The sequence below is a fragment of the Schistocerca cancellata genome, unplaced genomic scaffold, assembly GCF_023864275.1.
Source record: "Schistocerca cancellata isolate TAMUIC-IGC-003103 unplaced genomic scaffold, iqSchCanc2.1 HiC_scaffold_426, whole genome shotgun sequence".
Lineage (NCBI taxonomy): Eukaryota > Metazoa > Arthropoda > Insecta > Orthoptera > Acrididae > Schistocerca > Schistocerca cancellata.
Window position 1 is genome coordinate 5,975,249 of NW_026046443.1, and position 144,179 is coordinate 6,119,427.

Below are 144,179 nucleotides of genomic sequence, written 5' to 3' on the forward strand. Positions count from 1 at the left end.
CCTAAAGTTATCGAACAATTGTAAAGTAAAAGAAATAAACCATCCCATAGCAGTGACAGAATCTATTATTCTTTATCTTTGCCGTTCTTGCGCGGTGCCAGTAAATCTCTATGTACATGTATCGATTTATGGTGTAAAAAAAGAATTCTGTTGTTTCAAGACAAATGAGGTTTTTGGCGCCTCACCTTTTACTGTTTGTATTCCATGAGAGGCGGACGCGGACTTGCTGCGTTCCGCAAGTGTATTTTATATTCTAAGTGAAAGTATTGAGTGAATATGCTAATTGTTATTTTTTCCAATCAGAAAACATGTAGTTTCTTGTAACTGATATCGAACAGACAGAGTCAAGAGGACATTTTGACTGTTATGTATAAAGTATCTAACCACAATGGTCATCTATTGTAATTTAATATAAAAAGGTACGTAGCATTAAAAAACGTGTGTTAAAGATAAGTGTGCTTATTTTCGTAAATTAACCTTGATGATTCCATCTCCTTATTTACCTGTATGTTAATTATTTTTGTGTTACTTCATCATCAGACATACGATCACGTTGATGGGCCGAATGCAGCATGAAGCAGAAGGAACATTATCGTTTTCCTATTATTTCTGAACCAACTCCTTTTTTTTTAATTGTGTAGTGTTGCATTTCTTTTAAAGTCTATAAATCTTCTGGTCCCTTAGTGTTGATCCGGGTATGACTACATCGCGACTATAAAAATGTATAGAAATGATAATGTTTCTTCCGAACGATCTCAAATATATATATCAATATGCTGCTCTTATTCAGGTATTTAATGCTCAACGTATGTTATTATAATAGTGTAATCAATCCCTGATTCTGTTGCCAAGTGGCCCACCAAAATATTCACTTTTTCGACATTAAAAAAAAAGTAACAGTTCTTTTTATTTTCGTTCCCCAAGAGCAACGCTACACATCGCTAGTTCGCTAGAAAGTCAGTCATGCAGTTACTAGGTGATTTGTGCGCCTCCGAAAAGCATTCGCGTAAATAGTCAACATGTAATTTCAACGACAGCCTAACGGGCCTTATGGAAATTATGAACGTCCTCGAGCTTGAGGTCGGTCCAGCCTGTTGCAACTTTGCCCAGAAGCGGACGAATAGCGTATTCACCTAGCAGAGCAGCGGACGACGGAAGCTGCCAGACAGGCCCGCAGGACCGCCATGGCCTCGAAGAAGACCGAGGAAGGCTTCGTTCTGGATCTAGAACGGTTACTGCATGGTCCAGGGATCGCTGACTAGAATGTGTTTAACTTAACTATAAATAGCCCAAAACTTAAACGCGTTTTTCTGGAAGCCGTAATTTTCAATTTTTGAACGGTACACACGATTTTTATCGGAATTTGCTGCCGGCATTATAAACTGAATTCTCTATCAGCGTACGTAGCTGCTTTCCGATATCTTCAGAAGTCTACTTTCACTGAACAGTTTTGTCTCAACTTGTGGGCGACGATAATGGCATTTGTTTCAACACCACACTATTTTGTTAAACTTAGTACTTTATCCTTTATGTGCTGATAGAAAATATAATGAAAATGACTTATACAAAATTATTTTGTTACGGGTCCGATATTGTCTTTCCATAGCTTTATTATTCAACTCGAAAGATAAGCAGTAGGGGATTAAGTCAGCATATATAGACGAAATTCCTCTTACTTTTGATGTGTCAAGTAAGAGAACTGTTGCCCCGAAAGGTGGTAAAACTGTAACTATAAAAATTAGTGAACATGAAAAAATTCGCTGCACTGTTCCCGTTTCATGTTGTGCTGACGGTACTAAACTTAATCCAGTGATTATTTTGAAGCACAAAAAAATGCCAAAACCTTCTGAAATACCGCCAGGTGTTGTTGTTAACGTACATGACAACGGTTGGATGGACGAGAATGGAATAAAATTTGGATTAACAGAGCTTGGGAAAGAATGAACGGTGCTTTATTGAGGAAGAATTCTCTTCTTGTGCTAGATCAATTTAGTAGCCATTTAAAAATTCTAGGAATGAGAAACTGAGACAGGGAAATACAGAGCTTGCTGTTATTCCGGGAGGACTTACTTCACAGTTGCAACCTCTTGATGTGTCGAAGAATAAACCATTTAAAGAGTATGGAACCCAACATGAATTCATACCTAAGGGGGCTTTAAAATGGCCTACAAACAAACAAGTATGTCAGTGGATAAAACAGTAGTGGTCATGAGTGAGAGAAGAGACTTTTGTTAAATCTCTCAAGAAGTAACGCTCTAGATGACAGTGTAGACCATCGTATATATAAAAAGGACAACGATGTCGACGAAGAGGAAGGAGAATAAGAAGAAGGAGAAAAGGGTTCAGATGACAATTAGCAGGGATTTTAAAGCTCAGTTTGATTTTATAAACTAAGAATTTTATTTAGACTGGCTTTTCAGTCTAATAATAAAAATGGTAAATATGTTACGTCTTTAAAAAAATTGCTTAGAAATTAAGATGCTTCTTATAGTCTGTAGCGTCTTATAGTCCGCAAAGTACAGTAATATTTGAAGGCTGACTTCTCACCAGGAAGAACAGATCCAAGTGCGGCCTCCAAGGGTTTGTCCATTCAACATACAATGAAAATGAATACGTCACCACGTGACGATAAGCATTAGTTTCAAAGCAGTGTCTGACTGAGATTCCAAAGACTTGAGTCAATAATAGGCTCGCTAGGCCCCGGAAGACAAACTCACTGCCTCTTCTGCTATCTCTGACTTTGCATTGCTAAAAAACCGACTCCTCATGCTCTCATCATTGGCTCTTCGCCGTCCGTCTGCCTGACTATCCACTTCGTCAAAGCGCGCCTGACCTCCTAGCAGTTGTGTTACCAGTCTCCCTCACTCTGTCCTCTGTTGTTGTTGTGGTCTTCAGTCCTGAGACTGCTTTGATGCAGCTCCCCATGCAACTCTATCCTGTGCAAGCTCTTTCATCTCCCAGTACCTACTGCAACCTACATCCTTCTGAATCTGCTTAGTGTATTCATCTCTTTGTCTCCCTGTACGATTTTTACCCTCCACGCTGCCCTCCAATCCTAAATTGGTGATTCCTTGATGCCTCAGAATATGCCCCACCAACCGATCTCTTCTCCTAGTCAAGTTGTGCAACAAATTTCCTTTCTCTCCAATTCTATTCAATACCTCCTCATTAGTTATGTCATCTACCCATATAATCATCAGCATTATTCTGTAGCACCACATCACGAAAGCTTCTGTTCTCTTCTTGTCTAAACTATTTATCGTCCACGTTTCACTTCCGTACATGGCTACACTTCATACAGATACTTTCAGAAACGACTTCCTGGCACTTAAATCTATACTCGATGTTAACAAATTTCTCTTCTTCAGAAACGCTTTCCTTGCCATTGCCAGTCTACATTTTATACCCTCTCTACTTCGACCATCGTCAGTTATTTTGCTCCCCAAATAGCAAATCTCATTTACTACTTTAAGTCTGTCATTTCCTTATCTAATTCCTGCAGCATCGCCCGATTTAATTCGACTACATTTCATTATCCTCGTTTTCCTTTTGTTGATGTTCATCTTATATCCTCCTTTCAAGACACTGTCCATTCCGTTCAGCTGCTCTTCCTGGTCGTCTACTCTCTCTGACAGAATTACAATGTCATCGGCGAACCTCAAAGTTTTTATTTCTTCTCCATGGATTGTAATACCTACGATGAATTTTTCTTTTGTTTCCTTTACTGCTTGCTCAATATACAGATTGAATAACATCGGGGATAGGCTACAACCCTATCTCACTCCCTTCCCAACCACTCTGTCCTCTAGGGCCCTGAAATTTCCGTCGTATAGGCTTCGTCATTGGCAGGGTCAGTCTGCAGTCGCAAGCAATGACCGACCGACGCTGCGTAACCACGCCCTCCCAGTCTTCATCTAGGTTGAAAATTTCCAATATTGCGGCGGCAGCCGTATGACATGGGACATCTGTCCAGTACCCAGACGTTCCGTGTTGCGGTACTTCAGACCGTGGATTGCGACTCCCTAGCGTCTTGCTTCAAGAGTTTGTCTGTATTCCTGAGCTGTCAAGAGAACAGCCAACCAGCAACTACCGCCCGTTTGTCACGGCAGTGCCTCTTTTTCTCTTCATAACATGTATTCGTAATTCTGCGATGTCCCTCTTGTTGCTCCTCAGACAATACAAGTGGTAATTTCTTTCTGTCGAAACGAGCATTTCAGTTAAATTGCGCCTGTCTGACTTCTGGCAAAGTCTCGCGACCAGTAGCAGCTTATAAACTCCTGGAAATGGAAAAAAGAACACATTGACACCGGTGTGTCAGACCCACCATACTTGCTCCGGACACTGCGAGAGGGCTATACAAGCAATGATCACACGCACGGCACAGCGGACACACCAGGAACCGCGGTGTTGGCCGTCGAATGGCGCTAGCTGCGCTGCATTTGTGCACCGCCGCCGTCAGTGTCAGCCAGTTTGCCGTGGCATACGGAGCTCCATCGCAGTCTTTAACACTGGTAGCATGCCGCGACAGCGTGGACGTGAACCGTATGTGCAGTTGACGGACTGAGCGAGGGCGTATAGTGGGCATGCGGGAAGCCGGGTGGACGTACCGCCGAATTGCTCAACACGTGCGGCGTGAGGTCTCCACAGTACATCGATGTTGTCGCCAGTGGTCGGCGGAAGGTGCACGTGCCCGTCGACCTGGGACCGGACCGCAGCGACGCACGGATGCACGCCAAGACCGTAGCATCCTACGCAGTGCCGTAGGGGACCGCACCGCCACTTCCCAGCAAATTAGGGACACTGTTGCTCCTGGGGTATCGGCGAGGACCATTCGCAACCGTCTCCATGAAGCTGGGCTACGGTCCCGCACACCGTTAGGCTGTCTTCCGCTCACGCCTCAACATCGTGCAGCCCGCCTCCAGTGGTGTCGCGACAGGCGTGAATGGAGGGACGAATGGAGACGTGTCGTCTTCAGCGATGAGAGTCGCTTCTGCCTTGGTGCCAATGATGGTCGTATGCGTGTTTGGCGCCGTGCAGGTGAGCACCACAATCAGAACTGCATACGACAGAGGCACACAGGGCCAACACCCGGCATCATGGTGTGGGGAGCGATCTCCTACACTGGCCGTACACCACTGGTGATCGTCGAGAGGACACTGAATAGTGCACGGTACATCCAAACCGTCATCGAACCCATCGTTCTACCATTCCTAGACCGGCAAGGGAACTTGCTGTTCCAACAGGACAATGCACGTCCGCATGTATCCCGTGCCACCCAACGTGCTCTAGAAGGTGTAAGTCAACTACCCTGGCCAGCAAGATCTCCGGATCTGTCCCCCATTGAGCATGTTTGGGACTGGATGAAGCGTCGTCTCACGCGGTCTGCACGTCCAGCACAAACGCTGGTCCAACTGAGGCGCCAGGTGGAAATGGCACGGCAAGCCGTTCCACAGGACTACATCCAGCATCTCTACGATCGTCTCCATGGGAGAATAGCAGCCTGCATTGCTGCGAAAGGTGGATATACACTGTACTAGTGCCGACATTGTGCATGCTCTGTTGCCTGTGTCTATGTGCCTGTGGTTCTGTCAGTGTGATCCTGTGATGTATCTGACCCCAGGAATGTGTCAATAAAGTTTCCCCTTCCTGGGACAATGAATTCACGGTGTTCTTATTTCAATTTCCGGGAGTGTACTTTCTCTTTTGCCCTCATCCCCTGGCGGGCAAGTATCAGTATCTTATACGGGGTGTTCAAAAAGGTCTCTCCGCAGTGCCGTATGATTGTTAGCCGCGCGTTCCGTATGCCGCAGTGAATATACCGAAATGAAACTCAGTGAAATACAAGTTATTAATTTCTTGAATATTCATTGTTACTTTCAAATTTTCACATTAAATGTTGAAAGTGTCCCCTCTGTTGTTGAATACACAATTCAATTCGTCTAATCGTGTTTCCAACACAAGCTGTAACATTTCTTCTGTAACAGAAGCAGTGAAAGTGGATATTGCAGTCTTCAATTCATCGATGGATTTTGGACGGTTTTTAGATACAGTTGCTTTCGCTGCACCCCATAAGAAAAAGTCAGGTGGTGTTAGGTCAGGCGATCGTGGAGGCCAAAGGCCCAGTGAAATTATGCGATCACCAAAAAAATCAGCAAACGCTGACATTCGAATGGGGGCCGTATGCGCGGTTGCACCTTCCTGTTGAAAATAACCGTCCAGTATTTCACTTAAAACAAGTTCTCCTATGAATGGGTACAGAATATCATTGCAGTAACGTTGTGCGTTTATTGTTTCGTTGAAAAATATGGGACCCACAATACGACGTCTAGAAATTGCATTCCAAACTCTTATTATCACAGAATGAAGTGGTTCCTCATGAATAAGCAATCGATTTGCAGTACTCCACATACGAGAATCTTGCGAGTTCATGTACCCGAATAAACGAAACCACGCCTCATCAGTGAAAAACGTTTCACTAAGAATATCCCATCCATTTCGTTGAACGAAATTTTTGAACCAGTGACAGTAATTCAGTCTCTTGCCATTATCAATATTTTTCAGTTCTTACTCGACTGTCACTTTGTATGGGAAAAGTTCTAATTTTTTCCTTACCGCTGTGTGGGCCGTTCCGACACTAACATCGATTTCCACGGCGAGTTTTCTCACTGACTTGTTCGGAATCATGGACATTTTATCGGAAATATCGAGTAGTTTATCCTCAGACGAAACGCTAGGACGACCCGTTATCAGGGCATCTGTCACTGAACCCGGACTTCGAAATTTGCTAATCAAATCTCTCACAGTATCGTGATGTGGAAGTGTTGTCTCCGGGAAAACTGAATTAAATGTTTGACGAACTGAAACTGTGTATTTACCGCCAGCTTTGAGCACTTGTTGGATTAAAAACACACGTTCTTCAATGGTTAGCATTTAAACAGTGACAAAAACGAAACAAACCAACGATGGAACTAAACTTAAACGTTCGGACAGCACGTAACGACAAACACCAACGATACTACTGACGCTGGCTGAGGTAAACGAAACAGTGGAATGTTGCGAGAGTCCACTAGAAGGGAAGGAACCCAGGCAGGCGAACAATCATACGGCACTGAGAAGAGACGGCGCCAAACACGCATACGACCATCATTGGCACCAAGGCAGAAGCGACTCTCATCGCTGAAGACGACACGTCTCCATTCGTCCCTCCATTCACGCTTGTCGCGACACCACTGGAGGCGGGCTGCACGATGTTGGGGCGTGAGCGGAAGACGGCCTAACGGTGTGCGGGACCGTAGCCCAGCTTCATGGAGACGGTTGCGAATGGTCCTCGCCGATACCCCAGGAGCAACAGTGTCCCTAATTTGCTGGGAAGTGGCGGTGCGGTCCCCTACGGCACTGCGTAGGATCCTACGGTCTTGGCGTGCATCCGTGCGTCGCTGCGGTCCGGTCCCAGGTCGACGGGCACGTGCACCTTCCACCGACCACTGGCGACAACATCGATGTACTGTGGAGACCTCACGCCCCACGTGTTGAGCAATTCGGCGGTACGTCCACCCGGCCTCCCGCATGCCCACTATACGCCGTCGCTCAAAGTCCGTCAACTGCACATACGGTTCACGTCCACGCTGTCGCGGCATGCTACCAGTGTTAAAGACTGCGATGGAGCTCCGTATGCCACGGCAAACTGGCTGACACTGACGGCGGCGGTGCACAAATGCTGCGCAGCTAGCGCCATTCGACGGCCAACACCGCGGTTCCTGGTGTGTCCGCTGTGCCGTGCGTGTGATCATTGCTTGTACAGCCCTCTCGCAGTGTCCGGAGCAAGTATGGTGGGTCTGACACACCGGTGTCAATGTGTCCTTTTTTCCATTTCCAGGAGTGTATTTTCAGCATTGTGTAGTTTTAAGTCTTGCTAGTAAGCAAGCCATCATTCTTACTTCTATTCCTCATCTCCTTCGTCATTATTATGTTTGTTCTTAAGCTTTTGTTTGTGCTAAGTACTCGTACTTTCTCCACTGGTTTTTTGTAATGTATACATCCGACTGTTACTTATAATTTCATGCATAGGTAAAACTCCACACAGTACTGCGATGAATACAGTAATTCCACGTTGGGGATGAAAAAATGTATGTACATACATATGCTTGAAGAAATCGTTTCACCAGTAATTAGACACCATTTAAAGTTAAACTCAAGTGAAAACACTCACGTCCGTCCGTCCTTTTGACTGATAGTTCGTGGGACTTCGACCATTCACTTACTTGATGAAATGAAAACTGCTAAATCTGTAATTTTGACGTTCTTAATTAATTATTATATTGTATTGCAACAAGTATTGGCGTTCACCGTCAGTGAAGGTCTGGAGATCGTGAGCAGAGTCACGTGAACTGGTTGGAATATAATAAATAACATCAAAACGAAGGCTGACTGTGTTTCATTTCATTGCGTCAAACTAAAATGGTTAGTGAATGTGATTTGCATTCATCTGTCGCGGCGCTGTAGGACTTGAGACTCCATATGTGATTGATGTTGTCACAGTGAATTTTGCTTGGTATTCTTTTATTTCTTTCCACCCTATCCAATCACATTTTCATGCTACATTGCAGTAGCCGTACTCTATGGATACAACGTGGTTATATCTCCGAGATATTGAAAGAAATCCAAGCTGTAGCTTCTATCGAAGTGTAACACAAAAAATAATGCTACGGATGATTGTTGCGTACAGTGCTAACGCTAGTTATAAAATAACTGAAAATATTTGTTCTGTTAATTTACTGGCAACTTACACCCCCATCACATCACTTACATGGTATGCAATGCTGTCTGACAAGTTAGTTACATCGACATACGTGTATTCAGTAACTTGCCAAAGCATATTAAATACCATTGTTGTGTTATGTCCGCACTATAACACAACAAATATTCCGTGATAACCAAATTTATTTGACCTTCTGTCACTCAAAACAAAACTTAAGTTCGACTACACAACACTTCGCTGGCTGTAGCGCCAAGGAGAAATCAGAGTCACTAGTAGAGAATAAAAGTCCAAACCACTGCCAACCAGTCGATACCAACGCGTCGCAAGTTTCCAGCCATGGAGGCCACAGTACGGTTCGGTCGTCGTGAATCCAGAATCCGGGTAGTAACACAGTCATCGGCGAAGAGGGCTCTGAGCACTATGGGACTCAACATCTTAGGTCATAAGTCCCCTAGAACTTAGAACTACTTAAACCTAACGAACCTAAGGACATCACACACACCCATGCCCGAGGCAGGATTCGAACCTGCGACCGTAGCACATCGGCGAAGATTGAACTGGTTAAACGGATTTTATTTATTTATTTTTTCCTTTATTGAATTTCAATTCCCCCCGAAGGGGGCGGGCTGGCAGCAGCTTAGTATGCCGCTCTTCAGCCTACAGATTTTCTGACAAAGAGCAGAAGAATAAATAATAATAAAAAACAGGCGATAAAATCTTAGTGAGTAACAAGGCGAAAAGAAAACGGGGAACTTAAAACAAACAACAGAGGGATGATGAAGGGAATAAAAATACATACGGAGCAGACAGGGAAAACAATAGACAATTAAAAAACACGGCGACAGTCTGGATTCTGTTCGCAAAGGATATAAAATTCACACCCAGCGACAGCATGGTTTCTGTTCGCAACACGTGAAAGACAAACAACACTGAATAGTCACTAGAACACTGCACGAAAAAGTCGGCAAATGTGACACCACAGTCGAGAGCTGGTGGGGGGAAACTGGACAGAAGATGGGAAAACAAAAAGGGGGGAAAGGAGAGTAAAAGCAAAGGGGGGGGGAACCGGGAAAGGAGCTGATGGTGGATGAGGTCCCAGAAGAGGGGTGGGGGGCAGACGCGACAGGGAGGGGGGTAGGCAGAGGAGGGGAATACAAAAGGACTGGAGGGGAGAAGGGAGGTAGGGAGAGGTGTAGTGGGGAGGAAACAGGACGGAAGGGGTGGGGAAGAGGGAGCCCAGGGAAAGGACAGAGGAAAGGAGGGGGAGGTTAAACGGACTCAGGGAGCTCGCTTAAATCCGCAGGTCCGGCCAATCAGAGTGTTGGTAGATGGCGCCCTTGTACGGTTGCTCACTCTGGTGCCGCGCGTGTTGTAGCACTCCGCGCCGAGTTGACGGCTGCTGTACGGCGGCCGATACGACAACCATGTATGTTATGCGATGGGGCATAAGTTCTCTTGGGCAATATGTTGTACTCCATCTATAAGTACCTTCGCAGAAATTAACAAAAGAGTGTTTCCAGTTACTTTATAAGAAGCGTTACCACTGTAATACAATGATCATTCGTAATGTCGAGCTATTTTTAGTACTGCATTTTAGTATAAGGTCCACCTTCATATACACATTTATGCATGTAGGGTGTTTCGAAGTCTTTTCATCAGACGCCTAGCGGCGATAGATGAGAAGCAACTTTTGTTCGAGACAGAATGTTCGCTCTCACTCCCCACTGACATAAGTCAAATGGCTCTGAGCACTATGGGACTTAACTTCTGAGGTCATCAGTCCCCTAGAACTTAGAACTACTTAAACCTAACTAACCTAAGGACATCACACACACCCATGCCCGAGGCAGGATTCGAACCTGCAACCGTAGCATTCCCGCGGTTCCGGACTGCAGCGCCAGATCCGCTAGACCACCGCAGCCGGCCACTGACATAAGTCGCCTTCTACGAGTATTACTGGTTATGTCCCTTGTCCTGGGGCACTCTGCAGTGTTCGTATGCTGTATGTGTAGCCTATAATCCAGTTATCAGGTCTGTGTCAAAGGATACACCGATCTTCACTTGGAGACACCCAATCTTGAAGTTTTCTGGCTGAAAATCACTTTATCAACTTAATGGCGTACGTAGTATGCAGATGCAGCACACCTGCTTAGTAGGCCCTTATAGGGCGGTGAAATCTTGTCGTCCGAAGGCTGACGAGTAAAAGACGCCGAAAGTTGCAGGGAGGTGTGAGTGAACATTTCGTCTCTAATAAAAGTTGTTCCCCAAGAAATGGTAGACATTTGATGCAAAGACTTGTGTATCCAATCACAGTTTCACTTCCATTACTCTTTCCTTTTCTTGCCAAACCCTCTTCATTAGTTCACTGTGTTTTTCCTTCCTGTCCACTTCTTCCTTGTTGTTTCCTTCTTTGACACTTGCTTAAGTTTCCTGTTTTTGATTTCACTTCTGGGTTTTCTGTCCATTCTTTGTTCCGAAATTTTCAATTCTTGAAAGTCTACTTGTGTTTCGTTTATCGAGTTGGTCTTTAATTTGCTTGCATTAAAGATGTAACCTATTTTCTTTGTGAGTCTGTTTTCATTCATTTTACATAGGAGTAGAAGTATTATCTTGTCTGTGTCTTCATAGAATTGCTTTGTAGATCGTCTACCCAAGTTCCCTCTCGGAGAACAGTGCCGTAAGTTTTTCTAAGAATCTTTAGTTCTTGTTTCTTTACGTCATGATTTTTTTTCCTTCTAATAACAGTGGTTTCAGTGAAATGCAAGGCTTGTGGTAAAATAACTGCGTTATCTTTGTGTAAACCTGCATTACGGGATATTGATCTTTTGTTACAGTGAGTCTTTGCATCACAGTTTGTATCCCTTTTGCTGCTTGAATATTCTTTCTGTGTTGGACGTTTTCCCTTAAGTGCTTGGAGTGAGTAACATGCCACATTTTTTTTTTTTGACACTGTGTTTTCAGGGGAAGTTTTCCACTTGATTTGGTGTCCATTGACTGAGTTTTAGCAGAGACTGTTTGGAGCCCGGTTTTACAAGAGATTGCATGTAGTTTATCTCACGATAGTTCTGCTTAATCCTTGTTGTTTATTAATACAGGCAGGTCATCGCAAGGGAAAGGCTTTTCTCAGTGACTCTTCTTCCTTTCTCTTTTCCAATTTTGATACCTCAAAAATGTTTTTCTCCTTCTCTGATTATTTTTTCTTGTACAATGTTAAACAAGAGAGGTAATCAGCCGTCCCTTTGTCGGACTCCTAGGTAAATCTGTCCCAGAAATTACACATTCGGATTGCTTTCTGATAAAGAATCATGGACGATAGCTCTGGTCTTTCTACGGACTTTTAATTTTTCTACGCTATTAAACAGCATTCCTCTGTCACAAGTCTTTTTGACATCTACAAATGTGACTGTAGTGATCTGGCTTCATCTGACGTATGGTATGGTTTTGAGGTTACAGATATGTTCAGTTCAGCATAAACCTTTCTGGCTCCTGTATGATAACCGTCAATCTGTGCCCTACTTGCAGCTCAAGTCGGTTCAGCAAAGTTCTAGAGAGGATTTCATAAGTTACTGCAAGAAGTTAAATTTCTCTGTAATTGTATGGACCTGTCCTGTTTCCTTTCTTGTGGATTGGGTGGATCAAGGCGCCCATCCCTTATGTGGTCCAATTTCTACATCTACACCCATACTCCGCAAGCCACCTGACGGTGTTTGGCTGAGGGTACCCTGAGTACCTCTATCGGTTCTCCCTTCTATTCTAGTCTCGTACTGTTCGTGGAAAGAAGGATTGTCGGTATGCCTCTGTGTGGGCTCTAATCTCTCTGATTTTATCCTCATGGTCTCTTCGCGAGATGTACGTAGGAGGGACCAATATACTGCTTGACTCCTCGGTGAAGGTATGTTCTCGAAACTTCAACAAAAGCCCGTACCGAGCTACTGAGCGTCTCTCCTGCAGAGTCTTCCACTGCAGTTTATCTATCACCTCCGTAATGCTTTCGCGATTACTAAATGATCCTGTTACCAAGTGCGGTGCTCTCCGTTGGATCTTCTCTATCTCTTCTATCAACCCTATCTGGTACGGATCCCACACTGCTGAGCAGTAATCAAGCAGTGGGCGAACAAGCGTACTGTAAACTACTTCCTTTGTTTTCGGATTGCACTTCATTACGATTCTCCCGATGAATCTCAGTCTGGGATCTGCTTTACCGACCATCAACTTTATGTGATCATTCCATTTTAAATCACTCCTAATGCCTATTTCCAGATAATTTACGGAATTAACTGCTTCTAGTTGCTGACCTGCTATATTGTAGCTAAATGATATGGGATCTTTCTTTCTTCGTATTCGCAGCACATTACACTTGTCTACATTGAGATTCAATGCCGTTCCCTGCACCATGCGTCAATTCGCTGCAGATCCTCCTGCATTTCAATACAATTTTCCATTGTTACAACCTCTCGATATGCCACAGCATCATCCGCAAAAAGCCTCAGTGAACGTCCGATGTCATCCACAAGGTCATTTATGTATATTGTGAATAGCAACGGTCCTACGACACTCCCCTGCGGCATACCTGAAATCACTCTTACTTCGGAAGACTTCTCTCCATTTAGAATGACATGCTACATCCTGTTATCTAGGAACTCTTCAATCCAATCACACAATTGGCCTGATTGTCCATATGTCCTTACTTTGTTCATTTAAACGACTGTGGGGACTGTATCGAAGGCCTTGCGGAAGTCAAGGAACACGGCATCTACCTGTGAACCCGTGTCTATGGCCCTCTGAGTCTCGTGGACGAATAGCGCGAGCTGGGTTTCACACGATCGTCTTTTTCGAAACCCATGCTGATTCCTGCAGAGTAGATTTCTAGTCTCCAGAAAAGTCATTATACTCGAACATAGCGGGCCGGAGTGGCCTGGCGGTTCCAGGCGCTACAGTCTGGAACCGCGCGACCGCTACGGTCGCAGGTTCGAATCCTGCCTCGGGCATGGATGTGTGTGATGTCTTTAGGTTAGTTAGGTTTAAGTAGTTCTAAGTTCTAGGGGACTGGTGACCTCAGAAGTAAAGTCCAATAGTGCTCAGAGCCATTTGAACCATACTCGAACATAATACGTGTTCCAAAATTCTACAACTGAGAGACGTTTTTTTCCATAATTCTGCAACAATTCCGTCTTTTTTCATGATATGATTATTTTCATTACTTCCTCTTGTGAAGCAGGAAGCGAATCAGGATTTGGTTCTGGTTTTACAAATTCGCGTTGCTCAGATGCGTCTTGGCTAAAATTCTGCAATCGTTCATTGTATTAGTTTCCAGGGATCCATTAGGTCGTTGGCTGGAATGCTGGTAGTCAGTTAAATTTTCTCTGAATGTTTTGTAAAGCTGCAGCTATTGTTCTTGGTAAAAGAATCTTCTCTTTCAATCATCCGCTTATTATCGTATTGACGTTTCTATCGTCGAATAATTGTAGATGAGTGTTCCAGGATATTTTTATTTTTATTTTTTTAATTTTTTTTTTACATATACCTACCATGAGTATTGAAATCATTCAGTGCTTTAATACTATATTCGACATTTCGAGGGATTGATCTAATTTCATTGTTTGGTTCACTTCCTCTGCGAGTTGTGACTGTAAATCACTACTGAATGACACCTACTTTTTTTAAAAGAATCGTTTCTGTATTAGTTTCTTCGTTCGATAAAAGAAGTTTCTAGACACGAATCGACATGTTGGGCAGCTGTGTCATCGTTGACAAGTGCAAAGTGAAGGCGAACGCCAGTGCCGAGTCAAGCTCTGTCTTCCTTTTTTTGAGAAAGCAATATAAATGCAAATTCAGCGAGCAAATGTTGTCCCTTGAGCCAATAAGCGCTGCACAGTTCGCAGTCGGAAGTGGTGTGCCGTCGACTGCAGCGCTACAAAATGCTTCGCGCCAGGAGGGGCAGGATGGAAGCATTCTTTCGTGTTAAGCCTCGCAGCCTCTCGAAGGAAATTCTGATATTATACGCATAGAACGCTTTGAGACTCAGCGGACCGAGTAGGTTGCGAGTAAAATTTCAATTTCTTCCGAGGTATAAAATGTGCAAACAACTTACGGGAATGTAGCAAGGTGATGTCTTTGACAACCAGAGATATTTCGACGGGCACATTGTCATGCACAAATGCGAGTTGAGCATCTTCCGCAGGAAGAGGGATAGAGAAACAATTAAAATCGCTCAAAAGAGGAAAGGCCTCTCGGCCTGATAGGATACCAGTTCAATTTTATACAGAGTACGCGAAGGAACTTGCCCCCCTTCTTGCAGCGGTGTACCGTAGGTCTCTAGAAGAGCGTAGCGTTCCAAAGGATTGGAAAAGGGCACAGGTCATCCCCGTTTTCAAGAAGGGACGTCGAATAGATGTGCAGAACTATAACGTCGATCAGTTGTAGAATTTTGGAACACGTATTGCGTTCGAGTATAATGACTTTTCTGGAGACTAGAAATCTACTTTGTAGGAATCAGCATGGGTTTCGAAAAAGACGGTCATATGAAACCCAGCTCGCGCTATTCGTCCACGAGACTCAGAGGGCCATAGACACGGGTTCACAGGTAGATGCCGTGTTTCTTGACTTCCGCAAGGCGTTCGATACAGTTCCCCACAGTCGTTTAATGAACAAAGTAAGAGCATATGGACTATCAGACCAATTGTGTGATTGGATTGAGGAGTTCCTAGATAACAGGACGCAGCATGTCATTCTCAATGGAGAGAAGTCCTCCGAAGTAAGAGTGATTTCAGGTGTGCCGCAGGGGAGTGTCATAGGACCGTTGCTGTTCACAATATACATAAATGACCTGGTGGATGACATCGGAAGTACACTGAGGCTTTTTGCAGATGGTGCTGTGGTGTATCGAGAGGTTGTAACAATGGAAAATTGTACTGAAATGCAGGAGGATCTGCAGCGAATTGACGCATGGTGCAGGGAATGGCAATTGAATCTCAATGTAGACAAGTGTAATGTGCTGCGAATACACAGAAAAATAGATCCTTTATCATTTAGCTACAAAATAGCAGGTCAGCAACTGGAAGCAGTTAATACCATAAATTATCTGGGTGTACGCATTAGGAGTGATTTAAAATGGAATGATATAATGTTGATGGTCGGTAAAGCAGATGCCAGACTGAGATTCATTGGAAGAATCCTAAGGAAATGCAATCCGAAAACAAAGCAAGTAGGTTACAGTACGCTTGTTCGCCCACTGCTTGAATACTGCTCAGCAGTGTGCGATCCGTACCAGATAGGTTTGATAGAAGATATAGAGAAGATCCGACGAAGAGCAGCGCGCTTCGTTACAGGATCATTTAGTAATCGCGAAAGCGTTACGGAGATGATCGATAAATTCCAGTGGAAGACTCTGCAGGAGAGACGCTCAGTAGCTCGGTCCGGGCTTTTGTCAAAGTTTCGAGAACATACCTTCACCGAAGAGTCAAGCAGTATATTGCTCCCTCCTACGTATATCTCGCGAAGAGACCATGAGGATAAAATCAGAGAGATTAGAGCCCACACAGAGGCATACCGACAATCCTTCTTTCCACGAACAATACGAGACTGGAATAGAAGGGAGAACCGATAGAGGTACTCAAGGTACCCTCCGTCACACACCGTCAGGTGGCTTGCGGAGTATGGATGTAGATGTAGATGTAGAAGACGATTGACTTGTACATACTCGTAGTGTTGATTTTACCTAACGGCTATAGATTTTACATGATGTGAACTGTAGGAGCAGCTACATAAGACAGCTGCTATTTTCATAGCTATACACCGCTTATAGGAACTGTAATTAGCTTCAACTAGTAGTAGCAAATGCTCTCTTCAAGAAACGCAAGAGAAGAAGGTATACTTGGAAAAGGCCGATAGATACAGGAAGATTTCAGTTCATCTACATTTACAGCTGCATGGATACTCTGCAAATCACATTTAAGTGCCTGGCAGAAGGTTCATCGAACCACCTTCACAATTCTCTATTATTCCAATCTCGTATATCGCGCGGGAAGTATGAACACCTATTCTTTCCGTACGAGCTCTGATTTGCCATATTTTATCGTGATGATCGGTCCGCCCTATGTAGGTCGATGTCAACAAAATATTCGGAGGAGAAAGCTGGTGATTGGAATTTCGTGCAACGAAAACGCCTTTCGTTTAACGATTTCCAGCCCAAATCCCGTATCATTTCTGTGACACTCTCTCCCATATTTCGCGATAATACAAAACGTGCTGTCTTTCTTTGAACTTCTTCGATGTACTTCGTCTGTCCTACCTGGAAGGATCGCACACCGCTCAGCAGTGTTCTAGAAGAGGACGGACAAACGTAGTGTAGGCAGTCTCCTTAGTAGGTCTGTTACATTTTCTAAGTGTCCTGCCAATAAAACTCAGCCTTTGGTTAGCCTTCCCCACAACATTTTATATGTGTTCTTTCCACTTTAAGTTGTTCGTAATTGTAATACCTAGGTATTTAGTTGAATTTACGGCTTTTAGATTAGACTGCTTTATCGTATAACCGAAGTTTGAGTTCCTTTTAGCAGTCATGTGGATGATCTCACACTTTTCGTTATTTAGGGTGAACTGCCATTTTTCACACGATTCAGATATTTTTTCTAAATCGTTTTGCAGTTTGTTTTGGTCTTCTGATGACTTTATTAGTCGATAAACGATAGCGTCATCTGCAAACAACCGAAGACGGATGCTCAGATTGTCTCCCAAATCGTTTATATAGATGAGGAACAGCAAAGAGTCTATAACAGTACCTTGGGGAACGCCTTAAATCACTTCTGTTTTACTCGATGACTTTCCGTCAGTTACTACGAACTGTGACCTCTCTGACAGGAAATCGCAAATCCAGTCACATAGCTGAGACGATATTCCATAAGCACGCAATTTTACTATGAGCCGCTTGTGTGATACAGTGTGAAAAGCCTTCCGGAAATCGAGGAATACGGAATCAATCTGAAATCCATTGTCAATAGCACTCAGCACTTCATGTGAATAAAGAGCTAGTTGTGTTTCACAGGAACGATGTTTTCTAAACCCATGTTGACTGTGTGTCAATAGACCGTTTCCTTCGAGTTAATTCATAATGTTCGAACACAATATATGTTCTAAAACCCTGCTGCATATCGACGTTAACGATATGGATCTGTAATTTCGTGGATTACTCCTACTACCTGTCTTGAATACTGTCGTGACCTGTGCAACTTTCCATTCTTTGAGTACGAATCTTTCGTCGAGCGAACGGTTGTATATGATTGTTTAGTATGGAGCTAATGCATCAGCATACTCGGAAAGGAAACTAATTGGTATACAGTCTGGACCAGAAGACTCTCTTTTATTAAGTGATTTGAGTTGCTTCACTACTCCGAGGATATTTGCTTCTACGTTACTCATGTTAGCAGCTGTTCTCGATTCGAATTCTGGAATATTTACTTCGTCTTCTTTTGTGAAAGCTTTTCGGAAGGCTGTGTTTAGTAACTCTGATTTGGCAGCACTGTCTTCGATAGTATCTCCATTGTTAACGCGCAGAGAAGGCATTGATTGTTTCTTGCCGCTAACTTACTTCACATACGACCAGAATCTCTTTGGATTTTCTGCTAAGTTTCGAGACAAAGTTTCGTTGTGGAAACCGTCACAGGCGTCTAGCATTGAACTCCGCGCTACGTTTCGAGCTTCTGTTAAGGATCGCCAATTTTGGGGATGTTGCGTCTGTTTAAATTTGGCATGTTTGCTTCGTTGTTTCTGTAACAGTGTTCTAACCCGTTTTGTGTACCAAGGAGGATCAGCTCCATCGTTTGTTAATTTATTTGGTATAAATCTCTCAATTTCTGCTGATACTATTTCTCTGAATTTAAGCCACATCTGGTTTACACTGATATTATTAATTTGGAATGAGTGGAGATTGTCTCTCAGGAAGCAGTCAAGTAAATTTTTATCTGCTTTTTTGAATAGGTATATTTTTCGCTTATTTTTGGAAGATTTGGGGATTACAATATTCAATCTCGCTACGAGAACACTGTGTTCACTAATCCCTATATCGGTTTTGATGCTGGTTATTAACTCAGGATTATTTGTTGCTTATAGGTCAAGTGTGTTTTCACAATCGTTTAGTAATCGCGTGGGCTCATGAACTAACTGCTCAAAATAATTTTCAGAAAATACGTTTAGCACAATTTCGGATGATATTTTATGCGTACCTCCGGAATTAAACATGTATTTTCGCCAACATATCGAGGATAAATTAAAGTCACCACCAACTATTATCGTATGAGTCGGGTACGTGTTTGAAATCAAACTCAAGTTTTCTTTAAACCTTTCAGCAACTGTATCATATGAACTGGGAGGTCGGTAAAAGGATCCAATTATTATTTTATTCCGGTTGCCAACAATGACCTCTGTCCATACTAACTCACAGGAAGTATCTACTTCTATTTCGCGACAAGTTTAACTACTTCTAACAGTAACAAACACGCCACCGCCAATCGTGTTTAGCCTATCTTTTTGGAACACCTTTAGGTTCTTCTCAAAAATTTCGGCTGAGCTTATATCCGGCTTTAGCCAGCTTTCAGCGCCTATGACGATTTGAGCATCAGTGCTTTCTATTAGCACTTGGAGCTCTGGTACTTTCCCAACACAGCTACAACAATTTACAACTGTTATACCAATGGTTCCTGTATCTTTGTTCTTCCTGTGTTCAGCCTGCACTCTTTGTGACTGAAGCCCATCTTGTGTTTTCCCGAGACCCTCTAACCTAAAAAATCTCCCAGTCCACGCCACACAGCCCCTGCTACCCGTGGAGCCGCCTCCTGCCTATAGTGGACACCTGACCTATTCAGCAGAACCCGAAACCCAACCACCCTTTGGCGGAAGTCGGGGAATCAGTTAGATTACATATGGTCAGGCAGAGATTCCGATATCAGATAATGGACTGTAACTCGTATCCAACAGCACTATAGATGCAGATCACCATTTAATAGTGGTAGAAAGTAGGCTGGAGTTTAAGAGACAAGTCAGGAAGAACCAATGTCCTAAAAAGTGGGCCTAAAAAGTGGGCCGCGCTGGGTGATCCCCGCCCCTCCCCCCTCGTCGGAGGTTCGAGTCCACACTCGGGCATGGGTGTGAGTGTTGTCCTTAGTGTAAGTTAGTTAAGTTGGATTAAGTAGTGTGTAAGCTTAGGGACCGATGACCTAAGCAGTTTGGTCCCACAGATCTTACCACCTAAAAAGTGGAAGAGGCACGTATTAAGGAATGAAGAAATACGCTTGAAATTCTCTCTGGCTGCAGATACCGCGATAGTAAATAGCAAAGCTGGCAGCTCAGTTGAAGACGAATGAACATCTTTAAGAAGGTCAATCACTGATTTTGGAAAGAAATACTCAGGCACTAGAAAGGTAACTGCGAAGAAACCGTGGTTAATATAAGAAATACTTCCTGACCAGCTACAGAAGGAAGTACAAAAATGTCCCTAGAAATTCAGGAATACTGAAATACAAGTCGCTTAGTAATGGAATATGCAGGAAATGCAGGAATCTAGGGCGAAATGGCTACATGGAAAATGTGAAGAAACGGAAAATGAAATGATTGTTGGAAGATATGGCTCACCATACTGAAAAGCCAAAACAACCTACGGTGAAATTAAAAGCAAAGGCTGTAACATCAAGAGCGCAGTAGGAATTCTAATTCCACTGCTAAATGCAGACGAGAGAGCGGATATTTGGGAGGGAAAGTCCTGTTTGAGGAGGGAGGACCCGCCTGACTACGTGAAATAGGAAGAAACAGTAGTCGATAGGAAAGAGGTAGGGGATCCAGAACTAGAATCCTAATGTATAAGATCTTTGGAACACCAAATAAGACAGAAGGTGTGGATAACGTTCCATGGGACTCTCTAAAATCATTGTGATAAGCGGCAACTAAACTATTCCTGTATGAGAATGGCGATATACCATTAGACTTTCGGAAAAACATCGTCCACACAATTCCAAAGATTGCAAGAGTCGACAACCAGCTCGAAAGCCCTTGCATCCAAGGATAATACACAGAGAAATGGAAAAGGAACTTAGTGATCAATTGGATGACGATAGTATGGCTTTAGGAAAGGTAAAGGCACCAGAGACGCAATTCTTACTGTGGTTGACAATTGAAGCAAGGCTGAAGAAAAATCAAGACACGTTAATAGGATATGTCGACCTAGAAAATTCGACAATGTGGAATGGGTCAAGATGTTCGAAAATCAAGAGGCAACTATAAGATTCGGACCAAGAACTAAATGCTCGGATTAAGAAGGGTGTAAGACAAGTATCTAGTCTTTCACCTCTGCTGTTGAATGAATACATGGAAGAAGCAATAACGGAAATAAATGAAAGGTTCAAGAGTGGGATTAAAATACAAGATGAAGGGATATCAATGATAAGCTTTCCTGTTCACGTTGGTCTCATTAGTGAAAGTGAAGAAGCATCACAGGGTGTGTTGAATGGAATAAATAGTCTACTGAGAGCAGAATCTGGAGAGAGAGTAAATCGAAGAAAGACGAAAGTATTGAGAAGTAGCTGAAATGAGAACGAGGAACTTAACATAAGGAGTGATGATCACGAAGTAGATAAAGTTAAGAAATTCTGTTACCCAGGCAGTAAAATAACCTATGATGGATGGAGCAAAGAGGATATAAAAAGCAGACTAGCAGCGGCAAAAAGGACATTCTTGACCAAGAGAGGTCCACTAGATCAAAGGCCATAAATTGAGGAAGAAATTTCTGAGGAAGTACGTTTGGTACACACGATCGTATGGCAGTGAAACATGGACTCTGGGAAAACAGGAAGGGAACAGATTAGAACCATCTGAGATGTAGGGCGTCAGAAGAATGTTGAAAATGCGGTAAGGTATGAGGAGGTTCTCCAAGGAAAGGAATATGTCGAAAACACTGGGACTAACTTCCACAGTGCTAGAGGGATCTGCATGGATTAAAACTGTAGAGGAAGGTAGAAATTGGAATACATTCAGCAAATAACGTACGGCTTAGGTTCAAAGCGCTGCTCTTGAAATGAAATGTTTGGCACAGGAGAAGAATTCGTGGCGAGCCGCATCAAAGCAGGTCAAAGACGGAAGATTTAAAAAAGAAAAGAAAAAGAGAGAGAGTGAAGTTTTTACGCGATCTTTTGAAACGCCATTAGTAGCGTTAGAAGCTTTAAAAGTAGGACAAGTTCGTATACATCTGTTTCTTAATAGAATTATTATATTGTATCCCTACATACGTCTACTGATAGCTGCAGCAGTATATGGTGACTTTTAGTGGGACAAATCGGCGCAGGTAGCAGCAGTTCTGCGTATTAAATAATTGTCATTAAAATAGATAAAGAATTACACGTAAAAGGAAGAAATGTGAATAGTTCTATTAATTAGTCTGCAGCGATCTGTTTTGGAACCGTTGTAGTATTCGTTTGAAAGAAAAAAAAAACGCAGTAACATGATCACGTTCAAGTAACTTATTGAAAATTTCTCGTTTGATTCTCGCTAAAGCCGTTAAAAAATGATTCCGGTTACGAATTTTTTATGTTAGTCATTACTAAATTCTCACAACTCGCCTCTGAACCCTTACACTGTACCTGGTCCTTTTGTAACACCATAGTAAGATATTATGTATTTTTTTCCTTCTGATTAATTATGCTTTGCATAAAGTATATTTTCTTTAATATTAGTTCTTTGATATGTTGTACTGTGTTTTCTCTTTACTGACTTATTGCTTTGGTTGTATTCAGAAAGAGATGATTTTGGTTAAATAATTTTGTATTGATTTGTTAATATGGGTAGATGCACTTAAAAATGTTTACTTGCTACTTTGTAGCTGCTGATCCACTCTTAGGGCGGCTGGTTTATTTTATGGTAAAAGATGGAGTGGTTCCCCTCTAGAACGGAAGTTATTGACCGCGCGCAAATTACGGTTGGTGCGAGTGAAAAGGTGGACACGACAGTCAGTCGGAGGCTAGCTACCGTGCAGTTGACAGCTGGCGATTGGAAGGTGCATTGTGCAGGTGCCGAGTGCGGCTTTTAGTGCTTGGATTTATTACGCCGAAGCCTCGGTTTGATGAATGGATTTAGTACAATGCTCAGTGGCCTGAAATTATTATAAAATCTCATGATCGTCGCCATGAAGGAAATAACAGAGCATATCAATTACAACTGCAAGTCCATCTGCCATCATATACTCGCTACCAATATTGCGCAGTAACTGTAACAGAAAGGAGGAATCATAGATTTGTAAAGTGATGGATCGGCACATTTAGTATTTTTCCCTGTCATAAAACCTATCAGGATCCTCTTCTTTTAAGCTCTGATTTCCGAGTGTCCAGATTGCGAGAAATTATTATCAAAAATTGGAAGGCAACTATCTAATTAAATTTGCTCAAAACAGAGTGAAACAGGTTATCTAAAATTACTGTGGATGTTGGTAAAGTTGAGAAGGAAGTGTTGTTGTTGTGGTCTTCAGTCCTGAGACTGGTTTGATGCAGCTCTCCATGTTACTCTATCCTGTGCAAGCTTCTTCATCTCCCAGTACCTACTGCAACCTACATCCTTCTGAATCTGCTTAGTGTATTCATCTCTTGGGCTCCCTCTACGATTTTTACCCTCCACGCTGCCCTCCAATGCTAAATTTGTGATCCCTTGATGCCTCAGAACATGTACTACCAACCGATCTCTTCTTCTAGTCAAGTTGTGCCACAAACTGCTCCCCAATCTTATTTAATATCTCCTCATTAGTTATATGATCTACCCATCTAATCTTCAGCATTCTTCTGTAGCACCACATTTCGAAAGCATCTATTCTCTTCTTGTCCAAACTAGTTATCGTCCATTTTTCACTTCCATACATGGCTACACTCCATACAAATAAGGCGAAGTAAGTGTAGCTTCTGTGAAAGCCACTCACTGATTGAACTAATTCATTTTAAAGTTTTGTGGGCTTTTAAAATTACTTTCTTTACTTCTGGTTTCAAAAGTAAAGACCTATGTTGATAACTAATAGACAACAATCCATTTCGAGGTTAGCTTTAAAGTAAATGTTCCTAAAGACTGGTCTGAAGTGCAATACCTGGTGAATATTTTTACTGTAATCTATTATAAAACGCATACAAGGTGGGTCAATATTTGAAAGAATTGTTTTACTAAGTTGGCATTCTTTATATTGTTCATGAAAGTGTGTTCAGTTTGCTTTACTATAGTTGTCAAGATTAGGGGCCCTCCATTGAATGTTGCTCAAAATGCACAAAGTTGCTTGATAATAGAAAGTTCCAACTGCTCTTGAAATTTATATTGAGTTTTGTGCACATTGTGTGTTAAAAGGTGTAATATCAGTTTATGAGCACCCACTTATTGTTTTACTCTCACTGATACTAAAGTTACTACGAATGTCATTATCTGTGAAAACAGTTACTTCTTTGCTTTTAAGGAATAGTGTTAATCTTACTGCATGTGAATTTTACTTAAATTTATACTGTGTAGAAAATATCTGATGAAATAAGACTAGGTCCATGCCCAAATTCCAGTTTAGCAGTGTCTCGCGTTTGCAGTGTTGATGGAGTTATTCAGTTTGAAAGTTTTTAAAACTGATAAGTGTAACAGACTCTTTTGTGTTTTTGAGAACGTGAATATCTTTCTACTACTGCTTTTGCCCACTATAATATATATATATATATATATATATATATATATATATATTTTTTTTTTTTTTTTTTGCTTGTGACTAAGTTAATTGCACTTTTGTAGGAAAGAAGTATAGGCTGAGTTTTTCCACTAAAACTAATTTTATTTAAATGAAATGTTACACATTTCTATGCCTAATTAGGCTGCTGACCGTATTCTATTTCATTTGAGTAAGTATGAGTAGTTAAAACAGTTTCTAAATTAGATATGTTACTTTCTGTGTAATTTCGTAAATTTAATGTCCGATAGGCAAAAACCCTCTAGGCATTTCATGACCAAATCTATACATTATACTGCATCTAAGTACCGTAATTGGTTATAAATACAGTATCAGTATACTAAACGGTGGAGTGTAGGTGTTATACTTTGTATTTAATATTCGTTTATAGCTGACATGGAAGTGTCAACTGAACACCTACGCAATGCCATGTAGCTGCTGTGTGTGTGCTTTAGACAATATCTACTTGTTGTACTGTATGTGGACATGTTTTATGAAATGTCAAAGGTAATTGCATTACCGCAATAATAACACGTGGCAGCACTTTTATTCAGTGAAAGAGCAGCAACACCACTTTGCACGTAATGAGTGCTGTTTGATATTACAACTCCGTGAAATGTTCCAGTAAAGTGCTTTCCGTTGGAAAAATGATTCACGCTTTATCGCCACCGAGCTATTCTAAACAGCAGAGGCTACGCGGTCATTGGTACAAGTTGGGCGAAATAAAACGGTCAGTAAAATATTTCATGCACCTTAAGATAGCCATCCCAACTTACACCATTCACGCCCACCAGTGTAGGTGATGTAAGTTGGGTTGTTTATCTTTTTTTTTTTTATCATCAGTCTACTGACTGGTTTGATGCGGCTCGCCACGAATTCCTTTCCTATGCTAACCTCTTCATCAAAAAAATGGCTCTGAGCACTATGGGACTCAACTGCTGAGGTCATAAGTCCCCTAGAACTTAGAACTACTTAAGCCTAACTAACCTAAGGACATCACACACATCCATGCCCGAGGCAGGATTCGAACCTGCGACCGTAGCGGTCGCGCGGTTCCAGACTGTAGCGCCAGAACCGCTCGGCCACCAGCGGCCGGCTAACCTCTTCATCTCTGAGTAGCACTTGCAACCTACGTCCTCAATTATTTGCTTGACGTATTCCAATCTCTGTCTTCCTCTACAGTTTTTGCTTTCTACAGCTCCCTCTAGTACCATGGAAGTCATTCCATCATGTCTTAGCAGATGTCCTATCATCCTGTCCCTTCTCCTTATCAGTGTTTTCCACATATTCCTTTCCTCTCCGATTCTGCGTAGAACCTCCTCATTCCTTACCTTATCAGTCCACCTAATTTTCAACATTTGTCTATAGCACCACATCTCAAATGCTTCGATTCTCTTTTGTTCCGGTTTTCCCACAGTCCATGTTTCACTACCATACAATGATGTACTCCAGACGTACATCCTCAGAAATTTCTTCCTCAAATTAAGGCCGGTATTTGATATTAGTAGACTTCTCTTGGCCAGAAATGCCTTTTTTTTGCCATAGCGAGTCTGCTTTTGATGTCCTCCTTGCTCCGTCCGTCATTGGTTATTTTACTGCCTAGGTAGCAGAATTCCTTAACTTCATTGACTTGCCGGCCGCGGTGGCCGTGCGGTTCTGGCGCTGCAGTCCGGAACCGCGAGGCTGCTACGGTCGCAGGTTCGAATCCTGCCTCGGGCATGGGTGTGTGTGATGTCCTTAGGTTAGTTAGGTTTAAGTAGTTCTAAGTCCTAGGGGACTTATGACCTAAGATGTTGAGTCCCATAGTGCTCAGAGCCATTTTTCATTGACATCGTGACCATCAATCCTGATGTTAAGTTTCTCGCTGTTCCCATTTCTACTACTTTCTCCGATTTACTCTCAAACCGTACTGTGTACTCATTAGACTGTTCATTCCGTTCAGCAGATCATTTAATTCTTCTTCACTTTCACTCAGGATAGCAATGTCATCAGCGAATCGTATCATTGATATCCTTTCACCTTGTATTTTAATTCCACTCCGGAACCATTCTTTTATTTCCATCATTGCTTCCTCGATGTACAGATTGAAGACTAGGGGTGAAAGGCTACATCATTGTCTTACACCCTTCTTAATACGAACACTTCGTTCTTGATCGTCCACTCTTATTATTCCCTCTTGGTTGTTGTACATATTGTATATGACCCGTCTCTCCCTATAGCTTACCCCTACTTTTTTCAGAATCTCAGACAGCTTGCACCATTTTATATTGTCGAACGCTTTTTCCAGGTCGACAAATCCTATGAAAGTGTCTTGATTTTTCTTTAGCCTTGCTTCCATTATTAGCCGTAACGTCAGAATTGCCTCTCTCGTCCCTTTACTTTTCCTAAAGCCAAACTGATCGTCACCTGGCGCATTCTCAATTTTCTTTTCCATTCTTCTGTATATTATTCTTGTAAGCAGCTTCGATGCATGAGCTGTTAAGCTGATTGTGTGATAATTCTCGCACTTGTCAGCTCTTGCCGTCTTCGGAATTGTGTGGATGATGCTTTTCCGAAAGTCAGAGGGTATATCGCCAGACTCATATATTCTACACACCAATGTGAATAGTCGTTTTGTTGCCACTTCCCCCAATGCTTTTAGAAATTCTGATGGAATGTTATCTATTCCTTCTGCCTTATTTGACCGTAAGTCCTCCAAAGCTCTTTTAAATTCCGATTCTAATACTGGATCCCCTATCTCTTCTAAATCGACTCTTGTTTCTTCTTCTATCACATCAGACAAATCTTCACTCTCATAGAGGCTTTCCATGTATTTCCACCTATCTGCTCTCTCCTCTGCATTTAACAGTGGAATTCCCGTTGCACTCTTAATGTTACCACCGTTGCTTTTAATGTCACCAAAGGTTGTTTTGGCTTTCCTATATGCTGAGTCTGTCCTTCCGACAATCATATCTTTTTCGATGTCTTCACATTTTTCCTGCAGCCGTTTCGTCCTAACTTCCCTGCAATTCCTATTTATTTCATTCCTCAGCGACTTTTATTTCTGTATTCCTGATTTTCCCGGAACATGTTTGTACTTCCTCCTTTCATCAATCAACTGAAGTATTGCTTCTGTTACCCATGGTATCTTCGCAGCCACCTTCTTTGTACCTATGTTTTCCTTCCCAACTTCTGTGATGGCCCTTTTTAGAGATGTCCATTCCTCTTCAACTGTACTGCCTACTGCGCTATTCCTTATTGCTGTATCTATAGCGTTAGAGAACTTCAAACGTATCTCGTCATTCCTTAGTACTTCCGTATCCCACTTCTTTCCGTATTGATTCTTCCTGACTAATGTCTTGAACTTCAGCCTACTCTTCATCACTACTATATTGTGATCTGAGTCTATATCTGCTCCTGTGTACGCCTTACAATCCAGTATCTGATTTGGGAATCTCTGCCTGACCATGATGTAATCTAATTGAAATCTTCCCGTATCTCCCGGCCTTTTCCAAGTATACCTCCTCCTCTTGTGATTCTTGAACAGGGTATTCGCTATTACTAGCTGAAACTTGTTACAGAACTCAATTAGTCTTTCTCCTCTTTCATTCCTTGTCCCAAGCCCATATTCTCCTGTAACCTTTTCTTCTACTCCTTCCCCTACAACTGCATTCCAGTCGCCCATGACTATTAGATTTTCGTCCTCCTTTACATACTGCATTACCCTTTCAATATCCTCATATACTTTCTCTATCTGTTCATCTTCAGCTTGCGACGTCGGCATGTATACCTGAACTGTCGTTGTCTTTGTTGGTCTGCTGTCGATTCTGATTAGAACAACCCAGTCACTGAACTGTTCACAGTAACACACCCTCTGCCCTACCTTCCTATTCATAACGAATCCTACACCTGTTATACCATTTTCTGCTGCTGTTGATATTACCCGATACTCATCTGACCAGAAATCCATGTCTTCCTTCCACTTCACTTCACTGACCCCTACTATATCTAGATTGAGCCATTGCATTTCCCTTTTCAGATTTTCTAGTTTCCCTGCCACGTTCAAGCTTCTGACATTACACGCCCCGACTCGTAGAACGTTATCCTTTTGTTGATTATTCAATCTTTTTCTCATGGTAACCTACCCCTTGGCAATTCCCTCCTGGAGATCCGAATGGGGGACTATTCCAGAATCTTTTGCCAATGGAGAGATCATTATGACACTCCTTCACTTACAGGCCACATGTCCTGTGGATACACGTTACGTGTCCTTAATGCAGTGGTTTCCATTGCCTTCTGCATCCTCATGTCGTGTATCATTGCTGCTTCTTCCGCCTTTAGGGGCAATTTCCCATCCCCAGGACAAGAGAGTGCCCTGAACCTTTATCCGCTCCTGCGCCCTCTTTGACAAGGCCGTTGGCAGAATGAGGCTGGCTTCTTATGCCGGAAGTCTTCGGCCGCAAATGCAGATTATTTATCAAAATTTAGGCAGTGGCGGGGATCGAACCCGGGACCGAAGACGTTTTCATTATGATTCAAAGACGCTACCCCTAGACCACGGGCTTTATTTCCTGCGCCAGTTTTATTTTGTCAACCCTGTATACAACAAGCATCTCCAGTGCAGATGAAAATAGGAAAAATATATTTCATTATTTTAAACATAGCTGCGTAACAACAACGGTTCCATGTAATCAGATGAAAAACAGCCGACCAGTTGCAAAGGATAAAGTAAACTTTACCTAGGTTTCAATAGGTTTAAACCTATCTTCTTCAGAAGACGGCAGTATTACATTAACATGGCATGATACGTCGTTGCAATTTTTACAAACATCTCCATAGCTCCATTAGTTCAAATACAATATAGCCCTACGAGTAGGGTTCGTCAAATATACGCGCTCCGACCTCCATGTACTTAATTTTATTTATTTGACGAACCCTACTCGTAGGGCTATATTGTATTTGAACTAATGGAGCTATGGAGATGTTTGTAAAAATTGCAACGACGTATCATGCCATGTTAATGTAATACTGCCGTCTTCTGAAGAAGATAGGTTTAAACCTATTGAAACCTAGGTAAAGTTTACTTTATCCTTTGCAACTGGTCGGCTGTTTTTCATCTGATTAAAAATATATTTGTCTCTTAATCAATGATCACCCAGAAGATTGTGACTATCTACCTAACTGCCGGTATGTCCACCTTTGGCACTTATAACCGCGGCAACGCTTCGTGGCACGGAAGCAGTGAGGCATAGGTAAGTCTCTGGAGGTTGCTGGCACCACATCTGCACACAGATTTCCCATAAATTCCGGGAAGGGGGGCGGGGGACACATCCCAAATGTGTTCGATGGGGTTCAGATCTGTCTAGTTGGGGGGACAGCACATGAATTAGAAATCGCCACTGTGTTCTCCGAACCACTCCATCACACTCCTGGCCTTGTGACAAGACGCATTATCTTGTTGGAAAATGCCACTGCTGTCGGGAAACACGATCGCCATGAGAGGATGTACGTGGTCTGCAACGAGTGTACGACACCCCTTGGCCGCCATATTGCCTTGCACGAGCTCCACTGGCCCCTTGGATCCCACGTGAATGTTCTCCAGAGCATAATGGAGCCTCCACCAGCTTGTCTCCGTACCGTGGCACATGTATCATGGAGCTGTTCGCCTGGAATGCGACGGATTCGCGCCCTCCCATCGGGATGATGAAGATGGGATTTATAAGGGCATGTAACGCTCTGGCTGCGATGGGCGGGTCACGTAGCTCGAACGGATGAGGGCAGGGCAGCGCGCAGAGTACTGGTAGGGCCCTTAGAGGGAAAACGTCCTATGGGGAGACGGAGGGTTAGATGGGAGGATAATGTGCAGGCTGATTTGAGGAGCCTAGGTATTGAAGGTGAATGGAAGCAAATAGCCCAAGACAGGGACAGATAGCAAAAATACGTTGCTGCGGTAATGGACTCTCGAGTCCGGTATGACCAGTGAGTGAGTGATGTAACGCTCTGCCACTGCGATAATGTCAAGTGCCGATGATCACATGCTCCTTTCAGCCGTAGTTGCCGATGTCGTGGTGATAACAATGGCAAATACATGTATGTCGGTTGCGGAGATCCTTCGTCAGGAGTGTTCAGTGCAGTGTGTGTTCAAACACTTCTACTCTGCCCAGCATTAAAGTGTGATATTATCTCCATCACAGCTCGCCGCCTGTCATGTTTTACCACTCTGCGCAGCCTACGACGTCTGACATGTACGGGGTGTTCCAAAAGTCTCTCCGCAGTGCCGTATGATTGTTAGCCGTGCGTGCCGTATGCCGCAGTGAATATACCGAAATGAAACTCAGTGAAATACAAGTTAATAATTTTTTGGATATTCATTTTTACTTACAAATTTTCACTTTAAATGTTAAAAGTGTCCCCCCCCCCCTATTGAACACACAATTCAATTCGTCTAATCATGTTTACAACACAATCTGTAACATTTCTTCTGCAACAGAAGCAGTGAAAGTGGATATTGCTGTTTTCAATTCATCGATGGATTTTGGACGGTTTTTAGAGACACTTGCTTTCGCTCCACCCCAGAACAAAAATTCAGGTGGTGTTAGATCAGGCGATCGTGGAGATCAACGTCCCTGTGAAATTATGCGATCACCAAAAACATCAGCAAACGGTGACATTGAAACGGGAGCTGTATGCGCGGTTGCGCCAACCTGTTGAAAATAACCGTTCAGTATTTCACTTAGCACAAGTTCTCTATGAATGTGCACAGAATATCACTGCAGTACCATTGTGCGTTTATTGTTTCGTTGAAAAATATGGGACCCACAATACGACGCCTAGAAATTGCGATCCAAATTCCTATTTTCACAGAATGAAGTGGTTCTCATGAATAAACAATGGATTTGCAGTACTCCACATACGAGAATTTTGCGAGTTCGTGTAGCCGGATAAATGAAACTACCCCTCATCAGTGAAAAACGTTTCACTAAGAGTATCCCTTCCATTTTGTTGAACGAAATTTTTGAACCATTGACAATAGTGCAGTCTCTTGCGTTGATCACTATTTTTCAGTTCTTGCACGACTGTCACTTTGTATGGGAAAAGTTGTAATTTTTTCCTTACAACTGTGTGGGCCGTTCCGACACTAACATCGATTTCCTGGGCGAGTTTTCTCACTGACTTGTTCGGACTCATGGACATTTTATCGGAAATATCGATTAGTTTATCCTCAGACAAAACGCTAGGACGCCCACTTCTCGCTCCATCTGTCACTGAACCCGTACTTCGAAATTTGTTAATCAAATTTCGCAGAGTATCGCGATGTGGGAGTGTTGTCTCCGGGAAAACAGAATTAAATGTTTGTCGAACTGAAACTGTGTATTTACCGCCAGCTTTGAACACTTGTTCGACTAAAAACGCACTTCAGTGGTTAACATTTTAACAGTGACAAAAACGAAACAAACAAACGAAGGAACTAAACTTAAACGTTAACGTCAACATGTAACGACACACGCTAACGATACTACTGACGCTGGCTGAGATAAATCGAAACAGTGGAATGTTGGGAGAGACCACTTGAAGGGAAGTAACCCAGGCACGCGAGCAGTCATACGACACGCGCAGCTAACAAGCATAGGGCACTGCGGAGAGACTTTTTGAACACCCCGTATAATGAGGGAGGGCCTCCCAACACGCGACGACTGCACATGGTTTCACCTTGATACCGCCACGTACTGGAGGCACTCACCGCAGCGATCCTCGAACACCTTACAAGTCGTGCAGTTTCGCAAATGCTCGTGCCGAGCCTCCGGGACACCACGATCTGCCCTCGGTCAAACTCACATATATCGCGCACCTGCTCCATTTTATATACGGACAGCAAGTTCGCCGATAATACAGGGTGTTTCAAAAATGATCGGTATATTTGAAACGGCAATAAAAACTAAACGAGCAGCGATAGAAATACACCGTTTGTTGCAATATGCTTGGGACAACAGTACATTTTCAGGCAGACAAACTTTCGAAATTACAGTAGTTACAATTTTCAACAACAGATGGCGCTGCGGTCTGGGAAACTCTATAGTACGATATTTTCCACATATCCACCATGCGTAGCAATAATATGGCGTAGTCTCTGAATGAAATTACCCGAAACCTTTGACAACGTGTCTGGCGGAATGGCTTCACATGCAGATGAGATGTACTGCTTCAGCTGTTCAATTGTTTCTGGATTCTGGCGGTACACCTGGTCTTTCAAGTGTCCCCACAGAAAGAAGTCACAGGGGTTCATGTCTGGCGAATAGGGAGGCCAATCCACGCCGCCTCCTGTATGTTTCGGATAGCCCAAAGCAATCACACGATCATCGAAATATTCATTCAGGAAATTAAAGACGTCGGCCGTGCGATGTGGCCGGGCACCATCTTGCATAAACCACGAGGTGTTCGCAGTGTCGACTAAGGCAGTTTGTACCGCCACAAATTCACGAAGAATGTCCAGATAGCGTGATGCAGTAATCGTTTCGGATCTGAAAAATTGGCCAATGATTCCTTTGGAAGAAATGGCGGCCCAGACCAGTACTTTTGGAGGATGCTGGGACGATGGGACTGCAACATGGGGCTTTTCGGTTCCCCATATGCGCCAGTTCTGTTTATTGACGAAGCCATCCAGGTAAAAATAAGCTTCGTCAGTAAACCAAATGCTGCCCACATGCATATCGCCGTCATCAATCCTGTGCACTATATCGTTAGCGAATGTCTCTCGTGCAGCAATGGTAGCGGCGCTGAGGGTTTGCCGCGTTTGAATTTTGTACGGATAGAGGTGTAAAGTCTGGCGCACGAGACGATACGTGGACGTTGGCGTCATTTGGACCGCAGCTGCAACACGGCGAACGGAAACCCGAGGCCGCTGTCGGATCACGTGCTGCACTAGCTGCGCGTTGCCCTCTGTGGTTGCCGTACGTGGTCGCCCTACCTTTCCAGCACGTTCATCCGTCACGTTCCCAGTCCGTTGAAATTTTTCAAACAGATCCTTTATTGTATCGCTTTTCGGTCCTTTGGTTACATTAAACCTCCGTTGAAAACTTCGTCTTGTTGCAACAACACTGTGTTCTAGGCAGTGGAATTTCAACACCAGAAAAATCCTCTGTTCTAAGGAATAAACCATGTTGTCTACAGCACACTTGCACGTTGTGAACAGCACACGCTTACAGCAGAAAGACGACGTACAGAATGGCGCACCCACAGACTGCGTTGTCTTCTATATCTTTCACATCACTTGCAGCGCCATCTGTTGTTGAAAATTGTAACTACTGTAATTTCGAAAGTTTGTTCGCCTGAAAATGAACTGTTGTCCCAAGCATATTGCAACAAACTGTGTATTTGTATCGCTGCTCGTTTAGTTTTTATTACCGTTTCAAATATACCGGTCATTTTTGAAACACCCTGTACATTCACCGTGGTACGTATGACTATCAGTCATTCCTCGCCAGGTGGCACTGCTATCGCCTGGACGGGTTTATATGGACAGTAGGTCGGTGGTCTTAATATCCTGCCTCATGAGTGTATGCTGAGCTATGTTATACAAACGTAAAAACCACACATGTACTTCCCATAGGGTCGCCATTTGCGATAACGAATCGATTTAGAATGAAAGCAATGTTCTTCTATCCACCTCAAGATTCTGGCGAGCCGATAAAACTCACACAGGTACTCTGTCTTCCATGGTTAACACTGTACTCCTGAAGATAAGGAAATCCTTCATTTGACTCATCTGTCTTCTGATGTGTGCCACGGCTTCCTCTCCTGTCTGAATCTCTTCATCCAGTAGCACGTATGTCCAGTGTCCTAAACTGCACATTTTCGAATCTCTGTCTTCTCCCGGAATTTTTACCCTCTGCAGATCCCTCTTAGTACGATTGAAGTTATCCCTGAAGTCTTAACACACGTCTATCTTCCTGTCCCTTCCTCTTGTTAGTGTTTTCTGTGGTATCGGTAGTAAGGATGCCACGGCGTAGCTGCCAGTTAGAATCCGACGACAGCGCCCTCTGGCAGGCGCTGTTGAGCTCTACGAGCACCACTGTACGTTCAGCCCATTTGATCAAGAGCAGACGGTCGGGATACTTAGCTTCAGCTTCGCACCTCAGGGCAAAGTTATGTATTACTCTTGTTGCTAAAGTAAAGGTGATTGTAATTCACACTGCAGTACCGAGAGATTTTCACCTTTTCCTGCTCTTACTCACGCGCCGCCTTCCAGGCGGGATACAAAATTTTCCATATAGACCTTTATCTTCGCAGATTCTGCTAAGAACCGCCTCATTCCTTACCTTGCCCGTACACGTAATTTTCTATATTCTTCTACAGATCTTTTTGTCAAACTTAGATTATTTTTTATTCGTGGTTCTGACGCACTTTGAAGTTTACCGGTCTGTCCCTATGGCGTATATCTATATCACTGAGGAGTCAAAACCGTTTGTCCCACTGTCCCACTTTCCAATTACGAAGGCTTTTTCCAGGTCAATAGCATAAAAACAATCTTTCAATTACCTTGAATCAGTTTTGTATCCTAACTTGGGACAGCGCCCCAGGTATGGCTTAAATACAACTTTTTTTTGTAAAAGTACATACATGTCAAACACAAGAAGATTCAAACAAAAAACTGAAATTTGTCCCTCATTACAACCCTCAAAGGATACCAATTATGTACCTGATTTGAGTTATAGGCTTACGAGGTAACTTGTAGAGACGAAGTTATCAAACATATAAAAGTTTTCATTTTTTAGCACAGATTCTAGCCTGAACAGCTCACCTGAATCCTAAGAACATGTCACAAACTAATGATCAGTCCACTGAAACAACAATTGAACTTTGTGTACATTGAATATGCAGCTAGCTGGGACCTCCCATACAGGCGTGCCAACCGCCAGCTTAAAAGGCAATAAAATACCCTCAGTTAGGATGCTGTCCAAAGTATGTTCATTTGACTGAAGATTTTAAATAGAGGTATGAAACAATAATTTCAGCAAAATGAGCTCTGTTTAATTATGTAGTATGTCATTTAATTATGGCACCACATTCTGTAGAAAAACATGTCGATAGTAGGGTCTATGTTACATACCATAGTGCGATTCAGCGTGCACATTTTCTCATATAACACAATACTGTACGGAACTATAAGCAAAACAGGATTCCTTGATTTTGCAGTTTCAGTTATTCAGTGCTGTCGTTACGAGTTATTGGAATTCTACAGAATATACATCTACAATATATCTTGCGTCATCGGCAATCGTAGAATACTCCATAAGCTTTCTAATGCAGAAATATGGTTCAAATGGCTCTGATCACTATGGGACTTAACATATGCGGTCAACAGTCCCCTAGAACTTAGAACTACTTAAACCTAACTAACCTAAGGACATCACGCACATCCATGCCCGAGGCAGGATTCGAACCTGCGACCGTAGCGGTCCCGCGGTTCCAGACTGTAGCGCCTTTAACCGCTTGGCCACTCCGGCCGGCCCTTTGGGGTGCTTCAAATAGCAGTACGGCCATGGACTAAAGACAACAGTACAGTCAGACAGAAGACGTGACGGGACTGAAGCTCCTAGAACCTCACGGCCACACCGGCCGGCGCAGGAATATGGAAAAAATTATGTTCTGGTTTGGCTCAATAACTCTATTTAGAAGCTGGAGTAATACAGTCACTTGAATTGCTTTCAGGTGATCTGTATCTTTCTCTTTATTTTTTGCCACCTCACTGCTATGCATTCCAGGCAAACCATTCATCCATTTTTTTCTTTTTCTTGCTATGCCCTGTATAAACTGTGATACAGCAGCCACAAGAAACTGAAATTGTTGCTCAGTTTCTGCACCGTTTATATTATAGTAACCCTAGATTGACTATAAAAAGTTTAGAACAACGTGAAAAAGTTTCTTTGAATTTGCCTTAATGATAAATAACCACTGATAAGTGTCACTCTCCATTGTCTCTCTTTATAAGCCTTTTTTAAGGATGCGTTTTTCTGTGAAGATTAAAACTATGTCTTCATTGTTAGTCATCGATATTCTTGCAAAATCTCTGCTTACATTATCTCGCGATTCTTTTGGATGTTTCTATAGTTTGTGTATGTGATGACATGGGCACACACTCCGTAATATAGAGGTAGTTCGCGATCCCGTTTGTATGATCCGCAGTATTAGCACTAGTACCGCGAGTACTGCCCTAGCTAGAACGACTAAAAACTGGGAAAAACTGATTTCAAAATACGGAGAGGTATCTGTTTTAAGATTTGCCGAAGTATTTAACAGTGTAATTTTTATAATACACACCGATATGTATAGTTCTGTGTTCTTTAAATCATAGGTGAAAGCCAGTAATGTGTAAAAACACAAGTAACTGTTTTTGAACAAGAAACATGATGTTAAAAATAGTGTCAGTGAAAAGACAAATTATATTTAACAAACACGATTTATTAACAAATGTTTTTATTCTACACACAACAAAAATTCTTAACAACCGTTGTTTCAGAATGGCTTATAGTTTGGAATACAGCGCCGGAGGAAAAGTCGAACACCTGTAACGACTTTTAGCTGCCAGTAGTTAGCGAACGTGAGCAGATTCTGTCCCTTAACGGATTCTGTTGTCTTCTCCAGCAGTGGTCGTCAGCAGAAACCCAATTTACGACGTGGCACATATCGGCATTGTCAGCGTCAGACCTCCGCGAGCTGCCTGACGCAGTCGTAAAAAAAAATATGTCGGCTGGTAGGAGATGGGCTCTTCCGTAGGAACAACACCGAAGAAAAAAGGGAGCAAGGGAACAAAGAGCTGCACGAATTTTCGGTTTCATTGTGCATCGTAATGCACATGCTAAAGGTTTACATGACAAAATGAGTAATCCCATTTACTATTTAAAAGGTATTTCCGATGACGGATCTCTTGTTTGGGGAATATCCTAATGAAGACCTTGTTTAACGCTTCTCTTAAATTTTTCAGTAGAAAAGTAGTAGACAGACGTTAACAGTCCTGTGGTTATCTACGGGCATATATTTCCTCAGTAGTGAATAAAGAAGAGAAAGAATAAGCAGTGTAGAGCAATAACTGTGCCTGCTACCACTCAAAAGGCCATATAACAGGCAGATAACTCCAAATACTGAAATTTTCTTTGGTGAAGGAATAATTTAGAACGAGTAAGATATGGTAGAGATTTATCAGTTATTGTGGTTGGGGAAAAATCAGTTTTTATATCAATCGCACAGTGGAGAAAGTTGGAAAAACCTGGGACGGGAGAAAACTGATACAAAACAGAAAACATAACCAAACAAAAATCTCTCGACACTCTTTTCGGTCCGCAGAAATTACAATTTTCATTTTCAGTGCTTCCATTTCGGCAGTTCTTAAACTCTTTTTGGCCTACAAAAGTAACAATTTTCATTTTCAATGCTTCCGCTTTGGTAATGCTTGCAGTGATGCCTGGGGAAAAACCGGTTTTTAATGTGAATCGCTCTGTGCAGGAAGTTGGAAAATTTGGGAAACGAGATGATAACTGAGAGAAAATACCAAAAATATAACCAAAGAAAACTCTCTAGACGTTCTTTTTGGGCCACAGAAATTACAATTTTCTTTCTCAGTGCTTCCGTTTCAGCAAATTCTTACAGTATTTTTGGTCCACAAAGACTAAAATTTTCATTTCTTCCATTTTGGTAATTCTCACCAAGACGGTTCGGGAAAAATTAATTTTCAGTGTAAATCGCACACTTGGGAAAGTTGGAGAAATCTGGAAAACGAGGAAGCTAAGAGAAAATACAAAGAATGTGAGCAAAGAAGAATCTCTCTACGCACTGTTTGGCCAACAGAAATCAATTTTCATTTGAATGCATTTGTTTCGGTAATTCTTGCAGTGAAGGAAAAATAGCATATGGGTGGTGAATGTCTTTCTGTACAGTAGTAATGGTACAAAGGAAAGAAGTATTTTTACTTATTTTCTTACTGATTTTCTTACTGATTTTCACTGAAGACCTTAAACAGTACAACAGGTAACACTTGCTGAAAGACTGATAAGTTGAGTATCACACACAGCACATAATGAGCACAATAATAATTGTTTCTCTGTCAACAGCCTTCGAATCACTTCACACACTTGTACCTCTATGCTCCTTACACAAGACTAGTCTGGACTGTTTTACACCCACACTGCTCCCTGCTCCTTCAGTAAGTGAAGTTGAACCCATTTCCACTGAACCTGATCTTAGAGACAGTGTCGGCAGCGGAGAACTTGACACCTAGCGCTGACGGCTGTTGCACCTGCTGTGCTGAGGCAGCTGTTCCAGCTGGGGCCACCGCCACTTGTTGCTGTTGCTGCTGCTGCTGTTCTGCTGCTGGCTGTGCACGAACGATCGGCTGCTGCACCTGTTGTGTCTGCAGCTGCTGCTGCTGTTGTTGTTGTTGCTGCTGTTGCTGCTGCAGGAGTTGCAGGTGCGCCTGCTGGAATGCGAGAAGCTGCTGGGTATAGGCGTCCGCCTGCTGTGGCGTCACCTGCGACTGCTGCGGCTGAGGCTGCAGCTGCTGCAACTGCTGCTGCTGTCCGATCTGCTGTGCTTGCAGCTGCGCCTGCAGAGGGTTGTACACGGCGGCCTGTGGCTGCAGCTGCTGCTGCTGGAGTCCGCCCAGGGCGGCTGCGTGCTGCGCCTGGAAGGCCGCGTAGGGCGACAGCTGCTGCGGGTTCAGGCCGGAGTACGCCCCGATCTGTCCCGGAAGTCCGGCGTAGGCAGCAGCTGGCTGCGGCTGCTGAGGCAGTCCAGTGTATGACGACAGGTAGGCGCCCGGCTGCGTCAGGCCCGACTGCGCCGCCAGTAGGTTGTTCAGCGCTGCGTTTGGCTGCAAAACACACCAAGGATGAATTGGCTTCAAAGATTTTGATATCAACAACTCATGTAAGGAATAAATGTACTGAGACACTATTGTAATCTCTGATTTTCCTCGAGAACTATCATATTTTCGCAACTGTGAGCACTGGATGTCTACTGGTGAAGCACACATCTGCGAATCGAGCGGTCATGGTATCGAATCCCGATCGAGCGACGAAAATTTTTATTGCTACCTTTAACCTGGCCTTCATCTTTCTGTGACATGAAGACCAAATGACACAGATTTTTGGAGTGTTTACTTCGAAGAGAGTTTGTCAAGTCTCTGAAGTAAACACTCAAAAACGAATTCAAGAGATCTAGATATTGACAGATCCAGTTATGTAAGTATCGGTAGATAAAATCTCTAGACGGAGTGCATAGAGGGCTGAGAATAGCATTAATGGGATACCAAAACAGGTGGTGTAAATAAACACCTTGGCGATTTACCTTGGTAAATATTTGACTGTTTGCTGTCTTGTATCCACGATGTAACAAAAGCGTACGAATTTAACAGTTATCTGCTAACAGATATGTGGGCTGACATCCACAGAGTGGCTGAGTCGGGTGCACCCATATTCTGTTTCTTTCCATGTATCTGTTTTCTAGTGAGATAGTTGTAAACTGTGCTATTGTGCTGACAAAGAAAATGTAGGGCTGTGTCCAAATTATATCTTACATTTGGGCTATTTACCTTTACATCATGCAACACCAGGTCAAAGCTTAGTACCAAGGAGATGAGAGACCACGGATGTGGACTTGCCATCATAGTTATACCACTGGAGATCCGTCCGATGACAGTGGGCATAGTACCAGAAACTCTGCTCGAGATAACATTACGAACTTCTGTATGGAATAATGGGGGGATTACGGCGAAGAAAGAATTACGAAGTATTAGAGAATCCTATTAAGTGGCATCAGGAGAAATATGAAGAAATCGAGAAATAAATTATCGTCAGAATCACTCAGCACACACAAAAGTCAAAACAACATTTGGTGAAATTAAAAGTAATGGTTGTTAAAATGAAGTGTGCAGTGAGGATTGAGATGTTAATCGCAGAGGAAAGAGCGGGCCAAATACATAGAAGGTTTGCATGAGGGGGGGGGGGGGGGGGAATTACGTGATGATGTGAGAGAAGAAGAAATTGGGATCGATGTCGAAGGCATAGAGGATCCAGTACTTGAGTCAGAATTTAACTCTGGAAGACTTAAGATCAAGCAAGACAGAAGGGATGGATAATATTCCATCGGAATTTCAAAAGTCATTAGGGGGTGGCGAAACCAAATGACTGTTCTGGTTGGTGTGTAGAATCTATGGGACTGGCGACTAACCATCAGACTTTTGGAAAAATGTCTTCCAAACCATTCTTGTGATAGTAACAGCGGCTGTTCTGGTAGGTGGCCACTCTCTTCCCCCACTGCTGCCACATAACATATTCTTGCTAAGACCTACGGTTATTTTTGTAACTAGCTTCCCTTTTCTTCCCCCTGAGTGATCAGTGTACTTCTATTTCTATTTATTAAAATGAAAGCAAATTCTTCAAGGTTTAAAGGCACATTTTTAGCCATAGCACGTAAATCTATTTTTTTTAATCAGATAACCCTGTTCAATAAAGCATGAAAGCCAATGCAAGTTATCTTGTGCGCGGTCGCATGTGATCGCTGGTGAGACACAGAAAGGATGTCAAGTCTTTTGTTAATTACTTCTTCTGTTATCTGTTCTGGAATGGAGTCGAGGGAGAGCCTCGCGCGTTACACTGGCCGCTCTAATTTAAAGTCTTTAATTTTATAAAAAGTCACTGCGTACTGCAGGGCGCATACTCGCGCATACTAGTAATTACATAAGGAAATTCCACTGGTCACGGACGAGATACCGACATGCGGATAATCAACATATCACTAGTGATTAATATTGTATTCCCAATGTAAGTAGCATAGTGCACTTCAGTAATTATAGTTATGATTAACGCTATTGTGATTTCATTATTTGTTTAATCCATGACCCTAAAATTTCAACATTGTATGTAAACTGTATTTTTAGTATTTATCTCATTTTAGCTCAGAAATAACGTGGCCCAGGAACCTCCTTCTTACAGCGACGAAATTCTCAAACTATATGTCCGATGCCACCTTATCAAGCTTTAAATATATTCACTGATTTTTAAATATATCCATCCAACTCAATTCAGTTCAAGAAAAATTATAAAAAAACAAAATAATATAATTATTCATATTTACCTACATATATTATTTAATTACTTACAAAGTTTCAAATTTGAAAGTTTTGCACTTTCTTTTAAAACATATAAAAAAGAACGAAAATGTACGATGCACAGTATGTTGTCGGTTTGTAAGTGTTCAACATTTGTTCCTTATGTTTTATTGTGGACCTCACCAATCATCTTGAAATTCATCCCAGTAACGCTGGAAGAGTGGGTGGTGGGAAACTATAACAGAGGGAAATGAATTTATGTATAAATATGCACAAAATTTATTGTAAAAATCACTTTTTTTATTCCATTAAAAGTTTCTATTGACGGGAATATTCCCTGTCCTTAAAGCTTTCTCTGAGTTCGCCTAGTATTAAATCGTATTGAACTTGTCACCATCTTAAATAAACTTCGGAACGCAATATGACTAAATATGACAAAAAAGGATGTCGAGTTTATAGCAACAAAAGTAACCAAAAGTGCTATCTGCAAGGTTAGCAGGAGAGCTTCTGTAAAGTGTGGAAGGTAGGAGACGAGGTACTGGCAGAAGTAAAGCTGTGAGGACGGGGCTTCAGTCGTGCCTGGGTAGCGCGGTAGAGTACTTGCCCGCGAAAGGCAAAGGTCGCGAGTTCGAGTCTCAGTCCGGCACACAGTTCTAATCTGCCAGAAAGTTTCTTATCAGCGCACACTCCGCTGGAAAAGTGACCAACTCCCAATGAATCTGACAACTTTTGAACAGAGAACAATGGCATGGAACTCAACGCATTTATTGTCTTAAGAAAAAGGCCCTTTGCTCTGCCGAGCTGTAGAATCAGCACATCCATAACGACCGTGAAAGCGACTGCTGCTGACTGTCTGAGCGCAGCTGCCGCACCGTCGGTTGACGCTCGGTGCAGCTCTGAAACCTGCCTACGCACTTGAACTAATATTGTCCACAATACTCCCCTCTGTTAACTGCTCCGGTATCGTACTGCTTACGAGTGAAATCAGCTGCTTGCCCATTGCCCTGATAAAGACAAGAGCCTCACTACAGGCATGCGAGAAATAAAATCACTTCTAATGCCCGAATACTCTTAGAGCTTCCTAAGCAACCCACTCTGCCTGCAGAGTGACGAATACATAGCTCACAGAGACGCTCTGGAACTTCTAGATAATCAGTCAGAGTCTGTGCCTCTCTATTGTGCACACAAGATGGCCCACACGGAGACACATCACGGAGAAGGCTCACACCCGACTGCCCTTTACACAAAACTCACAACTCCGCTATTGTCCAGCCACAGGGCTCGTCTCTAAATGAGTGTCCACTTTCTACTTCGAGTCATACAGCCTCCCACCAATCCGTGTTAGTTCGTGTAGTAGTCGAGCGTAAATTTCCAGCAAAATCCCAACTCGTGACTAGTTTTTAAGAAGAGGTAATGTCTGTTTTCTTTTTTTTTTAATTTAAGGAATAGGAGGCAAACTTTTGCAAGCAATTAAAGGTCTTTACATGGATAGTCAGGTAGCAGTTAGAGTTGACGGTAAATTGAGTCCATGGTTCAGAGTAGTTTCAGGGGTAAGACAAGGCTGCAACCTGTCTCCACTGTTGTTCATATTATTTATGGATCATATGTTGAAAACAATAGACTGGCTGGGTGAGATTAAGATATGTGAACACAAAATAAGCAGTCTTGCATATGCGGATGACTTAGTTGTGATGGCAGATTCGATTGAAAGTTTGCAAAGTAATATTTCAGAGCTAGATCAGAAATGTAAGGACTATGGTATGAAGATTAGCATCTCCAAAACGAAAGTAATGTCAGTGGGAAAGAGATATAAACGGATTGAGTGCCAAATAGGAGGAACAAAGTTAGAACAGGTGGACGGTTTCAATTACTTAGGATGCATATTCTCACAGGATGGCAACATAGTGAAAGAACTGGAAGCGAGGTGTAGCAAAGCTAATGCAGTGAGCGCTCAGCTTCCTTCTGCAAGAAGGAAGTCAGTACCAAGTTACCTGTGCACCGTTCAATCTTTCGACCAACTTTGTTGTATGGGAGCGAAAGCTGGGTGGATTCAGGTTAGCTTATCAACAAGGTTGAGGTTACGGATATGAAAGTAGCTAGGATGATTGCAGGTACTAGTAGATGGGAACAATGGCAGGAGGGTGTCCACAATGAGGAAATCAAAGAAAAACTGGGAATGAACTCTATAGATGTAGCAGTCAGGGCGAACAGGCTTAGATGGTGGGGTCATGTTACACGCATGGGAGAAGCAAGGTTACCCAAGAGACTCATGGATTCAGCAGTAGAGGGTAGGAGGAGTCGGGGCAGACGGAGGAGAAGGTACCTGGATTCGGTTAAAAATGATTTTGAAGTAATAGGTTTAACATCAGAAGAGCCACCAATGTTAGCACTGAATAGGGGATCATGGAGGAACTGTATAAGGGGGGTTATGCTCCAGACTGAACGCTGAAAGGCATAATCAGTCTTAAATGATGATGATGATGATGATGATGAATTTAAGCTGTGGACATTGGACTGCGGCTGGCCTGGGGCCGTTTCGCTTCGCTTCCCACTCTGCTACCTGAAAACCCTCACAGCTGAAACCTGTATGGACGTGTACTGCTAAGAAATGGCTTTCAGCCGGCAGGTCTGCGTCACCTCTGTGCCATTGACTCGGGAACGCGGCTGCACACCGCCCCCCCCCCCTTCCCCTCCCCGCAACGCGAAAGAACGTGCCCCCCTTCTAATAGCCGTGTAACGCAATTCTCTAGAGGAACGGAAGGTTCCAAATGATTAGAACAGAGCACAGATAGTCCCAGTTTTCAAGAAGGGTCGTCGAGCAGATGCGTAAAACTATAGGCCTGTATCTCTGACATGGATCTGGCGTATCATGTCATTTCTGGAAATCCAGAATCTACTCTGTAGGAATCGACGTGGATTCCGGTAACAGCGATCGTGTGAGACCCAACTCGCTTTATTTGTTCATGAGACCCAGAAAATATTAGACAAAGACTGCCAGGCAGATGTCATTTTCCTTGACTTCCGGAAGGCGTTCGATACAGTTCCGCACTGTCGCCTGATAAACAAAGTAAGAGCCTATGGAATATCAGACGAGCTGTGTGGCTGGATTGAAGAGTTTTTAGCAAACAGAACACAGCATGTTGTTCACAGTGGAGAGACGTCTACAGACGTTAGAGTAACCTCTGGCGTACCACAGGGGAGTGTTATGGGACCACTGTTTTTCACACTATATATAAATGGCCTAGTAGATAGTGTCGGAAGTTCCATGCGGATTTTCGCGGATGATGCTGTGGTATACAGAGACGTTGCAGCATTAGAAAATTGCAGCGAAATGCAGGAAGATCTGCAGCGGATAGGCACTTGGTGCAGGGAGTGGCAACTGAGCCTTAACATAGACAAATGTAATGTATTGTGAATAGATAGAAAGAAGGATACTTTATCGTATGGGGCCGGCCGGAGTGGCCGTGCGGTTCTAGGCGCTACAGTCTGGAACCGAGCGACCGCTACGGTCGCAGGTTCGAATCCTGGCTCGGGCATGGATGTGTGTGATGTCCTTAGGTTAGTTAGGTTTAATTAGTTCTAAGTTCTAGGCGACTTATGACCTCAGAATTTAAGTCGCATAGTGCTCAGAGCCATTTGAACTTTATCGTACGATTATATTATAGCGGAACAAACGCTGGTAGCAGTTCCTTCTGTAAAATATTTGGGAATATGTGTACGGAACGATTTAAAGTGGAATGATCATATAAAATTAATTGTTGGTAAGGCGGGTGCAGGTTGAGATTCATTGGGAGAATCCTTAGAAAATGTAGTCCATCAACAAAGGAGGTGCCTTACAAAACACTCGTTCGGCCTATACTTGAGTATCGCTCATCAGTGTGGGATCCGTACCAGGTCGGGATGACAGAGGAGATAGAGAAGATCCAAAGAAGAGCGGCGCGTCACACGGTTATTTGGTAAGCGTGATAGCGTTACGGAGATGTTTAGCAAACTCAAGTGGCAGACTCTGCAAGAGAGGCGCTCTTCATCGCGGTGTAGTTTGCTGTCCAGGTTTCGAGAGGGTGCGTTTCTGGCTGAGGTATCGAATACCTCCCGAGGAGATCATGAATATAAAATTAGAGAGATTCGAGTGCGTACAAAGGCTTTCCGACAGTCGTTCTTCTCGCGAACCATACGCGAGTGGAACAGGAAAGAGAGGTAATGACAGTGGCACATAAAGTGCCCTCTGCCACACACCGTTGGGTGGCTTGCGGAGTATAAATGTAGAATGTAGATGTAGAACAACATCACCTTCAGGAAGCCTGTCGATCAGCCCGCTAGTTCACAATGCCTGTGTACATTTCCTGTGATTTCTCAGCAAAAATAGGGTGCCCTATTCTGACTACCAATTTTCCCTTGAGCATTCAATCCAGGCCATTAATAATGTCATCCTAATTACCCTAGTATGTCAATATTCTAAATGACTTTCGAAATGCGTTCGACAGTTCCGCACTGTCGCCTGCTACAAAAAGTGCGCGCTTACGGTTTATCCAATGACACATGTGGTTGGATAGAAAGTTTTCTAACAGACAGGGAGCAGTATGGTGTCCTGAACGGGGTGACTTCATGTGTGCCCCAGGGCAGCGTAATAGGTCAGCTGCTTTTTACGATTTACATAAACGATCTGGTTGATGGTATTGACAGCGGCATTTGTTTGCCGATGATGCTGTAGTCTACAGGAAAGTAGTATCACACGAAAGTTGTGAACAAATCAATGAGGATTCGCAGAAAATAAATGCGTGGTGTAATGACTGGCAGTTACCTGTCAATATTAGCAAGTGTAACCTACTGCGTATAACAAGGCGAAAATCCCCATTAATCTACGAGTACAAAATAAATGATCAGTCTTTGGAAGCGGTAACAGTCAAGTAGGCCTATCTGGGTGTGACTATTCGAAATGATCTCAAATGGAATGATCAGATTACACAAGTAAGTGGTAAGACGAACTGTGGATGGCGGTTTATTGGTAGAATCCTGAAACGATGCAGTCATTCAACAAAGGAAATAGCTTACAATACGTTGGTTCGTCCAGTCTTAAGAGTACTGCTCGTTTGTATGGGACCCTTACGAGTTGGGTCTGATTCAAGAGACTGAGAAGGTCCAAAGAAGAGCGGCAAGATTCGTAACTGGTACATTTAGCCATCGCGAGAGCGTTACAAATCTCATTGAAAGTTTGAAGTAGGACACACTTGCAGATAGACGACGCGCTAAACAGAAGGGGCTGCTCACTAAATTCCGAAATCCAATCTTCGCCGAGGATGTAGAGCATATATTATTACCACCAACTTTCAAATCGCCTAATGATCATCATTCAAAGATAAGGGAAATAAGAGCTCTCGCACTGAGGCGTTCAGACAGTCGTTTTTCCCTCGCGCGATCCGCGAGTGTAACAGCGGCGGGGGGGTGGAGGGGGGGAATGTGACTTTGGCGCGAATTTCCCTCCGCCACACACCGCTTGGTGGCTAGCGGAGTATATATGTAGATATGTACAGTAGATGTAGACTTGTTCTCTATTTCTTATTGCAATTACAATACAAGTAATGTTCTAATTACTTCAAGCAAGACGTCCATAAGATGCGACGCTTTACAACGTGTCCTTTAGGTCTTAATTTTTATTAACTTTTTTATTTAATTATATGCGGCAAAACATTTTACACACTTCCAATGTACTCATCGATGACTTACGCACATATCACGCAACTACATGAAAAGTATTACTGCGCCATATCCTTGTTTTTTTTATGTTAGTTTTATACCGCTGTTGACAAATTGTAAATTGAGGTGCCAGGTATTTGTGGCTTCATAATATTTTGTTATTATTTCTGCAACTTACGAAACAAGTATTTGAAATATTGCACCTGTATAAAATTTTTATTGTTGTTGCCTTTATTGTTCCAACCTAGAGCTGTATGAAGATTATATGCAACGCAGATTCAAATCGGTTGTCAGTAAATAAAAATCTGTAATACAGATGGTGTTTGTTTATTTATTAAACTCCTGAGTCGGATTATTGAAATGAATATTCCAGAGTGAAAGCAGACAATATTGTTATTCACATATTGTCTCACGAACTGTCTGGATCATTTATTAGCTCTGGAATGATACGTTATCCGACACAGTACCGTGTAGAAATATTTATTTTCGGAGGGATATTCATCCCTTTCTTTCACATTTCAGGGGAAAACTCTCCTATTATCAATATCGCAAATATGAGCAGTGTTGCCTTCCGGTAGTGCCCTTGTTCATTTTAGCGGAAATTTAATTAACAGACAACACGTGTGCTTTTGTTTTATTGAAGAGTCGGTAGGCGAATTTCGACACTTATGAGGCTTTGTGCAAACACCGGCATCGACTAAAGGCGAGGTCTGTTCTGCACTGCGGAGCCAAAGCTTACATCGCATCCCGTGTGAAGCGTTGCATCTGCCTGCACTCCCCCGCTCCTATAGAGCGCACTTCTCGTTCCTTCGGCGCATAGGGATTCCCTCCGCTGCAGTTTTGCACAGTTCGACGAATATGCCGAAGAATAGGGACATAGCCATCGGTATTTACGGTCCAGATATTCGCCTTAGTATCGGCAAACAGTAGACGGTTCCAGGGAGAGGACGCCATAAGTTTGCGATAAGAGGCTATTCGTTTGTATTCCTGCAGTTTCCTTCCCCCCTTTTTAGTAGTGGATGACCGTTTCCACTCTTTAGACAGGCCTCTCCTTTTAGCTGACTATCTTAAATCCATTTCTGAACTTCTGTCACAATACGCTAAAGAAGTGGCTCCCATTTCGTTTATGGAGTGCCAAGAGCTATGCACTGTGGGCAGTCTTACGGATCATTCACATGTTCAGTCACAGTTTCTTACGTATCTATAGGTGACAGGTTTTCCTACGCTGTACCTATTTACTACGACGGCGACGGCGCTGAAGTCCCTTATTTTTATACTTCAGTGTATTTTTGGCGACAGATTGTCGCCTCCAACTCTGAGCATATTTAACATTATGCCCCAGTTTACTGCGCTGAATGCACACGTAGCACAGAAATGTGTGCAGAACGTTACAAATCGTAACACTGCCTCGTGCAGAACTGGAACACTACTAGCATTCGGAATCGGTACGACTTCCTGAGTTTTTGTGTACTTACGCATCTAGTCCAGACCTCACCTGAGTGTGCCCAATCCGAGATACGAATGGCTGTATGCGAGGGTCCACGGCAAAGCGAGCACATGGATAACACGAGAGCCGGCCGCAGTGGCCGAGCGGTTCTAGGCGTCTAGGCGCTTCAGTCTGGACTGCGCGACCGCTACGGTCGCAGGTTCGAATCCTGCCTCGGGCATGGATGTATGTGATGTCCTTAGGCTAGTTAGGTTTAAGTACTTCTAAGTTCTAGGGGACTGATGACCACAGGAGTTGAGTCCCATACTGCTCAAAGCCATTTGAACCATTTTTGTTAAATCCCATAGTGCTCAGAGCCATTTGAATTTTTGAACACACGAGATCCCGGAAAACAGTTGCTCAGGTGCTAATGCGCAAATGTGGTTTACTTTGCTAATGAAAACGGTACATTTCGAGTATCTACACTCCTGTAAATTGAAATAAGAACACCGTGAATTCATTGTCCCAGGAAGCGGAAACTTTATTGACACATTCCTGGGGTCAGATACATCACATGATCACACTGACAGAACCACAGGCACATCGACACAGGCAACAGAGCATGCACAATGTTGGCACTAGTACAGTGTATATCCACCTTTCGCAGCAATGCAGGCTGCTATTCTCCCATGGAGACGATCGTAGAGATGCTGGATGTAGTCCTGTGGAACGGCTTGCCATGCCATTTCCACCTGGCGCCTCAGTTGGACCAGCGTTCGTGCTGGACGTGCAGACCGCGTGAGACGACGCTTCATCCAGTCCCAAACATGCTCAATGGGGGACAGATCCGGAGATCTTGCTGGCCAGGGTAGTTGACTTACACCTTCTAGAGCACGTTGGGTGGCACGGGATACATGCGGACGTGCATTGTCCTGTTGGAACAGCAAGTTCCCTTGCCGGTCTAGGAATGGTAGAACGATGGGTTCGATGACGGTTTGGATGTACCGTGCACTATTCAGTGTCCCCTCGACGATCACCAGTGGTGTACGGCCAGTGTAGGAGATCGCTCCCCACACCATGATGCCGGGTGTTGGCCCTGTGTGCCTCGGTCGTATGCAGTCCTGATTGTGGTGCTCACCTGCACGGCGCCAAACACGCATACGACCATCATTGGCACCAAGGCAGAAGCGACTCTCATTGCTGAAGACGACACGTCTCCATTCGTCCCTCCATTCACGCCTGTCGCGACACCACTGGAGGCGGGCTGCACGATGTTGGGGCGTGAGCGGAAGACGGCCTAAGGGTGTGCGGGACCGTAGCCCAGCTTCATGGAGACGGTTGCGAATGGTCCTCGCCGATACCCCAGGAGCAACAGTGTCCCTAATTTGCTGGGAAGTGGCGGTGCGGTCCCCTACGGCATTGCGTAGGATCCTACGGTCTTGGCGTGCATCCGTGCGTCGCTGCGGTCCGGTCCCAGGTCGACGGGCACGTGCACCTTCCGCCGACCACTGGCGACAACATCGATGTACTGTGGAGACCTCACGCCCCACGTGTTGAGCAATTCGGCGGTACGTCCACCCGGCCTCCCGCATGCCCACTATACGCCCTCGCTCAAAGTCCGTCAACTGCACATACGGTTCACGTCCACGCTGTCGCGGCATGCTACCAGTGTTAAAGACTGCGATGGAGCTCCGTATGCCACGGCAAACTGGCTGACACTGACGGCGGCGGTTCACAAATGCTGCGCAGCTAGCGCCATTCGACGGCCAACACCACGGTTCCTGGTGTGTCCGCTGTGCCGTGCGTGTGATCATTGCTTGTACAGCCCTCTCGCAGTATCCGGAGCTAGTATGGTGGGTCTGACACACCGGTGTCAATGTGTTCTTTTTTCCATTTCCAGGAGTGTATAATTACAATTACGCTCTTCATTTACTCAGCAGAGTACGAATTATGTACACTGTGATGGATTACTTCCTTCCAAGCTTCTTTCTTTCCATTTAGAATAAGCCATTCCTTGAAGGTGGTCATGATAAACCCTCGACGTGCTGGCGGTGAAAATTGTTACTTCTTTCTACAGCTGCCCTACATGGCTCAAAATGTCACCAGATCATTCGATCCACCTTACGCGTTATCTATCGTAGTGTTTGGCGATGCAAAATCTCTTAAATAAAGTGCGTCCGTCTATTAATAAGACGATAAGTATAAAATACCTGCGCAAGAGATAAACACGTGGAATTTAAGCATCTCCGTGCGAACTCGATAAAAATATATATGCAGACCGTATTAAGATACGGTAAAGAGATAATTATTCCATGTTGGACATTGGAAGAGAGATGTTCTATGTCGGATTGAAAAGAGATTGCTGGAAGCCGACATTTAGTAATCTATGTTGAAGAAAATAAATACATATAGAAGCACAAAAGGAGTATCAGGTGTGTCGAGTCATAACCCTTAATCATTTCAAAAGAAATATTCAGTGATTATAAAGAAGCAAGTCATTCGGATGTGTTGTGAAGTTTGATGGAGCGAACATGCAGTTTTACACGGTTTTGTGATTCGTCGAGAATACTTCTCCGAAGACCTAAATAATTTCACGAACTTAAGTTGGACGCCATATTCCATACACATGACACAGTATAGCACTTGGCTGTACCGATCGATTTCCGTAGAGCGATAAATCATCTTTAGCGATTTCAGGTGGAGAAGTTCCAGCAAGGAGACTCAAAGAGATCTGTTGCTGCGAAACGCAGAACAGTAAGTAATATAGACTTCATAACCACCGCAAACGTAATTAAAAGGACTCAAATAAAAGGAGCAAACAGAGAAAAGGAATCGCTAAACTAAACCATAAATAAAAATCAATTAATAATAATACGCAATGACATTAATAAAAGGCTCATTAAAGAATAGAATAAAAATAAGAACTTTAAACCATCTAATGAGTTATAGAGGCAGCAAACATGTGATTTTTAGTTTTCATATACTTGCTTACCAAATTTGAAAATGTAATATGCTAATGTCACAGTAGATGTTTAACACCACAGAAACTGTATATATTAGGTTGGTTGGTTTGGGGAAGGAGACCAGACAGCGTGGTCATCGGTCTCATCGGATTAGGGAAGGATGGGGAAGGAAGTCGGCCGTGCCCTTTCAGAGGAACCATCCCGCCATTTGCCTGGAGTGATTTAGGGAAACCGCGGAAAACCTAAATCAGGATGGCCGGACGCGGGATTGAACCGTCGTCCTTCCGTGCATATATTTATTGAGGCAATGTAACAGCACGGAAATTACACAGACTACGAGTCACTTTCAATTAGTAATGCAACACGTATTTTCTCTCGGCTATTTTCGGTTGAAAATATGCGGAACTTGTTGTGGCTCATCGTGGAATATTCCTGCGTCAGCCCCTACAGTTTTATGAAGTTCCGATATATGGCGGAGCTATACGTTGACAAATCTTTAACATATTGCAGCGTGTCAGCAACTGTGAAATGTACAGCAAATAAACAATGTTTTCAGCCTTCAGTTGCAAGGTAATTTTATTCGTTTACCTAGGTTTCGATTCCAGTAATGGAATCTTCTTCAGAACCTATAAATTAAACCACATATGGACATATATTACTCACTAAAATGCATTATCAGTCTAATGATTGAATAATGAAGAAATTGTGATACTTACAACAATGAAATTATTTTGTGAGCCAAACACTGGCCATGTCACAGAATTAAAAATTAAAACATTAAAGACGCATAATCATAAGATTATGTCAGTCAAAATTAAAACCATTAGGGCGAACGTAGACGGAGCTGCGCCGGCCATAAATCAGGACCACACGTACGCGGCTCGAAAACTAGGCGTCGTGAGCCGTTACGCGGCGAGGCTCGGCCGCGGCCAAGCGCATGCGCAAGCGCAAGCGCGAGAGACAAACTGTCTCAAAATTACTTAGAGCAAATATACATATAAAACAAAATGTAACTGAAAGCTGTCTTACAGCTGTCCTGATTTATGGCCGGCGCAGCTCCGTCTACGTTCGCCCTAATGGTTTTAATTTTGACTGACATAATCTTATGATTATGCGTCTTTAATGTTTTAATTTTTAATTCTGTGACATGGCCAGTGTTTGGCTCACAACATAATTTCATTGTTGTAAGTATCACAATTTCTTCATTATTCAATCATTAGACTGATAATGCATTTTAGTGAGTAATATATGTCCATATGTGGTTTAATTTATAGGTTCTGAAGAAGATTCCATTACTGGAATCGAAACCTAGGTAAACGAATAAAATTACCTTGCAACTGAAGGCTGAAAACATTGTTTATTTGCTATACGTTGACTTCAAAACGGCATCTGTAACGAGATGCGTTCCAAGCAGAGAGATGTCGTTGAGCTTCTTTCGGTGGAAAAGCAGAGCATCTCAAATATTGAAAGACGCTTGCAGAATGACTACGGAGACCTGGTAGTGAACAAAAGGGCGGCGAGTCGTTGGGCGAAGCGTCTGTCATCTTCGCGACAAGGTGGCGCAAACGTATCCGATCTTCCGTGTAGCCGCCGGCCGCATACAGCTGCGGCTTCTGCAATGTTGGAACGTGCGTACACTCTTATTCGAGGTGATCGACGAATCTCAAACACCTCAGTGCCCAACTGGACGTCTCTGCTGGTACAGCTGGCTCAGTGGGGAGCTGTACTTGGTTGGTAGGGAGGTCATGGACGCAGCAAGACGTCGGCTCCAGCGTCCACCAATAGACACTAAAGCTGTCGGCACACGGACCGTGCTGTCGAACGTTAACGTTGAGCGTGCCAAGTTCAACGTGCTGCTGAACGCTCAGGAACGATGCTACTTGTGCATACGGTACGTGGGCCCCAACGTGGTATACGCGATCGCAACGCACTCGAGCGGCAGTTTGAGGGATGTTTCTAGTTCGCAAATCACACTGTTTACTCAACGGGCGCGCGTAAAATTACCACGTTAGCTCTATTAAAACGCACATTTCCTCCATCGTCCATGAAAAGGAAACTACCATGTCCAATCAATAAGGACACAGGCTTATAAAAGTTCCATTACAAACAGTGTGCTACATATTTGGAATACTTCTCCGCATAAGACAAACATTATTTCATCATTCCCACATTTTAGTAAAACCCCAAGGTCAGTCTTACTTGAATACTGTTCTTACCCAGTAGCAGAATCTTTGCAACATGTGAATTACGAAGCGTAAAAGAACAAGGAGCAAGATATCTTTATACAAGTAGCGCAAGCTGTCCTGTAGATTAAGCCAAGCGAATAGTCACTCCTCAAAAAAAAGTGAACTTGTATTTGTATAACATCAAATATTATAGCACATACTTATATTAAACTAATAATAAAGTATCAGAACCTAATAAAAACGCAAATGTTAGGAAAAAAATATGGAAGTGTTAAGACGCGAACCACCGCCTCAACAAAAATTAAATGCTGGACAAAGACGCTACTCATTACTCTATATCAACGACATACGTTAACAACCCAATTATGTTATATTACTCCATGCTAAATACGTTAACAGTACATAATTATGTCACTAATTGAAATTTAATTATTACAAATTGTGCCAAGAACAATGCGTTGGGTGGATCTTCAGTGTGTCGCAGCCTTCAAATAGCCTACTCTCATAATATGCATGTTACAATAATTCTTTTGCCACGAATATGATGTTTCTCATTATTTTATTGGAAACGAATCAGACAACTAACAACGTGTTTTCCAGTGATTCTCAATTTGCTGGTGCTCAGAAACGGCATATATACATATAGGCTTGAAATGAATGCTAATATGGCGCCTCGTAACTCTGTACTGAAGGGAGACGGCGTGCGTGTGACGTAGGTGGCGATGTGCCATCTCATTGGTCAACGCTCAGACGCACGCTCAGAATATCTGACTCGCTAGATATTGCTCTGCACGTTCCGAAAGACTCCCGAACGTGCTATTCCACGCTATGACGTCAGAAACTCGGCACGCTCAACGCTCAATGTTCGGATGCACGGTCCGTGTGCCGACGGCTTAAGCAGGCATAGAGGCCCTCCCAGTCAGGTGGGGTAAGCAAAATAGTGGCGAATAACATGCTGTGTTGGAATCCTGAATAAAACCAACCTGCTTTCAGAAAAAGAAAGTGTTGCACTTGTGGTGTCATCGCCAGACACCACACTTGCTAGGTGGTAGCCTTTAAATCGGCCGCGGTCCGTTAATATTATCAGTGATTGCAGACCGAGCGCCGCCACACGGCAGGTCTAGAGAGACTTCTTACCACTCGTCCCAGTTGTGCAACCGACTTTGCTAGCGATGGTTCACTGACAAAATACGCTCTCAGTTGCCGAGACGATACTTAGCATAGCCTTCAGCTACGTCATTTGCTACGACCTAGCAAGGCGCCATTACCAGTTACGATTGATATCGTAATCAAGTACCGTCAAGAGCGACGCTCATCATTTATGGATTAAAGTTAAGTATTCCACCAGCTACGTCCATTTTTCTAAAGTCTAATTTCCTTGTCCTGTTCCAGACCTCACGCCAGCCTGCGTGAGCTAAAACGCGTGCCTTTCGGCTTCCTCTAGTATACCGGGTTGGCTCTCCTGCCAACCCACAACAGCACTACTTACTGAACGTCCGTCGTGTACTCATAAAGTAAATAATAAGAAATTAATAAAATCAACACAATTAGTGTTTCTCGTCTCAAACCATAAGCGCTTTACGTGCTTGTCGTCAAATATTTAACACGTTAAATGACTTGTTAAGTAAGAAAGCGTTTCAAGCTGTTTATATACCGGAGATCGATTAACCGTAGAAGCTTGAGTGAGGTGGGAGAGGAAGGGTTACTGGTTCACTTCGAAAATTAATTACAATTCCACACCTTTTCACTCTGTCAGTACAAACGAAAAAGATTGCTCAGTAAAATTTGTAAACTCATGCACCTGTTTGCGTTGGGAATAGGCAGATTCGGAAATACACTACCGGCCATTAAAATTCCTACACCACGAAGAGGACGTGCTACAGACGCGAAATTTAAGCGACAGCAAGAAGATGCTGTGATATGCAAATGATTAGCTTTTCAGAGCATTAAGACAAGGTTGGAGCCGGTGGCGACACCTACAACGTGCTGACATGAGGAAAGTTTCCAACCGATTTCTCATACACAAACAGCAGGTGACCGGCGTAGCCTGGTGAAACGTTGTTGTGATGCCTCGTGTAAGGAGGAGAAATGCTTACCATCACGTTTCCGACTTTGATAAAGGTCGGATTGTAGCCTATCGCGATTGCGGTTTATCGTATCTCGACATTGCTACTCGCGTTGGTCGAGATCCACGACTGTTGGCAGAATATGGAATCGGTGCGTTCAGGAGGGTAATACGGAACGTCGTGATGGATCCCAACGGCCTTGTATCACTAGCAGTCGAGATGACAGGCATCTTATCCGCATGGCTGTAACGGATTGTGCAGCCACGTCTCGATCTCTGAGTCAACAGATGGGGACGTTTGCAAGAAAACAACCATCTGCACGAACAGTTCGACGACGCTTGCAGCAGCATGGACCATCAGCTCGGAGACCATGGTTACGCTTACCCTTGACGCTGCATCACAGAGAGGAGCGCCTGCGATGGCGTACTCAACGACGAACCTGGGTGCACGAATGCCAAAACGTCAATTTTTCGGATGAATCAAGGCTCTGTTTACAGCATCATGATGGTCGCAGCCGTGTCTGGCGACATCGCGGTGAACGCACATTGGAAGCGTGTATTCGTCATCGCCATACTGGCGTATCAGCCGGCGTGATGGTATGGGTTGCCATTGGTTACACGTCTCTGTCCCCTCTTGTTCGCATCGACGCCACTTTGGACAGTGGACGTTACATTTCAGATGTGTTACGACCTGTGGCTCTATCCTTTAGTTGATCCCTGCGAAACCCTACATTTAAGCAGGATAATGCATTACCGCATGTTGCAGGTCCTGTACGGGCCTTTCTAGATACAAAGAAATGTTCTACTGCTGCCCTGGCCAGCACATTCTGCAGATCACTCCAATTGAAAATGTCTGGTCAATGGTGGCCGAGCAACTGGCTCGTCGCAATACGCCAGTCACTACTCTTGATGAACTGTGGTATCGTGTTGAAGCTGCGTGGGCAACGCCTGTACACGCCATCCAAGCTCTGACTCAATGCCCAGGCGTATCAAGGCGGTTATTACGGCCAGAGGTGGTTGTTTGGGTACTTATTTCTCAGGATCTATGCACCGAAATTGTGTGAAAATGCAATCACATGTCAGTTCTAGTATATTTGTCCAATGAATACCCGTTTATCATATGCATTTGTTCTTGGTGTAGCAACTTCAATGGCCAGTAGTGTAGAAAAGGTACCAAAGTGGTAGAGCGGTTCTAGGCATTGCAGTCTGGAACCGCGAGACCGCTACGGTCACCGGTTCGAATCCGGCCAGGGGCATGGATGTGTGTGATGTCCTTAGGTTAGTTAGGTTTAATTAGTTCTAAGTTCTAGGCGACTGATGACCTCAGAAGTTGAATCGCATAGTGCTCAGAGCCATTTGAACCATTTTTGATTGCAATCGTCTGATATCTTAGTACGTTTCGATGTTGTGTCTTTATTTGCAAAGGTGGCCTTGCATGACTCTTTGGAGTTCATTATTAACAAGTTTGACGAGGACATTGTAGCATTATTTATACACGTGCTTACAGGGTTATTACAAATGATTGAAGCGATTTCACAGCTCTGCAATAACTTTATTATTTGAGATATTTTCACAATGCTTTGCACACACATACAAAAACTCAAAAAGTTTTTTTAGGCATTCACAAATATTCGATATGTGCCCCTTTAGTGATTCGGCAGACATGAAGCCGATAATCAAGTTCCTCCCACAGTCGGCGCAGCATGTCCCAATCAATGAGTTCGAAAGCATCGTTGATGCGAGCTCGCAGTTCTGGCACGTTTCTTGGTAGAGGAGGTTTAAACACTGAATCTTTCACATAACCCCACAGAAAGAAATCGCATGGGGTTAAGTCAGGAGAGCGTGGAGGCTCTCGAGCGCTCTGACGGCAGAAACCTGAAGTGCGGCTTCAGCCGAACAAAACTTTATGAGTTTTTCTACGTATTTGTAGTGTGTCGTGACCATATGTCAATGAATGGAGCTACAGTGAATTTATGAAATCGCTTCAATCATTTGTAATAGCCCTGTACTTCTACATACTTCTTATTTCATGACCAATATTTTGAACCAGTGGACGGTGTCACCATGAGAAGCCCTCTGTCTCCTGTGGTGGTCAGTTATTTTATGGAGGACTTTCAAGCAAAAGCACTACGATCAGCCACTCTCAAACCCTCTTGTTTCCTGCGGTATGTGGATGATACATTTTTGGTGTGTCCACGTGGAGTTGATGCTCTATCTACATTTCTTCAGAATCTGAATTTGCTCCACCCGAATATAAACTTCACAATGGAAGTTGAAAAAGATGGTACTTTACCTTTTCTTGATGTTTTGGTACGAAGGAAAGCGGATAGAACCTTGGGACACAGCGTCTACCGCAAGCCAACGCATACAGATCTATATCTGCAGGCCACAAGCTGCCGTTATCCTGCACAGTGCGGTAGTGCATTACGTACGTTAGTTCATAGAGCACATGTGGTATCTGATCCTGAGACCCTGTCGAGTGAAATACAATGTTTGAAGTCAGTGTTCCGACAAAACGGTTATTCTGAGAGACAGATACGTAATGCATTCAGGCCCAGGCGAGTTCAGTCTGTGGGGCAGAACGAAGATTCGAAGACACCCGCCACTTTGGCCTTTTTGCCGTATGTTGGTGCCATGTCGTCGAGAATCGGAAGAGTCTTCGGAAGATATGGAATTAAGTGTGTTTTCCAACCATCTGCAAAACTGAGAAACCCGTTGGGTTCGGTTAAGGATGATCTTGGCCTGAGGAAATGTGGTGTGTACAGGACTCCTTGTGATTTTGGGGCAGCATATATAAGGCCAGACATGTGGCACAGTACAAGAACGCTCCGATGAACATCAATGTCATACACGCCTTCGTCAACCGGAAAAGTCGGCAATTGCGGAACACTGTCTGGATACAGGACATCGGCATCATCTTTCTGGGACTGCGTCATTAAGGAAGCAATACATATCGGTACAGCCGATAATCTCATCAACAGGGATGTGGGATTACAGCTGAGCACAGCCTGGGACCCTGCACTGGCTGCTATTAAATCACGACGCGAAAATATTCTTCGATAACGGACCCGTCATAACATTGGCCTAGCACGGTCTTCGGTGAGTAATGTCTGGCCACACTGTTAGCAAACGCAGGGTACAGCGAACGCGCACGGGAGACGCTCTGCGATTTTCGGCAGAGGGCGTTTGAATGTGGTAGCATCTACAGGGTGTTTCAAAAATGACCGGTATATTTGAAACGGCAATAAAAACTAAACGAGCAGCGATAGAAATACACCGTTTGTTGCAATATGCTTGGGACAACAGTACATTTTCAGGCAGACAAACTTTCGAAATTACAGTAGTTACAATTTTCAACAACAGATGGCATTGCGGTCTGGGAAACTCTATAGTACGATATTTTCCACATATCCACCATGCGTAGCAATAATATGGCGTAGTCTCTGAATGAAATTACCCGAAACCTTTGACAACGTGTCCGGCGGAATGGCTTCACATGCAGATGAGATGTACTGCTTCAGCTGTTCAATTGTTTCTGGATTCTGGCGGTACACCTGGTCTTTCAAGTGTCCCCACAGAAAGAAGTCACAGGGGTTCATGTCTGGCGAATAGGGAGGCTAATGCACGCCGCCTCCTGTATGTTTCGGATAGCCCAAAGCAATCACACGATCATCGAAATATTCATTCAGGAAATTAAAGACGTCGGCCGTGCGATGTGGCCGGGCACCATCTTGCATAAACCACGAGGTGTTCGCAGTGTCGTCTGAGGCAGTTTGTACCGCCACAAATTCACGAAGAATGTCCAGATAGCGTGATGCAGTAATCGTTCCGGATCTGAAAAATGGGCCAATGATTCCTTTGGAAGAAATGGCGGCCCAGACCAGTACTTTTTGAGGATGCAGGGACGATGGGACTGCAACATGGGGCTTTTCGGTTCCCCATATGCGCCAGTTCTGTTTATTGACGAAGCCGTCCAGGTAAAAATAAGCTTCGTCAGTAAACCAAATGCTGCCCACATGCATATTGCCGTCATCAATCCTGTGTACTATATCGTTAGCGAATGTCTCTCGTGCAGCAATGGTAGCGGCGCTGAGGGGTTGCCGCGTTTGAATTTTGTATGGATAGAGGTGTAAACTCTGCGCATGAGACGATACGTGGACGTTGGCGTCATTTGGACCGCAGCTGCAACACGGCGAACGGAAACCGGAGGCCGCTGTCGGATCACCTGCTGCACTAGCTGCGCGTTGCCCTCTGTGGTTGCCGTACGCGGTCGCCCTACCTTTCCAGCACGTTCATCCGTCACGTTCCCAGTCCGTTGAAATTTTTCAAACAGATCCTTTATTGTATCGCCTTTCGGTCCTTTGGTTACATTAAACCGTTGAAAACTTCGTCTTGTTGCAACAACACTGTGTTCTAGGCGGTGGAATTCCAACACCAGAAAAATCCTCTGTTCTAAGGAATAAACCATGTTGTTTACAGCACACTTGCACGTTGTGAACAGCACACGCTTACAGCAGAAAGACGACGTACAGAATGGCGCACCCACAGACTGCGTTGTCTTCTATATCTTTCACATCACTTGCAGCGCCATCTGTTGTTGAAAATTGTAACTACTGTAATTTCGAAAGTTTGTCCGCCTGAAAATGTACTGTTGTCCGAAGCATATTGCAACAAACGGTGTATTTCTATCGCTGCTCGTTTAGTTTTTATTGCCGTTTCAAATATACCGGTCATTTTTGAAACACCCTGTATCTGCAAATCATTGCGCATGCGCGATTTCCGCGCCTACGCATTACGCGCACGCATGCTCTAGAAACGGGGCGTCGACGTGCGGTTACCGACAGTAGTACCCAGCCACCAGCAATGTTGAACCACCTGAAGATGTCGGACAGTTGCTCTGAGGAAATATTGAGGAATTTGCACAACGTGATCCTGCGGCAAACCCGTGAAGACTATTTACAACCTTCGAGAAACTTGCTTTCCGGATGAAAATGCACCAGGAACATGGCTCAACGAGTTCTTCCGCTCGAAACCAAGTGACTTCTACAGTCACGGAATGGTAAAGCTGCCCCAGTATTGACAGACTGTTCTAAACAATGAAGGAGAATATATTGTTGATGACTATGGTCTCTGTTATATGTATCTGCTGAGTTACTAAAGTAATGGGAAAATGCTACGAACTTATGCACCAACCCAGCATATCGTCTGGTGACGACTTACCAGGAAGTAGAAACCGACATTAATACAATTTGTGTCACTTGAGACCTGAGAAATATAACTTCCTTAAAAAATCGTTTACGAAACGGTAAATATGCTTTTGTGAAGCAGTAGGTCTCACGCTAAATCTGTCATGGTATCTCAGGTTAGAGCGGAACATAAAACTGAAGCGTGCCTTTTCAAATTGGTTTTGTTCATCTGTGTTTTCGTTATAAAATATGTTTGTCATATTCAGTTCACTCCGATCAAATAAAGTTTTTGCTATATTCTTTGTGGGAGGGGGAGCGGTGGTACTCGGGAACAGATTCTGCTACACTTTGATAGTGAAACAGTTACGCAGCGATCAGCATATTAAAACAAATCTCTGTTTAAATTGTTAATTTTTGCATACTGCTCGCTAAATGCTTTCGTATGCGTATATCTTTTCAATATATCTCGTTCTGACGCTGTTTTTCCTTCAAGCATTCCGTATCTGTTCGCTGGAGTCACAGCTCGTCTCTGAAGCGTTCACCTTTAAAGGCAAGATTAATCTCGGGAACAGAAAAGTTTGCGACGGGCAGGTCTGGGAAACAGGGTGGATGTTCGATCGCTCAGAAGTTAGTTTGAAACCTGATACTTCTACCTGGCCAGAAGTCTATTATGGTATGTTGTGTGCGGTTAAAAGACAGAGTAATCGTGTCAAATAGTATACACACACACAAACACACGAGAAGTCGTTACACATAACGTGGGATGGGGATATTCGTCTTCTGAGAAGATACTGAGGCATCTCATTTTGTTTTGTCTCTGTGAAAAATGTAAACGTTTTTGTCAAATGACAGTTTTTTGCAGCATAGTTGTGTCAGTGCTGCTTTGACAACTTATACTTAAATAATTCCTCTACAATTTCGTCACTGAATATCGAAGATTTGTAACGGCGTCTTTAGTTTTTCTAAATTTTCTCACATACACCTGAAAACTGTCTATTTTGTCGATTCTTACGCGATTAACTTAACAAGTGGTAACGGATTTAGCTGATTAAACTCAAGGCGTTAGCAGATTTTTTAAAACTGTAATAGGGATGTTTTATGATGAGACCTAACAGCAGACTTAAAAGGGTAACAGAATTCCACGCTAATAGGCTGTTAAAACATTATCTGAATACGTAACACAGTTTTCAAGAAAAGGTGACACATTTCTCATATTTAAGTAGAGATAAAATGCGACAGTTTATTCAAATGGTTCAAATGGCTCTGAGCACTATGGGACTTAACTTCTTAGGTCATCTGTCCCCTAGAACTTAAAACTACTTAAACCTAACTAACCTAAGGACATCACACACATCCATGCCCAGGCAGGATTCTAACCTGCGACCGTAGCGGTCGCGCGGTTCCAGACTGTAGCGCCTAGAACCGCTCGGCCACCACGGCCGGCGACATTTTATGATGAAGAGGTTTGTGAACGTGGAGAGAGAGTACTGCTAACGCTTTCCATTTAACACAATTGCAGAATGCTCCTGAACGTTGTACAGTACGAACCTATACTGGCCTTTATCAGAACTAGAACAGAAACAGAGATAAAGGATGCTTATTAAATTTTTTGGTAATTCTACATACATAGGAATCAATACATATTATGAAAATTAGTGTATGTATGTACGTGTGTTCCACATTTCCTCCTAAACAAATGGACCGACTTAACCAAACTGGGTAGACATAGTCCTCATCGTCCGGCAAAAATGGCCGTGTGGATAAAATCCATCTACATACATGTCGAAAGGAACTTTGCATCGTAATCAGTATTATGTATATTGTAAAATTAAGTGTACAACATAGCCGCCGCTAAAGCTCAGAAACGAGTCCCGGTACGATAAAAGGAGTTATATTATGTGGCAGCCCCCAATTCCCCACCCATGAAGAAGGTTCCCGTTTTTACCTGAAGGGCATGCTTCTGAATATTTAACTTCTGGCAAGATTTGCCCTCTAGAAATTTCTAAAATATTCCAGAGAGTTCGAGAATATTCGAGAACATTCCAGAACATTCGAAAGTATTCGAGAGAATTCCACAACATTCCAGAATGTTCCACAATGATCTGGGATGTTTTGGAATGTTCGGAATTAGTCTGGAACATTCATAAAGATTCTAGAATGTTCGGGAATATCTCGTAACATTCCAGATCATTGTGGAATATCCAAAAACACTCTCGAATGTTGAGGAATGCTGCGGAACATTGTGGACCATTCGAAGCCTTTTTGGTGAGCTCTGGAATTCGCCACTTGTGGCGCTAACCATTGATAGGGGTATATAAAGCAAGACTCGTAGTTGGTTCGATCATCAGTTTCTTATCAGTGACGAAGGGAGGAACCGAAAAAGTAGTGCAGTGAGTAAATAAAAACGAACAGTGAAAGGTGAATAGTCAATGTGCCACAGTGAATTAATATAAATTGAAAATAGGGTAGGAACAGTGAGTAAAGTGTACTTAGTTTATTCCGTAAAAAGATTTAATTTATATTTCAGACAATGCCCAAATGTAAAAGAGGAGATCTTGCCAGTTCTGAAGCAAAACGGGAAAACAAAAAGAACAACGAAAAAAGGAAGCGCAAAACACGTTTCAGTTCCTAAACAAAGACAATGAGCATCGTGATATGCAGAGAAACCGGAGGACAACGAAATTTACGGACTGAAGAATGAAGAATTGCGCCACAGTCCTATAATAAAACACTGCGAACTCAAGCCAGCCAAAATATCACCCTACGAGAGGAACGGACGAAGACAAGTAAACAGTACAGCCTAACAAATGGAGCATTCCACTACAGCCCGAACGAAAGAATATAACAAACACAAACGCGTCGTAATCTAGAGAATGGATAACATCTGCCCAATTCGCAACGCGAAAAAAATCAGTAGAGAAACAACAGGATTCTGCCGCATGAATGAAAAAATTCGGTTACCAGTACTGGAATTACCTTCGCAGGAACTTTTACATTACATGACCGGGGAAACTCCAGAGTCAAAACACTTTCTTCAAAATATAAAATCATACTACGCCTGCTTCCAAATGACTTCTTTCGGTGTCACATCGATCAACACTAACAGAGATGAGATCGATTTTTTTTTTTTTTCATTCTAGGACAAATCTATCACAACTGTAGCGGGACTTTGAATTTCGCCACGCTACACTCGTTCCCTCAGATATAAATTATACCGTCGCAGCGGTATGAGCGCTCGACGGCAGATAAAATACTAAAATTGTAACTCTTTTTTTGTTTTCTATCCGCCTTTTGTCTCTCGAGAGCGGAAGCTTAATGCAGACGTAAAAAAACTTATTAGCTAGTCTTGATCTGATTAAGACGAAAAAACTTATTAATGTGTAGTCATATTGTGGAAGTTGTTATGAAATTCGGAGGATGGAAGTGGCAACGTAAAATAAATTTCATTCAGTGTCAAGATGATTTTGATTTGTGTAAATTAGTGATTCCTGGACGATTGCAAGATTTCGGTGCAGACTTTTCACGCAGAAATGAAGTAGGAGATTTTTGAAGACCTGGACGCTGCACGAAAGAAGACATGTTAACAAGGTAAAGGATGAACTCTTATCTACGCCATTTCCCCTGTCAGTTACATTTTGTTATTCTCTGTTCTTTTTCAAATAATTTTTGTAGTGAAAATTGGTTTGACTTTTGCTCAGAAACGCTACAAGGACCACCCCAACAATAGCTTTTCCGAATCACGAAGTCCGATAACTTTTCTGTAATACGAAGTCCGACTTGCATTTCATTCTTTCCCTTTTTCACGGTCATTAACGATTTTTAAAACGCACTTTTTATTCACCAGTTCTTCCCACATTTTCAACCATTTCTTTTCTTCTCTTTTACTTTTTTATTAACCACTACACAACATTACTACCGTTACCCAACGCAGACCATGAATTTTTACAAGTATGTTTAATCGGAAATGAAGGAACACAAACTGATCAATGATGTACAAATATAAGTGGACTGAGACCAGAAGTAGTCCAAGATGTACAGAGGATTTTACTCTAATACAATCAACCATTTGACGTATTCGAAACAGCACTAGACTGAATGATTTCTGATGACTGTAAATTTATAATTCGAGTCGACAGGAGACTACCAGGAGAACACGAATGTCGATTTAATGCACATCAGATACACAAAGTCGCCATCGTAATTGTGGACATTGAAAACAGAAACGGAGACATAATTGTACAACGAAGATGAGAAGGACTATAAGGCTTTGCACTGAGACACTGTTCATATGATGTCCTTTAGTATCATTAATATTTCTGCACGGAGACGACGGATACCATTGTAATGTAAAACGTATCAAACCTGAAACAGGCTTACCGCTTGATGATCAGAGACAATGAAACATACAATCACAGTCTCAACACTCGCCGTTTATTCCAGCGATTCCTGGTAGATATGTAAGAAAAAACAGAAGTGGAACGGATCAGAGGAAACTACGCACGAACGAATACATCCACTTTCGAGACGCAATCATGAATGAAGGAAGCATTAACAACATTGGAAGAATGGCAATCTTACCCTCATCATACATAGGAAGTCCAAGACATATGCACGAATACACTCGAAGATGCCATGACCTACATAAGAAAATATGGACGACCTGACCTCTTCATAACATTCACATTCAACACGTCATGGCCAGAAATCAAGAAACTACTAAGATACGGACAAGCCCCCATGCATCGACACGACACAAAAGCCCGAGTTTCCGGACAAACACAAGTCATGACAGCCTACCACATCTTTGGAAACTTTAGATGTCGGATGTACTCTATCGAATGACAAAAACGAGGACTGCCTCACTTCCACAACCTTATGTGGCTGCAAGACAGAGTTCATCCCACGGATAACGACAAAACCGTCCAAGATTAATTACCCAATCCACAACAAGATCCGTAACTGTACGACAGAGTAGTGAAAAACGTGATTCACGGAACATGCGAGACATTAAACCCCAATTCACCGCGTATGAGTGATGGAAGATGAACAAAAAATACCTAAAACCATAGCCGGCCGGAGTGGCCGAGCGGTTCTAGGCGCTACAGTCTGGAACCGCGCGGGCGCTAGGGTCGCAGGTTCGAATCCTGCCTCGGGCATGGACGTGTGTGATGTCCTTAGGTTAGTTAGGTTTAAGTAGTTCTAAGTTATAGGGGACTGATGACCTCAGAAGTTAAGTCCCATAGTGCTCAGAGCCATTTGAACCATTTTGAACCTAAAACGATACTTGGACCACACACAAACCGGTGTTATTGACCATCCGAAACACGGTGACTTCACAGAAAAAATACGAATACGAGGCCGCGACGAACTGGAAATAGATAATCAATGGGTAGCACCACTGCTCTCCAAAATGTTCCAGACACACGTAAACGTAGAATACTGCAGTTTAGCGAAATCCATCAAATATGTTTTAAGTATGTGAAGGAAGGCCGTGAGATGGTAGTATTTCAAATAGCCAAAGACAGCAAACTGTTATAATGACGACGAACGATTCGTCGCCAATGTTGACTGGTGGCCAATGCTAAATAGAAATATATAAGTGCCAGTAGGTTTGTGAGTAACGTCGATAAGGTGCTGGCTGCATGGTCTGGATCTGCAACGACTAAAATAATTACAAGTCGTTGGTAAAAAGTATTATATATTGTACTTAACTGGTTGTACAGGGTTACTCTGGGCTGCATACATATAATTATAAACAGATAGCTATTGAGGCCTCACCTAGGCCATACGTTACTAAGGCCTTGTTAGAGGTTGCTTCCTATCAGCTGAAGGCTATGCTACTTTACTACTTGACGTCTCGAATGGCCGAGAGCTCGCTAGAAACTTTATACAAGCCGCGGAGCGGCGCTAGCGGCGCTGGTCGCGACTCGTGGGTCCAACGATACTAACACAGGCCGCGGTCGATAACTGCAACCCCTAACAAGTGTGGTATCGAACGTTGATACCACACATACAAAAAAACACAAACGACGAGATCCTGACGTACCAAATGGAAAGATGCATCAACAGTAAGGAAGCAGCGTGGCAACTTTTCGGTTTTCTCATACACGAACGTGCAACATCTAGCAGTACATTTGTAGAATGGACAGAGTTTACCTCACAGAAATCACCGACAGAAAAATTACAAACGAACCACATCAGTTCTGTAACATTAACAGCTTTTTACCAACTGTGCCAAACGGATCCATTCGCGTAAACGTTGCTATATGTTGGCGTCCCAACCTATTACACGAGGAACACAACAAGAAAAATTTTTAAACGACGAAAACAAGGATTTACAGTAGAAGATCATACGTAATCATGAAAACTGGTGCACTTGGCCGAGTATATACGGTTCATCCGAACAAAACCGAATGTTTCTGACTCCGTATGTTGCTACACGAAATACAGGGACCAACAAGTGCCACAGATCTCAAGACTGTTAACGGTTACCTTTACCAGACGTAGAGAGAAGCATTCCAACGCTTAGGTCTACTGGACAGTGACAACCACCGGGAATTAATGCTACAAAAAGTCTCACTCACAGCTTCAGCTGAACAAATGAGATACTTAATCGCCATAATTCTAACAACATGTAACCCATCGAATTCAAAACGGCTATAGCACTTTTTCAAAGAGAGTATGAGTGATCACATACTGTACCAAATCCGACAAGCAAATCTTGAACTGACTGTCGAATTTAACGACGACATCTTCAGCGGAATATTCATTCTCCTAGAAGATAAATGTTCAGCAATAAACAACTCGATCTTAGTGCAACTTGAGATGCACCACGAAAAAATGGTATCAGTGCACTAAGCTTCGAAGTTACAAAGGAAAAAAGTTACAAAAACAACTGTAAGTAGGCTGTTTAGGTTTTTATGTTGGTAACGCCACGTAGCGCTCTGTATGAAAATCTCTGGCTGTGCTGTGGGCAGTCTGTGGCTGGTTTGCATTGTTGGAATATTTGCTATTGTAGTGTTAGGCAGTTGGATGTGAACAGCGCATAGCGTTGCGCAGTTGGAGGTGAGCCGCCAGCAGTAGTGGATGTGGGCAGAGAGATGGCAGAATTTTGAGAGCGGACGATCTGGACGTGTGTCCATCAGAAAGAGTAAATTTGTAATACTGGATATCATGAACTAATATATATATATATATATATATATATATATATATATATATGAGATGAGTTTTGAACACTACTAAGGTAAATACATTATTTGTTCTCTATCAAAATCTTTCATTTGCTAACTATGCCTATCAGTAGTTAGTGCCTTCAGTAGTTAGAATCTTTTATTTAGCTGGTAGTATTGGCGCTCGCTGTATTGCAGTAGTTCGAGTAACGAAGATTTTTGTGAGATAAGTGATTGATGACAGGTACAGGTTATTGTTAGTCAGAGCTATTCTTTTGTAGGCATTATTGAAAGTCAGATTGCGTTGCGCTTAAAATATTGTGTGTCAGTTTCGTGTTGATCAGAATATGTAAAGAGAGAAATGCCTGAGTACGTTCAGTTTTGCTCAGCTGTTTGAAAATCAAATAACGTAGAGGTTTACCAGCACAGTAATTTATAATTTTCCGAAGGCGATGTTTCACATCGAATTACTTCAATACATTGCTCACAATAAACCACTCCTCAAGAACAATCAAAAGGAAATTTACAATGTTATCATGGACCGTATCAACAACAGTGGGGGAATTATTTACTTGGTCGCAACCTAATTGATCTATTGCCGGCGGAAATACGTGCTCAACAGCATATTGCATTTTCACTGGCATCGTACTGCATTGCAGCCACACTTATGGAAGGTGGAGGAACTGCCCATTCCGCACTACAACTACCGTTGAATGTAGCCGAAGAACAATTCACGGTATGTAAAATCTCAAGATCGTCTGGACGGCGTGAACTTCTAAAGCAAGATAAAACTATCTTCTGGGACGAATGCACAATGGCAGATGAGAAATCACTCGAAGCCATGGACAGAACATTACAAGACTCGCGAGCAAGCTTTGAAGTGATGGGTTTAGCCTCACTCATACTGTCAGGACATTTTCCATAAACACTTCCAGAGCTATCCTGAAGTCAACACCTGAAGACGAAATCAATATATGTTTAAAAAAATCACGTGTCTGGCCACACATACAAATACTGCGTCTAACAAAAAAATGACATTTGAGGTATCGAAAGACGAGACAACAGCACATTTTGCTCAACAGCTAGTACAGACGGGCGAAGGCACATATCCTACTGACCAGTCGGCCGGTCTCTTTAAACTCAAAAGTGATTTCTGCGACGTAGCCACTGCTGAAAACGAACTCATAAACCAAATTTATGCAATCGTTGTTCAAAACTGCACCAGTGAGGACTGGCTATTTGAAAGGACTATTTTGGCAACTAAAATAATATTGTCGACGATATTAACTTTAATATTTAAAATAAAATTCCCGGTACAGGGAGAATATATTAGGTCTACAACTTTGCTTCCGCCGTTTTGCAGTAGATGGCATTAGTGGAAAGTAGTGGCGTAGGTCTTAAGTGCCATACAGTAAGCCTAGACATTTGAAAACTGCGCCATCAAAATAGTCAATTTTTATTGCATCTTAAAGTTATTCTCGGCTGAATATGTCAACTTACGAGCCCAATTCTCGTCATCTGCGGATTGTTTGAATTTTCTGCTTTGAAATGAAGAAATCTGCTGCTGAGGCTCATGAAAAGCCGGGCAAGACCTATGACGAGGCGCATGTTAGTGACAGAACTTTGCAGAAAATGGTTTCCATGCTTCAAGAACGGTGATTTCGACGTTGAAGACCAGCCTAATTGTGAAAGAGACAAAGCTTTCGATGCTACTGCAACCGACGGGAACAATCACAAGGAATCGTTATCGAAAGCAATTGATGTGTTTGAGCCGAGCACTGAAAGTACAGCGATAGACATGAATAGGCGATTTTGCAGCATGACAGTGCTCGACCCCATGTCGCAAAACCCGCCAAAACATACCTGGAAACGTTGAAATGGGAAGTACTACACCATCCGCCGTGCTCTGCAGACATTGCTCACTTTGACCACCAGCTTTTTAGTTCAATGGCACACAACCTGGCTGCCCAGCGCTTCCTGTCATATAAACAATCGCAAAATTGAATCGATGCGTGGATCTTCTCGAAAGACACCCAGTTCTTCCGGTGCTGGATTCGTACGATGCCCGAAAGATGGGAGAAAGCAGTGGCCAGCGATGGACAATACTTTGAAACTTCAATTTTTTGTAAGATGCTCACAATAAAGCCTCGAACTTTGAGGGAAAACGGCGGGAGCAAAGTTGTAGCCCCAGTAGAAATCGATCGACACGATGGTAAACGACAAAGAAAGTGTGAACTTCCCTACAGAATTTCTAAACACTACCAGGAGTGCTATTACGCTGCCTTTGGATTAAAATTGAATACCACTCAGAAATCTCAAGTCACCAAAACGGTGTAATGGAACAAGGATTATTGTCAAACAGCCATCGAATAACATCATCAAAGCCAAAATTATGACTGGAAAGTACAAATGACGCAGACTAATAATCCCCAGAATACCACTGATTTCTACTGAACTGCCATTCGAATTTAAAAGACAGCAATTTCCTGTCAAATTAACCTATAGTATTACAGTTAACAAAGCGAAGGGGAAAACCTTAAAAAATTGCAGCATCAAGCTCAAAGACTCCTTCTCTCAACTATACGTGAATTCGGAGAACTGCTGTACATATACCCCGGATAACAAATTGAAAAATGTTGTGTGATGTCCTTAGGTTAGTTAGATTTAAGTAGTTCTAAGTTCTAGGGGACTGATGACCATAGATGTTAAGTCCCATAGTGCTCAGAGCCATTTGAACCATTTTTTTGAAAAATGTTGTTTATAAACAAGCATTATAAATAATTAGAATATGTTTTCAATAAATTTTTTTACCCCTTATACCTTAAAATTTATCCTTTTATTCCATCTACCACATAATCTCATATCACTCTCTGAGCGAAGCCGGGTGCCTCAGCTAATATGAAAACAAGTAGTTGACAATTTAGTCACTCACGTTCGCCTATGATGAAACTATTTTTTTTTTCTAAAGAGTGACGGAATAAGGATAAATGCGGAATTGACAAAAGTGATAAGGATAAGCTAGTGCCAATATTCTGTGAAAACTTTGGAAGGAAAGGCCTTAGAAAAAGTCATGTCTTTTCGGTACTTACGAAGTAACAGAAAACTGAAGGTGTGCAGAGAAACTACATTTGGTTTACAGATGTTGACAAAAAACAAAAATAAAAATAAATAGAAGAGAGGGATTAGCCAAGAGTTTTATCTGGAGAATGCTGTTGTATGGTAGTGAATCAAAACAATGGAAGAGAGGAAAACTGCTTGAATGCTTTTGAAATGTGGACGTGGTGAAAAATGCCTACAATGAGTGAAATGAATTGAAAAATGATGAATGAAGCTTTTCGCAATTGTGAGACGTAGGACTTAGGGAAAGGTGTGGATAGGGCCTAATCAGTTACCGTTGGTTGCACAGAAAACACATACACTTTATTTTTTAAAAATAACTCTCAATTATTTTTAAGAGATGCCAAGTTACGAATGGCATCAACGCGAGGCACACACAGCTCAAATAGAAGAGGAAAAAATGGTAGAGGAATTTATGGTGAAGAAGGTCGAAAAGTTGGAGAGTAAATTCATAACGGGTACGAAAAAGTAATATTGTTACCTTACCTGTGGCATATATTGCAATGAAATGGCTTGCAACAAACCTATCGAATGAAAGATGGGTGTGACAGTGGCCTAGCGTGGGACTGCATGGGAATGTGAGGGCAGGTGTTCTCGTTGTGAAGGTTTCGGTCGACCACGTCTAACCACAGCTGGGAAGGATCACAATATTGTGCTCGAAGTACATCGTAGCCCCTTCACATTTGCGCCTGTCGTCCCGCAACAAGTAACAGACTCCACGTGTCAACCCACACCAGTAGTCAGAGACTAGGTGCAGCTGGACTAGGGAATTACTGGCCCAAGCGTGGTTTACCGTTAACGCCACAACACAAGTGGTTGCGTGACTGGGATGTACGGACTGCTGATGGATAAAACCTAAAAGCAAACTCCTCCCGAACAGGCCATGAAGGCCCATAGGTACAGACCGGCCGCCGTGTCGTCCTCAGACCACTGACGTCACGGGATGCGGATATGGAGGGCCATGTGGTCAGCACACCGCTCTCCCGGACGTTTGTCAGATTCCGAGTCCGGAGCCGCTACTTCTCAAGTAAGTAGCTCCTCAGTTTGCCTCACAAGGGCTGAGTGCATCCCGCTTGCCAACAGCGCTCGGCAGACCAGATGGTCACCCATCCAAGTGCTAGCCAAGCCCGACAGCGCTTAGCTTCGGTGATCTGACAGGAGCTGGTGTTACCGCTGCGGCGAGGCTGTTGGCCTGTTGATGGACGGTGTCGTGTTATGTTGAGTGGTGAACCGCAGTTCTGTATTAACGCAGATGATGTCCATCGGAAAGCATGACGTCGACGTTGGGAAGACGTTTCGCATTCTTTAATTGTTCTGAAGAGGAACAGCTGTGTTACTTCGGGTGTCATGGTATGGGGAGCCATCGGGTAGGGCTTCACAACACGTCTGGTAGTGATTAAGGGAACTGACACTACGTCAAAGACATTCTGTCCCCTCATGTGATACCTCTCATAACGTGTCATTTTTCAACAGGACATTGCTCGATCATGCACGGCACATGTCTGTATGAAGTGTCTGGTGCTGAAGTGTTACCGTGGGCAGAAAGATCCCTGATACAACATATTGAAACGGTACAGTAGTTTCCGCTCCATAAGCAGCAGGTTTCGCTGCTCGTTCGCACCAGGAAATACAGACAGAGGCGGCTCCACCGCCAATTTTGTTACACGACGTGGCCGGCCGCGGGTGCAACAGAACCCATGTGGACGGGTGGAAATAAATGTGTCAGGTTTCATAATACATATTTATATGTGTCGTGTATTATGCATTTCTTGTACGTGAATGTGAATCTGCACATGAACTTTCCTATTCCCCCTCACACCTTTCCATAAAGCGTGGCAAATCTTATTTGGGAAGTAGTTCTCTAGTATAGTAGTGCCAACCTTACTCCTGAGTAGGGGATCAGAGAGACTGCACAGGCAGATAAAAGTCAAAGACTTTCCAGTGTCACAAGATTTAGGGTGGAGAGGTTGGTCACGGCCAAGTGGTTGGACCATCCCCTCCACCGGGACCCAGGAAGACCTCCGGGTGCCCACCATATTCGGGGAGTGTTACAGAAGACGAGTAAGTGAGCAGACATGACCTCAGTGCGTCTGTCTCAATGTTCACGCATGGAAGAGAGGTATTTGAATATTTGTACTAACTCTTTTATTTCCAGCTTCGGATTGTGTAAGGAAATGAATGTGTTCGTTTAATTTCGGAAATTTGACCCCCTGTGTTAATGTATCTGATGCCCAGTTTGCCCGTTATCCTCCTCACATAGTGAATGTCCTATGTGAAAGATTGGGAGACTTTGGTGGTATACGTTTCGCCAACGCAATTCCGTCTTACCCGTAGAAATGCGCGTACAGATTAGTATATAATATACCCGAGCTATAAGTTGTAAAATTGTAATATCTGAAAACTGAAACAATTGCTGCAATCGCTGTAAAGTCGAGATAATGTTTAAAATAAATAGGTAATCAACTGTCATCAATCTTTAACATACCTTAAAAATCACAAAGAAGTCAAGTTAAAGGAATTTATTTAAAATGACAGATATGCAGGGACCCACACATCAGCGTTTGAGTCCTCCAGTCCCTTGCCTAGTATCGTACAGAAAGGGCACGCTCTCTAGGTAGCGCTCTCAAGCTCCCCTCCCCACTTATCCGTTGCGCAATTTCCATTCAGCGCTTGACGACATCAACTTTCATCTGGCGTCCCTAGGCAAGGAGGTTTGACGGTAATCTTTCAATATTTGGGATGAGCTCGCACATCATCTTCGTCCCAGTACCCCAGCACCCCAGAATTCAACGGTCAGTTACAACAGTTGTTGGGCATCTTACCTCAGAAGAGGCTACGACGGCTGTAGGACAACCTCCCCAATAGAATTGGTGCGCGCATCCAGGTCAAGTGGGTGCCAGGTCATACTGATTAGTGCCCTCATTCTGTCAAGTTCTGTGTAAACTTCATACCAGTTGGTCATTACTGAAGTAACATCACACGTTCTGTCAACCTTTGATGTTTCACTTCGTATCCTTCTTCCCTTCTGACTGCTTCATCTTTTTTTAGTCAAGCAGTGTAAACAAGACACGTACCTGCGCATACGTCCTCTGCGCGGCGAAGAGGCTGCTGAGCGTGGGGTTGGCTGCAGTGGCGGCCGCCGGCGCGGGTACAGACTGGACGTGGCTGAAGCCGGGCCCAGATATGGAGAGCTGCAGCCCGTTGAACGGCACCTGCTGGCTCCACACGCAGCCCGCCAGCCACGTCGCCACCAGTGCTACCACCACCTGCTGCAGACACAACGAAACCCCATTGCTCTCCAGCTACACACTAGGAACAACTCGTTTTCATACGACATTTCAATGCCTTTGTTATTAAGAAGTACAATGCAGTATTCCTCCGGACGTGTATGCATATCTGAAGGATCCTTAATAACTCAGGCACTGCTATTTCGTATTCATTCAATACCTTCCCGGACGGGAATATACACTTGTGCTCATAAATTAAGGATAATGCTGATACATGGTGAAACAACGCTCTGGTGGGCGGTTTGCAGGTTTAAATCACCTCGGGGTGTGACCATGCGGTGCATTTGACCTGCGGTCGTCACACGGTGGCGCTGGCAGCAGTCCACATACGCACAGGTGTGCTGGTGCATGTCAGTTTACGGTGCAGCGAGTAAGTGTGCAGACGTTTTAAGACGTGCTAATGGTGACTGTGTGTTTAAAATGGCTCAAAGTACACGTATTGATGACTTATGAGAGGCAGAATAAATACTAGGGCGACTAGAGGCTGGTCAAACACAGCAGGTCGTAGCACGGGCCCTCCGTGTGCCACAAAGTGTGATCTCAAGATTATGGCAACCATTCAAGCAGACAGGAAACGTGTCCAGGCCCTACAATGCTGGACTTCCACAGTGTACACCACAAGAAGACCGAGATCTCACCGTCAGTGACCGCAGACGGCCACCGAGTACTGCAGGTAGCCTTGCTCGGGACCTTACCAGACCCACTGGAACAGTTGTCTCCAGACACACAATGTAGAGACGACTGAACTGACGTGGTGTATTCGTCCGGAGACCTGCAAGGTGCATTCCTCTGACCCCTGGTCACAGGAGAGCCCGTAAAGCCTGGTGTCAAGAACACAGTACATGGTCATCGGAACAGTGGTCCCAGATTATGTTCATGGACGAGTACAGGTATACTCTGAACAGTGATTCTCACCGGCCTTTCATCTGGCGTGAACCAGGAACCAGATACCAACCCCTTAATGTCCTTGAAAGGAACCTGTATGGAGGTCGTGATTTGATGGTGTGGGGTGGGATTATGATTGGTGCACGTACACCTCTGCATGTCTTTGACAGAGAAAACTGTAACACGTCAGGTGGACCTGGACGTCATTTTTCACCAGTATGTCCGCCTTTTCAGGGGTGCAGTGGGTCCCACCTTCCCCCTGATGGATGATAAGCACGGCCCCACCGAGATGCCATCGTGGAGGAGTACCTTGAAACAGAAGATATCAGACGAATGGAGTGTCCTGTCTGTTCTCCAGACCTAAACCCCATCGAGCACGTATGAGATGCTCTCGGTCGACGTATTGTTGCACGTCTTCAAACCCCTACGACACTTCAGGAGCTGCGACAGGCACTGGTGCAAGAATGGGAGGCTATACCGCAGCAGCCACTCGACCACCTGATCCAGAGTGTGCCAACCTGTTGTGTGGCCTGTGTACGTGTGTATGGTGATCACATCCCATATTGATGTCGGGGTACATGTGCAGGAAACAGTGGCGATTTGTAGCACATGTGTTTCAGGATAGTTTTCTCAACTTATCACCAATACTGTGGATTTACAGATCTGTGTCCTGTGTGTTCTCTATGTGCCTATGCTATTAGCGCCAGTTTTGTGTAGTGCCACGTTGTGTGGCGCCACATTCTGCATCTATCCGTAATTTATGAGCATGAGTGTAGATAACGTGTGAGTGGAGGTTGTGACACATGGATGAAGACATAGGGAATTTTGGGTCTAGCCATGATTAGTGCACGGATAGTGGAAAAAAATTGGAAATTTGTGGAAAGGTCTTATTGGACTTCTTAGATCATCGGTCCCTAAGCGTAAACACTGCATAATCTAACGTAAACTAACTTACGCTATGGACAACACACACTCCCATGCCCCAGGGAGGACTCGAACCCCCTACAGGACGAAATGCACGGACATAGATAGTCGAATGGACCGCTCGTGTAAAGCAGGAAATCGGGGTTCGAGTCCTCTTAGTCCAACATACAGCCGAATGGTGGTTCATATTCGCAGTTAGAGTGCATTTCCGGTGTACCTTGTTCTCATTCGTTCCACAACAATACGGGCAAGGATGAAAGTAATTGTCACCAGATGTATCATTGTCAAATAACATAGCTGGGCTACACTTGGATCAGACATAGAAAGAACTGCTACAGAGTCGTAAAGAAAATAACTGACATATCCAGAGCGACCATGATTCAACTACAATAATTACACTGAAGGCACCACGATTTACGGTAGTACCCTAGACATTACAGTACCGTATGTGATCACCACGTGGAGCAATGAGTACCCTCAAACGTAATGCCATGCCGGCGACAAGGTGGGTGACGTGGACAACTACAGAATGGTCGACGGGAGATGTAAACGTAAGGCAATACCTCTTCCAACGCATCTCACACTTGCTCTACAGTACTGAAGTCAAGGGATCCGGCAGGCAAGTCCATTCGCCAAATAGCCTCTTGTTCCAAGATGTCCTTTTCCTTGCACTGTTCAATGTATTCTCGCGTTGTCACCAGAAACTACGCATGAAACGACACACATGGGAACGTCAGTACGCCCATGCGACGTTTGCTTTTCACAACACAGCACCTGGACGACCAAAACGATAACGTTCAGCGATGTTCCTGGGTGTATTATGTGCATCGACCTCTCGCCATGTGAGAGTACGTCTACAATCACTAGACTGAATCTGGTTTCACCTGAGGGGAAAACGCGACACCACTCCTCACTGGTCCACTCTCTACGCTGCTGGCACCATCGCAGACAGTGTCGCTGACGTGTGGGTGTCAACAGAATACGGCGTACTGGCCGTCAGGAAAAGACACGACGCGTATGTACAGGGTTATTACAAATGATTGAAGCGATTTCACAGCTCTACAATAACTTTATTATTTGAGACATTTTCACAATGCTTTGCACACACATACAAAAACTCAAAAAGTTTTTTAGGCATTCACAAATGTTCGATATGTGCCCCTTTAGTGATTCGGCAGACATCAAGCCGATAATCAAGTTCCTCCCACACTCGGCGCAGCATGTCCCCATCAATGAGTTCGAAAGCATCGTTGATGCGAGCTCGCAGTTCTGGCACGTTTCTTGGTAGAGGTGGTTTAAACATTGAATCTTTCACATAACCCCACAGAAAGAAATCGCATGGGGTTAAGTCGGGAGAGCGTGGAGGCCATGACATGAATTGCTGATCATGATCTCCACCACGACAGATCCATCGGTTTTCCAATCTCCTGTTTAAGAAATGCCGAACATCATGATGGAAGTGCGGTGGAGCACCATCCTGTTGAAAGATAAAGTCGACGCTGTCGGTCTCCAGTTGTGGCATGAGCCAGTTTTCCAGCATGTCCAGATACACGTGTCCTGTAACGTTCTTTTTCGCAGAAGAAAAAGGGGCCGTAAACTTTAAACCGTCAGGCTGCACAAAACACGTTAACTTTTGGTGAATTGCGAATTTGCCACACGAATTCGTGAGGATTCTCTACCGCCCAGATTCGCACATTGTGTCTGTTTACTTCACCATTAAGAAAAAATGTTGCTTCATCACTGAAAACAAGTTTCGCACTGAACGCATCCTCTTCCATGAGCTGTTGCAACCGCGCCGAAAATTCAAAGCGTTTGACTTTGTCATCGGGTGTCACGGCTTGTAGCAATTGTAAACGGTAAGGCTTCTGCTTTAGCCTTTTCCGTAAGATTTTCCAAACCGTCGGCTGTGGTACGTTTAGCTCCCTGCTTGCTTTATTCGTCGACTTCCGCGGGCTAGGCGTGAAACTTGCCCGCACGCGTTCAACCGTTTTTCGCTCACTGCAGGCCGACCCGTTGGTTTCCCCTTACAGAGGTATCCAGAAGCTTTAAACTGCGCATACCATCGCCGAATGGAGTTAGCAGTTGGTGGATCTTTGTTGAACTTCGTCCTGAAGTGTCGTTGCACTGTTGTGATTGACTGATGTGAGTGCATTTCAAGCACGACATACGCTTTCTCGGCTCCTGTCGCCATTTTGTCTCACTGCGCTCTCGAGCGCTCTGGCGGCAGAAACCTGAAGTGCGGCTTCAGCCGAACAAAACTTTATGAGTTTTTTCTAGTGTGTCGTGGCCATATGTCAATGAATGGAGCTACAGTGAATTTATGAAATCGCTTCAATCATTTGTAATAGCCCTCTAGTTGCCGTGCCACTGTGAAGCGTGAGACTGCGTGCGTAGCAGTCCAGTTAAATATGGTTGCAACAGCACTCGTTGTCCGACGTTGGTCTTTGCTGCCCGATGCGCAATATAGCAGTCAACTGCTGTTGAACTTAAGAGTGACTGAGCACTTCCTGTCCTTCCGACAGCAGTGCCTGTGGTTCGGAACGCTCCCTATGCATGGGAAACAGTGCTGTTAGCAATACCAAACTCCTGGGCAGCATTCGTCACATTTAGTTCCTCGTCCTTCTTCCAGGTTCCCGATAATTATTCGACGTTTGAAGTCAGCCAGATATTGTCTCCAGGCCACAGTGCACCGTAACTGCTCACTGATTAACACACACACACACACACACACACACACACAAACACACACATTATCTTTCCCCATATCTTCGCCGGCCGCGGTGGTCTAGCGGTTCTGGCGCTGCAGTCCGGAACCGCGGGACTGCTACGGTCGCAGGTCCGAATCCTGCCTCGGGCATGGGTATGTGTGATGTCCTTAGGTTAGTTAGGTTTAAGTAGTTCTAAGTTCTAGGGGACTTATGACCTAAGATGTTGAGTCCCATAGTGCTCAGAGCCATTTGACCCCATTTTTCAACTGCCTCGTGTTGTGGTGACATCTCCATTTGGAGCTACAGTCACGGTGGTATCACGCCCTCTGACGTCAAGACTTGTCTGTGCGACTGGGACATCTCTAGCAACGATTCTCCCACACGTTCATTCATTTCCATCTAGTTGTCAATCTGTCACGTTACGTCACCTATCTCGTCTTTAAGATCTGCAGAGCAGTTACATTCGCATCTTCATTTGTATTTACATATGTGTGCTATGCAATCTGTCCTACGATGCGCACAGAAGGGACACGTAATGCAACAGTATATTGTCCCTCCTTGCTACTCTACTACTTTGCTTTTATTTTTCGTACGAGCTATGGCGTAGGCTGTCGAAACTTTGTGCGCTCATTTTCGAGTCACACAGCTTTTTTTCTTATACTACCTCTCAGCAAAGACCGCTGAGCATTGACACGTTCAAGCTGTATAAACAAATCCACCGACTGTTCTGTAAAAATAAATCTGTATGTCGTGTGACTAGGGCCTCTCGTCGGGTAGACCGTTCGCCGGATGCAAGACTTTCGACTTGACGCCACTTCGGCGACTTGCGAGTCGATGGAGATGAAATGATGCTGATGAGGACAACACAACACCCAGTGCATTAGCAGGTAAAATCTGCGAGCCAGACGGGAATCGAACCCGTGCCCTTACGATTAACTTTCTGTCGTGCTGACCACTCAGCTACTGGAGGCGGACAGTGACTAATTGACTTGGTAAGAATACCAAGTGGATTAACAGTGCTCAAGAATTTGTCGAAAGAAAGTCCTGTAAACGATCTCCTTCGAGAGGGAATTGTACTCCTTAGAATGCTTTCCATAAAACTCAGTGCAGAATCTGTCTTCAACACTTACGCGATTGTTTCAATCTTTAACTGTTCGGGAAACATATTCTTGGAAATCGTCATTTTTTGTATTTTCTGTGGTTCCTTAATTCGTTCCATGTTTTCACAGATGTGGTCCGTGAATGAAACTAAGTGAAAGGCTGATTTGCTTCATTTCATTTAGTATCTTGAGTGAAGATGTTGCGATCTTATTAGTCGAAATGTATGTCTTGGAGCGTTTCTTAGTCGTCCTGCTTACACCAGGATGTCCGTTACTCGGCGTTTGCGAGCACATTTCACTTGAACATTTTACTTCCACTGTGGGTGTTTATCGAACATCCTGATACACGCAGACCACCTAAGAACAACTCAGAACGAGACATACGGAATAATAAGACCTCTAAGTTGGCTGTGAAGATGCTTCACAAATAAAGAGAGGCGAATAGCTTACAGTATAAAATAAACAGCCTTTCACTTAGTTGCATAGACGAACCCCATCCCCAAGAACATCACTAGATACTTGATGCTTGTGAATGGTTCCATTGGTTTGTTGCTGACAGTACAGTCAAATCATAGCGATTCTTTTCGTCATTTTTCTGCATTAGATAGCATTCACCTCTGTCCAACGTATTTGCACCAAGTGCTGATCATCAGTAACTCTTTTCGCATTTCTTGACAATATTTTAATATCTCCTCAATCATCACATTTGCAAACAGCCTCGAAAATCTTCCACTCATAATCGTCAACAACACCAAGAATTAAATTTGTCTAAGAGTGTTAATTCTGTTCTCCAGGAGGGCTTAAATACAAACAGTTACCTGTCTCAATGTTGTTATCACGCAGTATGGAATAAAATGATCCGACGAAGGGATTGAAGAGGCTTTCACATTGAACATGGGAACCTGTCTCTGCCAACATCATCCAACGAAGCTACAGAGCGTCCTATATACTCATGTATGGACCAATGGCTGCCACTACATATCCACTTTCAGAGCAAAGATCAGTTTATAGGCTGAGGAACAGCAAACTTAACTTCCGACAATTACCTTTTAGCATTCAGGCCGTTAAAAAACGTCCAGTCTGTCTGTCCTTCTCAAACAACACTGCCTGAAAGTACAGAGTGGACAAAGTAGAACTTCACCTTAAGATAGGCAACACTGCTTACATCTTCTGCACGCGAGACTGGTGATGTAAGATGGTTTGTATGAATTATTTTTCGGTCCATTTTTACCTTTTTCAACTTCTATAAACATAAGTTAGCTGTGGTGGTAGTGTCATGCGTAGGTCTTCGTAACGTGTTCTTGAACGACGTTTCTATACATTAGTTCCTATACTGAATTTGCCCTCACTACACTCTCTACGAGTTCTGGAGGTCTTTCAGTGTCGTTTTGTTACGGTTGAGAAACAAGACATCAATGTAGGTGCCTCACGGGTAAGCAGGACAAAACTGGTTTCACGAAACCTGTACTCGATGAATCGACGTTATTTTCTAAGAGGCATCGTTCGTCCCTTAAAATTTGATCTCTTTTTATCATAATTTCTCGAGTGTGACAAACGGTCGAAACTCCATCATTGGGACAGTGCCATGAGTTTCACGTTTTGAACTTATGATTGAATCCCCTCGATGTCTTGGCTAAGTCAGCTGGAATGGAACATCACAGTTTCCCACGAAGTCCATCGCAATTTTTGCCTAAGTAAACGGCGTTGTGGTGTTATCTACATGCAGATGACTACATCTACATCCACATGGATACTCTGCAAATCACATTGAAGTGCCTGGCAGAGGGTTCTTCGAAGCACCTTCACAATTCTCTATTCCAATTTCGCATAGCGCGCGGAAAGAATGAACACCTATATCTATCCGTACGAGCTCTGATTGCCCTTATTTTATCGTGGTGATCGTTTCTCCATATGTAGGTCGGTGTCAACAAAATATTTTCGCATTCGAAGGAGAAAGTTGGTGATTGGAATTTTGAGAAAAGATTCCGTCGCAACGAAAAATACGTCTCTTTTAATGATGCCCAGCCCAAATCCTGTATCGTTTCAGTGACACTCTCTCCCATATTTCGCGATAGTACAAAACGTTCTGCCCTTCTTTGAACTTCTTCGATGCACTCCGTCAGTCCTATCTGGAAAGAATCCCACACCGCGCAGCAGTATTCTAAAAGAGGACGGACAAGCGTAGTGTAGGCAGTCTCCCTAGTAGGTCTGTTACGTTTTATAAGTGTCCTGCCAATAAAACGCAGCCTTTGGTTAGCCTTCCCCATAATATTTTCTATGCGTTCCTTCCAATTTCAGTTGTTCGTAATGGAAATCCTAGGTATTTGTTGAATTTACGGCTTTTAGATTAGACTGATTTATCGTGCAACCGAAGTATAACGAATTCCTTTTAGCACTCATATGGATGACATCACACTTTTCGTTATTTAGGGTCAAGTGTCACTTTTCGCACCATTCATAAATCGTTTTGCAGTTTGTTTTGATCTTCTGATGACTTTATTAGTCGATAAACGACAGCGTCATCTGAAAACAACCGAAGACGGCTGCTCAGATTGTCTCCCAAATCGTTGTATAGATAAGGAACAGCGAAGGGCCTATAACACTACCTTGGGGAACGCCTGAAATCACTTCTGTTGTACTCGATGAATTTTCCGTCAGTTACTACGAACTGTGACCTCTCTGACAGGAAGTCACAGATCCAGTCACATAACTGAGACGACATTCCATAAGCACGCAATTTCACTACGAGCTGCTTGGTGTCAAAAGCCTTCCGGAAATCCAGAAATACGAAATCGATCTGAAATCCCTTGTCAATAGCACTTAACAGTTCATGTGAATAAAGAGCTAGTCATGTCTCACAGGAACGATGTTTTCTAAACCCTGTGTTGACTGTATGTCAATAGACCGTTTTCTTCGAGGTAATTCATAATGTTCAAATGATTCAAATGGCTCTGAGCACTATGCGACTTAACTTCGGTGGTCATCAGTCGCCTAGAACTCAGAACTAATTAAACCTAACTAACCGAAGGACATCACACACATCCATACCCGAGGCAGGATTGGCACCTGCGACCGTAGCGGTCACGCGGTTCCAGACTGAAGCGCCTAGAACCGCACGGCCACACCGGCCGGCTCATAATGTTGGATCACAATATACGTTCTAAAATCTTGCTGTATATCGACGTTAACGATATGGGCCTGTAATTTAGTGGACTACTGCTACTACCTTTCTTGAATATTGGTGTGACCTGTGCAACTTTCCAGTCTTTGGGTACGGATCTTTCATCGAGCGAACGGTTGAATATGATTGTTAAGTATGGAGCTAATGCACCGGCATAGTCCGAAAGGAGGCAGAGTAGGGTGGTGCACTCTACAGTACTAGAGTGACTGGTCTCCGAGTGGACCTGCATCGTTTTTCCGTTATTGTTTACAAAGGAAATAGCACTCTTGAAATTTTTTACCACTTTAAGAGAAACGAAGGTATGGGGAAGATTACAGTACCCTCTAATAAAAAGGCAAGGTGCTTTTAAAAGTGATTTTGTCGCAAAAAAAGAAATAGAAAAGAAGGAAAACAGCAAAGTCCTCTTCCATGTCAATACACATGGTACAATGTCTTTCTAGTAAGTACCTGTATTTAATTTTTTGTCATCTGTTCGAGAAGACGTACCTTAAAATCGCCATTGGAATCAAGAGTTTTGCAGATACAAACATCTCACTGGAAGTGGGAATAGGTGGAAAGGTGAACGTACTGCTTTCAAAAATAGGACAGGATTTACAGCAGTTCGTCCTTCATAGCTCAAACCATCGGAAGCAGGAGAGGTGTCTCGTCCTATACAACGTGCACGTTATCACCTTAGTGCACAACTTGTGAACAGGTGCACCTCTTCTCCAATTCTGAAGGGGATCTGTAATTTTTTGTCCAGCCAGCAGTGGTATACGAGACTAGTCTTTGTCTACAGATACCTCTACATATCGCTAGACGTGTATCTGAGAACGAAATCGCACAAAACCTCTAGGAGCATCTAGGGTAGACATCGAAAGCTGGGGGTTCTTCAGCAGAATGAATGGGGCCTCGGTATCGAGAGTATTTCATCTTCAAAATCTAAAGCTAGACCCTTCATAGGTCAGGCCACCTAACAAAGAGAGTGCTAAGTAAGGAAAGAAATTCTTTCGCAGTCAGTTCGTTCCAACGGCGGCGTACGGTTCTTGGGCACAATGAAAGATTCGTTCCGGAAACTATTCCTAAGCTTTTGCTACGCCATTTTCCACATTATCTTTTTTCCCCACAGAAGACGAAGTAGAGCAATGAGGGCCCCTGTGGAGGTTGGAAGGAAGGAGAGAGGTGGCTTATTTTGCCCGTCAAACATTGTAGTGTATTTCTGGTAGTAGGATGTTGCCTGTGAAAGGCAGAAGTTCTCATAATCGGCCAAAGAAAGTCTGCAGATATCACGCTGTGTCATAATTGATTCTGAATCTAGCAATTAGGTATGGCAACAGCCAACAGCAGGAAAAACAATTTTATTTTTATTTATTAAAGTGCGCTGAACTGCATAACACGATTTAAATTCTTTTTGGGTTCCATCCGCATTACAGAATAAAATGTTGGCCAAGTAAGTATGAACACTACATTTTTAACAGAAGCCGAGGAGGACTGGAAAATAATAGAACAAAACGGTAAAATGTAGCCACAACAGTGCGAAAACAGGAAAGAAATACCAGAATACAGAAATAAATACGTGGAGGAGGGGGACGGGGGAAATACAGAAGTTTTGAGAACGTGATTAACATGTCACTCGCGATCCTAAAGAGACGTAATAACCCGTGTGTGCTGAATATTGAATTAGAAACTCCTTCTGGTATCGCTAGTCGCTACAGAATCAATATCAAGTCTAAACTGCAACATCCTATTTCTCACGTGGAATACCACTATTGAAAGAACTTAAATTATTTTCATATAGTGATAGCCTGCAGATGTGGGATAATGACGAATACGCATTTTCAAAGTGTGTACACAGGTAAGTCCCAATGTGTTTTGGAACAAGACGTCGTCCGACATTCTCTTTTGTCGTTTTTACTTTTCCTTGTGTCGAGAGGTTTCAGACGTGTTAGTATTTCGAAATTTATTCTTAATGTTCTGCTAAATTAGCGAACCAAACACTAGTTCCTGTATAGGAATTGCAATAGGGCAACACGGACAACATCTAGTTTCCTTGTACGAATCACATATACATTTGTCAACAAATGATTAATTTTCTTTGCATGTAAGTTCAATATCGAAAGGATCTTAAAAGAGTTCGAATCGGGATTTATATGTGTCTGCAAACCGGTGTAGGTTTTGCAACAATTCTCAAAACAGTTTCTTGCAAAAAGCAGAAAACTGGTTACAATATGTATATTCTCATGAAAAGCATTATTCCGTTATACGTACGTTGGCTTGAGGTTGGTTGCATTACCAACAGCAGTTAGAAAACACAACGAAACAGTGATATTGTCGGTTTCCAGATCAGTTCTAATAACCAGTCCCTGCTATTCATCCGACGCTTTGTTTAAAATTAAAGATGCAAGATGACCGAGGTAGCGACAAAAAAAATCTGGAAGCTGCACAGCAAATAATATTAGTCGGCGAGTAGTTAAAGAGCCAATCCAGTAGGAAATTCGAGAGGAATGGTCATAAAACTTCTAAATGGCTAAATATAATTCCTCTCCCTCCCCCCAACAAATGTATTCGATGAAATGATTTACACGCTGATTTCCCAACAAGCAGACATGTGATATGTGAAGAGCGTAAAAGTGGTAAATTGAAAGATAAATGCAGTGATTTCACTGATGAATACCAGTTTTCCCTGGAAAACTTAATGTCAGTGGGACTCCATGTGACTTACGGTAATGGCGTAGATATTAACTATAATTAGCTGAAAATTTTCAGTTGTCAATGCAAAAAACTAGCTATTACATAGCGCCACTTTCAAACATAGCAGGTGGTACCAACACAGTACAAATTAAAGTTATATAGAAGGCATCTATTATAGCCCTGGAAACAACGCAACAACTAAGAAAATTTCAGTACTCAGGTTACGTGAATTTATAGCAATTATAACGCCGTTGGAACTAAGCACTATGTTTTGCCTGAAAGTGGTCGTAGCAGAAAACTGGCAATCTACGATCTTAGTTAATTCTATTTTACGTGTGAATCGTCTGCAAATGGCATATAGTCAGCACAGCGGAAGAGACAGAATAAAGAATCGAGACGAATGCAGCAATAATTCTGGCACAAAATGCAGTAGCAAGCCCGAAGTTATTGGCCTAACAATGGAACTATTTGTTAGTGCAGAGTGATTATCGTACTAGCCACGAAGCGGTACCGCGCTGGCTTAAGCTAGATGTATTGAGGACGTCACTAGAGGTATTGGGGCTAGATGTGTGCCTGATAAAGAGAAATAATCAAATCCCATTGCTATTTACTTTATTGACTATTAGTTTACATTGAAAGTCGTTATCTAAAAATATTGATGTCTTCCGACATTGCTTTGAATTTTGTTTTCATATATTTACCAAAGCCAAGACGGTATATTTAATAAAATAGGTAGAAGTAATGAATAGCAGGTGCGAAAAAAAAACAGAAGCTGTGAAAGAGCTGTGTAATCTGTCATATAAGGCCACGAGATATTAGTAAAACATAATAGCTTTTACGTCAATAATCTACAAATAAGGCAGAGTTCCTGACTACCATGGGAATATCCTACGCAAGGGAAGTCAATGAAAACAGCACAAGGAGAAACGACTGTAAATTTGGCAAACCGAAATGTGTCAAAAATACAGTGAGCAGAAAGAAATCTCATCGTACGGAGTAAAGATTACATTTATGAACGTGTACTGAGCTATGCGAAACTAATCAAGAACAGCAGAAAAGTAAAATGGGACAAGAAGAAGAAAAAATAAAGCCATAAAATCAAGGTAACTGAGAACGGTGTGCTTAGGAAAAATGATGAAACAAATAAGGCATATGGGATAGAAAAAAAAGAAACACTGACTTGTCTTAACAAAAATAGAAAATTTGCTACCGACAGTGCGACTTTTATGCACTAAGCCAAAGTACTGTTCTAAAAGTATAAGGGATGCAACGGCCATGCTCTTCATTACGCAGAGAAGCCTTAGAATAGCTATCGGAACAGAAATACAGCCAATTTGAAACTAGACTGTAATATAAGGCAGAGTCCAGTCGAAATTCCATTGAAGTGCAGATCTCGTTCGGTCATGATGTCGTTGCGGCAAAAACATCAACTGGAGGTCTTTCAAAGTATTCTGATCGACAGAGCCAATCGACGGTAGTAATTCTCATATTGTGTAACCCAAAATGAAATAATAAAACATAAAACACCAATTTTATATTTCGAAATACTCCAACGTCAACGCAAATGTTATGTCCTTTCTATATTTTAATAACTAGTGCCTGTAGATGGTTCATGGTGAAATAAAATTTAGAGCCACGAATTCCCAGTACTTTCAGAGTGAAATGAAATGTGCGAATAAATTGTTTTGAAAATAATGCCACGCTTTGCTGCTGCTATTTTTCCTTTCGACTGAAAGCTTATTTTACTCCTACTAATTTGACTGCTTGTATCTTAAACAACAGGTCCCAACGGCTCGAGGAGGTGCGTCATATTCTTTGACTACACCATTTTTATGAAGTAATAGAAAATTCGTTTAGGATTCCTACTTTACAGGTTATCTCAGAAGCCTTACTTTACCCGAGGGACATGAAAAGGAGCTGGTGGTTGAGAAGGAACTGAAACACAGTTATGATTCGGTCTCTATTTGTAAAAGCAGTAATGGAACTAAGACGAAATCTGGAATGGATTTTAAAATTCAGGAAAATGAAATAAAAATCGTCTGTGTAATCCTAAAAGTCAGCAAAGGAATTGGAAGATTAGTTGAACACAATGCATGGTGTCTTGAAAAGAAGTTATAAGATGAATATCCAGAAAAGGAAAACAAAGGTAACATAATGTAGTCGAATTAGAAAAGATGATGCTGTGAAAATGTAGAATAGGAAATACGTTAATAATCGAAGATAGAATTTGCTATTAGGTTAGCATAATCACTGACGAAGGTGGAAGTAGGCAGGATGTAAAACGCAAACTGGAAATAACTTTGAAAGCCGTTTCTAAAGCAAGAAATTACTTAACATCCAATACAAGTTTAAATTTTAGTAAATCTTTCCTGAAGGTATTATTCTCAAGCGTAGTCTCGTACGAAAATCAGACGTGGACGATAAGCAGTTCGTTCAAGGAATGCTGCGCTATAAAAGAGTACTCAAGATTTCTGACAATTAAAGAAGAAAGAAGAGGCACGGAATCGCGTCGGGTAGAAAGGGAGTTTGTGTCACAACATGACTAATAGAAGGATCCCGTGGACAGTACACGTCCTGAGACATCAAGAAACGCCAGTTTGGCTATGGAAGAAATTGGGGGCAGGAAGAAGGGGGTCTAAGAACTATAGTGGGAAACCGATGATTTAGTGCAGTACGAAGGTTCTGGTGGGTGTATTACAGTAGATGTTGAATGATCGGGAGTTACGATGGAAAGTTACTTTAAGACCAGAATAAAACAGCTAGATTAAATTTACGTATAACAAGGGTAAACAAACAAAGAATACAAACATTTTATGTAAGGGTATAAAACTGTGCAATAAAGAGCCCAAGGAGATTAATACGAGAGCTAAATTACACGCATCTGAAAGAGTCTATTAAAGAATAGCTCTTAAATAATTCGTACGACAGAGTAAAGGGTTATTAAGTTAATACAGAGTAGGGAATGGTAAACGAACATTATATAATAATAAATCTCAGAATCCTTTGACATTCAGACAGGTGTGAGACGAGGAGATGGACTATCTCCTGTTCTGTTCAACGTCGTCTTACAGAATTTGATGGAAGACTGCGAGGAAGATTGTAAACGTAGGTTTCCGCAGCCGTTGTCACATTCAATAAGATTCTTCTGGGTTTGAGGCCACATTGTCATCTGTAAAATTCCGACGTTTCGGTGACTGTTGCAAGGCGCCTTCCTCAGGGTGTATTGATAACAGTTAGCAATACACCCTGAGGGAGGTACCTTGTAACAGGTGCCGAAACGTCGGAAATTTATAGATGACAATGCGGCGTCAAACCCAGAAGAATTTTATTGACTGGGAGAAAGAACTCAAGGAACGTAGAGTTTGGAAACGAGTGGAAACAGCCTCTATGCATAACACATCTCGTTTTTGCGCACGACCTGGTTATACTTTCAGAGGATGAAGAGAGTGCCGTCAGACACCTCGAGGTACTTGAAGTATATGCATTTAAAGTAAGGTTACAAATCTCATTCGAGAAAAGTGAATTCTTAAGTTCAAAGACAGAAACCGCGAACAAGAAAATAAAACACGATAAAATAACTGAGGTCCTATATTTTAAATACCGCGGAGGATACATCGAACCGACAAGTCTTGAAAGAATCTTGGCCGAGGGGTTCGAGGCCCTTCAGTCCGGAACCGTGCTGCTGGTACGGTCGCAGGTTCGAATCCTGCCTCGGGCATGGATGTGTGTGATGTACTTAGGTCAGTTAGGTTTAAGTAGTTCTAAGTCTAGGGGACTGCTAACCTCAGTTGTTATGTCCCATCGTGCTTAGAGCCACTTTTGAAAAAATCTCATCGCAAAATAATCGTCTTCAAAAAAGTCCAAAAGTTGTCCAAAACCTCTAAAAAATTCATGTCAAGACGGACAAAAATTCGACACTACAACCCAGTCATAAAACCAACAGTCCTCTACGCAAGCAAAAGACTGACACTTAACAGAAAACACGAAATTGAAGAAATCAGAGAAGAAGAGAGAAAGATCATTACAAAAATTTTAAAAAAGAAGATATACACAAGACGGTTACAGGCTACATACAATCAGTCAAACAACAGAAAAATTTGAAACATGGAAACTCACATTAAGGAAATGCAAATGAAATTATTTGGTCATCTCAAAAGAATGTCATAAACGTTATTAACAAAATGGATAATAGACTATGTAACATCACAAAAGAGCTCAACAACCTGGGTGAACTAAATTTGAAAGGGGATCGAAACCGCAAATATAGGACTAACTGACAATGTAAAAAGCGATGCCTTCAGACATAAAGTAGACAAATGGGAAATTGCATGAAGGCAACAAAAACGAAAGCAATTCAGATCAAAGTGGTCGGAAGAAATGGTTCAAATGGCTCTGAGCACTATGGGACTTAACATCTGAGGTCATCAGTCCCCTATAACTTAGAACTACTTAAACCTAACTAACCTAAGGACATCACAAACATCCATGCCCGAGGCAGGATTCGGACCTGCGACCGTAGCGGTCGCGCGGTTCCAGACTGACGCGCCTAGAACCGCTTGGCCACACCGGTCGGCTGGTCGGAAGAACGAGTAATAATAACAGTAATAGTAATAAAATGTTATTCTGCACTAAATAGTTTTGTTTAATGGTTCTTACCCAAAAATCATATGCCCTGGTTCAGTGACAGAAAATTATAACTTTTTTTTTTCTGGGCTCAACATTTCAGTCAGTGTGGTGAGGTTCTTATAGGTTGACGAATGAGTAGTGTAAAAGCCTTTTTTGTAGCATAATATTATAATATGGATGAAGGAGAAAAAAGGCTTATTTTATTTTTTTATTTAAGATGACATGCCTGACATTTTGTAACTAAGTGAAAAATCAACCGCCATGGAGAGATGCAGCAAACCAGTCTTCACAATTAAGACTACAACAAGTACAGATTGTATATTACTCCACATCTTATTAGATATTTACAGAAACCCTTTCACTGTCATTACTTTTACCACACTTGGTTTTCAAATCTCTCAGAATCTTGTAAAATCAAGTCTTTAAAAAAATCGCTAATTTCCATTGTTTTCATCTGGTAGCTTGGGCTGGTTGATTTGGGATTGAAATTAGTTAACATTTTTAAGCTTAAATTAATAACTCGTTTATACAGTATCTTTAGTTATGTTTTCCTGTCAGCAAATTCATGTCCCGATCACAATATTTGATTTTCGTCAGCTGTCTACAGAACATCCCGCAAAAATGATATTGCGGTTTCAAGACCTTGACTGTTTGACAACAAAGAAACATGTTGATGAAACAATTGATAATTCCGGGATATGCTACAGCGATACCCAAGAAATGCCTTTCCATTCTGCCTCAAATAAACCTGTTGACGGTCACATTTGTACTGAAATATCTGTAATACAAATGGACTTAACATTTCCAACAAGAGGGCTGCTTTCGTACATAAAATAAAGACTTCTGATGTGATCTTGCTTTATACGCTCATTGTATGTGTTACAAGAGAGAGATATCAAAAGTAGTCGTGATTACCAATGTGCTCCATCAGTGATAACTATATCATAGACATTATCGATGTGAATGGTAATAACATCGATCCTGTTCGTGGAACATTACCACTATGTACAGAGTCTAATGTAACTCTTGCACTTCTATTTTATTCCCTGCCTCCGTTTATTTTATATCTAGGAAAACGAGGTAATATTAATACCTACGTAATACGACTTAAGGATATTATTAGGATCGAAATATGCAAGCATTTGATCGATGAAATTCAACAGGAATTTGTGAAAAATAGCATTTTACGTTATTACTCTGAAAGAAACTGTAAATATTGTGACAGAAGGTTAAGGAGACATAATGTTTTCAGGTGCACCCTACGATTCTTAAGTAATACTGAAATCTGGGCATTGTGGATGTACGAGGAGATATCTCATCCTCTTTTTCATCGGAGAAATTTGTTAGCCCTGAATATAAATTTAAATGTTGTTTTCTGGAGTATTTGTCGGAAGTGCAGCTTGTTATGGAAACGAAACGTGAACTGTCGGCAGTTCAGACAAGATGGTAGTAGAAGCTTTGGAAACGTTGTGCTACAGAAGAATGCTCATAATTAGATGAGTAGATCGAATAATTAATGAGGACGTACTGAGAAAACATACTGAACCGCACTTGGGAAGAAGTGAATTCATGACATAACCTGACGAAAAGAAGGGGTCAATGAATAGGACACATCCAGTACCGACCGACCCCAGTGTCATCCCCTTGCAGTGACGTCATTCGTCGCGGTGTAGGGCGGCATGGGGTCAGAAGACTTCTCTCACGCTCTTTACCACGTTTCCAGACCCCGTATAGTACCATGCTAATTATTCCTTTATGTGAAAATATATATTCTGTCATCCTGCCCCGTCTTCTTATGGTTGTTTTCCATGTGTCTCTTTCTGCACCTACCCTGCGGAGATCCTTTTTATTTCTTACCTCACTGGCGCACAGAGGCTTTCAGACAGTCGTTCTTCCCGCGAACCATACGCGACTGGAACAGGAAAGGGAGGTAATGACAGTAGCACGTAAAGTGCCCTCCGCCACACACCGTTGGGTGGCTTGCGGAGTATAAATGTAGATGTAGATGTAGGTTTTCTGATTTCCAAGCCTGTATTCGATACTAGCATACATATTTTGGCCAGGAATGCCCTCTTCGCTTGTACTAGTCTGCTATTTAATCCCCCCTTGCTTCGTCCGTAACGTGTTGTTTTGCATCTACTTCGTGGTCCCCATTTCTGATGTTAATCGTTAATATCATTTTTGCTACTCCTCATATATTTCGTCTTTCTTAGATTTATCCTCACCCCACATTATGTACTCGTTAGTCTGCTCATTTCATATTCCATTTGGCGGTCCCTGTAAATCTTCTTCTTCTTTTGGATGAGGATAGGAATGTCACCTGCAGATCTTACCGTTTACATCCTTTCACCCTGATTTTTTTCGCACTATTCAACTTTTCTTTTATTCGTCATTGCTTTTTCGATGTATAAACTGAAGAATAGTGGCCGGCCGCTGGGGCCGAGCGGTTCTAGGCGCTTCGGTCCGAAACCACACTGCTGCTACAGTCGCAGGTTCGAATCCTGCCTCGGGCATGGATGTGTGCAATGTTCTTAGGTTAGTTGGGTTTAAGTAGTTCTAAATCTAGGCGACCGATGACTAGGGGACCGATGACCTCGGATGTTTTGAACAATAGTGATGAAAGGCTGATTGTCTTACACCCATGTTACTGTGAGTACTTCAAGTATTGTACACTTCATTCTTAGCATTCCATTCTCATTCTTCCCTCTCGGTTCTTCTACATATTGAATATTACTTCTTGCACCATGTTACGTAATTGAAATCTTTTTCTGGGTCAACAAAAATCTAGTGGGCGTGTCTTGATGTTTCTTGTCTCTCTTCCCCTATCTCTAGTGCAACGTCAGAACTGCCTGTCTGATGCCATTGTATATCCGAAATCCTAATTGGTCGTCATCTCTAATTTTTCTTACGGCTTTTCTGTATATTAATCTCGTCAGCTTACTGTGGTGTAGCTCTCGTAGTTATCTCACATTTATCTGTCCTTACCATCTGCGGTATCTCAGACTTCCACTGAAGAGAATTTAAACCCACACTCTCACAGAGACTTTCACAGATCTCCTTGAACATCAAGAAGAGAATTTAAACCCACATTGAGGAACGTGAGAGTGACTTTCACAGATCTTCTGGAATATCAAGAAGAGTTTCATTTACAACTCGAGACGTGGAGTTACTTCAATCTGTTGGAGAAATGCACAGACGAAGAAAGAGGGAACGTTAAGGCGTAACGTCCTGCCGAAGACGCAGCGCAAGTACGGATTTAATGAGGATGTGAAAGGAAATTGGCGGGGTCCTCTTTAAAAGAAAACATCCACGTATTTGCCTTATTACATTTAGTGGAAAGGCAGAGAACCCAAATCTGGATAACAGGACCCGGAATTAAACCCCAGTTCTTCCAGAAACGGTGGTACACAATAGAGCTTGTACTGTCGGGATTGGCAAGTGAAGAGGTGCAAACGAACGCGACTTGAGCACGTTAATCTGCCGGTGATGAACAAGGCGCCCCTAAATGGAGAAAGCAGCGAACAGGTTTCGTTGCAAGTGGAACTACTTCCGGCCGCTCCCGCCCCCGAACGCCTGTGGCTTAGGCGCCCCGCGTTGCCGCACACAGTGGGTACCCGATGTAGCCGTGCAGTCAATATCGTAGCCCCAATAACGAACAGCTTAAAGGCACTCCACCGCTGCCGGAACATTGGCTTTCGGCTGTGCAAACAATAGGGCTGCCGCCACTGCCGGATCTGACGTTATGAGTTGTTTACTGCCACAGACGAGATTAGATTACCGCCGAGTCTGAGGCGGGTCGTGACGCAGCAGGCTCACGAAAGCAACGAGTCTCTCGCCGAAGGGATGTGCAAGACTGTAATGTTTCATTAGGAGAAGTCACAGAGGTTATTAATGATAGCATCCTCTTTCTTTAAGGGGCTACGGAAAGGCTCAAAATCATGAAAAGTTCAATTTTTACTTTTTTGCGTTTTCTAAATCTGCAGACTATTACCTTTTAATAGATATATAATTTATTCAATTCCGAACACTACAACTATTTTTAATTTTTTTTTGAAATGTGTTCTACATGGGCGTGACCCACTGTGGCGCTCTTAAACTGCTGTCAAATGGTGTTATTATTAACGTCCGTGTTCATCAGGTACGTTTTAGTGATGTGAGATAAAGTATGTCTTGTGGCTAACCTGTGATGGTTCAATATATATCGCTGGTGTGATTGTCGATTGTTTCATGTTTATTTACTCTGTCGTTATCTCGAAAATATTCGTAATTAATTCTGTTTCTTGAGTCTCTGTTTTGTTGAAGTATAATAATGAGTAAAAGTAAAGTTGCTGTTGCGACTTTCAATGATGGCAACATTGTAAGGTGCAAGGTATTTAGAAATATGGGAATGAAGATAGGTTCTAACATGGTACGAGCGATGCTTGCTTTAGACAAGGAACGCCTTCGGGCTGCAGACAGGGCTGTAAAGAGTCTAGAAATACAAGCAAGAGTAAACAGGAGGAGGAACAAGAGGAAGCAGGAGGAGGAGTTTGCAGAGGATGAAGATAATCCATCCTATGGACCTGGAATGCACTAAAAAGTTAATCCTATCTTTGTCGCTCGATTCCCAAAACTTTTATTTTCTCATACTAATTACATGTTTTCTAAGGATCTTCCAAACATATTTGTTTCAAACTTTCAGTAAATGTTACACAGTACCTTCTGCATAATTTAACAAAGCCTTTTTCCAAAAAACTGTATATTTTTGAATATATAAATAAAAAATTGCAAAAAAATGTTGTGAATTTTCATTAAAATTGAAAAAAAATCATCTTTTAATAACTGAACTAAAATTTTGTAAAATCCCTGTGTTAAGTTGTAGCCCATATTCCAATAAATAATCTGTAAACAGTCCTACCTCAAATACTTTGTCAGGAAAGATGTAATTTATAAGCGTTATTTTAACATTGCAAGTATAGGGCGTTCCGGAGCCCCTTAAAGAAATGTCTAGATCTCCTCCGAGAGTTGAAAATGTTCGTTCTATAGCTTCGGGGGCTGGTGCAAAGAGAACATCTGCTTCTGAAATCTCTTTTTACAGAATGAAATTTTCATTCTGCAGCTGAGCGTGCGGTGATGTGAAACTTCTTGGCAGATTAAAACTGTGTATACAGACCGAGACTCGAACACGTGACCTTGGCCTTTCATGAGCAAATCCTCTATCGATCTTTTTTTTATCTCATTTTGTTCGTTATTGTTCGTTCGATTTGTTCGGGGCTGTAATATTAGTAATTTTCGTCTCACAAACATTAATATACGCTCAATAGTAAACGCCTGATGGCCTAAAGTTATCGAACAATTGTAAAGTAAAAGAAATGAACCATCGCATAGCAGCGACAGAATCTATTATTTTTTATCTTTGCCGTTCTTGCGCGGTGCCAGTAAATCTCTATGTACATGTATCGATTAATGGTGTAAAAAAGAATTCTGTTGTTTCAAGACAAATAGGGCTTTTGGCGCCTCACCTTTTACTGTTTCTATTCCATGAGAGGCGGACTCGGACTTGCTGCGTTCCACAACTGCATTTTATATTTTATGTGAAAATATTGAGAGAATATGCTAAATGTTATTTTTTTTTTCAATCAGAAAACATGTAGTTTCTTGTAACTGATTACGAACAGACAGCATCAAGAGGACATTTTGACTGTTATGTATAAAGTATTTAACCACAATGGTCATCTATTGTAATTTAATATGAAAAGTTCATCACCAGAAATTACGATCACGCTGATGGGCCGAACGCAGCATGAGGCAGAAGGAACATTATCGTTTTCCTATTATTTCTGAGCCAATTTTTTTTAATTGTGTAGTGTTGCATTTCTTTTAAAGTCCATAAATCTTCTGGTCCCTTAGTGTTGATCCGGGTATGACTACATCGCGAATATAAAAATGCATAGAAATGATAATGTTTCTCTCATTCAGGTATTTAATGCTCAAAGTATGTTATTAAAATAGTGTAATCAATCCATGATTCTGTTGCCAAGTGGCCCACCAAAATATTCATTTTTCGACTTTTTTTAAAAATATAAAATAACAATTCTTTTTCTTTTTGCCGCCCCCCCCCCCCCCCCGCCCCCCAGAGCAACGCTACAGGGCGGACGTCCCATGACGCTTGTTCAAGTTCTTTGTTGATCCATTAACTCAGTTTTTTTTAATTACAGAAGACAGCTAACCCTCTGACCGAACACGCTGAGCTACCATGCCGGCTCCGACTGCGCTACGCAAGCACGACTCCTGCTCACTGCTTTATTTCCGTCAGTACATCGTTTGGAACGTAGGAGACGAGGTACTGGCGAAATTAAAGCTGTGAGGAGGAGTCGGGGGTCGTGCTTGAGTAGCTCAGTCATTAGGAGAGGTCTACGGAATAGAACAATATAAGAAAAGTAGTGGTTAGCACAAAAAAAGTCATTAGAGCACTTGCGCGTGAATGGCGAAGGTCCTGAGTTCGAGTCCCACTCTGGCACTCAGTTTTAATCTCCCAGGAAGTTCCATTTCTGTTTACCTCCGTTGGTATTCTTTCCAGCGACTATGAATGAAGACTGATAAGGCTCAAACAGCTACAAGTTTCATCTCTTTGAGGAACGCACTTAGTTCAAATGTTCACACCATACACTGGATATATGAGCGACAAACATAGGAATATTGTTATTGTTCGTTTGATTACGATAGGAGCGCAATGCACTTTGGTTACCCATGTTTCGTGTCAGCGAAGTCATAGCAATTAGTGCGGTTCTTTGGTTTACCAGGACGTTATCATACATAAGCCGAAGTCCCCCCACCCCACACTATATTCCCCCGTCTCTCCCAAATCGTTGACAACACATGGCGAAATTGTAACGTCAGACTATGAAGAAAATTAACTGTCTTTGTTTTGTGATGATAAAACAACAAAAAAGTAATTCTCACTTGGCCTGTTCCTTCTCTTGTCGGAAAACACTCATATCTGCAGTGTTTCATATTACGTATTTGTAAAAATATGAGAACATTTGCAGTTACCAGTTCATTTCGTCGCTATAGATACTTGTGTTGAAGGTACGTGACGAGTGGTTTCTCATAAAACACCGGGCGGTCAACATAAGATTTGTTATCTGTAGATTTGAACAACAGGCAAGTGTTACGGAGGCGCATCTGGAACTCAACTGGAGATCCCTGGAGGGAAGGAGACATTCTTTTCGGAGAACCGGCATTTGAAGCTAACTACAAAAATATTTTACTGCCGTCGACATATATTTCGCGTAAGGACCATGAAGATAAGGTACGAGGAGGCTTAGACAGCTGTTTTTCCCTCGCCGTATTTGCGAGTGAAATGGGAAAGAAATAACAAGTAGTGATACAAAGTAACCACAACCAGGTACCGCACTGTCGCTTGCGGAGTATATATGTAAGACGTATCAACTGAATATAGCAACGAGTCAGGAAGAAGAAAACTACGTTTCATTACACATAGCCTGACTAAAATTTCTACCTTTGTGGGTATATGGATTTTTTGTCCTTTAGACTTCTTATCACGGCTTTCCGTAGATGCAGATTTTATCCTTTTGATAACCATGTCATGGAGCCATTAATTTGTAACTTATTTTTTATCTATTTTCTGGCCCATTTGTGGCCTTTTTCCTCAGAATATCACTTATGTGCGTCTCTGTCTTCCGCTTTAATTTTTTCCCTCTACCATGGAAACTGTTACCCGATATCTTAACACTCGGCCTATCCTCATAACCCATCTTCTAACGTTTCCCCATACCTCTCTTTCCAATTTTTTGGAGTTTCTTATCATTTCTTATACTAACAGACCACTTAATTTTCAACGTTTGTTCGAAATATCACGTATCAGATGCTTAGATTGTCTTGATTTTCGGTTTCCATCAGTCCATAATTCATTCACTGTAATTCAGTGCTAAAGCCATGTTACGTCTATAACGTATCTTGTGTAACATATTACCTATTATTGTTGTCCTTTCATCCTCAGTTGCGAGTAATATTGTTGATAAGTTTCATATTTCAGTGTGCAACTGCATAAATGCAATTTTTGCCATGCCATAGACGTTTCGCCTATGTTTTCAAAGTTATCAGCAGTGACATATATGTATCATAATTAATGGCGTAAACACATACAATTGAAAGTACATGATACTAGAACCAAAAAAGTCTCAGTAAACATTGGGTCGAAAATGCATACGAGCAATTTTGAAACAAATCTCAAGCTCTTTGCTTTCCACATTCTGGGAAGTGGCAGTATGGACCAAAACAAGATAAAAATGTCCAGTAAACATGTGCTCTAATATACATACCTTAAAAGTTATGAGCATTTGTTCATTAGAAGACTTATGTTTCAAAGCAGCGAAGATGAAAAAGTGCTCATAGCTCTTAACGTATACATTTTAGAGCACAAGTTTACTGGTCATTTTTTTCTTGTTTTGGTCAGTACAGCCACTTCCCAAAATATGGAAAGCAAAGATCTTGCAGTAGGAGAGATTTGTTTTATGGTATCTAAGATGAAAAATTGCTCGTAGCTCATATGGTTTGCATATTCGACCATATGTTTACTGAGACTTTTTTGGTTCTCGTATCGTGTACTTTCAACTGTATGCGTTTACGCCATTAATTATGATACACCCTGTACATATACTGAAGAGCCGAAGAAACTGGTACACCTGCCTTCCGTGCAGGGAACCCGCGAGCTCGCAAAAGTGTCGCAACACGATGTGTCATGAACTCGACTAGTGTCTGAAGTAGTGCTGGAGGGAACTGACATAAATCCTGCAGGGCTGTCCGTAAATCCTAAAGACTACGAGGGGGTGGCCAGCGGAAGAGTTTAAATTAAAAAAAAGGCTCTGAGCACTGTGGGACTTAACATCTGAGGTCATCATTCCCCAGACTTAGAACTACTTAAACCTAACCGACCTAAGGATTTCACACACATCCATGCCCGAGGCAGGATTCGAACCTGCGACCGTAGCAGCAGCGCGGTTCCAGACTGAAGCTCCTAGAACCGCTCGGCCACATCGGCCGGCGTTTAAACTCAAAAAAGTGTCCCTGGAGCCACTCTGTAGCAATTCTGGATCTGTGGGGCGTCCCACCGTCCTGCTGGAATTGCCCGAGTGCGTCGAGATATACAACGGGCAGGAATGGATGCAGGTGATCAGACAGGATGCTTACGTACGTGTCACCTGTCAGAGTCGTATCTAGACGCATCGGGGGTCCCACATCACTCCAAATGCACACGCTCGACATCATTGTAGAGCCTCCACCTTGTTGAACAGTCCCCTGCTGATATTCAGGGTCCATTGATTCAAGGTGGTTGTCTCCATACCCGTACATGTCCATCCACTCGATACAATTTTAAACATGACTCGTCCGACCAGGCAACATGTTTCCAGTCATCAGCAGTCCAATGTCGATGCTGGCGGGCCCAGGCGAGGCGTAAAGCTTTGCGTAGTGCTCAAGGGTACAAGAGTGGGCCATCGGCTCCGAAAGACCCTTACCGATGATGTTTTGTTGAATGGTTCGTATGCTGATTCTTGTTGATGGCCCAGCATTGAAATCTGCATCAATTTGCGTAAGCGTTGCACTTCTGTCACACTGAACGATTCTTTTCAGTCGTCGTTGATCCCGTTCTTGTCGGATCTTTTTTCGGCCGCAGCGATGTCGGAGATTTGACGATTTACTGGATTCTTGATATCCGCGGTACATCGTGAAACGGTCGTACGGGAAAATCACCACTACACCGTTACCTCAGAGATGCTCTGTCCCATCGCTCGTGCGCCGACTATAATACCACGTTGAAACTCACTTAAAACTTGACAACCTGCCCGTGTAGCAGCAGTAATCAGTCTAACAACTGCGCCAGACACTTGTTGTCTTATATAGGTGTTGACGACAGGAACGCCGTATTCTGCCTCTTCACTTATCTCTGTATTTGAATACGCATGCCTGTACGGTTTCTTTGGTGCTTCAGAGTATACTATTTTTGCTTTACCAACTACAAGCTGTACTTAAGGGTTAGAAATATTTCTGTCACTTTGTCACTTTCCGGAACGTAGTAATGGTTTCTGTTTTTAATGCTGCTATTCTTGTGACCTTGCTTTGCTGGGTTTAAAGGTTTTCTTCTGCTATCGAATTCATATGAACGCAGCACTGACGATATTTACACACGTTTTCTTCATGTTCTGCTTCGAATGTTGTTATCTGCTACTGAATGTTGTTGCCAGCCGCTGACTGTGTGTGTGTGTGTGTGTGTGTGTGTGTGTGTGTGAGTGTGTGTGTGTGTGGTGTGTGTATCGCGCGAGCATTCCGGTATTTGAAGTGTTCTGCGAATGTGGAATCGTCTGTTTCATACTTGCAGCACCTGATCCGTTCTTTGAAAAGTGTTATAAAATATCTAGTGTCATTCCTATGTACACTGCATCACAAATGCGGCATTAAAGTTTGTACCCTCCTACTCCCTGGAATTTATCGATATTGGCTGTTGGTTGACTGAATTTGTTTGGAGTTAAGTCCACAGTCATTCACGGCCAGTGACAATGTGAATAAAATCATTTTGGGGGTACATTATGAACATTAAAAGAACTACACCACTGTCGTTTCGACCCTTTTTTCAGCGCCATCTTCAGGGCGATTAACTGCTAAGAGCTAAAGTCTAACAGTAAACCGCCTTGAAGACGGTCGAAACGTCAGTGATACAAACCTGTGAGATAGGTTTGTGGAGCATTACATACTATATGAAGGCCCCGTTTGTGTAATATGTTTGGCACACAGTGTGTTCGTTTGTGTGTGTGTGTTTGTGTGTGTGTGTGTGTGTGTGTGTCTGTGTGTGCGCGCGCGCGCGCGTCTGCGTGTGTGTGTCAGTGCACAAGTCATAGTGAAATCATATTCGTTGTTTCACTATGGTGTTCACATTTCTTTCTACAAACTGAGAATTCTTGCTCGTTGCAGTCGTTGATTGAAAACAAAGAATCTCGGCAACACGTCAAGTCTATCTTGGGCCTGCATGGGGCTCACGTACATCATAGCTGATTGCAGCACGGTACTTAAGAAATATGGTCGCATTACGAAGACACTTCAAGCGCTCGTATGTACCCGTGCATTGTTACACTTTCTCTCACTCTCTTCCCGCTTTCACTGTTGTGCAATCCAAATTGGACTACAGCGCCATACAAGCTGTACTAGGCTTATTGAGAAAGTACTGTCTCCTTTGCATCCGTTTCTCGAAAGAATAAATAAAAGTACCTATTTTGAGGGTTTGTTTAAATATGCTGGTATATCTTTTAGAGGTCGACTGTACTGCTAAAAAATATGACACAGAGATTATGCTAATAGATTCGTATTCGGTGTTAAATGTGTTCAATTCTATCTCCACTGTTCCTGATGTAGATTTTACTTCCTTAACGAGGGCCATTTAAATCAAAGTGTTTTCTTGTCTACACTAGTCCAACTGATCATGTTTTTCACTTTAATGAGCTTGATAACACTAGGTACTTAAATTTTTACCTTCACTCCCTCCTTACTTTGTTACTGCCATCGCAGTCGCGTGTTACAAAATGACTGACATTGATTTGCATTCCCAACAACTATCTCTGAAAGAACCGTTCCTTCAAAGAACTGAAAAATATTGTTATCCATGAACCCTTGTATGTTATTAATGATGTGAGTGCTATTTTGCAATCGAATTGGATCTCCACAGGAGACAGGGATGAATGGAAGGAATGAGGGAAAATTTGGATTTAACGTCCCATCGACGAGAAGGTCATTAGGGGCGGAATACAAGCTACGACCGGAAAAGGACGGGGAAAGAAATCTGCGGTACAGAATTGAAAATAATCGTCCTGAAATGAGCTTCAGATGGTTTGAGTGATTCACGAGTCACTTTATTCTGCTTTGGCGGACGTGATACGAACCGCCGTCGTCCAGAATTCGTTGCCAATGCCTTATCACTGTGCGGTCTCGCTCACTATGATCAGGGAGTTAACGGAATCCGCAGTGGTAGCACAAATGGAACAAATGACTTCGGGCATACAGCTTGTCCATAGCATTAACGACTTGACAACAGTGTGTGATTTGTTCTATGCGCTCCCTTTTGATGAAAAAAATGGATAATTATTAACAATCTAGATTTTCTGAAAACTTTGTGAAACTTGTATATCCCAATTTTGAGCCGAGTCACCATGCAGCCCACACCTGGTATCACCAGAATTTTACGTCCTTCGTAGTTAAAGCATTGATAGTTGAAACAGCTGAAAGCGAATCTTTGATGATATCTGAGGATAAGGAGACACTGTGTGACGGCGGCCTACTTCCTTAGCTGATGAAATCAGAACTGAAGAGTGGTAATTATTTGTCATTATTAGGCGTTCTACCGTTAAATTATTACATTTGCGTAAAGTTACTCTAACTTTACCCTGAAATTAAACTAGAATCAATATTATAGAAACAAGAGGTGGAAGAGAAGCTCGTCAGTTTCCTCACCTATGTGCAGTGTCTCAAGTGCGACATGGTTAAATGATAAAAGTTGAGACGTGCAACACCCTAATTTATGTTGAACTGTAATTAGCACCATACATATTATCTCCACCAACAGCACTTCATCCAATACGGTTTCCTGACAAACAGGACGTTTCTAATAAATTCTGTGTTGAAAAACAAGTATTTGCTCTCGGTGCAACAGCCACTTAAAATTTAAACTTATCTCTCAGGTTTTCGAAGACCATTATGATTACTCTGATGGGACTTTCTAGAGAATATGCTTTCATGTTTACCACGTATGAAAGTTTGGGTTTGGCCGTGAGGCGTGCTCGCATAGCCTAGCGATAAGCGAGTAATCCTGGTCCGGCACAAATTTTCATTGTCTTCATTCCGTTATACAGCTGATGGTTGTCCATCGTCGCAACTGCGAATACGTTTCGCTGTATTCGTTGCTCACATAATAAGAGAAAAATTAAAGATCGTAACAGATTATTTAAAATTAAAAAATCTAGAGGGGTTTAATCAGACAAACAGTAATAAAACCAAGCTTTATACGAGTAACGTTAATTTGGTTTCCAGTTCGGACAGATTACCAAATACAAAAGACGAAAACACGCATGTTAACGACTTATTAGGGAAATGAAGTTTTGGGATTTCCCTTCCGTTTTGTAATATAAAAAAAATACAAAAGTGGAAGTAGCTTGGTTTATAAATACTATGATCTAGGTAAGTTACCGCAACCCCTTGTGACCGTAGAGAAAGTAACTATTAGCTCATAATAATACGGAGTGGGAGGTCCTTATATCTTCAGTGATGGTGGATGGCACGTATATGCAGTGAATGAATCTATGTCTGAAGGTCGGGGAAACGCAAAAACATTTGCAATACATGTCGGTGTGTTCGTTGTATAATGTTGTTTGGCTGGGTGAGTGAGATTAACTGTCCACGGTGGGTACGTATACCTTGTCCGTCTGTTCAAATGGCTCTGAGCACTATGGGACTTAACATCTATGGGCATCAGTCCCCTAGAACTTAGAACTACTTAAACCTAACTAAGGACAGCACACAACACCCAGTCATCACGAGGCAGAGAAAATTCCTGACCCCGCCGGGAATCGAACCCGGGAACCCGGGCGTGGGAAGCGAGAACGCTACCGCACGACCACGAGATGCGGACTTGTCCGTCTATCTTCCTGGCTGTTTTCACGGCTTCCATCACGATCAATTTAGAACATGCAAAACTGTAGATTCTAATAATCATTGGTTCTGGATTCAGACTGACTTGGTCGCAAAAAGTAAAAGTCAGACATCAGGCAAAGAATGACTTTATCGCTCATATGACGAGCTTCGAAATTCATCCATCATGTATCTACAAAAAATAAAGAAACAAAATATTTTATGAAAAGTATATGGTACTTATAATAATTATCGCCTGCCTGTAGCGCGACTTTATGTTAAATTTATGTCGTTCTCTGTTCGTAATTGTCATGGTCCATTATTCCGAGGAAGGAACGTGGTAGCATCACAGACAGAACTCTGTTCGGGAACGCTCTGGTTGACTAAAGCTTTAATTTTGATCTCGCATGAAAATATTACAAGAAGTCTATAACAACTTTACGCTGGGATAGGCCCGTAAGTTCTTTGGAACGAAATATTAGATACATGTCAATACAAAAATGTTTAAATGGCTCTGAGCACTATGGGACTCAACTGCTGTGGTCATAAGTACCCGAGAACTTAGAACTACTTAAACCTAACTAACCTAAGGACATCACACACATCCATGCCCGAGGCAGGATTCGAACCTGCGACCGTAGGGGTCGTGCGGTTCCAGACTGTAGCGCCTTTAACCGCTCGGCCACTCTGGCCGGCCATGTCAATACACAAGTAGTTAGTTTTACGTAACTGTACACGATCGCAGACACACAGATTTTACGAAGCTCCCAACATGCTGACATAGGCCAATGTTGCAGTGTAAGATCAAAGAAGGTTTTGTTTAGATGTAGAAGTATCTCCATCCACGCGTTTTCCAGTTTATTTGAGTCAAACCACGACAGTGATGTATGTTTTCGATTACTAGTATCGTAGATATGTTGGATGGCAGATTCTTGCACCTTAGTCTGAATATTATGATTCCTGGCCGAAATTAGTTATAAAATGAAACAACACTTTTCTGGCAAGACTGGTATAGTGCCTATCGCTACTTACGATGTGATTATGGCCGCGACCGAAGTGGCCGAGCGGTTCTAGGCGCTACAGTCTGGAACCGCGCGACCCCTACAGTCGCAGGTTCGAATCCAGCCTCGGGCATGGATGTGTGTGATGTCCTTAGGTTTAAGTTGTTCTAAGTTCTAGGGGACTGATGACCTCAGAAGTTAAGTCCCATAGTGCTCAGAGCCATTTGAAGCCATTTGATTATGGCCGCAAGACTGGCACTAACAGACTTAAGGCGGCGTGGTAATTGGATCTAGATTCGTAGGACATTTCCTTTCGGAAAACGTTAGGGAATTGCATATTCCGAAATCCACATTGTCAAGAGTGTACCGACAATACAAGATTTCAGGTGTTACCTCTCAACGCGGACAACACTGTGGTAGTTGACGGTTGCAGACACAGCGTCTCTGGTATAATAGTCTGCGGAAAACAGTTCTTAGACGTTGGCGGTTGACTGGACCGTGTTTACGGCCGGAGTTCATCCCATCAGCGTCGGTTAGTGCCTGAAGATGGTTTATTGAATCACCGAAACTGGTAGCTATGTAATAAATAAATCGAAAGTACGGATGCAGGTGGTCTATTTTATTAGATATGGAAATGGTTATGTTCGGCTACTTGTAGACAGTTTTCAGCGATTCATGAACTTTATGTTGCAAAACAACGACGGATTTTTGTATGGATGACAATGCGTCATGCAACTGGTTTGAAGAAAGTTTGGGACAATTCGAGCGAATGATTTGGCAAACCAGATCTCCCAACATGAATCTTGTCAAACATTTATGTGACATAATAGATAGGTTAGACGTTAGTTCGTGCAAAAAATCCTGCACCGGCGACGCTTCCGCAATTTTGGACGGCTGTAGAGGCAGCGTGGCTCAACATTTCTGCAGGACCTTCCGACGAGTTGTTGAATCCATGCCACGTCGAGTTGCCGCTCTTTGCCGGAAAAAGGAGTCCGACATGGTATCACAAACGGAGAAACGATCATCATAATAAATCATGGGACATTAGAGATCTCGCGAAAGGGTATGGGTGTTCGTTTTCTCCGCTCACTGATCGACATTGGAATAACAGGCAATTACTGTGAAGATGTCCGCCCCTGGTACCGCGATGGAATGTCATGTCTAGCGGCCCAGGTTCGATTCCTGGCTGGGTCGGCGATTTTCTCCGCTCAGGGACTGGGTGTTAAGTTGTCCTTATCATCATTTCATCCCCATCGACACGCAAGCCGCCGAAGTGGAGTCAACTCGAAAGACTTGCACCAGGCGAACGGTCTACCCGACGGGAGACTCTGGCCACACGGCATTTACATTTACTGTGAACATGTTTCGCTGACCCCTTTGCCAGGCACTTAAGTGCCACTTGCGGAGTATCCAAGTAGAGGTAGATGTAGCATCTCAATGAGTAACTGGCTAGCCAAGCAGGATTGATAGCGCAACCTGTTGACTGGTGCAACAGGCTGAACGATTGCCTTTGAAGCTTGCCAGGGTTGCGGAAACCCGAGTTGGATTGCTTTAACCACTGTGCCTCAGTACACATGTAAACTTATATTTGCCTTGCGGTAGGTTGAATTGATTGAATGGTTGCGGTGGAGATAGGGGCAGGGAGGTTGGTTCAAAATGGCTCTGAGCACTATGGGACTTAACATCGATGGTCATCAGTCCCCTATAACTTAGAACTACTTAAACCTAACTAACCTAAGGACAGCACACAACACCCAGCCATCACGAGGCAGAGAAAATCCCTGACCCCGCCGGGAATCGAACCCGGGAACCCGGGCGTGGGAAGCGAGAACGCTACCGGGGGCAGGGAGGCTGGAAGGAGAATTTGTATACCTGTGGCTCACCGGGCTGCACATACAGGATGGTCAGAAAATGTGTAAAATTCTTGTAGGGATGTTACAGGGCAGACTGTACTGAGGCATAAATATTAAGAAAAATACACGATGCGTTGCTCCGTTTCCGAGTTATTTAGCGTAGAATTTAGCCAATCGGGTCGTCGCGCGCACACACTCAAGCGGCCTGCCAGGGGCGGTGTTGCCCAACGAGTGCTTTGTCTCGTTAGCTGAAACTTGAATTTACGCGCGCGACGGTCTGATTGGCTAACTTCAATGCTAAATAACTCGGAAACGGCGCAACGCATCGAATTTTTTCTTAACATTTATAACTCACAAGGGAACCTCCCCATCGCACCCCCTTCAGATTTAGTTATAAGTTGGCACAGTGGATAGGCCTTGAAAAACTGAAAACAGATCAATTGAGAAAACAGGAAGAAGTTGTGTGGAACTATAAAAAAATAAGCAAAATATACAAACTGCGTAGCCCATGTGGAAGATAAGCAACATGAATGAGAGCATGAGCTTAGGAGTGCCGTGGTCCCGTGGTTAGCGTGAGCAGCTGCGGAACGAGAGGTTCTCGGTTCAAGTCTTTCCTCTAGTGCAAAGTTTACTTCCTTTATTTTCGCAAAGTTATGATCTGTCCGTTCATTCATTGACGTCTCTGTTCACTGTAATAAGTTTAGTGCCTGTGTTTTGCGACCGCACCACAAAACCGTGCGATTAGTAGACGAAAGGACGTGCTGCTCCAATGGGAACCGAAAACATTTGATCGCAAGGTCATAGGTCAACCGATTCCTCCACAGGGAAACACGTCTGATATATTCTATAAGACACTGGTGACGGCATGTGCGTCACATGACAGGAATATGTTGTCGACCCACCTAACTTGTACACTTGCCGAATGGGTAAAAAGATTCTTCTACCTTGCCCGATTTAGGTTTTCTTGTGAACGTAATAAATCACTCCCAAAAAAGTGATGAAAACATAAACGTTTGTCACATAAACTGCAACAAATGAATGCAACAGTTTCACAGTCGCACAGTTTTCCCTGTGACCTGTCAAAACACATGTTTTTATCGTTTTCAAATTTTTCCCTGTGTAGACCGTCAAATCCTGTATATGTCCAAGCAAATCTGAACATGTCCGGGAATTTCGGAGAGCGAAGTTGATTATGTTTGAGTGCTTGAACTTTGATAATTGTCTGAAAATAAAAAATTAAACATTTCACTAGAGGGAAGACTTGAACCAAGGACCTCTCGTTCCGCAGCTGCTCACTCTAACCACGGGACCACGGCGCACCTAACGTCAGGCTGTCCTTGATGTTGCCTATCTTCCACATGGACTACTCAGTTTGTATATTTTGCTTATTTTTTCATAGTTCCACACAACTTCTTCCTGCTTTTCCGATTGATCTGTGTTCAGTTTTTCAAGGCCTATCCACTGTGCCCACTTATAACTAAATCTGAAGGGGATGCGATGGGGAGGTTCCCTTGTCAGTACAAACTGCCCTATAACATCCCGACAAGCATTTCACACATTTTCTGACCACCCTGTATATGTACCTGTTCTGGCGAACACTCGGGCACATATCGCACCCTGACAGGCTGTCATAACTACATTTCGGTATTCTGATGTCGGTAGTTAAACAGTTCTCCCTCGTGATTTTTTCTGGTATTCGTTACACGCACACACTCACGTTGAGTCACTTCTGATGTACAGTGTAATCGCTGCAGTGGGGCCGCACACGTTTAAAAGCCACACAGCTGCCAAGTGTGCGTCTCGACCTCGCGACCCTGCGTCCGCACCTCCACACCGGAGTGCTACTTGTCGGCCAGTGGACTCACCTTGCTCGCCATGCTGCCAGTGGAGTGTGCTGCTTGCAGACCTCTGCGTGGAGTGCAGGCGGCCGCGAACGTCCGCTTATATAGTAGCGGGGTCTGGCCAGCACATCCTGTGACGCCCTGGCCGCGTGCCGCGCTCGGGCTTTCACTGCGGGACGTGCCACACATGGCTCATGCGACGGCGATGAGGAAGCCGGCCGCTTCCTAAACAGCACCGTGTGTGGACACGCGCTCCAGCCCGACAAGCTCACGTTTAACTCGAATCGAACCGCAAACAATCATTCCAAAGAGAAAACTGAATTCAATTCGCCGCCTACGCTCCACAAGCCGCCCTACAGAGCGTGGCGCAGGGTACGCTTGATACTGTGAGGTTATAATTAAAGAGCAGCTACTCAAGGAGACGAAAGGAAAAACTTGTAGAAGCCGACCTCGGGGAAGATCAGTTTGGATTCCGTAAAAATACTGGAACACGTGAGGCAATACTGACCTTACGACTTATCTTAGAAGAAAGATTAAGGAAAGGCAAACCTACGTTTCTAGCATTTGTAGACTTAGAGAAAGCTTTTGACAATGTTGACTCGAATACTCTCTTTCAAATTCTAAAGGTGGCAGGGGTAAAATACAGGGAGCGAAAGGCTATTTACAATTTGTACAGAAACCAGATGGCAGTTATAAGAGTCGAGGGACATGAAAGGGAAGCAGTGGTTGGGAAGGGAGTAAGACAGGGTTGTAGCCTCTCCCCGATGCTATTCAATCTGTATATTAAGCAAGCAGTAAAGAAAACAAAAGAAAAATTCGGAGTAGGTATTAAAATCCATGGAGAAGAAATAAGAACATTGAGGTTTGCCGGTGACATTGTAATTCTGTCAGACACAGCAAAGGACCTGGAAGAGCAGTTGAACGGAATGGACAGTGTCTTGAAAGGAGGATATAAGATGAACATCAACAAAAGAAAAACGAGGATAATGGAATGTAGTCGAATTAAGTCGGGTGATGCTGAGGGAATTAGATTAGGAAATGAGACACTTAAAGCAGTAAAGGAGTTTTGCTATTTGGGGAGGAAAATAACTGATGATGCTCGAAGTAGAGAGGATATAAAATGTAGACTGGCAATGGGAAGGAAAGCGTTTCTGAAGAAGAGAAATTTGTTAACATCGAGTATAGATTTAAGTGTCAGGAAGTCATTTCTGAAAGTATTTGTATGGAGTGTAGCCATGTATGGAAGTGAAAGATGGACAAGAAGAGAATAGAAGTTTTCGAAATGTGGTGCTACAGAAGAATGCTGAAGATTAGATGGGTAGATCACATAACTAATGAGGAAGTATTGAATAGGATTGGGGAGAAGAGAAGTTTGTGGCACAACTTGACCAGAAGAAGGGATCGGTTGGTAGGACATGTTCTGAGGCATCAAGGGATCACCAATTTAGTATTGGAGGGCAGCGTGGAGGGTAAAAATCGTAGGGGGAGACCAAGAGATGAATACACTAGGCAGATTCTGAAGGATGTAAGTTGCAGTAGGTACTGGGAGATGAAGAAGCTTGCACAGGATAGAGTAGCATGGAGAGCTGCATCAAACCAGTCTCAGGACTGAAGACCACAACAACAACAACAACTCAAGGAGTTACAGTCACGGGCCTTAATCATCGTACGGCAAGAAAAGTTGGGAGATATTCCGATCCGTTAATGAGGAACAGATTAACTCTGGAAAAAATTTCGAGGGGCATTCAGTAAGTACGAGGTGCATTCAAGTTCTAAAGCCTCCGATTTTTTTTTTCTAATTAACTACTCACCCGAAATCGATGAAACTGGCGTTACTTCTCGACGTAATCGCCCTGCATACGTACACATTTCTCACAACGCTGACGCCATGATTCCATGGCAGCTGCGAAGGCTTCTTTAGGAGTCTGTTTTGACCACTGGAAAATCGCTGAGGCAATAGCAACACGGCTGGTGAATGTGCGGCCACGGAGAGTGTCTTTCATTGTTGGAAAAAGCCAAAAGTGACTAGGAGCCAGGTCAGGTGAGTAGGGAGCATGAGGAATCACTGCAGAGTTGTTATCACGAAGAAACTGTTGCGTAACGTTAGCTCGATATGCGGGTGCGTTGTCTTGGTGAAACAGCACACGCGCAGCCCTTCCCAGACGTTTTTGTTGCATTGCAGGAAGGAATTTGTTCTTCAAAACATTTTCGTAGGATGCACCTGTTACCGTAGTGCCCTTTGGAACGCAATGGATGAGGATTACGCCCTCGCTGTCCCAGAACATGGACACCATCATTTTTTCCAGCACTGGCGGTTACCCGAAATTTTTTTGGTGGCGGTGAATCTATGTGCTTCCATTGAGCTGACTGGCGCTTCGTTTCTGGATTGGAAAATGGCGTCCACGCCTCATCCATTGTCACAACCGACGAAAAGAAAGTCCCATTCATGCTGTCATTGCGCGTCAACATTGCTTGGAAACATGCCACACGGGCAGCCATGTGGTCGTCCGTCAGCATTCGTGGCACCCACCTGGATGACACTTTTCGCATTTTCAGGTCGTCATGCAGGACTGTGTGCACAGAACCCACAGAAATGCCAACTATGGAGGCGATCTGTTCAACAGTCATTCGGCGATCCCCCAAAACAATTCTCTCCACTTTTTCGATCATGTCGTCAGACCGGCTTGTGCGAGCCCGAGGTTGTTTCGGTTTGTTGTCACACGATGTTCTGCCTTCATTAAACTGTCGCACCGACGAACGCACTTTCGACACATCCATAACTCCATCACCACATGTCTCCTTCAACTGTCGATGAATTCCAATTGCTTTCACACAACGCAAATTCAGAAAACGAATGATTGCACGCTGTTGAAGTAAGGAAAACGTCGCCATTTTAAGTATTTAAAACTGTTCTCATTCTCGCCGTTGGCGGTAAAATTCCATCCGCCGCATGGTGTTGCCATCTCTGGGACGTATTGACAATGAACGCGACCTCATTTTAAAACAATGCGCATGTTTCTATCTCTTTCCAGCCCCGAGAAAAAAAATCGGAAGCCTTAGAACTTGAATGCACCTCGTAATGCAACGCATGTTTTTCTGAAAGGAAGCTGGTTTCATGCACGGTTAAAACATGCGCTTTTGCCTAAAAAAAAACCCTATTTCTCAACATACTTAAGGTGTTCAGATGATTAGCCACATTATATGGAACTAAATTAAAGTTTAATCCATCATTATTATGAGCTCTAGGGTTTATTTTCTTATTTATAATTGGTGTATTAACAGGGTTAGTACCAGCAAACTCATCACTTGACATTGTATTATCCGTTCAGTGTGAAGACCTGTCGCCGCGTTATTGAGAGAGCCTGTATGTCCCCATGGAACTACTCAACTCGTCGACGTCGGAGTCAACGTCTTGCTACACCAATAATCTCCCCATCATCCACGTACTGCTTCGCAGTGTGTATCCTTCACTGGGCCAAAGAGATGTGGGAGTCGGAAGGCGCGAGATCCTGGCTGTAGGGTGAATGACGAAGCACAGTCCACCGAAGTTTTGTGAGATCCCTTTTGGTGCGCAGCCTTGTGCGACGCCTCGCTTTTTCATGGAGAAGCAGCATTTCGTTTGCATATTTGTGGTTACGAACACGCTGAAGCCATTTCTTCTTTTTCCAGGACGTGGCACAATACGAGGGGCTTTTGAGAAGTCCGTGCAAAGTCCGAGAGATGGAACCACCGTTGCGTATAGAGGTCATGTTTAGTTAGTAGCATCTTTGGAAAGATCACACGTCAAGTTTCAGCCATATTGGTCTATGTCTTTGGGTTTGGTATTAGTGTGAATCAAAGAAGTTGAGTGATTGTCAAAAAAATGGACGAAAACGAATTTCGTGTGATGGTTAAACTGTGGTGTCACCGCCAGACACCACACTTGCTAGTTGGTAGCTTTTAAATCGGCCGCGGTCCGCTAGTATACGACGGACCCGCGTGTCGCCACTGTCAGTGATGGCAGACCGAGCGCCGCCACACGGCAGGTCTAGAGACACTGACTAGCACTCAGCCCAGTTGTACAGCCGACTTTGCAAGGAACGGTTCACTGAGAATTACGCTCTCATTTGCCGAGACGATAGTTAGCATAGCCTTCAGCTACATTTGCTACGACCTAGCAAGCCGCCGTATTCAATTGATATTGAGATTCTATTAATGTATCATCAAGAGCGGTGTTCTACAAATGTGGATTAAAGTTAAGTATTCCAGAAGCTACGTACTTTTCTTTATAGCATTCATTACGTATCCTGTTTCAGACCTCACGCCAGCCTGCGTCAGTTTAAGCGCGTGCCTTTCGGCTTCCTCTCATTGTGTCTAGGCTGTCTTGTCTAGACACAACATAAACATTAATTTGTGAAAGGTAAAACGCTTCAGGAGAATAAAGACAAGCTTGATAAACATTACGTTGACTCTGAACTTGGGCACAAGTGATGCTGAACGTTCTGGACGCCCTGTGCATGTTACGACTCCAGAAATCATTGATAAAATCCATGATATGGTGAAGGATTACAGAAGAATTAAGGTGCGTGAGATTGCTAGTGCTGTGGGCATCTCGAATGAACGGGTACACAGTATTTTGCACAAACATTTGGATACGAGAAAGCTATCCACAAGATGGGTTCCGCAATTGCTCACGCTTGAAGCGTTGCAATGGTGGTTTGCAGCTGTTCAGGAAGAATCCGCAGGACTGTAAGCGTCATTACTATACTCCTGAGACCAAAAAACAATCTAAACAATCGGTTACCAAGGAAGAATCTGTATCAAAAAAGATGAAGACCGTTCCTTCGGCCAGAAAGATTATTCCGAATGTCTTTTGGGATTCGCAACGGATAATCCTCATCGACTGTCTAGAAAAGTGTAAAACTATTACAGGTGCAAATTATTCATCATTATTGGGCCATTTGAAAACCGAGCTGCAAGTAAAACGCCGGCGATTGGATGCAAAAAAGTCCATCACGCCAATTCACCAGCACACACCTCAGCAGTTGTGGTCGCAGAGTTAATCGAAATAGGAATCCAACTCGTTTCACATCTCCCCTATTCTCCTGACTTGGTTTCCTCAGACTACTATTTGTACCCCAGTTTGATGAAATGGCTGGCGGCACACAGATTTTATTCAAACGAGGAGGTGAGCTATTTTGCAGACTTGGAAAATTCGTATTATTCGGAAGGGATCAACAAATTAGAACAGCATTGGACGAAGTGTATAAGTCTACAAGGAGACTATGTCGAAAAAAAGAAGGTTTACACCAAACACGTAAGTAGTTTTTAGTTTTGCATGGACTTTTCAAACGCCCCACGTAAGTAATGCAAAGTCCGAGAGATGGACTTTTTCTGAAAGGAGGCTGGTTTTGATCAGGTCTCCAACACACCTTTTTGCCTACAAAACCCTATTTTTCAACATAATATCCGTTCAGTACGAAGACCTGTCGCCGCGTTAGTGAGAGAGCCTGTATGTCCCCATGGAACTACTCAACTCGTCGACGTCGGAGCCAACGTCTTCCTACCTCAATAACCTCCACATCATCCACGTACTGCTTCGTAGAGTGTATCCTTCACTGGGCCAAACAGAGGTTGGAAGCTACGAGATTCGGGCTGTAGGATGAATGACGAAGAACAGACCACCGAAGTCTTGTGAGCTCCTTCGGGGTGCGCAGCCTTGTGAGAGGCCTCGCTTTGTCATGGAGAAAGAGAATTTCGTTTGCATTTTTGTGGCTACGAACACGCTGAAGCCATTTCTTCGTTTTCCAGGACATAACACAATATACTTCACACTTGATCACTGCACTCAAACAGAATAACCCCTTCAAAGTCCCATAAGTTCGTATCCATGACTTCACCGGCTGAGGTTGCGACTTTGAAGTTTTCCTTCAGAGAACAGGTGATGTGGCGCTGAGCGGGTGCGTTTCTCGCGCCAGTTTCCATCGGTTGTCATTTTCATCTCTGAGTCGACTTCGATGCTTATTTTGTCTTCTTCATATCTTTGGCGGTGGGATTTAACGGCAGCGAGTGCGTTCTGTCACAGAGGGTTGCGGGTATCCGCGGTGTGAGGTGGAGTGACGTCAGACGCTGTATGTATGTATGTAGCACGGCAGAGCCCGAGTCGGCATCACGAAGGAGCGTGGCCAGCCGCTACGACGTGTTTAATCGTGCAAGGCAGATCCATTTCCAACGGTGATGGGGTTTTCCTAGAGGTTGGAAGGACAAGTCCCTTCGAGTCTGTTACAAGCTACACAGGCCGAATGAATTGGAGTCGCTGAGTTGATTCTGTGGGTTGTGTACATCATAACTGAATATTCCAGTGTACTAAAACCATTTGGGACTGTTCCAGTTGTATATCACTCAATTCGGTGTCGTGACTTAATACCTAGATGGCAGTTTGAAACGTCCCCTTAGAACAATTGTACACGACTGTGCTTAAACTGACACACAATATTTTTAGCGCAACGCAATCTGACTTTCAAAAATCCCTGCAAAAGAATGGCCCTGACTAACATTAATCTATACCTTTCACAAATCACTTACCTCACCAAAAATCTCCGTTACTCGAACTACTGCAATACAGCGAGCGCCACTACTGCCAGCTAAATAACAGATTCAAACTACGGAAGGCACTAACTACTGATAGGCATAGTTATCAAATGAAAGATTTTAATAGAGAACAAGCAATGTATTTACCTTAATAGTCATAATATATATATAGCAGTTCATGACAAATTTCAAAACTCCGCCATCTCTCTCCCCACATCCACCACTGCTGGCGGCTCACCTCCAACTGCGCAACGCTACGCGCTGTTAACATCCAGCTGCCCAACACTACAATGGCACACAACAATGCAAACTAGCCACAGACTGCACACAGCACAGCCAGTGATTTTCATACAGAGCGCTACGTAACGTTGCCAATAATAAAATATAAACAGCCTACATAGCCAGTGATTTTCATACAGAGCGCTACGTAACGTTGCCAGTAAGAAAATATAAACAGCCTACTTACAAGTTAAGAAAGTGTAGTAACGCCCAACAGACACGAAGTATGGCTAAATGCGTAGCTAGAAGTGCAACAAGTAGTGCGTAAGTCGGTGTCTGGCGTTCCAAGCCACGCCGGGATATATGTCCCATTCTACCTTGTAGTTCATTATTGTAGTCTGGCGTTTAAATGTGCGCCTAGATAATTGTGTGTCTTTTTAACTTCTAGGTCATTATTTTATTGGTGGTTTTAAGCAACTGGCTCATAAAATTTTAAAGGCCGTCACTGGCCAAAAAACTCTCTGAGGTTAATTATGATTGCATTTAGTTGTGACGTTTATCATTGAAAATTATTGATAACCTGTTCTCTAGATAAGATTGTGTACCTCATGCCTCAGAATATTGTCTGCCGCTGATGTGTTTTATGTATCAGATCATTGACAGTGGTCGACGCGAGCAAACTGGCAGCCGAGTACACGGTGGTAGAATGATATTTAAGGCCCTGCCTCCACTCCCCCCCCCCCCCCCCACCCCCCTAGCATATCGGCTTATGTTGTTACTGTTTTGTGATTCCATCCTTTCGGTGAAGAGTTACGGTGTCTGAAGTTTAACTTGCCGCGCAAAGTTGAGTACATTTCTATTTTATTTTCTGTCCCGTGGATCTCTTGTATCGCTTAAAATCCTTCGGAATGCTCGCGTCTATCTGATTCATACGCAGCATTGAAGCGGCCTCGTTTTAGGGGCTGTTTGTGATATTGTTATGTTTTACACTCCTGGAAATGGAAAAAAGAACACATTGACACCGGTGTGTCAGACCCACTATACTTGCTCCGGACACTGCGAGAGGGCTGTACAAGCAATGATCACACGCACGGCACAGCGGACACACCAGGAACCGCGGTGTTGGCCGTCGAATGGCGCTAGCTGCGCAGCATTTGTGCACCGCCGCATACGGAGCTCCATCGCAGTCTTTAACACTGGCAGCATGCCGCGACAGCGTGGTCGTGAACCGTATGTGCAGTTGACGGACTTTGAGCGAGGGCGTATAGTGGGCATGCGGGAGGCCGGGTGGACGTACCGCCGAATTGCTCAACACGTGGGGCGTGAGGTCTCCACAGTACATCGATGTTGTCGCCAGTGGTCGGCGGAAGGTGCACGTGCCCGTCGACCTGGGACCGGACCGCAGCGACGCACGGATGCACGCCAAGACCGTAGGATCCTACGCAGTGCCGTAGGGGACCGCACCGCCACTTCCCAGCAAATTAGGGACACTGTTGCTCCTGGGGTATCGGCGAGGACCATTCGCAAGCTGGGCTACGGTCCCGCACACCGTTAGGCCGTCTTCCGCTCACGCCCCAACATCGTGCAGCCCGCCTCCAGTGGTGTCGCGACAGGCGTGAATGGAGGGACGAATGGAGACGTGTCGTATTCAGCGATGAGAGTCGCTTCTGCCTTGGTGCCAATGATGGTCGTATGCGTGTTTGGCGCCGTGCAGGTGAGCGCCACAATCAGGACTGCATACGACCGAGGCACACAGGGCCAACATCCGGCATCATGGTGTGGGGAGCGATCTCCTACACTGGCCGTACACCACTGGTGATCGTCGAGGGGACACTGAATAGTGCACGGTACATCCAAACCGTCATCGAACCCATCGTAATACCATTCCTAGACCGGCAAGGGAACTTGCTGTTCCAACAGGACAATGCACGTCCGCATGTATCCCGTGCCACCCAACGTGCTCTAGAAGGTGTAAGTCAACTACCCTGGCCAGCAAGATCTCCGGATCTGTCCCCCATTGAGCATGTTTGGGACTGGATGAAGCGTCGTCTCACGCGGTCTGCACGTCCAGCACGAACGCTGGTCCAACTGAGGCGCCAGGTGGAAATGGCATGGCAAGCCGTTCCACAGGACTACATCCAGCATCTCTACGATCGTCTCCATGGAAGAATAGCAGCCTGCATTGCTGCGAAAGGTTCATATACACTGTACTAGTGCCGACATTGTGCATGCTCTGTTGCCTGTGTCTATGTGCCTGTGGTTCTGTCAGTGTGATCATGTGATGTATCTGACCCCAGGAAGTTTCCCCTTCCTGGGACAATGAATTCACGGTGTTCTTATTTCAATTTGCAGGAGTGTAGTAGTAATGTTTTATGAATATTTTTCATTAATCAACTTGGTTAACCAAACTTAAAAAAATTCTGTGGTGAAATTAATGCACCTCCTCAATCGTGGAACTGGTTCTTGTTTTTACTAATAAAGCTTTTATGAATATTGTTTTATTTAAGGAAAGTTGGCTAGCCAAATGTTGAAAGATCTGTGTTTTCGACTTAATGTATTTTCTTTGCGGTTGGAAGTAATTAGAGTTCTGATAGGAGTCGTGTGGACATTAGTTTTATCTATGTAATGAAATTTATCTGAGTTTGTTCACATAGTCACATACAATTTTTCAGGTTTTATGGGCATTGTTCTAATTAAAGAAATTTGTTTATGTCATGTGTTAAAGTTTTGTGGGTTTATAAGGCAATCGCCTTTGTATTGTTGTTATGATTGGGATCTGATAAAAGCTTTATGATTCTAATAAACCAATATGTGGCAACTACAACGGATTTTTCGTGTGATTTATGTGTCTTGTTGAGACCCACATCCCAGGCGCCACTGCATGGATTGCAGTTTTGTTTCCAGTTCGATGTGATGAACCCATGTTTCATCACCTGTGACGATGTTAGACAAGAAATTGTCACGATCGGCCTCGTAATGTGCAAGCAAATTTGCGCTGCCCAGTACGCTTACGTCCGCTTCTGGCAGCGTCGAGTTGAGGACGTCTGCTGTGTCCCAGCAGTGAAACCGCGTGCGGGTATTTTGTGTTTACTTTCTCGGTTCGGGTTAGTTTCGGTTTTACGTTCAGCGTGGTACGGCACATTCCTACAGGCAGGACACGGTGTAGATCGCTTTTCAATAGGACCATGTCCGAGAATGTGCTTACGAAGTAGATCAGTACCGTCGAGATGAGCTCAGAGTTGATCCATCGCTCATTGTGGGGATACATTTTACCATCACGGCCAGTATCGTTACGTAATGATGTCACTTGCGACCGCGTGCACTGACGTGGTCAGTAAGTTCGCCGACGCCCCTAAGCTGAAACGCTACGACACTCATGTCGGAGCCGTCACGGTGGACCACGCGGGACATTATGCGAGTATCTGAGCTTCCTTTCCAGGCGTCGGAAGATGTTAAGGGGCTCCGGAAAGGCTCAAAATCATGAAAAGTTCAATTTTTACTTTTTTGCGTTTTCTGAATCTGCAGACTATTACCTTTTAATAGATATATAATTTATTCAATTCCGAAGACTACAACTATTTTTAAATTTTTTTTGAAATGTGTTCTACATGGGCGTGACCCACTGTGGCGCTGTTAAACTGCTGTCAAATGGTGTTATTATTAACGTCCGTGTTCATCAGGTACATTTTAGTGATGTGAGATAAAGTATGTGTTGTGGCTAACCTATTTTCAGAGACTTAGCAGCATCTGAACTGCTGAAAAAGTGTATTCACGGAAAAACTCAAAACCCCAATGAAAGTGTAAATAGTGTTATGTGGTCGAGAATCCCCAAGACTGTATTTGTTGGAATAGAAACACTTCACTTTGGTGTGTATGATGCTGTTGCGACTTTCAATGATGGCAACATTGTAAGGTGCAAGGTATTTAGAAATATGGGAATGAAGATAGGTTCTAACACGGTACGAGCGATGCTTGCTTTAGACAAGGAACGCCTTCGGGCTGCAGACAGGGCTGTAAAGAGTCTAGAAATACAAGCAAGAGTAAACAGGAGGAGGAACAAGAGGAAGCTGGAGGAGGAGTTTGCAGAGGATGAAGATAATCCATCCTATGGACGTGGAATGCACTAAAAAGTTAATCCAATCTTTGTCGCTCGATTCCCAAAACTTTTATTTTCTCATACTAATTACATGTTTTCTAAGGATCTTCGAAACATATTTGTTTCAAACTTTCCTTAAATGTTAAACAGTACCTTCTGCATAATTTAACACAGTCTTTTTCCAAAAAACTGTATATTTTTGAATATATAAATAAAAAATTGCAAAAAAATGTTGTGAATTTTCATTACAATTGAAAAAAAAATCATCTTTAATAACTGAACTAAAATTTCGTAAAATCCCTGTGTTAAGTTGTAGCCCATATTCCAATAAATAATCTGTAAAAAGTTCAACTTCCTACCTCAAATACTTTGTGAGGAAAGATGTAATTTATAAGCGTTATTTTAACATTGCAAGTATAGGGCGTTCCGGAGCCCCTTAAGACAGCGTGTCGACCGTATGGCGGGCTGATCAGCCATATAGCGAAAAACTGGCAAACATCCGTGAGACCTGATACTTAGGGAAACGCAGAATTCGGAGTGGACGGGGCCCTAATCAGTTACCGTTGGTTGCTCAGTTTTAACTAAAAAAACCATTTGACCCCTGAAGGTCTGGATAGCAAATTCTTAAAACCCAGTTAAATTTCTCCAATGGATGCTAAAATATTAAAAAAAAGACAGCCATCAAAATTTCACCATCAAGAGACAATATCTAATTAAAAATTCTTAAGACCAATCGCGTTCACGGCTGAAGGCCTTATTGACAAGAAATTCAAATTAATTGTTGGCTGAAGGCCCCAATAGTAATAACTCAAAAAAAAAAAAAACAGTTGGTCGGCTCTAGGCCTGGATAGCAAATTTTTGAGATCCAATCCAACTTCTTCGAGAGATATTTAAAGGACAATCATCAACATTTCAGTGTTAAGTTATTTTGTCTAATTAAAATTTCTTAAGATAAGGCCTTATTAACAAGAAATTCAAACTTTTCGTCGGCTGAAGGCCCAAACAGTAATAATTCAAACTTAAAATACTTTTTTTGTTTTTAAAAAAAGAACAATCATCACAATATGACCAAATCAAGACAGAAGTGGGCCTCAGACAGTGCTCCAAAGATTGACCTGGGGAAGTCGCTCAACTTCCGAAACGCTGAGACAGGCAGCCTAGAGTTGTATTCACTTAACCGGTTGGAAACTCGAACTAGTGACAGTTTAAACGCAGCCAACACTCTGCCTAACGACTGATAACCAAAACAACGATGGAATAACCCATGCAAGGCGGAACCGGCGGACAGCACTGCGTCTTCAGAATACGGTCTTTAGAATGTCCGGAAGCAGAAGGAACCACGACGAACAAAGTAGCCCAAAAGAAACAAAACATCCGAAACACAATCAAGGAGGCTGTCGACCTACACGCCTTACCGGACAGCAGCCGCAGTGAGAGGGAAGGTACACTGCTGCGAAAATACGCTGACCTCCACGGCAGGTAACTGGGGCGTTAGCCGCGACTAGGCAGAAAAATACCGTTGGTTGAACTTCATCAATAAACACAAGGAATTCAATGATTAATAATAAGAAGCGAAGGATGGCTAATTAATTTCGCCAACTCCAAACACTCCACTCGTTGATCCTTGTCTCAGCAACACTGCCAGCAGCAATGCGCGGAGAAATGGCGTGATCTCAAAATAGTGGAGCTATCGCTACTGGGTTAATGTTCACTCAACTCAAACGTCCTGGGTCTGGTGGACGACGAGGTTGTGACCCTCGCAACTACAGCCCCTCGATCTGGCAGTGCCTGCATGCCGCCAGCGATCCTGGCATGTCCTCGCACTGTCGGACCTCACTGCTGCTCCGTCCCAACCGAACACCTCAACACACCCCAACCCGGAAAACACTTGACGTCCCTCCCAAGATAATACCACGGTACTAGATATCGATAACCGCTGCTACTGCCACCCATGGACGGACAATGCTAGCAAACATAGTGGCGCCAGTAAACTCAAGTAGAAAACGAGACGCCAATATCCCTATTACATGACGTCAACCTACCAACGGCACCAACTCAAGCCGCAACACGCCTCAATCCAGAACGTACTAAGCCAGGCGATATTCGAACTCTCAAAACATATCCCGTCGCCCTTGAATGTAGGTGAGCGTCGTGCCATCATCATGTACAACATCCAGCATCGAACTTGCTCTGGCAGCGGACAACAAGGCCATGTTAGGTTGGCGTGCCTTCAACGTCTTACCGGCTCTCTACCACAGGACGTTATCGTACCAAAAGAGATCACTATCCTATCCTATCCTATCCTATCCCTACATTACATCAAGCCACCCACATCACTTTCGGTGAGCGGTGAAAGGAGCGATGTGCCGAAGCAAACAGTAGCGCCCAGGAGGGCAGAACGCCACAACGTCGGAGATACTGCGTCCACAGGCCACGAACGGCTAGAGAGTCTACCCCAGGAATTGGAACATCTGAGAACTGTATTTCAAAAAAATGGGTACTCAGAGTGGCAGATTCAACGAGTTCTCCGCCAAACCACTACAGCACAACCTGTGGAGGTGGATGAAATCACGAGGGAGGAGGTAGGCACTGCGTTTATTCCATATACAGGCGCACTCTCGGGGAAAATCGCCCGCATTTTGAAGAAACACCGGGTCGGAACTGTGTTTTGGCCTCCGAATAAAACTTGTGCACTGGTGGGGAGCGCCAAAGATGACCTCGGTTTGAGGAAGGCCGGCGTGTAGCAGATTCCGTGTCAATGTGGCAAGTCGTATATTGGTCAGAAGATGCGTACCGTCGAGGATTGATGCCGTGAACACCAGAGGCACACTCGACTGATGTATCCGAGCAAGTCGGCGGTAGCCGAACATTGTTTGTCGGAAAATCACGCTATGGAGTATGAACGCACGAGGATTCTCGTACAGACGTCGAGATACTGGGACAGCGTTATTAGAGAGGCCATCGAAATTCGCACCAATGACGACCTCGTAAACCGTGACTGTGGCTATAATCATAGCAAGGCTTGGGAACCAGCGATTGGGTTAATCAAGAGTAAATCGAGCAAACGTATAGTTGTGACGACCACGGCGGACAGAGCCATCACTCCGACGTCATCTCAGACGCCGTCGCAATCTGTTCCACCGTGCGACCGTGGCGCGGGGCGCGGACAGTGGCGGAAGCGCGCCGCGGGCGGAGGGTATTTAAATCGGCCGCCGCCGCGACCGAACCCAGTTCCCTCTGAGCAGCCATAGCGTACGGATCTCCGTGCCGGCACAATCACAGGAGCTCAGTACGTCAGTTCACCTGATGATGGCGACATGTGTGAACGCCGAAATATTGTGCCCGTTGGACACTGTGGACCGGCAGTACACCCGGGGATATTTTGATTAAATTGACTGTTATTTGCAAGTGAAGTGCACCAGCGGATTTTCTGCCCTGTGGCCGTTAACGCCCCAGTTACCTGCCCTGGTGGTTAGCATAGTTTTTGGGCAGAGTGCTTTTCCTCGTCGTGTTGGAAGCTGCCCAGCACGGCGTGTAGTTCGACAGCCTTTTAAGTTGTTTGGTTATTTTGCTTAGAGTGGTTATTGTTCCCTAGGCTGTTTTTAGATGCCAATTTCTGATAACATACTGCTGTTCGTATCCTCGTCCTCAGTGCCATTGGTCGGACCGAAGGGAATTGGTTAAATAGTTGGTCAGTCCTTGGGCCATCCCTATTTTGGGTTGCCATCTGATTATTTAACTTCAACTCTTGGATCCCTGTCTCAACTCACCTCTCATTTGAGCTACCTTCTGAGGCTGACCCTTGGAACTCTTCTGAGCACCACTTGTTTTGTTTGTTTTAGATTGTGATTTTCATTTTGGTTTAAAGTATTGTGCGAGTCCTTCCGTCGAGTATAAATTTAGTTCTTTTTAAATTTTACATAAAGGCCCTCAGCCGTGTTACATTTAAATTTTGAAGTTTGAATTTATTTAAAAAGAAGAAAAATTTCTTTCCTTAAGATTGTTTCTATCTGAAATTGTTTGTAATCCAGACCCCAAGCAGTTAGTTGGTAGATATGTTATGTGTGGCTTTCAGCCAAGGATTTACGCGAACCCCTTTTAATAAGGCCCTCAGCCGTGTGTAATCTTTAAAGGAAAATTTTTTATAAGAAGGAAGAGGTTTATTTTAAATTGTTTGTCTGACTTGTTGTTCATTCCTTCAGCTGTTGTTTCACATTTGTTTGTGGCCTTGAACCGTACAGTAAGTTAATATTTCTTTAATTAGACTTGCGGCCGTTCTGTTGTAAGTTTAAAAAGAAATTTCATAGTTGGAAAAATTGGTTATTAATGTGTTCTAACTATAGCTGTCCCTCAGATGTGTAATGTAGGGCCTCAGCCACTAATTGTTTTCAACTGCATGTTTTATTTATAGAAAAAAAATAATTTACCTTCTGTTTTTAATTGCTTTTGATTTCTAAAACAGGCCCTCAGCCGTTCTTGTTTTTGGTGTAGTTTTGGGCCTTCAGCTCAGAAAGTATCTCAAGTTCTTTAACTAGGCCTTCAGCCGTATTGTTTAGTTGTGATCTCTTAAAGAAATGTGTAAATAAATGGTTCTTAGAAAAACAAAGTTGTGTTTGTTTGTGGAACTCACAGTAACTGTTTACGGCCCCATCCACAATCATAACCTTATCCTTTGCGCTCTCTTGTGTACCTACCAACCAGGTTTCAACTATATTCAGAATATATGAGTACATCTCTCTCTACGTTATTATCTTTCGAACATTTGGCAAAAGATTTCTCTATCCCTGAACTTTAAAAATATACTGGATCAGCAATTTGTGATGTTCGAAGAAAACAATCTGTGTGCAAAGTTGCAAGAGCTGTTTCCATGTAGTTTTGGAAACAGAATCATTTCAGGTGGAAGAAATGCAGAAGCAAAAACAACAGTCTTGTCAAGATTTGCGAGATCATATGGGGTCTTTGCAGACTTCATAGTTCATCGAAGGATAAGTTCAGTACTGCACCCAAATGCTAGAACAAATGCCTTCAAACGGAAACCTCCTTCTACAGGTTCGAGAGTACATTAAATTGTAACATCTAGGTTTCTGAAGTAGAACTGTATCCCTTGTTAATCAAAAGGTTTACATTTGAAATACATTTGCGCTAACCATGACAATAGTTCAGACAGAAGTAGTGGTTCTTAACCACATAAGCCCGTGGTCTCTATAACGGCTTAGCTTCTCCTCTCTCATACTTATGTCAGTTTTCGTTATTAATTATGACACGTCCTTTACAGGCGGTATTGGACTCGTGATGAGACACAGCACATCGCTTAGTCTCATACATAGTTATAAGGCGATATTGTTATTTAATTTGTAATCAACTAATCCACCAACCTTCGCCCCATCCCTCCCCCCCCCCCCATCCCCCACCATCCTTCCCTTTCCTCACGAACTATGAACTTTGCGACGTTGGTTTGCAAGCTTCAACGGATACCTACAGTAGGAATGACCAAAGCGGAGGTGTAGCTATGAACAGATCAAGCTATTGTTCCTAAAGAGCGACAGCAGCTTTTCAGTAGTTGAAAGGACAACATCCTTCAAGTCTTATTTGTCCTTTATGCGTTAGCCGACCTGTCATATGTATATTGGTTCTTCGGACGGCTGCAGGTGAGGAAAACTACAGCAGTCGAAGAACATGCAATTCTACAATATGTTTGCCTGTAAGTTTTTCTTGTTAACATATAGCGGGGATAAAATAATCCCTCATTCGAATTTTCGCGGGGATTAATAAGGAGGACTGTGTTATTAGAAAGGAACCTGGTGTCCTACACGTCTGAACAAGGCATGATAAATCTGCAAAATTGAAAAAAATGGTTCTAAAGTAATGAGTTGAAATAAAGGCTCTTCAGAAACAGCAATACGCAACGGTGGAGGAAATGCATTAGAAAAGGAACTGGTAGCTTTGGGGTGGTGAGATAATGAAGCAGAAGAGGAACAACTACGCAAAAAGACAAACCACAGTAGAAATATCACGATAACATGCGAGATGTTAAACTTTAATGGATAAAAGTGGAAATTATGAAAATACAGCAACTGACGTTTGCAAAAGGAATACAGACGTTTAAAATATTAGACTCATAGAAAATAAAAAAAAACTGCAAAGCAGAATGGATAGAGGAGAAATGAAAAGTAATAGAAGTGTGAAAGACAGAGATATAGATGAATCATACAAAAACATGGCTCTGAGCACTATGGGACTCAACATCTTAGGTCATAAGTCCCCTAGAACTTAGAACTACTTAAACCTAACTAACCTAAGGACATCACACACACCCATGCCCGAAGCAGGATTCGAACCTGCGACCGTAGCAGTCCCGCGGTTCCGGACTGCAGCGCCAGAACCGCTAGACCACCGCGGCCGGCATACAAAAACATTAAAGAAACCTTCGCAGAAAGAAGAAAATGGATCAAATGGCTCTGAGCACTATGGGACTTAACATCTGAGGTCATCAGTCCCCTAGAACTTAGTACTTAAACGTAACTAACCTAAGGACATCACACACATCCATGCCTGAGGCAGGATTTGAACCTGCGACCGTAGTGGTCGCGCGGTTCGAGACTGAAGCGCCTAGGACCGCTCGGTCACACCGGCCGACAAAGGAGAAGGGGCTGTATGATTATGAAGTGCTCTCTTATCAGATAGCAAGCCAATACCAACGAAATAAGGGAAGTATGAAACATAGAAAAATATCTACAAAACGAAGGCACCTGGAGTGGACGGTATTCCTTCAGAACTGAAGATCCTTGGGCGATGCATCTGTGGCAAACCTATATTGATAAGTATAATATACGAGAGAGGCGAAATATAGTCAGATATCAATAACAGAGAAGTTCATTGAAGTTAGCGACTCGTGTATTACCCAACCATCAATTTGGTAATTTATGGTTGCCGAATACTAACACGAACTAATATGATTTATTTACGGAAGGATGGAATGACTGGTAGAAGTCGATGTGGAGGTAGATGAGTTTGGATTTCAGAGAAATGTAGGAGCAACGTACACGAACACAGGAAACCGTTTTAGCTCTACGTCGTGTTCGGTATTAGAAGACAGATCTACAAAAGGCATGCACACATTGGTAGCATTCGTAAGTCTAGAAAAAGCATTTCTTAGTGTTGGCCGGAATACGCTACATAAAAGCCTGGAGTTTTCACAAATAAAAATAAAGGAAGCGAAACGCTTTGTACACCTTGTGTAGGAACAAGACAGCAGTTATACTGGTCGGAGAACATGAAAGCCGGCCTCTGTGGCCGAGCGGTTCTAGGCGCTTCAGTCTGGAACCGCGCTGCTGCTACGGTCGTAGGTTCGAATCCTGCCTCGGGCATGGATGTGTGTGATGTCCTTAGGTTAGTTATGTTTAAGTAGTTCTAAGTTCTAGTGGACTGATGACCTCCCGTAGAGCTTAGAGCTAGCTGAACCATTTGAACCAAAACATGAAAGGGAGACAGCCGTTGAGAACAGAACGCCACAGGTTGTTTGCCTGTCTCTACAATGTGTACACTGAGCAGAAAATAGAGAAAGCAAAAGAGAAATCTGGAAAGTAAATTACAGTTCTGGGGCAGGGATTAAAGTCTTTAAAGTTTGCCGATGACAAAAGAAGTTTATAGCATGAACATCATTAACAGCAAAACAAGGGTGTTCGAGTATAGTCGAATTAAGCTTGGCTGAGCTGTGGAAATTAGATAAGGAAATGAGACACTAATAACACAAGATGATAGTTGCTATTAAAGCAGCTGAATAACTGACTGTGGACCAAGTAAGGAAGAGGTAAAGAGTAACTTAAGCCGGCCGCGGTGGACGAGCGGTTCTAGGCGCTCAGTCCGGAACCGTGCAGCTGCTACGGTCGCAGGTTCGAATCCTGCCACGGATGTGTGTGATGTCCTAAGGTTCATTAGGTTTAAGTAGTTCTAAGTTCTAGGGGACTGATGACCTTAGATGAAGTCCCATAGTGCTCAGAGCCATTTGAACCATTTTGTAACTTAATAACAAGGGAAGCGTTTCTGAAGAAGGAAATATTTTAACGTTTAATATAAATATGAGGCTTAAAAACTTTGTTTATGAATATATTTGGTGTGCAGGCCTGTACAGTAGATCACTCAAGAGGAGAATAGAAGCTTTTGAAATGTGGTGCTACAGAAGAGTACTGAATATCGGATGATTGTGCCGAGTAATAAAGAAGTACTGAATCGAATTGGAGTGAAAAGAAATTTACGGCACACCCTGAATACGGATAAATCAAATGGTTATAGCATCTGCAGAGATGAAGAGGACTCCATGTAGGTACTAGCGTGGAGAGCTGTCGGACTTGAAACCAGAACAACAATAGTCTCTTAGTATCATTCCTTAAGTTACGAGTCCGCAGCTCGTGGTCGTGCGGTAGCCTTTTCGCTTCCCGCGCCCGGGTTCCCGGGTTCGATTCCCGGCGGGGTCAGGGATTTTCTCTGCCTCGTGATGACTGGGTGTTGTGTGATGTCCTTCGGTTAGTTAGGTTTAAGTAGTTCTAATTTCTGGTGGACTGACGACCATCGATGTTAAGTCCCATAGTGCTCAGAGCCATTTGAACCATTTGAACCTTAAGTTACGATACGCCACTTCCTGCTGGAATGCCCTTTTTTGAACAAATTACATTTGTCGTCTGATTTATCAGCCGTTTCAGCGAATGACGCGCGGGCTGTCGACAGCGTTTTATTTTTTATCCGCGAAAGCAATATGGCGAAACTTAATTTTTCAGTTTTGGACCCCCATTTTTGTATGGCGTTTTTTTAGCCCCTTTCCCACGTGCCTGTTTTTAGTTGTCTCCAATTCTGTCCATTGGGACTGACGTATAGTCGTTTCCCTCCTCTTTGTGTTCGTGTTCTATTGTTCTCACTTGGGCGCGTATGACCCCAGTTGTCTCTGTGTTCGTGTACTATAATTCTGACTTGGGCGCGTGTGACCCCAATGACTTTTGCGCCCTATAACAAAAAAAAAAAACAATCAAACAGGAAACAGTATTACAGTTCGAATCTATCTTATCGTAATTTATTTGAAACAAACATGAAGAAGCATGACCATAAGGCGAACTAGAACGGAAATGATTTTACACATGAGTAGAGTGACAGAACAGTCACCATTCGCTATGAATCAGTTGGGGCATATACATGAATAACTGGAATGAAAGGAGTGGAAAGGATACGGGACGGAAAGGAGATGGGAACTGAAATAATGACTTCGGACATGTCCGACAGAAAAGACACCACTCACATATATAATTCCACAGGGGCGACGACTGTTTAATGAAAAGTGCGCATCCAGCATCCTAACTACTACAGGAATCAGAAATGAGAGGGAAGTTGTGAGACTGAGTGTGACGGAAAGCGTATCTGGATGGCCGAGGCGGTTAGGGAAACTTCTCTAAAGAAGCGGAGCATCCGGGTTCGAATCCCAGTCCGACACAAAATTTCAGATATCGCCGTTACATTACTGCAATGGCCTGTGCGGCTTAAAGTCGTTACTTCCTCTCTCTCTCTTTCCCATCCCGTTTCCATTCCATTGCTTTTACCCCAGTTACTAACGAAAATGATTTTGCTCTGCGATGGATTCATTATTTCAACAGATACGTTTGAAACAAACACAAAATATGACCAGAGGACAGAATAAAACGTAAATTATTTTGCTGTTCGATGGATGCAATTTTATGAAAGATGTGACCTTTCAGAAAGTAATACCTGCTTGTATCATCCAGTCATAAGTATATGAAGTAGCGCCAGCATGCGACACACATGTACATGTTAAACCGCGTTCTCTCTGTATTCGTAATATAACATGTCAGTATCTGCTTTATTATAAATACAGATGGCACAAACAGAGTAATTATCATTTCCATTATCCTAAATACAAATGTACTGAATATTATTCACTTAATTGCCCGAACAATAAAGCTATGGGCGTTGTATGTATAATATAAATGTACGTTGAAGTGCTTGTAGTGGTTCAGTTATATATGAGGTAAGGCCAGTCAACACATCAGAGATTTCAGATTTTCAGTATAGGAACGTTTCTTTTTCATCTATGGATTTCACGTGATTTTAATGGCGGCGAACGCTTCAGTCCTTTGTCACGAATTCCATGTTTCATATAATCCGCATTTTGTGCTAAAAAGTAGGTCCCTATACAAGGTAATTCTGTTAACTTCTATGTGAAAGGGAGCAAAATATCATACTTTCTTTAAGACGACCTTAATTTTCAATGGACTATTGTGTTCAGATGAACACTCTCCAAGAAAATCAGACTTTGTACGAAAGTGAATAAGAAAGAAAATTATTTTAAATCTCAACATTATAAAGGTGTACAGGTAGTGAATTTCGCTTATTATTAGCCAGTCTAGGGATTATCTAGCGTCATTTACTTGAATATGGGCGTCTGCAATAGATTAAAACAGAAGAGATATTCCATGCCTGGAGGAATAATACGAGTTTAATTACGAGGCTAAAAATTCCTCATAGAGAAGTCCATTCAATTAGCCGTAAGAGAGGCAGATTCGTTTCTATGGCATACAAACATAAATATTAAGGACAATAGATCAGTAGAAGGAGGGTGGGAATGCGCTAATAACATCAGAATCAATTTGACGGGGAAGAACCTCAAGTGCAATAACATTCATCACAGATTTTTCTTGATGAAGCTGTCACAGTATTAGTTAAGGTCAGGGATCTAAAATTATCATACTCGTATCGGCTGACAGGTTACGAATTCTATTCAGATGCTACAAGCACTTCACCACCTCGCTCACTGCAACTTAGAGTGGGAAAGAAGGTACAAGAATACGGGTTTACTAGTAGAGAGACATAAAATCATTTGAACAACTTTTAATTCACGTTGAAAAATCAAACGTGTTCATAATTCTCATAAATATGGCTCTTCTGAAGAAAGTTTCACAGTCGCAGCACCTCAATAGAGCATCGAAAACGCATAATCGATTAAAGGAGCATGCAGAAGTATATAAGATAAATTAGAGAACGTTTTACAGAAAGAATTAACTATGAGAAAACACAATGCAAGATGAGACAAACATTTGCTGATGATGGATCTAAAGCAAACGATTGAATCATTTCAGAACAGATACAAATGGTTCCGCGCTCCCATCTGTAATTGTGGACAAGGCATAATGCGGTGGGTCTTCCGTACTTCGCTATCGAACTTCCGTTGATTCTTTATTTGCGATTAGCTAAGCCGAGATTCCGTAACTATCGGCTAATACCGTGTGTATCTTCTCTTTGCGTGTTAAGGTCTCAGTGACATACACTACTGGCCATTAAAATTGCTACACCACGAAGATGACGTGCTACAGACGCGAAATTTAACCAACAGGAAGAAGATGCTCTGATATGCAAATGATTAGCTTTTCAGAGCATTCACACAAGGTTGACGCCAGTGGCGACACCTACAACGTGCTGACATGAGGAAAGTTTCCAACCGATTTCTCAAACACAAACAGCAGTTGGCCGGCGTTGCCTGGTGAAACGTTGTTGTGATGCCTCCTGTAAGGAGGAGAAATGCGTACCATCACGTTTCCGACTTTGATAAAGGTCAGATTGTAGCCTATCACGACTGCGGTTTATCATATCGCGACATTGCTGCTCGCGTTAGTCGAGATCCAATGACTGTTAGCAGAATATGGAATCGGTGGGTACAGGAGGGTAATACGGAACGCCGTGCTGGATCCCAACGGCCTCATATCACTAGCAGTCGAGATGACAGGCATCTTATCCACATGGCTGTAACGGATCGTGCAGCTACGTCTCGATCCCAGAGTCAAGAGATGGGGACGTTTGCAAGACAACAACCATCTGCACGAACAGTTCGACGACGTTTGCAACAGCATGGACTTTCAGCTCGAAGACGATGCCTGCGGTTACCCTTGGCGCTGCATCACACACAGGAGCGCCTGCGAAGATGTGCTCAACGACGAACCTGGGTGCACTAATCGCAAAACGTCATTATTTCGGATGAATCCATGTTCTGTTTACAACATCATGATGGTCGAATCCGGGTTTGGCGACATCGCGGTGAACGCACATTGGAAGCGAGTATTCGTCATCGCCATACTGGCGTATCACCCGGCGTGATGGTATGGGGTGCCATTGGTTACACGTCTCTGTCCCCTCTTGTTCGCATCGACGGCACTTTGAACAGTGGACGTTACATTTCAGAAGTGTTTCGACCCGTGCCTGTACCATTCATTCGATCCCTGCGAAACCCTACATTTCAGCAGAATAATGCACGACCGCATGTTGTAGGTGCTGTACGGGCCTTTCTAGATACAGAAATTGTCTGACTGCTGTCCTGGCCAGCACATTCTCCAAATGTCTCAGCAATTGAAAACGTCTGGTCAATAGTCGACGAGCAACTGGCTCGTCACAATACGCCAGTCACCACTCTTGATGAACTGTGGTATCGTGCTGAAGCTGCATGGGCAGCTGTACCTGTACACGCCATGCAAGCTCTGTTTGACTCAATGCCCAGGCGTATCAAGGCCGTTATTACGGCCAGTGGTGGATGTTCTGGGTACTGATATCTGAGGATCTATGCACCCAAATTGCGTGAAAATGTAATCACATATCAGTTCTAGTATAATATATTTGTGCAATGAATACCCGTGTATCATCTGTATTTCTTCTTGGTGTAGCAATTTTAATGGCCAGTAGTGTATCTTCAAGTACTCTACCAATTTTTTCAACCGATCTCGTTCTTTACTTTCATTGTTTTGATACATCTACGCTTCCACTCGCGTTCGCTACTGGCGACGCCCCTTATCGCTTGTCCTTGCTTTCTCACCGCCTCTACTTTACCAGACAACGTCAGTTTCTGTCGGTTGCAATATCAGTAAGGCTTTCTAAGTTTCATATTATTTTCTGCCATCAACAAGGGTCGTAATTCCTATATCCACGTGTTCCCCGCAAAATACTGCGGCGCTCGAAATACCCAGTTTAAAAAAGACAGCTAGCCTGTCCTTGTTTTCTCGCCGAGGGACGTAAAACGCGTAGAAGAAAATCTCAAACGAGAATATCAACAAGGCCCGGCGGCCAGAATTTTTCCTCTCTTGGATGCCGCGAGCTGCGACCTCTGTCATTATAGAGTTACGTAAAACTCCTTATACGCTGCAGTAATTCCTTCTGTTAATCAAAAGCCCTCTGCTAAATTTACTTAACAGCAACGCTGAAAGAAAGCTCTTAACTTCCAGGAAGAAGTTTAATCCATACTTATGTAACAACTACCTCTGCCCTGCGGTGTTACGTGTGGTTTAACAGTTATTATAAAAAAGATGCCTGGGTTCTCCTAACTCCTATTGGTCTATCTCCTCCTTCCCCCTCACTCTGCTCATCTTCTCTACTCGCTATCTCCGTCCCCCTTCATCACCATCCAATCTTCATCTCCTCCACCCCGTTTTATTTGTCCATCTCATACTCCCCTTCTCGGTTTTCATCTCCTCTTCCCTTCTCTCCGTCCATCTCTTTCCCTTTCCTTTATTTGTACGTCTCCTCCTATTCTCTCTTCCTATCCATCTCGCCCTCCCCTTTTTCTGTCCATCTCTTGCTGCCCCTATCCCTGTCTATCTCTTTCTTCCTCCCCATACATATCCATCTCCTCCTCCCTCTCTCTGTCTGTCCACCTTCTTATTTTCCATTCTGTCTCCACGTTATCACTGTGACGCCAGTAGAAGGCCGGTTGTTCTTACCCCCATAATATTTCTTTCCAGATCGTAACTATAGTAGTACGAGCACCAAATTTATTTGAAATCGTTCCGGGGGTTTGGGATGATCTTTTCACCCCTTGTTTGCCCGTGTACACACATGTAGAATATGTTTCACATGTTTCATTCGTATTTGTACACATATTTCACCTGTAACTCAAGACAATATCGCCGTGAGGTTTCATTTTCTCACAGCTCAATGTTTATGACGTCATACCTCTTGAACTAAGTGTCATGCAACTACACAATTTTGTAGGTACCAGTGATATATTTGACCCGCCAGGGTAGCCGAGAGCGCTAACGCGCTGCTTCCTGGACTAGGGTAGGCGCGCCGGCCCCGGATCGAATCCGCCCAGCGGATTAACGCCGAGGGCTGGTCTGCCGGCCAATCTGGATGTGGTTATTAGGCGGTTTTCCACATCCCGCTAGGTGAATACTCACCTCAGTTTCACGACTCGCAGACATCTGAACACGCTCGCACTTTTCCATTCATTACACTCGACGCAGACAGTAGGGGTACACTAATTCCGTCCTGGGGGGTACAGGGTGGCGGCAGGAAGGGCATCCGGCCACCGCTTTGCCAAATCCGTTCCTAACAATGCCGACCCTGCGTCAGCGCGGGACATGGCACCAGTGAAAGAAAGAAAGATCCAGTGATATATGTGGCTACAGTGTGAGAAATAGGTTGTGAATACAGTTAGAAGTAAAGAAATAAATTAGTAAGGAAGCAAAAGATTAAAAAGTCATGGATGATGCGACAGATTATCTCATATCTTCGTATATGACATATGTAGTGATCTATATGTCGTAGAATAGCATATTTTTGTAGGTACATTCAGTGACATATGACGAAACTCTTTGCAAAATATGTTACAAATAGAGTTAATAGCATAGAATTAATAAATTTATACCTCATACGCGATGCGACAGTGTGTGTGTGTGAATTCCTAAGGGACCAAACTACTGAGGTCAACGGTCCCTAGACTTTTACACTACTAAAACTAACTGATGCGAAGTACAACGTACACACCCATACCCGAGGGAGGACTCGAACCACCGGTGAGAGGGGGCCGCGCAATCCGTGATGTGGCGCCTCGAACAACGCGGCAACTCCGCGCTGCGATGCGACAGTTTTTCAGGCATCTCATTGTTTATGACTTCATATATCCTGAACTATGTGCTCTGCAGTGATATAATTCTGCTGGTACGTTCAGTGGTATATGTAAATTCCGTTAATAAAACATGTGCTAATACAGCTAGTCGGAAAGAAACAATAAACTAAAACGTCACGTTACATGTGGCAGTTTTACTGCATAAACTGCGAAAATGTAATAAGCGATAATTTTTTTTTTCCTTTCACAATTTTGTGAGGGCTGTCAGCGGGAAGTATTACGTGTCACGAAGTGCTCTCATTCTCGGATACTGAACGAATAAAGCACGGGTATTCATGTGTCGTGCGCTACACTTCTTTTCCACCACCGCCCCCGCGATAGATTGGTATATACAGGGTGGAGCAGATAAAAGTGGTTCGGAGAACAGAGTTCCACTGTATAAAGGAACACAGCAGAGGAAAGGAAATACAGTACTAACCTGACTATAGAAAATGGTGTATGTGACCACCACTCGTCTCTTGGCACTTGTGGCAAGCTGCTGAAGGTGGATCGAAGCTGGACTGGTGGAATTGCTGCAAACTTATACGAAATGTTCTGCTGTAGGTCTTGAAGACTTCAACCGTTGTTGCGATACACCTTAAGGCTTCAGGACTCCCCTCTCACCGAGCGAGGTGGCGCAGTGGTTAGCACACTGGACTCGCATTCTGGAGGACGACGGTTCAATCCCGTCTCCAGCCATCCTGATTTAGGTTTTCCGTGATTTCCCTAAATCGTTTCAGGCAAATGCCGGGATGGTTCCTTTGAAAGGCCACGGCCGATTTCCTTCCCAATCCTTCCCTAACTCGAGCTTTCGCTCCGTCTCTAATGACCTCGTTGTCGACGGGACGTTAAACACTAACCAGCACCACCACCATCACTCCCCACTCAAAGTAGGCCGTGACAAAACTGACCCCTGCTAGCAATTATGTCAGGCGCGAAGATTGTGTGAATTTGCTCCAGGGTTCGGCCGGCTGTAAGGGCAGTTGTTCCATCCAGTTGGAATTAACTGTAGGCCTTTTCCTCCGTTAATGTTGCCACAAATCGTCTGGTCCATTTTTATTTGCCTCAACCTGTATAAGTAGCGTGCGTGTTAATTCATGGTATAAGGTATATAGATTCCTAATGTCTTCCAAATGCGTTCAGCTGTTTCATCGTGAAGGGGTAAAGCACACACACACACACACACACACACACACACACACACACACACACACACACGCACATTTGAGTTTTAACATATATATGAAGACAAAACTGGTAATGTATGTTAATGAACTAACCGATATAAGTGAAACTGAAAAAAAAAAAATCTACTGCATTTATGGCACCAAGAACAAGCCACAATAGAGACGTAAATGTTCAAGTAAATGACTATTATTGAATAACTATTATTAACGTTATAGGTACTTGTAATGCACACTCGGATTGCTGCTCTAGAAAGGGTGATACCAGGGCGTTCCCCACCTGCATTTTCTTGCGCACCGCTCAAAATTGGATAAGAGGAGTGACAATGCTTTCATATCTGTAAGGCTTATGGCTTGAGTGAAAAAAGTTAATAATCAGTCCTGAACCTTTTCTTCCCAGTAAGCATCAAAAACTGTTCTGAATCTGAACTACATATTTAATGGCCGTTACTAGATTGTTCCGCTGGCCACTGTGGCAGAGCGGCTCCAGGCACTTCAGTCCGGAAACGTGCTGCTGCTACGGTCACAGGTTCGATTCCTGCCTCGGGCATGGATGTGTGTGATGTCCGTAGGTTAGTTAGGTTTAAGTTGTTCTAAGTCTAGGGGACTGATGACCTCCGATGTTAAGTCCCATAGTGCTTAGAGCCATTTGAACTAGATTGTTCCTCTGCAGGAACATGCATTTACAGTTCGTGCCTCAATGATAGCAACGCTCTGCACTGTAAGGCACTTTAACCCAATGGCTTACTAATTTTTTCCCCATAATCTAACCTATATTTAATATTTAAAATCAACAAAAATCAGTATATTTAGTCTTACAAATTTTTCTCAAAAGTATATCATTTTTGATAGGAATTCTTTGTAAATCTATCCTTACCATTTATTGCAGTGATCAGGAGTGAAGATAATGCTGTTTTAGAAGTTTTTGTTGGTGTGGTATACTCGACAAATATAGGAATGTGCATTGCCACTAGACAGTTCTCACATTCATACTGTGGGTATCACTTTACTTCTTGTCTGGTCTGCACGCTACACAATTTGTGGGGAGCGTTTTCTTGATGGGATTGGCGGGGGATAATCCTTACTGAACCAGAAAACGATTGCTAATATCGAAGTAAATTGAGTGTTCTATAGACCACTACATACACTGGTCAATCAGAACATTATGACCACCTACCTAATAGCCGGTATGTCCATCTTTGGCATTGGTAATAGCAGCGAACAAAATGGGCAGAATCTGGAGCGGCGCTCGTAGAGCTGCCACAGTGCCGGCTAGAGGGCGCTGTCGTCGGTGTCGGTGTCGTAGTGCCAACCTAAGAACTTGTACCTACAGTGTGGCATCCTAGCTATCGATACCACATGAAATTCTCACGAAATTTGACAATGAAAAAAACATGTGTATTAGCCTGAAGTTTCAGTTTATGTTTCTCATGTCTGTATGACAAATACCGTCCTGCAACGTGTGATGTCGAGAGCACTTCCGAAGAGCAGTTATACATCATTGTACCAATGATTGTGAACGCGTAAAACTTCTCTCGTGATTTTCTCGGAACTGCGAGAGTAGTGCGCTTTTACTACTTGCACATCATGTTGTGTTAAGGTATACAAAGTTTGATGTATATCCTTGATTGCAACTTTGTAGCCTCTCCTTGTTACATCCCTGAGAAACGTAACGCTCCAATCTATTGGCAGACGGCCTTGGTGTTACGTCTGCTGTTTGGTATCTGTGGAAACTGCATCGAAAGTAGAATGGCTGAGTCACATGGACTTACTTCGTTGGTGAGCATCTTCATGTGTAGAGTGTACGACAAGCTATCTGCAGTTGTCATTTGTACTGTGCAGTTCTAAGTATTTCCGTGCGAGCTTTAAAAGAAGCTCATACAGTCACAATACTCGCCATCCTCGACTTTTGAATTAGAGCTCACGTCGGATGAAACCAACGATGAATGCTCGTGTGCGATGTATTCGTGACGTACCCCATTTCGACCCTATCACTACTGCCTATGAACAATTATCACGGCGGCGTGTTGGTAAGCGTAGACGTTATCACACCTTGCGTTTGTTGTATCTTCTCAATCACTGCACTCGATCCTGTTTATCTTCAAACCTTACACAGCAGAAATACCCGTTCTCAACGAAGCAAAATCCTCTCTAAACCACTACAGAGCACTGTCATGTTCTCTAAATCGTTTTCTGTATCAGGAACTCGATTTTGGAACAGTCTGCCTCAAGATACATAAAAGCAAAATTATTTGAAACTTCAAAAGAAAGCCAGTGGTTCACATTCTGTCACAATAGCTATCTCTTCATGCAGCGCTCTCTCGTCAACCCCCCCCCCCTTCCCCTGTCATTTTTCCCACGCCTTGTCTACAGAGATCTCTGCTGATATCCTCTTCTTTCCTAGCAGCCATTCTGACTTTGATTTCAATCCTCCTCTCTTTTATTATCCCTTCCACATCTTCTAATACGAAACAAGATTTCAAAACTGCTAAACTAAGCAGTATCATTCTTAATGCCTCCATTACTTTACTATTAATGTTATTGTTATTATTATTGTAAAATATGCAACAATTATTATTGGCTTTGTTATGTAACAACTAATTAATATAATTATTTATGCCTCCATTATTGTGTCAACATTATTATTTTACTATTACAGTATTGCCAATTATTATTTTATTAGTAATGCAAATTATTATTATTGTGATTGTTATTTAACATTTTTTGTATGTTTCGTCCCTGGTCAGATGTAAGAGAGGTCCTTAAGGCTGTAATCTGATCAGGTTAAATAAGCCATAAATTAAAAAAAAAAATTCTGTGTGATTTCTGCCTCAGTTAACCCCAGTACTGGTAAAAAGGCATTTACCGATAGTTACATTCGTAAATTCTGTTATGTTTCGCGGTTATTCTGCTTATTTTGTCTGTTGCCTTTGTGCTCTGTGTATAATTCATGAATATTATGAGTGGTACCTGTAATCTACTCAGCATCTTCTATACTGGTTATAATATGTTTTCTTCTTTAATTAACTGATGTTGTCGAACATGGCACTGAGGGCCCGATGATGGATGCCTTGGGTAGCTTTTGCGTCATAAGCCGAGGTAGGGAGAGGAGAATGAGCCTGAAAACGTACAAGAATTGCATCATTTCTGGAGTGGTAGAGAGTCAAATTCAAACAACACATTTCTGTATTAAATCGTGAGTTCTTATCACGTTCAATTTAAGATCGAGAAAGACCATTATGGTTGACGTTAACGACAGGTAGTACATACTAGCCTCTTACGATTTTCTGAACCATTCAGGGGTATAATGGTAAGAAGAAGGCGAAAACCGACCAGAGGGCATGTTGCTTTGTGGGAGCATTAGTGGAAGCAAGCGAAGCAACAGCTTGTCCCTAATTAGTCACAAGTAGGCGAGTTGAATGACCTGGTGCGGCGGGGGCACATCAAAGCGTTGCCACAACGCATCTCAATGCCCGACAATGCGGTACACAGCGTCATCTCAGGCTGCCATCGCTCACGAGACTTCTGCTGCAGTTGTGGGAGAGTCCTGCTGTAAATACGAAATAAATGAGATCATAATCTCTAGGCCCTGTGGGGAACAGTTCCAACGGTAAAGCTAGTGGCTATTTAATCTAGTGGCTTATACCGACGACTAACAGCCTGTCGCAGGTTTCAAAGCAGTTATTACATTACCGGCTGTGAGATGGGCAGAGCAGTTATAGTTACTCCTTAGTGTTTCTTCGTCTCTGTTAATGAATGGCATCACATGGTATATACCATCGGGAAGCTGAGGAATGAATCTATTGTGATCAGCCAGAACATTGTGACCTCCAACCTGGCGAGGAATGACGGGTAGTCAGACACACGCACGTTGCATGTAATATCAGTGGCTTTGGTGCATTGTGTTCAATGGGGAAGGCGCGCGATCTATCTGAGTATGACTGGCTGTAGATTGCGATGGCTCGGAGACTCTTCACGAGCATTTCGGAAACTGCACTATTTGACGGATACCCATCATTACAGGTGTCGGCCGTTATAGGCTAGGCAGACTGGTGAAACAGGATAGGCGGCCAACTGTGGCGGAACTAATATCTGACTTTAATGCTGGGCAGAGTACAAGTGTGTCTCAACACACAGTGCACCGAACACTCATAATAATAGGCCTCCGCAGCCGACGACCCACGCATGTGTCAATGTTGACAGCACGACATGAGCAACTACGACTGGACTGGGCAGGTGACCGTCGGCACTGGACGTTGGCGCAGTGGCAGAGCGTTGCATGGTCTCATAAATCCCGATACCTTTGTAAGTAGGCTGCTTATATTTTCTTATTGGCAACGTTACATAGCGCTCTGTATGAAAATCACTGGCTATGCTGTGTGCAGTCAGTGGCTAGTTTACATTGTTGTCTGCCATTGTAGTGTTGGGCAGCGGCAGCTGGATGTTAACAGCACGTAGCGTTGCGCAGTTGGAGGTGAGCCGCCAGCAGTGGTGGATGTGGGGAGACAAATGGCGGAGTTTCGAGTGTGCAGTCTGTGGCTAGTTTACATTGTTGTCTGCCATTGTAGTGTTGGGCAGCTGGACGTGAACAGCGCGTAGCGTTGCGCAGTTGGAGGTGAGCCGCCAGCAGTGGTGGATGTGGGGAGAGAAATGGCGGAGACTTGAAATTTGTAAGACTGGATGGCATATATATTATGATTATTAAGGTAAATACATTGTTTGTTCTCTATAAAAATCTTTCATTTGCTAACTATGCCTACCAGTAGTTAGTGCCTTCAGTAGTTTGAATCTTTTATTTTGCTGGCAGTAGTGGCGCTCGCTGTATTGCAGTAGTTCGAGTAACGAAGATTTTTGGTGAGGTAAGCGATTTGTGAAATGCATAGGTTAATGTTAGTCAGGGCCATTCTTTTGTAGGGATTTCTGAAAGTCAGATTGCGTTGCGCTAAAGATATTGTGTGTCAGTTTAAGCACAGTCTTGTATAATTTGTTCTAAGGGGACGTTTCATATGTCTTTCTGTGGGAAGGACAACACTACTTCTTCAAGACTGCATGGAAATCCACTACTTCTGTGTGCAATTTCTTTTACTAATGCGACTTTGTGAAAAACAAAAACTGTAATTACTATTATGATGAATGATCAGGACTATCTTTATGGACTGTGAGAAAATTTTAGCTTTTGACCAACATTGTAGCAATACGTGTGTGCATTTGATTTCTTTGTTATTGTAATTGTAAAAAAAATTTAACAAATATGTATTGGCCAGTGCCCAAAACAATTTGTAAAATTTTTTGTGGGGAGCATGGGGGCTATGTAAGTAGGCTGTTTATATTTTCTTATTGGCAACGTTACATAGCGCTCGGCATGAAAATCACTGGCTGTGCTGTGTGCAGTCTGTGGCTAGTTAGCATTGTTGTCTGCCATTGTAGTGTTGGGCAGCGGCAGCTGGATGTTAACAGCGCGTAGCGTTGCGCAGTTGGAGGTGAGCCGCCAGCAGTGGTGGATGTGGGGAGAGAAATGGCGGTGTTTTGAAATTTTTAAAAATGTATGTCATGAACTGCTGTATATATTATGGCTATTAAGGTAAATACATTGTTTGTTCTCTATTAAAATCTTTCTTTTGCTAACTGTGCCTATCAGTAGTTAGTGCCTTGAGTAGTTTGAATCTTTTATTTAGCTGGCAGTAGTGGCGCTCGCTGTATTGCAGTAGTTCGAGTAACGAAGATTTTTGTGAGGTAAGTGATTTGTGAAACGTATAGGTTAATGTTAGTCAGGGCCATTCTTTTGTAGGGATTTCTGAAAGTCAGATTGCGTTGCGCTAAAAATATTGTGTGTCAGTTTAAGCACAGTCATGTATAAATGTTCAAGGGGGACGTTTCACATTCTTCATCGTGGCAATGGGAGGGCGCGAATCCGTAATCTTCCAGGGCAGCAGCTCCTTGACACCTGTACTGCGGGACGGAGACAAGCTGGCGGCGGCTGCATAGTGCTCTGGGCAACATCCACGTGCGCATCCGTGGGAGCTCGTGAAAGGCACCATGAATGCCAGGCAGTATCTACACTGGTCGCAGACCACGTACACCCCTTCAGGACGGTCACGTTTCCCGAGGGCAGTGGGATTTTGCAGCAAGATAATGCGCCATGTCATATGGCCAGGAGCGTCATTTGAGTGAGTCGAGGAACACAGCAGCGTATTCCAATTGATATCTGCCCACCCCTCCCTTCCCCCGCCCTTAAAATTGCACTGACGACCAACCAACATTGTTTCATCTTCATAGTGGGCGAGCCACTATAGTTTTTGCCTGTGTTAGTTTTGATACATCCGGCTTCTGACCTACGTGCTTATCTTTGCCAAAAGTTACGTATATGTCATTGACTAATACTCCGCCGGCCGCGGTGGCCGTGCGGTTCTAGGCGCTGCAGTCCGGAACCGCGGGACTGCTCCGGTCGCAGGTTCGAATCCTGCCTCGGGCATGGATGTGTGTGATGTCCTTAGGCTAGTTAGGTTTAAGTAGTTCTAAGTCCTAGGGGACTGATGACCTAATATGTTAAGTCCCATAGTGCTCAGAGCCATTTGAACCATTTGAACTAATATTCTCTATGAAATGTACTTTTACGATAAAAACAGTACCGAAATTTTACCTCACCTGCTCCTACTCGTTTCCTACATTCGGTCTATCCTTCAGTTTACCGAGCAGACCCACGCCTTTCAGGCGGGATACAACATTTCAAGCACCACCCAATAAATTCTTTTAGATGCCATACAGTGTGGTGCATTTTTCATTGTCGTATCTGCCGTGGATTTTCTCTCCTGAGTCTTTGAAATCAGGGAGGTTTGAATGGAACACCCTGTATCGTCCTCTCAAACCTCAGAAAAATTAAATAATATGCCCGGGTCAAAATTGTTCAAATGGCTCTGAGCACTATGGGACTTAACATCTATGGTCATCAGTCCCCTAGAACTTAGAACTACTTAAACCTAACTAACCTAAGGACGTCACACAACACCCAGTCATCACGAGGCAGAGAAAAATCCTGACCGCGCCGGGAATCGAACCCGGGAACCCGTGCGCAGGAAGCGAGAACGCTACCGCACGACCACGAGCTGCGGACATATGAAAAAAATAGATTAATAAAATTTGAGTGTGAGTCGAACCGTTGCAACATACACGGTCGTCTTAGGAAACTCGAACGATAATCACATGACCATCATGAACTCCACCGTCCGGCAACTACGCACATATAGAGGGTGGTGCGTGTGCTATGTATGCTGCTCGGTATCCTGGACGACATCAACCAAGTGTCCGGACCGTTAGCCGGATAGTTACGTTATTTAAGGAAACAGGAAGTGTTCAGCCCCATGTGAAACGTCAGTCACGACCTGCAACAAATGATGATGCCCAAGTAGGTGTTTTAGCTGCTGTCGCGGCTAATCCGCACATCAGTAGCAGACAAATTGCGCGAGAGTCGGGAATCTCAAAAACGTCGGTGTTGAGAATGCTACATCAACATCGATTGCACCCGTACCATATTTCTATGCACCAGGAATTGCATGGCGACGACTTTGAACGTCGTGTACAGTTCTGTCACTGGGCACAAGAGAAATTATGGGACAATGACAGATTTTTTGCACGCGTTCTATTTAGCGACGAAGCGTCATTCACCAACAGCGGTAACGTAAACCGGCGTAATATGCACTACTGGGCAACGGAAAATCCACTATGGCTGCGACAAGTGGAACATCAGCGACCTTAGCCGGTTAATGTATGGTGCGGCATTATGGGAGGAAGGATAATTGGCCCTCACTTTAGTCGATGCCAATCTAAATGGTGCAATGTATGCTGATTTCCTAAGTAATGTTCTACCGATGTTGCTGCAAGATATTGCACTGCATGACAGAATGGCGATGCTCTTCCAACATGATGGATGTCCGGCACATAGCTCGCGTGCGGTTGAAGCGGTATTGAATAGCATATTTAATGGCAGGCGGGTTGGTCGTCAAAGCACCATAACCATGGCCCGCACCTTCACCGGATCTGACGTCTCCGGATTTCTTTTTGTCGGGAAAGTTGAAGGATAC

The 144,179-nt window shown here is 43.3% G+C and overlaps 1 protein-coding gene across 1 annotated transcript; it reads right to left on the reverse strand.

Annotated features, from left to right (window-relative positions):
- Positions 1-38,619: 38,619 nt before the first annotated feature.
- LOC126124782 (putative uncharacterized protein DDB_G0271606) lies at positions 38,620-109,295 on the reverse strand. The gene is made up of 3 exons (XM_049915127.1): positions 109,131-109,295; positions 74,434-74,628; positions 38,620-39,312 (listed from the first exon to the last, which is right to left on the reverse strand). Exons 1-3 carry the CDS (start codon positions 109,293-109,295, stop codon positions 38,644-38,646), a joined length of 1,029 nt encoding a protein of 342 aa, XP_049771084.1. The 3' UTR covers positions 38,620-38,643.
- Between the last annotated feature and the right edge of the window lie 34,884 nt (positions 109,296-144,179).

Coding starts and splice junctions, on each gene's coding strand:
- LOC126124782 (XM_049915127.1), bottom strand. CDS start 109,295: ATGTGTGGCACGTCCCGCAGTGAAAGCCCGAGCGCGGCACGCGGCCAG. Junction 74,629..109,130: donor CTGGCAGCATGGCGAGCAAG/GTGAGTCCACTG, acceptor TTGTGTCTGCAG/CAGGTGGTGGTAGCACTGGT. Junction 39,313..74,433: donor CGCAGAGGACGTATGCGCAG/GTACGTGTCTTG, acceptor TGTGTTTTGCAG/CCAAACGCAGCGCTGAACAA.